At 38.8% G+C, this 144,179-nt stretch overlaps 1 protein-coding gene, 1 long non-coding RNA gene and 2 pseudogenes across 4 annotated transcripts; 2 read left to right on the forward strand and 2 right to left on the reverse strand.

The window, feature by feature from the left end:
- Nucleotides 1-10,238: 10,238 nt before the first annotated feature.
- LOC126962271 (FAS-associated factor 2-like) lies at nt 10,239-11,481 on the reverse strand (annotated as a pseudogene).
- Nucleotides 11,482-16,560: 5,079 nt separating this feature from the next.
- Nucleotides 16,561-25,263, forward strand: LOC126962301 (uncharacterized). Its single transcript, XR_007728639.1, has 3 exons — nt 16,561-16,776; nt 24,016-24,131; nt 24,758-25,263. It is a non-coding gene; the product is annotated as an uncharacterized LOC126962301 (long non-coding RNA).
- Nucleotides 25,264-36,143: 10,880 nt separating this feature from the next.
- On the reverse strand, nt 36,144-36,750 carry LOC126963381 (translationally-controlled tumor protein-like; annotated as a pseudogene). The gene has a single exon (XR_007729049.1). The product of XR_007729049.1 is annotated as a translationally-controlled tumor protein-like (transcript).
- A 9,307-nt stretch (nt 36,751-46,057) lies between these two features.
- TNKS2 (tankyrase 2) lies at nt 46,058-112,791 on the forward strand. Of its 2 annotated transcripts, XM_050805678.1 has the most exons (27): nt 46,058-46,627; nt 58,566-58,790; nt 62,668-62,763; nt 64,797-64,833; nt 65,006-65,081; nt 65,467-65,561; nt 68,117-68,183; nt 72,766-72,952; nt 74,031-74,152; nt 76,713-76,804; nt 76,893-76,971; nt 79,651-79,822; nt 82,735-82,814; nt 87,720-87,865; nt 88,436-88,601; nt 89,310-89,529; nt 92,042-92,151; nt 92,883-93,071; nt 95,500-95,752; nt 96,662-96,744; nt 98,368-98,488; nt 101,851-101,948; nt 102,409-102,483; nt 104,237-104,342; nt 106,894-107,080; nt 109,551-109,707; nt 110,456-112,791. In XM_050805678.1, exons 1-27 carry the CDS (start codon nt 46,429-46,431, stop codon nt 110,516-110,518), a joined length of 3,501 nt encoding a protein of 1,166 aa, XP_050661635.1. In that variant the 5' UTR covers nt 46,058-46,428; the 3' UTR covers nt 110,519-112,791. The 2 variants fall into 2 exon arrangements, with proteins under 2 accessions (XP_050661635.1, XP_050661636.1); XM_050805679.1 differs by lacking the exons at nt 76,713-76,804; nt 76,893-76,971 and having other exon boundaries at nt 46,486-46,627.
- The last annotated feature ends 31,388 nt before the right edge of the window (nt 112,792-144,179 follow it).

The following is a 144,179-nucleotide window of genomic DNA, read 5'->3' on the forward strand; positions in this document are numbered from 1 at the left end:
GTCTTATGTGAGTTCCCACACAGGCAACCAAAGCTATGAGGAAAGGTATATACACACAGGGCTTTGTTATGAGATTGCTGACTCAGCCATAAACAGAGATTCTAGATAGAGAATCAAACCAGTTAGAGAAATGAGCTTAGAGATCACAATCTTCATTTTTGTTTTGTTTTTTTTAAATAACAGAAGCACGAAGATTTTAAATATTGCTTTTAAAAAGCTTGGCTGCATCATAGTTAAATAGTGTTTAGAAAAAGTTCCACCTACCTGTTTTAATAAAGCTGTTTTTTGGATTTGTTTGTTGGGTTTTTTTTTTAAAGATAAAACTACTACATCAAAAGCCATCTCTAGTGCAAAAAATTAACAAACCAAAAGTTTGTAGTTCAGAATAAAAATTTTAAGAGTTAATTTTTGGAAAGCCAAAGTTATCCCCTAAAAAATACTAACATGATTTTTATTTTTGCTGTATAAAGTTTGCTGATAGTGAAAAGAAAATCCATTCTTTAGTTAAAGACAGAGTAAACTATCTTTTCAACTCATTCCTAAAATTCTAGAACAATTCATGATCTTATAAAGATAACAGAACATAAGAAAGATGATGTGCTATTAAAAATAACTATCCTGGACAGAAAAGAGGCTTTCGGTTCCAAAATGGTGATGTAGAAGCAAGATGGCTTCATTCCCCACTACAGAAACAAAAAACAAATGTACAGCACCGAGATTATCACCAGCAATATCCCAGAACTCAGATGGAAAGATGAGACGTTCTCAAGGCCACACAGAAGTGAAACAACTCTGAGCAGATGGTGAGGGAATCAGACTTCCACAGCCACAAAGCCCATCCCTCCATTTTGTCTGACATCCAGCGCATAGAAAATTTTTCCTGTTTCAGAACAGGAATAGCATTAGGAGGAATACCTAATGTAAATGACGAGTTAATGGGTGCAGCACACCAACATGGCACATGTATGTATATGTAACAAACCTGCACGTTGTGCCCATGTACCCTAGAACTTAAAATATAATAATAAATAATAATAAATAAATAAATAAATAAAATTTTTCTCCAGGGTGCGCTGGCTCACGTCTGTAATCCCAACGTTTTGGGAGGCCAAGGTGGGCGCATCGCTTGAGGCCAGGAGTTCCAGACCAGCCTGGCCAACATGTTGACTCATCTCTACTAAAAATACAAAAATTAGCTGTGTATGGTGGTGCACGCCTGTAATCCCAGCTAAACGGGAGGCTGAGGGAGGAGAATTGCTAGAACCCGGGAGGCGGAGGCTGCAGGGAACTGAGATGGCACCACTGCACTCAAGGCTGGGTGCACTCCAGACAGGGCCAGACACTGTCAAAAAAAAAACAGAAAAGGAAAAGAAAGAAAATTTCCTGCCAACTCATGGTTTCCACACTGCAAAAAGTGAGATCAAGGTGGACAACCAGCTTCCCCATCAACTCGGTTTCCCTGGCAGGAGACCCACCCCTGCCTTAATGCACAGGAAGCATTGCAATTGCCTGAAGGAAGAAATATCCCGGAGGACAGACAGAGAAAAGGTGGAGATGGGAATGCTATCCCCGGCCCTGACACCTATGCCCTGTAACTTAGCCGAAGGACGCGCCAAATTACAGTGGCCATTCAACAGCAGCATGCTGTGGGAGGTACGTTCCACAGGTCCCCAGGGCACAAACCCCTGGCCGGCATTCCTACACTGCCGGCATATCCCTCTCTGATACCTCCCCCATTCTGGACCGTCGTTGTTCACATCATTTACTAGAGCTGAGGTGAACCTGGGCTTAAGGTGCCACCTAGAGCTGCAAAGGCAGCAGTGACCTAGTGGTAAAGAATCTCTACTCAGCCAGATGCAGGGGCTCATGCCTGTAATCCTAGCGCTTTGAGAGGCTGAGGCAGGATTATCGCTTGAACCTGAGTGTGAGACCAGCCTGAGTAGAACCCCATCTCTACAAAAAATGTCTAAAATTTACTCAGGGATGGTGGTGTATGCCCTGTAAGTCTCAGTTACTCAGGGGAATAAGACAGGAGCATTGCTTGAGCCTAGAAGTTCAAGTTTGCAGTGAACTATGATCACCACTGCACTCTAGCCTGGGTGACAGAGCAAGGCCCTGCCTCAAAGAGAAAAAGAAGAAGGAGAAGGAGAAAGAAAGAAGAAGAAGCAAAGAAAAAGAAAAAGAATCTCTAAGCAGATATATCCAATAAAAACCAAAACAAGTCAGACAGAAAAGATTGGAATAAATAATCCTTTGATGCAAAAACATAGATGGACACTCACAAGAAACAGGGAACCATGATCTCTACAGATGATCTCTACAAATGAACAAAGAAAGGAGCTAGTGACTGCCCCTAGCAAGACAGCAATTTGTGAATTCTTTGTGCTTTTGATATATTGCAAGGCTCTAGTTACTTAAACCATCAACTTAAAGGAATACTTATTCTAGAATTCTTACTGAACTGATGGCTACCAACTAATTAAACTTCCTACACAACTAGGCACTGGTTGTTCAGCTTACATTTAAAAAAAAAAAAAATCCTACTATCCTACCAAATTGTCTTCTTTTTGCCACCTAGAGAGAGCATTCAATACAGTCCAAAGCAATGCATATTTGAGTCCAGCGCTCTCTCTATTGTAATGGCACTCTATTCCTCCCTGGACCAAAGTACCAATTTTTTTCCCTACCCCACAACCTACACTCCCTCCCCAGCTTCAGACCTGGACATAGGATAAGGAGCATCCAAATACTGGATCTTTTTTTTAATACCTCTTCTTTTTTTTTTTTTTTTTTTTTTTTAGAATTAGTTGAAATTTTATTAACATGTTGTCCATAATTAGTTCACCAAAATGAATGAATTTTACGTTGTGAACATTATTAAAATACTTTCCAAATGCAAATTATGATGTGTGCTGTTAAGATGGATTACCTCTTCTTAAGCCTTAAACCAACATTGAAGTTTAAGTTGAACTGAGGGTTCATATTCATTCTATTTGCCAGCCTTCAAAAGTCAATAGAACTATTTCCACTAGATGGCTGTCTTCACCAAGAACTGTAAGAGCTATGCCAACATGCAGCAATTTACAAGTTTTAAAGCTTACCTTTTACAGAGGTAAGCATATATGCAGCCATTTAATAGGCTCACTCCTACAAAATGTCCATTTATTACTTTATTTGTTCACCGCCACATTGCAAAAAGTCAATATGATAAAAATGTAATGTGTTCTAGAAAATAATAAGAGAGAAATTTTATTTGTTTCAGGCTGAAAATTTTCTAAAAGATGTAAGGAATTTTGCCCTGGAGACTGAAAAACATATACAAAAATTATCTCAGTGTAATTGTTTATATTGTCAGATCAAAAATTATTTGTTGGTTATAAAAATTGTGTTCTTTAATATTTAAGAAAAGAGATTGGCTATCACTACTTATACTTGGAATTTGTTTTGCACCTTTCTCTAGGTCATAAAGGTATTTTAAAGTTAAAATATAATACATTGAGTAGAATTTGTTATATGCTACAATTTCTACTGTATCAATGAAATTGTTTCTTCTGCTCACATGTTTTGTTATTTCCTTAGTATTTGATTCCTTGTTATTCGATTAGTACAAAAATTTAGCACCAAGTTTGGAGAGGATTGGTTGGGTGGTTGGTTGTTTTTCAGTAAACTTTTTATTGAGGCATAACAAAACTAAGAAAAGTGCACAAATTATAAGCATATAGCTTGACTGATTTTCACAAAGTGAAATTAACATAAATGTTTTTGTGTAATTGTATATTTTATCTTTTTAAATTTTATTTGCTATTTGTTTGGTTACATCCAAGTAACCAGCACCTAGATCAAGAACTAGAACACTGCCAGCCTCCCAGAGGTTCCTAATCACCTCCCCAAAGTGGTGACCATTATCCTGACATCTAATACCACACAGATGGCTTTTGCCTGTTTTGAAGTTTATATGAATCATCCCACTTGTTTGACTTTTCATGGTGTTGATGAGAATCATCTACTTTGTTTTCACTGCTATGTATCACAACTTACTTATTGATGATCATTTGTGTGGTGTCTAGTTTGGAGCTATTATGAATAGTGCTGTTATGAAGTTTCTATATATATGCTGAATCAATATGTGTATGCATTTCTTTGAGTGAGCATATACCTAGAAGTGGAATTGCTGGGTCATGAAATTTGCATATGTTCAGCTTTAGTAAAGACTGCCAATTTTCTGAAGTAGTTGTACCAATCTACACTCCCACAAGCAGGATATGAATTCCACTATTACATTTCCTCCTCAGCACTTGGTATTATCAGTCCTTTGAATAGTAGCCATTCTGGTGGGTATATAGCGATATCTCATTATAGTTTTAAATTGGTTTTCCCTGAAAACTAATGAAATTGTTTATATGCTTATTGGTTAAGAATGTTCCAATCTTTTCTTCATTCAGGCTAGGTGCAGTGGTTTATGCCTGTAATCCCAACACTGGGAGACCAAGCTGAGAGGATTTCTTGAGCTCAGGAGTTTGAGGCTGAAGTGAGCTTGATTGCACCACTGTCCCCCAGCCTGGGCCATAAGGCAAGACCCTGTTTCTAAAAAAAAAAAAAAAAAAAAAAAAAAATGTTTTCTATCTTTTCTTTATTAATTTGTGTGAGTCAGTGGTAAGATATAAATATATTGTAATTATCTTCTCCTACTCTGGGGCTTGACCAATTATGGTCCTAATATTATCTTTGATGAGTAAAGTTCAGTTTATCAATTTTGTCTTTTATGGTTAGCACATTCTTTAGGTCCTCTTTTTAAAATCTTTGCCCAGATAGTCATCAGACTATCCAAAGTCAATGTGAAGGAACAAATTCTAAAAGCAGCAAGAGAGAGGCAACTAATCACCCATAAAGAGAATACCGGCCAGGCGCAGCGGCTCATGCCTGGAATCCCAACACTTTGGGAGGCAGACACAGACGGAGGAAGGTGGATCACCTGAGGTCAGGAGTTCAAGACCAGCCTGGCCAACATGAAACCCTGCCTCTACTAAAAATACAAAAATTAGCCAGGCATGGTGGTGCAGCCTGTAATCCCAGCTACTAGGAAGGCTGAGGCAGGAGAATTGCTTGAACCCAGGAGGTGGAGGTTGCAGTCAGCCGAGATCATACCACTGCAGTCTGGGCTACAGAGCATGACTCCATCTCAAAAAAAAAAGAAAAAGAAAAAGAAAGAAAATCTCATCAGACTAGCAACTTCTCAGCAGAAGTCTTATAAGCCAGAAGAGATTAGGGTCCTATTTTCAGTTTTCTTAAAGAAAAGAACTACTGGCAATTATCCAGGTGTGGTAGTGTGCCCCTGTAATCCTAGCTACTCAAGAGGCTGAGGCAGGAGACTTGCTTGAGCCCAGGAGGCGGAGATTGCAGTGAACCGAGATCACACCACTGCACTCCAGCCTCAGCGGCAGAGTAAGACTCCATCTCCAAAAAAAGGAACTGCTGGCCAAGAATTTTGTATCCTGCTAAACTAAGCTTTATAAATGAAGAAGAACTAAAGTATTTCCCAGACAAGTCAATGCTAAGGAAATCCATCAACACTAGACTAGTTGTACAAAAAATGTTCAAAGAAGTTCTAAACATGGAAATGAAAAGGCAATACTCACCATCATAAAAGCACACAAAAGTATAAAGCTCACAGGTCTTATAAAGCAATTTCACAATTGAGACTGCAAAGCAACTAGGTAACAATTAACATCATAATGGTAACAAGAATTCACATATCAATATTAACCTTGAATGTAAATGGACTAAATGCTCCATTTAAAAGATATACACTGGAAGAATGGATAAAAAATAAAATCCAACCAAATGTTGCTTACAAGAAACCCACCTAATGGGTAAAGACATTTACAAACTCAAAGTAAAGGAGTGGAAAAAGACATTCCACACAAACAGAAAACAAAACAAGCAGGAGTGGCTATTCTTACATTATATAAAACAGACTTTAAACCAACAACAGGAAAAAAAGACAAAGAAGGTCATTATAAAATAATAAAAGAATCAATTCAACAAGAAAATGTAACAATTCTAAATATATATACACCCAACACCAAAGTACCCAAATTCATAAAATAAAAACTACTAGACATAAGAAGAGAGATAGACAGCAATACAATAATAGCAGGGAATTTCAACACCCCACTGACAGCACTGACAAGGAAGTTTGTAGCTTGCCTACATCAAAAAGACAGGAAGATCTCAAATTAACAACCAAATGTTGCACCTCAAGGAACTAGAAAAACAAGAACAAACCACACCCAAATGTAGCCTAAGAAAAGAAATAACAAAGATCAGAGAAGACCAAAAAAAAAAAAAAAAGGATGAAGAAAAAGTTGGTTATTTGAAAAGGTAAACAGGCTGATATACTCCTTACTAGGTTAACCAAGAAAAAAAATAGAGAAGATTCAGATAAGCAAAATCAGAAATTATAAAGGAGACATTACAACGGACACTACAGAAATACAGAAGCTCATCAGAGACTACTATTAGCACCTCTATGTGCACAAATCAGAAAACCTAGAGAAAATGGACAAATTCCTGTAAACATAACTTCTCAAGATTGAACCAGGAAGACACAGAAATCTTGAGCAAACCAATGACAAGTAGTTAAACTGAATCAGTAATTTAAAAAATATCTCCTGACAATAATAACAAACTCCAGGACAAGACAGATTCACAGCCAAATTTTGCCAGATGTACAAAGAACTAGTACCAATCCTACTGAAACTGTTCTAAATGCCAAGGAGGGAATTCTCCCTTACTCATTCTACAAAGCCAGTGTCACCCTGATACCAAAGCCAGGCAAGGACACAACAAAAAAAAGAAAACTATAGGCCAATATCCCTGATAAACATAGATGCAAAATCCTCAACAAAATACTAGCAAGCCAACAGCACATCAAAAAGAACATCATGATGGGTTTTATTCCAAGGATGCAAGGATGGTTCAACATACACAAATCAATAAATCAGATACACCACACTAACAGAATTAAAAACAAAAATCATATGATCATCTCAATAGATGCACAAAAAGCGTTTGATAAAATTCATCATTTCTTCGTGATAAAAACCCTCAACAAACTAGGCATCAAAGGAATGTATGTCAAAATAATAAAAGCCATATATGACAAACCCACAGCCAACATCATACTGAATACAGAAAAGCTGAAAGCATTTCCCTAACAACTGGAACAAGACAAGGATGCCCACTTTTACCACTCCTATTCAGCATGGTACTGGAATCCTACCTATGGAAAGAAATAAAAGGCATCCAAATTAGAAACAGGAAGTCAAAGTATCTCTGTTCACTGATGATATGATCTTATCTCTAGAAAAATCCTAACACTCTTCCAAAGAGTTTTATATTTGACTAATGACTTCAGTCAAATTTCAGGATACAAAATGAAGATACAAAAATCAATAGCATGTCTATCCACCAATAAAATCCAGCTGAGAACCAAATCAAGAACTCAATCCCATTTACAATAGCTAGAAAAATAAAATAAAATACCTAGAAATACATTTAACCAAGGAGGTAAAAGATCTCTATGAGAAGAACTACAAAACACTGATGAAAGAAATTGTAGGTGACACAAACAAATGGAAAAACATCCCATGCTTGTGAATTGGAAAAATCAATATTGTTAAAATGATCATACTGCCCAAAACAATCTCCATATTAAATGCAATTTCTATCAAATTATCAATGTCATTTGTCAAGGAATTAGGGAAAAAAATCCTAAAATTCCTATGGAATGCAAAAAGAGCCCAAACAACCAAAGCAATCCTAAGCAAAGAGAACAAAGCTAGAGGCATCACCTTACCTGACTTGAAATTATACTATGAAGCTATAGTAACCAAAACACCATGATACTGGTATAAAATAGACACATAGATCAATGGAACAGAACAGAGATCAGGAGTAAACTACACCTACAACAGACAAAGTCAACAAAAACATACACTGGGAAAAAGATATACTTTTCAATAAATGATTCTGGGAACATTGAATAACCATATGCAGAAGAATGAAACTGGACTCATATCTCTCACCATATGTAAAAATTAACTCAAGATAGATTAAACACTTAAATATAAGACCTGAAACTATAAAAATCCTAGAAGAACACCTCAGAAAAAATCTTCTAAACGTTGGCCTAGGCAAAGAATTTCTGACTGTCATCAAAAGCAAATACAACAAAACTAGATATAGACAAATGGGACTTAATTGAACTAAAAGCTTCCATATAGTAAAAGAAATAATTAACAGAGTAAACAGGTAACCTACAGAATGGCAAAAAAATGTTTGTAAACTATGCATCTGACAAAGGGCTAATATCTAGAATCTACAAGGAATTCAAACTCAACAAGAAAAAAATAGATAACCCCCTTAAAAATGGACAAAAGACATGAACAGATATTTTTCAAAAGAAGACATACAAGCAGCCAACAAACAGGTAAAAAGGCTCAACATCACTAGTCATCATTGAAATGCAAATTAAAACTACAATGAGATACCATCTTATATCAGTCAGAATAGTTATTAAAAAGTCAAAAAGCAGATATCGGTGAGGATGTGGCAAAAATGGAATGCATATACATTGTGGGTGGGAATGTAAATTGGTACAATCTCTATGGAAAACAGTATGGAGATTTCTCAAATAATTGAAAATAGAACTACCATTCAAACCAGCAATACCACTACTAGATGTCTACCCAAATGAAAAGAAATCATTATATCAAAAAGGTACCTGCACTCATATGTTTACTGTAGCACCATTCACAATAACAAAGTCATGAAATAAGTATAAGTGTTCATCAATAGATGATTGGATAAAGAAAATGTGACATATATGTACCATGGAATACTATGCAACCATAAAAAATAATAAAATCATATATTTTGCATCAACATGGATGGAGCTGGAGGCCATTATTCTAAATAAAATAACTCAGAAACAAAAAGTCAAATATAGCATGTTCTCACGTCTAAGTGGGAGTTAAACTGTAGGTATACATGGACATCACAGAGGGCAATAATAGATAGTGGAGACTCCAAAGGGTGAGAGGGGCCAGGTGCGGTAGCTCACGCCTATGATCCCAGCACTTTGGGAGGCCAAGGGGGTCAGACTGCTTGAGGCCAGGAGTTTGAGACCAGCCTGGCCAACATGGTGAAACCCCACCTCTACTACAAATACAAAAATTAGCTGGGTGTGGTGGCAGGTGCCTGTAATCCCAGCTTCTTGGGAGGCTGAGGCAGAGAATCACTTGAGCCCAGGAGGCAGAGGTTGTAGTGAGCCAAGACCACGCCACTGCACTCCAGCCTGGGCAACAGTGTAAGACTCTGTCTCAAAATAAATAAATTAATTATTTAACTAATTTTTTTAAAGATGAGAGAGTGGCAGAGGGGGTAAAGGCTGAAAAATTACCTATTGGGTACAATGTTCACTATTCGGGTCATGGGTACACTAAAAACCTAAAGTTCACCACTATACAATATACCCATGTTACAAAACTGCACTTATACCCCCTAAATCTATGGAAATAATTTTAGAAAATCATTGCCTATCCCAATTTCATGAATATATTCATCTCTGCCTTCTTCTTGGAACTTTTTTTTTTCAGCCCCCTTGGTCATTGCAAAACAGAAACAAAATTATTCATAAATTGTGGGCAGTTCAAGGAACATCGCTGTGTACTTTCTCTTCCCTCTCCTCTCCAGAGGTGGGAGAAGTCAGAAGATGCTGCAAGTAGCTGGTTGATGGAGGTTTTTCACTTTATCTTCCATAAAACTAAGAATCAATGAGAACTAGTGGGAATGTCCCCTTCCCCAGTTAGGACAATGGATGAGTTGAAGGGGAAGAGTCTCTGTTTACTGGACAGTGCACGTGCAGAGGCCACTGAGAAAAGGTGAGCTCGCTGAGTGGGTATGTTCATTGCTAACCTCGCGTACGCACACACAGGTTGTGATTCTTGCAAACAACATGGCTTCTGATCCTTCCTTTGCATGCAGCAGTCTTTTTAAAAATATATTGTATAATAATAATATGAATTTCTCTCTCTTGGTTTTTTTTTTTTTCTGTTTTGTTTGTGTGTTTTTCTGTTTCATTTAGGGATGGGAGTAGGAGGGGAGAGGAAGAAAAAATGTCATTTGTCTATTAGATCCTAAACATACAGAACTCCTGTATGGCTGAATCCAACTTCCTACAGCATAGGGGAACTGGGCAGCACTTGCCTGGAAAAACTGGCTTCAATCAGAAGCTTTTCAGGGCTTTTCTTCAAGGAGAATAAGAAGTTGTGGATTACTGTTAGAGACTGTGAAAAGTGGAATCATCTCTCTACTTGAGAATCACTGTGTAATTTGAAGATAATCTTGACATTTTCACGGTCGTCGGGGAAGTTTCAGGGGCAGGCATTCCAACTTCCTTTCCTTTTCCTCCTGTAAATTCTGCTACCATCTCGTCTCTGCCAGCTTTTGCTCTTGCACCTCCTCCTCCTTCGGCCGCTTAAGCTCACATTTCTCCCATTTCTTCCTTTCTTTCTCCTGGTCAGCTCTGGGAGAAGCCAGGTAGGCCTCATCCTGCTTTTGTCTCCACACCTGGGTCTGGTTTCTTTCTTCCCTTTCCAGGCATTCTGACACCAGGTAAGTCTGGTTTGTACCCATGATAGATATCAGTTGGTTAATGAGGTCATCCGCTTGAAGGAGGCCTTCTAGCCATCCCACCACAGTCATCCGCTGATCCTTCAGCATCACCATGGCCAGGAATGAATAGGTGTTGTCTCATAAGCCCCGGGAGACCCTATATCCCTCAGGTTTGTTTGTAGAGCATGCCCAGAAGAGCATCCTAGAGAAAGAACTTTAGTGAAATAACTTTGGGTTCACAGAGTGTGTTGCAACAAAACTTATCAGAGACCTGTTGATCATCTCCAAGAAGATAAATCAAAGAGTGAAGCTCCAGCTTGGCATCGTTAGGCTATGTGTTCTGGGCTAGAAGACAGGGTGTGCCCTCCCATATTTCTATTCAAATGCTAGCATAAATGAAACAATGTCCTCAACAGTGTCAGTGATCCGGCTGTGAAGGTGAAGCCATATAAAACAAAGGGCAAGCCTAAATATGTCAAGTATTGTGTAATAGGTAGACTGGAATGGAAGCATTATCAAGTAATAACCCCATCCAAGCAGACCCCTTGGTTGTGGTCTTGAGACAACATAGCTGTAGATCCTGTGGTCAGCTGTATTAACTTGCAGGGGTAGGGATGGAGGCGGGTTGAAAACGCTCCATACACTCTTTTGTTCATCCAAGCTGTCCTGTTCAGCAACCTCTATGTTCCAGTTATGCTGCTCCAAGGTATGGCAACACTGATCCATAGATTCTATGCCAGTTAGATCCTGAAACTGCAGCAGCTTCTCTGTCTGCTCCTGTGTTAGATCCTGCTCCTCAGACATCGCCTCTATGCTCCTGTGGAGTTTTATTATTTAACCTTTTATATCTATATCTAATATATCTACAATTGCTTTTGATGTACAGTGAGAGCACAGTAAAAATTCATTTTCATATGGATATCAAATTGTCCCAGCACCACTTATTGAAGACTTTCATTTCATTACTATACTACAGTTTAATCTTTGTCATTAATCAGATAACATATATTGTGGGTTTGTTTTTGGATTTTCTATTCTGTTACATTGGTCTATTTGTCTCTCCTCAGGCCCATGAGCTTTGTTATTTTAGCAATATAACAAGTCATGATATCTGGTAGTCTAAGTCCCCAGCCTTCTTCAGAATCGTCTTGACTGTTCTCAGTTCTTTGCATTTCTAGATGAATTTTAGGATAAATTTGTAAATTTCCACGGGAGGAACAAAAACAACTTCTGGGACTGTTACTAAAATTGAATTAACCAATAAATTCATTTGGAAAAAATTGATATCTGGGTGGTTTTGTGATGGATTGATTTAGCTAGGCAATACTATATCTCCCAGAAATCTTTTCTCTGATGGTTTTTGGTTAGGGTAGACCATAGAAGGCCTTCCTTGCAAGAGATTTGGAGAGTAGAAGTAAAGCAGCAGCTATAATTTTTATGTTCATATGTCAGAGCATGCATTGTTATAGCTCATACACATTGTAGCTAATCTCTTGGCTCACCTTTGTTGATGTGGAAAAAACAGTCAGGTTGTAATTGCTCCAAATTACTCTGAATCCTCTTTCAACCCCTCCAACTCCTTGGCAAGTGGCACCGGTTTCTCCTGCTGGACACCCACATCACCAAGGCTGGAGGCAATGAGACTTAAGCTGATCCAGGTTCTGCCTCTGTTCTACCCCCTGATATCCTTCTTTCCTTCTCAACTGTCTGTCATACAGATTTCAAGGTCCAGCATTGGACACACAGACAGCCTTATAGAGGCTGTTTTATCAGCTCCTATATTATGCAAGGTTAAATTCCTATAACAAATCATAGATACATATGCATGTGTTTATATTTATGTATATACATATAGTGTGTGTGCACATCTGCATGTATGTGTGTACAGTCATGACTTGCTTAATGATGACGATACATTCTAAGAAATGTGTCGTTAAGCAATTTCATCATTGTAAAAATATCATAGAGTGTACTTACACAAACCTAGATGGTACATCCTACTCCACAGCTAGGTTATATGGTATAGCCTATTGCTCCCAGGCTACAAAGTTGTACAATATGTTACTGTACTGAACACTGCAGGCAATTGGTAACACAATGGTATTTGTGTATCTAAACATATTTAAAGAGCATATGCTTGTTCTATGCTATTACCACTGCTACAGCATCACTAGGCAACATAAAGTTTTCAGCTCCATTATAACATTATGGGACCACCATTGTATATGCAGTCTGTCATTAACCAAAACTTTGTTATGAGATGCATAAGTGTATTTATTTGTTTATCTTATCTTAGTAGTTCTGCCTCTCTGATTGAAACCTGACTGATACAAACATCTTTACAATATTGGGTCTTCCAATTCATGAACATGGTATATCCCTCTACTAATTTGGTCATCTTTAATTTCTCTCAATAATAATTTGTAATTTTTTGGTGTGATCTTGCCCAAGTTTTATTATATTTATTCCTAGTTATTTGATGGTTTTGATGCAATTGTACATTTTATCTTTTTAATTTCCCTTGCAAATGTTCGTTGCTGGTATATAAAATACAAATTACTTTTTTTATTTTGATCATGTATCTTGCAGCCTTGCTTAAAGTCAGTTATTAATTTTAATAGCTCATTAACTCTTTTGATTTTCTACATACACATTCATGTCATCTGAGCTGATGTGAGCTCCCTTCTTCCTTTTCTTGCCTTTTTGGACTGGATATGGCCTCCAATAAAATGTTGAGTAGAAATGGTGATAGAAGAGAAACTTGTCTCATTGCCCATCTCGAAGGGATGTCTTTAAATAGTTTACTCTTCAATATTATATTTTCTTTAGGTTTTTCTGTAAATACTGCTTATCAGATAAAAGAAATTATTTCCATTCTTAGTTTGCAAAGAGTTTTTATCACAACTGTTCTTTGCATTATCAAATGCTTTTTCTGTATCCAATAAGTAAGTCATATGATTTTTCCATTTTTTCTGTTAATGTGATGAGTTACACTGATTAATTTTCAAATGTCAAACCAACCTCAACAAAAGCCAATTTGGTCATGATTATTGTCTTTTTATATATTGATAAATTCAATTTGCTAACATTTTGTTTAGAATTCTTCCATTTCTGGTTTTGAAAGAGATTGGCCTATAATTTTCATTTCTCAAGTGTCATTTTCAAACTTTGGTCCTAAGGTAATGCTGGCATCTTAAAATTAGTTAGAAGCATTTTACCATTTTATACTCTCTGAGGAAGTTGTGTAAGATTAGTGTTACCTCTTCCTTAAATATTTGAAAGAATTCACCCATAAGGTTATCTGGGCCTGAATACTTCTTTATGGGAAGGTTTTAAATTACAGAAGAAACTTATTTAGTAGCTTTGAGTCTATACAATATTGGCAGGTTGTGTTTAATACATCTTTTTATATTTTTCATGCCCACAAAATCTGTAGAAATGTCCCTTTTTCATTTCTGATGTTGGAATTATGTGCTTGCTTGCTCTCATTTGCTCATGCTATCTCCCTCTTTCTCTCTTTTCCTTTGATTTATTTGCTAGAGGCCTGTCAAATTTATTATTATTTTCCAAGATCCCACTTTTGGTTGTGTTGGTTCTCTCCATTGTGCACTTGTTTTCTACTTGATTAATTTCTTTTCTTACATTTATTATTTACTTCCTTCTACTTTTGAGGGTTTATTTTGCTGGATTTTTTCTAGTTTTTTTAGATAAATATTTAGAGTCTTCATTTCCACCTTACTTATTTTCTTTTTCTTTTCTTTTCTTTTTTTTTTTTTTTTTTTTTTTTTTTTTGAGATGGAGTCTCCCTCTGTCGCCCAGGCTGGAGGGCAGTGGTGCGATCTCGGCTCACTGCAAGCTCTGCTTCCCAGGTTCACGCCATTCTTCTGCCTCAGCCTCCTTAGTAGCTGGGACTACAGGTGCCCGCCACCACGCCCGGCTAATTTTTTTGTATTTTTTAGTGGAGACGGTGTTTCACTGTATTAGCTAGGATAGTCTCAATCTCCTGACCTCGTGATCTGCCCGCTTCGGCCTCCCAAAGAGCTGGGATTACAGGCGTGAGCCACCACGTCCAGCCAAGCTTCCTTATTTTCTAATAGTATACATTTTAAAGCTGTAAAATCATCTATAAGCACAGCTTTAGTAGAAGCTATGGGTTTTAATGTTATAGTTTCATTATTATTCAATTCAAAATACTATCTAGTTTCCATTGCAAGTTCTTATTTGAGCTCTAATGTATTTAGAATTACATTGCCTAATTTGATAACAGTTGAGGGTTTTCCAGTTAACTGTCATTGATATCTAGCTGGATTTCACTGTTTCAGAGAACACAATCTGTGTGGTTTTAAATCTTTGAAAACCTTATGTATACTTTATGGCTCAGCATGTGGTCAATTTTAATAAATGTGCCATGTACGCTTGAATTGAATGACTATTCTGTTGTTGATGGCTGTAATGTTCTATATGTGTGTTAGGTTAAATTTTGTTAATCATATTGTTCAGATCTTCTATATACTTGCTAATATTTTGTCCCTTGTTCCACCAGCTTTTGAGAGAGCTATGTGAAAGCATCCCACTGTGACTGTGGATTTTCCTATTTCTCCTGGTTCTGTAAGATTTTTGCTTCATATACTTTGAAACCATTTATGGGATGTATATAGGTATAAAATTGTTATATCTTTCTAAAGGATTCACCCTGTCTTACTCAGTTTGGGCAGCTATAACAAAATACCATAGACTGAATGACTTAAACATTCAACATTTATTTCTCACAGCTTTGGATGCTAGGAGATCCAAGATCAAGGTACCAGCACATTCATTGTCTGTGAAGGCCTTCTTTCTTGTTTGCATATGGCTACTTTTTTTTTTTTTAATCCTCACATGGCAGAGACAGAGATCATCTCTGTCATGTCTCTTATTATAAGTGCACTAATCCCATCATGAGACTCCACTTTCCAACCGCATGAACTACCTCCCAAAGTTCCCACTTCCATATGCCATCACAATGGGGATTAGGGCTTTGATAGAGGAATTTGAGGGGGTAATGGAAACATCCAATCTATAGCACATCTGTTCAAAATCATTAAATGTTTCTCTATTTCTGGTAATATTTCCTGCCTTATAATGTTTTTGTTTATATTGATATAGCTACATTCATTTTCTTTTGACTAGAATTTGCATGATATACTTTTTAATCCATTTACTTTAAACTGTCTATGTTCTTATATCAAGCTATGTTTCTTACAAGCAGCTATAGCAGAGTTTTGTTTTCTATCCAATTTCTGACAATCTTTTAATTGGAATATTCAGTACATTTACATTTAATACAATATAATAAGAAATATGTATCACTACTAATATGTCTACATTTTATTACTTGTTATATCTCTCACCCAACTGAGTTTTTTTCTCTCATTTCTTACTTTATTTTGGATTTAATTAAATAATGCAATATTATTATATTTTTCCATCTATTAATTACTTATACTTTTTTAGTTGTTCTTTTGATTAGCCTAAAGATTGCAATTTATTACAGTCTATATTAGTTTCCTAGGGCTGTCATAACAAATTACCTCAAACTAAGTGGCTTATAACAACAAAAATGTTATAGTTCTGGAGACTAGAAATCCAAATTCAAGATGTGAGCAGGTTTAGTTCCTTCTGAGGGCTCTGAGAAACAGCCTGTTCCATGCTTCTCTCCTAGCTTCTGATGACAGCCAGCAATCTTTGGCATTCCTTGGTGTGATAGTTAATAATGAGTGTCAACTTGATTGGATTAAAGGATGCAAAATACTGCTCCTGGTGTGTCTGTGAGGGTGTTGCCAAAGGAGATTAACATTTGAGTCCATGGACTGGGAAAGGCAGACCCACCCTTAATCTGGGCAGGCACAATCTAATCAGCTGCCACTGTGGCCAGAATAAAAAGCAGGCAGAAGAATGTGGAGAGATTAGACTGGCTTAGCCTCCCAGCCTACATCTTTCTCCTGTGCTGGATGCTTCCTGCCCTTGAACATCAAGTTCCAGGTTCTTGAGCTTTGGAACTCAGACTGGCTTCCTTTCTCCCCAGCTTGCAGATGGCCTATTGTGGGACCTTGCGATCATGTGAGTTGATACTCCTTAATATACTCCTTTTTTATATACACATCTATCCTATTAGTTTTGTCCCACTAGAGAATCCTGACTAATATACTTGACTTGTAGGTGTATCACTCCAATCTAATCCCTGCCTCCATCTTCCCATGGTATTCTCTCTGTGTCTCTTGTCCTCACATGGCTATTTTCTACTCTATGGTGTCATTCTACTCCAGTATACCCTCATCTCTACTTTAATTACATTGGAAATGACCCTGTTTCCAAATAAGGTCACATTCTGAAGTACTGGGGTTAGGACTTCAACATACCTTTTGGGGAGGACACAATGTAACCATAACACAGCCTAAAATGTTTTTTGTTTGTTTTTTTTTTTTACCAATTCCCTGACAATACTAGTACTTTAGAACACTTTAACTCCGTTAACCATTTCTTATCTTTTGTTTTGCTGTTATTGTATATTCAATTTTATATATTTTACATTTTTTTAAATTTTTCCTTTTGTTTTTGTTTTTTTGAAACAGTGTCTTGCTCTGTTGCCCAGGCTGCTGGAATGCAGTGGCATGATCATGAATCACTGCAGTCTCAAACTCCTGGGCTCAAGTGATCCTTCCATCTCAGCCTCCTGAGGAGCTAGAACTACAGGCATACACTACCATGCCCAATTAATTTTTGTAGAGATGGGTCTCACTATGTTGCCCGGGTTGGTTTTGAACTGGCCTAGAGAGATCATCTCACCTCAGCCTCCCAACGTGCTGGGATTACAAGCATAAGCCACCAGACCTGGCGAAATTCTGTATGTTTTAAATTTTAAACAGCATTACTGTTGTTGCTTTATACAGTCAAAATCCATTCATATATACCCATATATTAAGCTCTTTCATTACTCTTCTTTTTTTTTTTTTTTTTTGCACTTTCTTTTTCCATCTTAGAACATTTGCTTTCCCAGTTTTTCCTAGTCTGCTGGGACTCCAGTTACATGTATGTCAGACCTGTTCATTATGTCCCATTTGTCTCTGGTGAAATTCTTTTTTTTTTTTTTTCTTAATCTATTTTCTCCATATTTTTCTCTATTTTCTTGAATACATTTATTATAGTTATATTAAAATATTTGTTTAAAGCTATAATTCTGGATCACCTGTCTTATTTCTCTTCCCCTCTTTCTTGCTCTCTCTGTCTCTCTTTCTTTCTCTGTCATTTTGTCCTATTTCTTGGTATGCCTGATACTTTTTGATTGACAGTCAGATACTCTCTTGAAAAATTACAGAAGTTCTGGACAATGAAGGAATCTCCAGAGAGGGCTCACCCTTTCCTCTGCTAGTAGGTAGAGTTAGAACCGGCCACTTCAATTCAATCAGGGACTGAGCTAACTCAAAGTTAGGCTGCAGTTTTACTAAGGCTTTTTCCACCTCTTTTTTTATTTTTATTTTTCATTTATTTATTTATTTTAGAGACACGCTGTTGCCCAGGCTGGAGTGCAGTGGCACAATCCTAGCTCACTGAAGGCTCAGACTCCTGAGCTCAAGCAATTCTCCCATCTCAGGTTCCCAAGTGGCTAGGACTACAGGTGCATGCCACCATGTCCAGCTAATTTTTTTTTATACATATTTTGTAGAGACAGGGACTCACTTCATTGCCCAGACTCGTCTCAAACTCCTGGCCTCAAGCACCTCAGCCTTCCAAATTGCTGGAATTACAGGTGTAAGCCACTGCACACAGCCTCTTTCTACCTTTGTATTACTACCACTCTAGAGTACAGCTGCTTAAATTCCAACTAAAAGCCTGGGACTTCTCCAGGTTCCAGCCTCCATGTCATGTTCTGAATTCTAATCCTTGACCCTCAGCAGTGTGGAACAGCCAGAAACTCCACTCTGCTTTGCCTGGCTTCTTAGGTTCCTGAATTTTATAGCTTCAGAATTCAGCAAAATGGAAAAAAACAAACAAACAAAACAAAACCACCTGGCTGGGCATGGTGGCTCAATCCTGTAATCCCAGCACAAAGTGTGAAGATTTCTTGAACTCAGGAGTTTGAGACCAGCCTGGGCAACGTAAGGAGACCCCATCTCTACAAAAAATAATAATGATAATAAAACAATTATTCAGGCATGGTGACATGTGCCTGTAGTACCAGCTACTCAGGAGGCTGAATTGGGAGGATCGCTTGAGTCCAGAGATTGAGGCTGCAGTGAGCTGTGATTGTGTCAATGCACTCCAACCTGGGCAACAGGGAAACCCTGTCTCAAAAAAAAAAAAAAAAAAAAATGGTCAATTGCTGAGCCCAGTTTTCTGTCCCTCCAGTCTACAATATGCATTTCTTCACACCCACAGGATTGACAAATGCTCTGATGGCTACTATGCCTTCCAGCAAAAGCCCTTTCCCCAGGCCCTTTACTGGGTTTTCAGCTACATTCCTTCAGCCCAGAATTGTGAAACTCCCCATGGGAAAACATTGCTGCAGAATGTCCTTTCAGCTCTCCATGGTTCTCATCTCTCCAGAATCTTGACCTCTCAAGTTCTACACTTCCTTAGCACCTTCCCAACATCCATAAAGAGCTTTTGATTTTTTTAAATCCAATTTTTATACTTTTTCTTAAAGGGTGCATTTTTCTGTGGTAAGTTACTCTGCCTGGCTAAAAGTAGAAGTTCTAACCACAGAGTTTTAGATCTTCCCTTTCAATGAAGCTATTGATTATGTTCAGGAAGTTAGACTACTAAATAAGAGAGTTTCTCGTTTTTTTCATCAGGTATACTCTGGACTTTAAATCCAAACTGTATAGTAATTAGTGTGCCCAATGGGAAAACATGAATTTAAATTAACAAGAGAATATGTCATTGGATATTATCAAGAAATGAATGAGAAAAATAAACATGCAAAATAAAAAACAAAACATACAATTAATAAAACACATTGAAAACAAATTTTATTCAAGATTGAAGCAAAAATGTTAAATTTATTTTATGTTGGTATAGACGACTTAATCAAACTATAAAATAAAAGTAGAATTCTTTCCCAAAGTGGTATAGCTCAGTGAATTACTAGCAGAGGCTTTTTTTTAACCTCAGATGTACAGAATTGAGTTGATAATATTAATTTCTTAGCAAGCTATCATCATTTATCCACGTTAAACCCCACTTTTTAAATTTTTAATGTAATTATTAGCTTTTTCCTTTATCTCAAATCCCTAGTTCTCAATTCAATTTCTTTTCTGTATCCCCTCAAAAGCTTTATCTTTTATGTATTGTAATTGATACATAATCATTATACATATTTATGGGGTACGTAGTGATTGTTTGTTTGTTTTTGAGACAAGGTCTGGCTCTATCCCCCAGGCTGGAGTGCAGTGGCATGATCTTGGCCCACTGTAACCTCTGTCTCCCAGGCTCAAGCCATCCTCCTACCTCAGCCTCTGGAGTAGCTGGGACTACATGCACGTGCCACCACACCTGGCTAATTTTTGCAGTTTTAACAGAGATGGGGTTTCACCGTGTTGTCCAGGCTGGTCTCGAACTCCTGGGCCCAAGTGATGTTTTGATACATACAAAGTATAGTGATCAGATCAGGGTAATTAGCATATCCATCATTTCAAACATTTATCATTTCTTTGTGCTGGGAACATTCAAGATCCTTCTTCTAGATATTTGAAACTATGTAATACATTATCGTTAACTATAGTCATCCTACAGTACTATAGAACATTAGAACTTTTTCCTCTTATCTAGCTGGTTTTATAGTTTTGGTCTCACATGTAGGTCTTTGTCATGCCAGACCCTTATTGACTTCAGTCAATAAAGGCTGAAGAAGAGGCCCAGAGCCAGTGACCAAGACATAGGGCTTATCCAGAAGCCTTATACACAGGGCAGTCTGGTGGCAACGGACTGGGCAGGAGAACCACAACTGCTTATAAAAAGCATGCAGTTGGTCGGGCGCGGTGGCTCACGCCTGTAATCCCTACTCTTTGGGAGGCCGAGACGGGCGGATCACAAGGTCAGGAGATCGAGACCATCCTGGCTAACACGGTGAAACCCCATTTCTACTAAAAATACAAAAAAATTTAACCAGGTGTAGTGGCGGGTGCCTGTAGTCCCAGCTACTCTGGAGGCTCAGGCAGGAGAATGGCGTGAACCCGGCAGGTGGAGCTTGCAGTGAGCAGAGATGGCGCCACTGCACTCCAGCCTGGGTGACTGACCAAGACTCCGTCTCAAAAAAAAAAAAAAAAAAACAAGCAGTTTATATAGCATTTTCACATAGCACCCTTCCCCTAGCAACCTCCACCTGGCAACCTTCATTTAACCCAAAACAAAGTACCTTGGTCCCCTTTGCTACCTGAATTCCACAGGATATCCCAGAGGGTTCAGATGTTCTTCGCAGATAAGGAATGAATCTGTGGGTTGGTCGTTCCCAGGTTCCTTAGCTCAGAAGTCTGAACATACATTCTTAAACCATAGGGTCATTCTCAAGGTATGGTTAAGTTATTGCTGCCAGGTGTACCTGCCATACAGTCTTTGATCCATTTGAGTTGATTTTTGTATAGAGTGAGTGGGGAGAGAGAGATAAACATCTAGGTCCAGGAAACTTGTCCATAATGAAACTATGGCAGGGGCCAGGAAGGAAGATTGTAAACAAGTAACATTATCTTCTGCATTATTATTATTATTATTTACAAAATTTCATACACCCATGGGTCTATTTGAGTTTTAAATTCTGTTCCAGGATTGGGCGCAGTGGCTCATGCCTGTAATCCCACCACTTTGGGAGAACAAGGCAGAAGGATAGCTTGAGCTAAGCAGTTCGAGACCTGCCTGGGCAACACAGTGAGACCTCATCTCCACAAAAAATTAAGACAGGCATGGTGGCATGTGCCTGTAGTCCCAGCTACTTGGGAGGCTGAAGTGGGAGACCACTTGAGCCTAGGAGGTTGAGGCTGCAGTGAGCCAAGTTCCCATCACTGCACTCAAGCCTGAACCACAGAGTGAGACTCTGTCTCAAAAAAATAAATAAGTAAATTATGTTCCAATGGTCTAGTTTCCTGTTCCCCTGACAAAAACATAAGTTTTTATTACTATAACTCCATAATATACTTTCATATCTTGTAGATTAGGCTCCTTTCTCTGCCCTTTTTTATAAAATTGACTTTCTTAATTTTTACTCCTTAATTATTCTATATAAATATTAGAAAAAGTTTGATTTCCTCAAAAATTCTAAAATTTTAACTAGAATTGCTTTTTTTTTTTTTTTTTTTTTTTTTTGAGACGGAGTCTTGCTCTGTCACCCAGGCTGGAGTGCAGTGGCCGGATCTCAGCTCACTGCAAGCTCCGCCTCCCGGGTTCACGCCATTCTCCTGCCTCAGCCTCCCGAGTGGAACTAGAATTGCTTTTATCGATTAGTCAGGGGAGGACTGACATATCCACACAGTGATTTAAGACAATAAGAGACCATCTTACACTTTCTATGTTATTAAATAATACTAAGTGCAGGTGGGGATGCTAGAAAACTGTTTATGGTTGGATGGAATGGTGCTGCCATTTTGGAGAACAGTATGGCAGTATTTAATAATATTAAATACGTGTAAATGTTATGATGTAGCACTTCCTCTAATGAGTTTTTTCCCCAAAGAACAGTTGTAGAGATATATGAGAAGACATACACAAGATATTCATTGCAGTTGTTTGTGGTAACTAAGAGTTGGAGAAAACATACATGTCCTTTTATAAAGTAATGGATAAGGAAACCATATAAGCACGTGATTGAATGTAATGCAATGATCAGAAGCTGCCATTGAGAAAGGCATGGTGGCAAGAAAGCAAAAATGAATCAGGTTTTAGAATTACATTTATTATATAATTTAGGTGTGGTTAAGACATATGGAATTGACTAGAAGCAAATTGATCAGAACTCTATTAAGTTTTTGAAGGAATTATTTTGCCAAAAACAAAAACTAACAAATGGAATCAACAACAGAATCTGGACTAAAAATAAATTTTTTGACTATTCTAGTCTTAAAATAAACTTCATCTAATCCTACCTAGTACTTTGGGAGGCTGAGGTAGAAGGATTGCTTGAGGCCAAGAGTTCAAGACCAACCTGGTCAACATAGTGAGACCCTGTCACAAAAAACAAACAACAACAACAACAAAAAAACACAGTCCAGGCATGGTGGCTCACGTCTGTAATCCCAGCACTTTGGGAGGCCGAGGCGGGTGGATCACTTGAGGCCAGGAGTTTGAGACCAGCCTGGCCAACATAGCAAAACCCCATCTCTACTAAAAACACAAAAATTAGCTGGGCGTGGTGGCACATGCCTTTAAACCCAGCTACTTGGGAGGCTGAGGTACAAAATCCAGTTGAGCCCCGGAGGCGGAGGTTGCAGTGAGCCGAGATCACGCCACTGCACTCCAGCCTGGGCAACAGAGGGAAACTCAAAAAACAAAACAAAGCAAAAAAATAAGGTTCTGAAATTTGCACAGCTGAAAGCAGGCTGAGAAAGCTGTGCAGTCTCCAAGGACATATTCTTCAACAACCTCTTCAGGTATGGCCGTGAAAAATAGACAACGAAGAACATCCAACAGGAAAAACCCAAGAACCATGAAAAACAGTGGACAAGGGAATGCCTCAAAGGGAGTAGAACCCAGCTCTAATTACAAATTACCCCATACCCCAGGTAAGAGGAATTCACAATGCATGCCTCAGAGGATTTTATCATTGTAATGAACCAGCGAGTACTATGTGTCTCCCATTATTTTTATTTTCAAGTTAAAAATTCTTAATTGTAGCCATTTAGCCCTGTCCCTAATGAATGTATTAGGTATGTGGGAGTAGGAATGAGAATAGGTGCAAATAATTTATCTCTTTAGTTCATGGGTGGCTTGACCACAAGAAGCCACTTCTATGATTGAAAGAACTGTGTGCCACTGGGAAATCCTAGAACTTGAATTGGATGCACTGACTGAATGATGCTTTGAGCAGTCTCTCTTAAGATAGGGTGTATTTTATGGGTGGGAAGAAGAGTAAAACAGATGCCATTTACTAGAAGAGTGAACTATGGCAGAAATTGGCCAGACATTCAGCAAACCTTTTTTTTTTTTTTTCCTCCTAGACACTCAGCTAGACCATATTTCCCAGACTCCCTTTTGGTGAGGTGCAATTATATGACTTTCAGCCTATGGAATGTGGAAAGAGTGATGATTATACACCACTCTCAGGCTTGGCTTGTAAAAATCCCCTAATCTTTGCTTCACTTTCTTTCCTCACAGTTGGCTGGATAGTGACACTTAAAACCACAGCAAAAGATGGCAGAGCTTCCACCAGCCTAGGTTCCTGAATCACTGCATGGAGCGTACCCCAGTCCCTGCTGACAGTTGGACTTCATGTGAGTGGGAAATTGTTATTATGTTAGGCCACTGATATTTCAGGAGTTATAGCAGTTCACTTAATACATTGATACACTTTAAACCAGAAATACCAGTTTTTAAAAGCTTTTCACCTAGAGGGAACATGTACAAACATTGGTTATGGTAGTTGGGGTTAACTTTGGTATTCATCACTTAAAAAGATAGGTAAATATAAAAACACCCCAGAGCCTAGGAAAAAAACAAAAACAAAACAAAATAAAAAGATAGGTAAATAAAAATGAAGCATCTGGAAGCAATGTACTAGATGAATGTACAATGAGATGGATAAACCTCAAGAACATAGTGTTGATCAAAAAAAGCAATGACCAGAATTATAGATAGCAGTAGTACAATATAATTGATGTAATTTTGAAAGAAAATGGGGAAAAAAACTCACACAATACCACTGATATAAATTTAAACACATAAATACACGAAATAGTATTATATATTTTTCAAAGATACACACATATCCAAGGATATATACCAAACATGTCAGGGAAGCAGAATGGGTCTGGGAGTCAATTGAATGGGAAAAAAAGAAAAGAAAGGGAATATTGCAGAAACAATGATTGACTCAATTTTCTGTATCTACATGTGATAGATGCTACAATATGCCACCCAGATTTCTTCCCTAGGAATGGAAGGTTTGTTCCCCCAGCTGCTAAAGTGCTGCAGGAAGGCAGTCCTCAACTCCCAGTCCTCTTTGGGGATTGCTATGGCAAAAGAAAACTGGAGGTCCAAGATGATACCTCCTTCCAAGAGTAGCTCATATACAATGATTGAGAGGTGCCTGCTCTTGCTTGAACTGGGGACAATTTTGAAGGGCCATCCCAGATCCAGAGCTTGTCATCAGGTTGATTGATTGATTACACTTCAACTTCTCCCTCTACCCAATTCTGCTTTCTTTCCTTCCCTTCCACAAGTGCTGATCCCAAGACCACTCCCTAATAAATGGCCTGCATACTAGTCTCCATCTCTTCAACTGTATCTCCACCTCTTCTTCCTGAAGCATCATGCTGTGACACAAACATTAATGTATGTTCGTGTATCTTAACCTTTGTTGCTATATATTTCCCTTCTGCTCACCTCTATTTTTCAAGTTTATAGCAACATTTTGTGAAAATAAATAAATATGAAAGTTTTTACAAAATATCATGAGAATGTATTTTGAGAATAATATCAGCTTTAGCAATAACAAAACATGCTAGAATTTGTGCCATGAACATAAAATAGCTAAAAGTACCCCTAGCCATTGAAAAGAAAAGATATCATCCTCATTTATCAAGAAAACGTAAAGGAATACAAATGATGAAAAAATAAATAGACATGTAATCAGTTCCCATTAGGTAGAAAGTGAAATGCCAAACCAAAGCTTCCTCACTAAATCAGTTGTGCAGTTGTGTTATTTCCAAACTCCTACAACATCACACATGAATAGAAGTCACTTAGAAACCTCTCTAATTCCCTTAATACTTGTTCATTTAATTCACCTGCCTAGACTGTTGTTCTCTTGTGAGCTTTTGATGAGCTTTCAATCTTACGGGTTCCTATGTTTGACAAGTGTATCCTACAACTAACTGTGTTATTAGCTTCCCAAGGCTGCTGTAATAAAGTGCCATAAATCTGGTGGTTTATAACAACAGAAATTTATTCTCTCACATTTATGGCAATGAAAAGTTCAAAATCGGCCAGGCGTGGTGTCTCACGCCTGCAATCCCATCACTTTGGGAGGCCAAGGCGGGCAGATTACCTGAGGTCGGGAGTTTGAAAGCAGCCTGACCAACATGGAGACACCCAGTCTCTACCAAAAATACAAAATTAGCCGGGCGTGGTGGTGCATGCCTGTAATCCCAGGTACTAGGGAGACTGAGGCAGAAGAATCGCTTGAACCTGGGAGGCGGAGGTTGCGGTGAGCCAAGATCATACCATTGCACTCCAGCCTGGGCAACAAGAGCGAAACCTCCGTCTCTCAAAAAAAAAAAAAAAAAGAAAGAAAAGAAAAGTTCAAAATCAAGGTGTCAGCAGGGCCATGCTCTGTCTGAAACACTTTATGGCAGAATTCTTCCTTTCCTATTCTAGCTTCTAGCAGTTGCCAGCAATCCTCACATGAGTTTCTCCCTGTGTGCCCTCTCCTTTTCCTTTAATGTAATCATAAATGCAGTGATTACATTTAGGGCCCACCCTAATCTGATATGACTTCATCTTAATATACATCTTAATTACATTTGCAAAGATCCGATTTCCAAATAAGGTCCCATTCTGAGGTGCCAGGTAGATATGAATTTGCGAGGGACACTATTCAACCCAGTAAAGTTTGCCCTCTGCTTCCCCAAAACTCACACCCATTCCATGCACAAAATACATTCACCCCATCGCCATATCCTCAAAAGTCTTAACCCATTCCAGGATTAACTCTAAATTCAAAATCTCTGCTAAACATCCACCCAGTAAAGTTTCAAATATCATTACCTATATAATCTTAACCAAGTATGGGTGAAACTCTGGGTATGGTCCATCTCAGGGCAAACTTATTCTCCATCCACAGATTTGTGAAACTAGAAAACAAGTTCCCCGCTTCCAGAATACACTGATAGAACAGGCATAGGCCAGATATTCCCATTCCTAAACTAAAAAAATTGGAAGAAATGAAGGACTTACTTGTCTATAGCAAGTTCACAACCCGGCAGTGTAAATTCCCTTGGGTTTCAAAGCCTGAGAGTAATCCTTTGTGGCTTGATGCTATGTCCTCTGGGCCCTCTGTGGCAGGAACTCCTTTCTCTCTGACCTCTGCATCCATGGCTCTGCCCGCAAAAGTCATTCCTCCTTCACTTTGTCTTGTCTCTGTCCCTTTCAGTCCAGGCTGGCAGTGTTTCTGCTGGTATAAAATTCTCAAAAACATTGTAAGTCTTTCACAAATGTCAAGGAGTCTCACATTGTTAGACATCAAGGTGCTCCATGGGTCCTTCCTGGATAACCCCATCTTTATTGCAGGCTGTTACTGAGATGGTTGATTGGATCCCTAAATCACACACCTAATGTCTACAGCAAACAGCTGTCTGCTGCACCTTAGCCCTTTTTCATAGCATGCTATTTGGATAGTGTAAGAATCTTCCAAATGATCAACTCTTGGTTTCTTTTTCCTAAACAGTGCATTTCTCAATGTATCTCTTTCTTCTCTCATCTTACTGTAAGCAGCAAAGAGAAATCTGGCTGCACCTTTCATACTTTGCCTGGAAATCTCCTAAGTCAAATTTCCAAGTTCTTCTTTTACAAGTTCTACTTTTCACCAAACAGAAAAGCATAATTCAGCCAAGTTTTCTGCCACTTTATGACAAGGATTGCCTTTTCTCTAGTGTCCAAGAATATGTTTCCCATTTGTATCTGGGACTTCACCAGAAGCACCTTTATTGCTCATATTTCTAGAAACATTCTTTTAGAGGTAATATATATATGCCTTAACACAATAGAAGCTTTCTCCATAGCTCTCCTTCCTTCTTTCTGAGCCCCAACCAGAAGCTCCTTAAACTTCAATACTTCTACCAACAATCTCTTCAAGGCAACCCAGGCTTTTTCTGGCATGCACCTAAAAATTCTCCCAGCCTCTACCCATTACCCAGTTCCAAAGCCACTTCCACATTTTTAGGTGTTTGCTACAGCAGCATCTCACTTCCCAGTACTATCATGTTTATTAGTTTCCCAGGGCTGCCATAACAAAAGACCACAAACTAGGTGGCTTATAACAACAGAAATTTATTCTCTCACAATTCTAGAAGCTTGAAGCATATAATCAAGGTGTTGGCAGGGCTGCGCTCTCTCTGAAGGCTCTAGGAAAAGACACTTTCTTGCCTCTTCCAGCTTCTGGTGATTGCCAGCAATCCTTAGTGTTCCTAGGCTTGAAGATGCATCACTCCAATCTCTGTCTCCATCCTCCACGGCCACATTCTGAGGGGCTGGGTGGATATGAATATCCAACACATTTCAATCTGGTATAGTCTTTTTCTGCCGCCTTCCTATTTCTGTTTTAACTCACTGTCTCCGAGTCCAAGCTGTTCAATTCCCTTTATAATGAAGAGAAAAATGAATGTTGGCAAGGAAAGTATTCTGTTTAAAGTTAAGAAAACTGCTTGTCAGAGTCAGTCCTATAGTTGCTTTAATTATATGTATAAGTACCCCTGGAGTTATTTGTTGTATGTTTGTTTGTTTAGGGTGTTTGCTGCAAGCACCCACTGGTTCCACACAATCTTTTCTGGATTCTGTCAGCTACTATTCTATTCAGGAATTTTACATCTATGTTCATGAGTGAAATTGGCCTGTAATTTCTCTTTTTTGTTTCTTTCTTTGTCTGCTTTGGTTATACTAGCTTCATAGACTTAGGAAGCATTTCCTCTTTTTCTAGTCTCTGGAAGAGTTTGAACAAGATTGGAATAATCTATTCAATGACAGTTTGGTAGAATTTTCCTAAACAATTCTTTGGGTTCATTGTTTACTTTGTGGGAAAAAAATTAAATTATTGATTGGGTTTGACATTAGAAAATCCATAAACATAATTGATTATGTGAACAGAAGAACAACAACAACAAAAAACCACATCTCAATAAGTGTAGAAAAAAAGCATTTAGGCTGGACACGGTGGCTCACGCCTGTAATCCCAGAACTTTGGGAGGCCAAGGCAGACAGATCACAAGGTCAGGAGTTCAAGACCAGTCTGACCAACATGGTTAAACCCCATCTCTACTAAAAATACAAAAATTAGCCAGGCATGGTGGCACACACCTTTAATCCCAGCTACTCAGAAGGCTGAGGCAGGAGAATTGCTTGAACCTGGGAGGCGAAGGGTTGCAGTGGTCCGAGATGGCGCCACTGCTCTCCAGCCTGGGTGACAGAGAGAGACTCCATCTCAAAAAAAAAAAAAACAAGAAAAAGAAAAAAAGCATTTAATAAAATTCAACATCTGATTATGTTTCAACATCTATTCATAACTACTAAAACATTACCAAAGCTAATGTTTTTTTAAAACATCAAACCTGAGCATAGTGGTACATGCCTGTAGTCCCAGCTGCTAGGGAGGCTGAAGTAGAAGGATCACTTAAGCCCAGGAGTTCAAGGCTGCAGTGAGCTATGATGGCACCACTACACTCCACGTTTGGCAACAGAGTGAGAGTCTCGCTGTAGTAAAAAGAAAACAGAAAAAAAAAAAAAGAAAGAAAAACATCATTCTCAGTAGTGAAACTTAGCTGTTTTTAAAAAAATCAGAACATGACAAGCATGCCCAACGTTAATACTTTTACTCAATATTATATTTGAGGTCTTAGCCAACCCAGCAAGGCCTAGCATTGGAAAAGGAGAAATTTTTTCCACATATTCACATTCACAGACGATAAGACTGTCTAGAACACCCAAAACAATAGACAAGTTATTGGAAACAATGAGAGAGTTTGGCAAAATGGCTCGCTCGCTCTCTCTCCCTTTCTCTCTCTCTCTATATATGAAACAATCCCTTCCCTTCCACATATATATATATATATAAAATATATAATTTCTACACCCCACCAAAAAAAATTCAAAAATATAATGTTAAAGTCTTTATTATACAACTTTTCAAACATACACAAAAATTGGGAGAATAGTATAATGAACTCTCACATACCCATTACCCAGCTTCGCTTCAACAATTATCAACACTTGGCCATTCTTCTTTCATCTCCCCCAACTTTTTAAATGAACTACTTAAAATTAAAAATAGTGACATTATATCATATAAACTATTTTAAACAAATGTCATGTCACCTTACCAGTAAATGCATATGAGTTTCTAATGAAGGCTTTTCATTTTTATCATAATGAACACAATTTTAGCATATAACCTAATCAAATTAACTCTAATACCTTAATATCATCTAATATCCAGTACAAATTAAAATGTATCAAAGTGCTTCAAAAATATATTTTACACTGGTTTGATAAGCCATACTTTTGTTTTTTTACCATTTATTATAGCAATAAAAGAAGGAGGTGTGAGACCTATGTGAAGGAAACTGTAAAACTTTACTGAAATTCTTTAAAGAAGAAAATGAATGAAGAGATATGCCATGTTCAATGATGACAGGACTCAATATCTTTAAAATCACAATAGTGAACTATAAATTCAGTGCAAGTCTCGTCAGCGTTCAAATGGGGTTTTCAAAGAACCTGAGCCTCTGATTCCAAAATTTATATGGGAGATCAATATCTCAAGAAAATCAAAGAAGAATATAGTGGAAGATTTGCCCTACCATATAACAAAACTTATTATAAAGAGTATTAAGATAGTATGGTATAGGAGGAAGAATCTATAGATCAAAGATCAATCAGTGGAATGAAATAGAGTCCAGAAACAGAGTTATGAATATATGGAAGCTTGATGTGGCACTGCAGCTCTCTTCTTAAATGAGGAAACACTTACTAGGTGGTACAAGGACTATTTTTTATTCTCCTGGGGAAAAAATAAAAGAAATTGAATATCACACTATAACCCAAAATCAAGTCCATAAAGATTAAGAATTTAAATGGTAAAAGCAAAAATTTGAACTTTTAGAAGAAAATATAATACCTTTACAACCTTGAGGTAAGGGAGAATTCATAAATAAACTCTTGATTAAAGGATGTACAAATTTAACTATATTTGTACTATAAAAGATATTCAGACATCTTTTCATTGGGGAAGTAAAAAAACAAACTACAAACTTGGAGAAGATATTTTTCAACACATACAACTGATACAAGATTAATATCCAAAATAGACACAAAATGCCTACAAATCAGTAGCAAAAGATAAACAACATAACACAAAAATGGGCAAAAAAAAAAAATAAGCATTTTACCACAAGGAAATACAAATAGACCATAAACATAAGAAAAGATATTACTGTGTTTTGAATGATGTTATTGCATCCAAAATTCATGTTAAAACTTAATCCCTAATGCTGCAGTATTAAGAGGTGTGGCATTTGGTAGGTGATTAAGTCATGATCAATCTTAACCTCTTGAATGGTATTAACACCTTATTAAAAAGCTCATGATTGAAGGGACTGTTCTGTCTTTCCACCTTCACACAGTGCTCCTCTCCTCCAGAGGATGCAGCAACAAGGCACCATATTGGTAGCATAGAGCAGCCCTCAACAGACATCAGTCTTTTTTATTTTTTTATTTTTAGTTTTTGTGGATAGTAGGTATGTATATTTATGAGATACATGAGATATTTTGATACAGGCATGCAATGCATGATAATCACATCATAGAAAATGGGGTATCTAACCTCTCAAGCATTTATCCTTTGTGTTACAATCCAATTATGCTTTTAGTTATTTTTAAATGTACAACTAAATTATTATTAACTACAGTCACCCTGTTGTGCTACCAAATACTAGACCTTATTATTTTTTTCTGTACTCATTAACCATCCCTTTCTCCTCCCCCGACTCCCCTCCCCCCACCAAATACCAATCTTGCCAACATCTTGGACTTCCCAGACTCTGGAACTGTGGGAAATAAATTTATATTGTTTATAAATTGCCCAGTCTCTCAGGGATTTTGTTATAGCAGCACAAACAGGCTAAGATACTTGATTTTATTTGCTTTTCTTTTTAAACCATATTCGCCTTTTTTTTTTTTTTTTTTTTTTTTTTTTTGAGACAGGATCTCACTCTGTCACCCAGGCTAGAGTGTAGTGGTGACATCATGGCTCATTGCAGCCTCAAACTCCTAGGCTCAGAAGATCCTCCCATCTCAGCCTCCTGAGTAGTTGGGACTATAGGCACACACCACCCCACTTGGGTGATGTTTTTATTTTTTGTAAAGACTATCTTGCCCAGGCTCTGTATTAACCATTTTTAAGTACAGGCATGCCTCAGAGATATTGTAAGTTTGGTTCCAGATCACCATAATAAAGCAAATATTACAATAAAGGGAAATCACATGACTTTTTTTGTTTCTCATTGCACATAAAAGTTATGTTTACATTATACTGTAGTCTATTAACTGTGCAATAGCATTATGTCTAAAAAATCAATGTGCATACCTTAATTTTAAAATATTTGGAGGAGGCAACAGATGCTTCCACTGATTATTCTCCCCAGAAAAACGCCAAATTTAACAACTATTTACAGAAAAAAGCACCTCCATAAGAACCAAAAATCAAGTGAGTTATCTCAGTACCTGGTTTTTAACTTCATATCTCTGAAAGAGGCACTGAAGAGGGTAGGAAAGAGAGTCTTAAATTGCTGACACCACCCCTTTCCCATCTCTTGCACAGAGAGAGAATCTGTGTGCTTAGGGGTCAGGAGGAGTACAGCAATTGTAGGATGTTGCATTGGAACTCAGTGCTGTCAACACTCTGCAGAACTCAGCTGACACCCACAGAGGCAGCACTGAGATGAGCCCTAGCCAGAGGGAAATCATGCATCCCAGGGGTCAGAACCTGAGTTTCCACAAGCCTCACCTCCATGGGCTAAAGTGCCCTGCGGTTCTAAGTAAACTTGAAAGGCAGTCTAGGCCATAAGGACTGCAACTCCTAGGCAAGTCATAGTGCTGTGCTGGGCTTGAAGCCAGTGGACATGGAGGGACATGCAACCTAGTGAGACACAGCCAAGGTAGCTAAGGGAATGGTTGCACCACCACTCCCCCTATCCCAGGCAGCATAGTTTGCAGCCTCAAAAGTGAGCCCTTCCTTCTGTCTGAGGAGAGGAAAGGGAAGAGTAAAGACAACTTTGTCCTGTGACTTGGATATCAGCTCAGTCTCAGTAAGATAGGGTACTGGGCAGAGTCCTAAGGCATCTAGCTCCCAGACAGCATTTCTAGACACACCCTGGGAAGAAGGGAACCCACTGCCTTGAAGAGAAGGACTCGGGCCTGGCATGATTCACCACCTGCTGACTAAAGAGCCTTTGGGCCCTGAATAATCAGCAGCGGCAACCAGGTAGAACACACCATGGGCCTTGGGTGAGACTCTCAGATGTGCTGACTTGTGGTGTGACCCAGCACATTCACAGCCGTGATGACAAAAAGGAGAGACTCCTTCTGCTTGAGGAAAGCAAAGGGAAGAGTAACAGGGACTTCGTCTTGCAGCTTAGATACCAGCTCAACCACAGTGGGGTAGAGCACCAAGTGGTAGGCTCATGGGATTCCTGATTCCAGGCCTTGGTTTTGGGCAGGTGTTTTTAGACCTACCCTGGGACAGAAGGGAACCCACTTCCCTAAAGGGTAAGTCCCAGGTCTGGCAGCATTCACCACAGCTGACTGAAGAGCCTTTGGGCCTTAAGGGAACATGGAAGATAGTGTGAGAGTACTCCTCATGGGCTTGTGCTGGTGGTGACTGAGGGGAGAGACTCCTGTGCCTGGGGAAAGGAGAGGGAAGAGTAGGAAAGACTATGTCTTGTGGTTTGGGTGCCAGCTCAGCAGTAGTGGAATAGAGCACCAGGTACCTATCTCGAGTTTCCAACCCCAGACCCTGGCTCTGAGACAGCATTTCTGGACCCACCTAGGGTCTAAGGGAACTCATTGCCCTGAAGGGAGGGACACAGCCTAACTGCCTTTGCCATCTGCTGACTATAGAGCCCTAGGGCCTTGAGCAAACATAGGCAGTAGCCCAGGAGTAGGTACAATGGGCCTTGGGTGAGACCTAGTGCTATGTTGGCTTCAGGTCTGACCTAGTGCAGTCCCAGTGGTGGTGATCACAGTCGTGCTTGTATCACCCCTCCCCTAGACCCAGGCAGCTCAGCACAGAGAGAGCAACTGTATTTGTTTGGGAGGAAGTCAAAGAACAAGAGTGTCTACATGATAATCCAGAAAATTCTTCCAGATTTTATCCAAGATCACCAACATTGTCCCTCTGTGACTATGCAAGAACCACATTGTTACTGGGCTTGGGGTCCCCCCTAATGCAGATATGGTTGCAGTGACCAAAAACTTAGATCACAATACTCAAGTCTCTTTGAATACCTGGAAAGCCTTCCAGAGGTGGGTACAAGCAAGCCTAGATTGCAAATACTACAAAAAATACCTAACTCTTCAATGCTCAGAAACCAACAAACATTCACAAGAATCAAGGAAAACATGGCCTCACCAAACAAACTAAATAAGGTACCAGGGTCCAATCCTGGAAAGACAGAGATATGTGATCCTTCAGACAGAGACTTCAAAATAGTGCATTGAAGAAACAAAGACGTTCAAGATGAATTCAAGAGACGGAATTCAGAATCCTATCAGATAAAATTAACAAATACATTTAAATAATTAAAAAGAATCAAGCAGAAATTTTGGAGTTTAAAAATGCAATTGACATATTGTAGAACGAATCAGAGTCTCTTAACAGCAGAACTGATCAAGCAGAAGGAAGAATTGGTGAGCTTGAAGACAGGTTATTTGAAAATGCACAGCCAAAAGAGACAAAAAAGAAAAGAATATAAAAGGATGAAGCATACCTACAAGACCTAGGACATAGCCTTAACAGTGCAAATCAAAGAGTTATTGAATTTAAAGAGGAGGCAGAGACAGAAATAAGGCTAGAAAGTTTATTCAAAGGAATAATAACAGAGGACTTCCCAAACCTAGAAAAAGATATTAATATTCAAGTATAAGATGATTATAGAACAACAAGCAGATTTAACACAAGACTCCTAAAGGGATTTAATAATCAAACTCCCAAAGGTCAAGGATAAAGAAAGGATCCTAAAAGCAGAAGAAAAAAGAGGAAAGAAAGAAAGAAAGAAAGAGAAAGAAAGAAAGAAAGAAAGAAAGAAAGAAAGAAAGAAAGAAAGAAAGAAAGAAAGAAAGAAAAGAAAGAAAAGAAAGAAAAGAAAGAAAGAAAAGAAAGAAAGAAAGAAAGAAAGAAAGAAAGAAAGAAAGAAAGAAAGAAAGAAAGAAAGAAAGAAAGAACAGAGTTCCAATATTCCTGGCAGCAGACTTTTCAGTGGAAACCTTATAGGCCAGCAGAAAGTGGTATGACATATTTAACGTGGTGAAGGAAAAAAACCTTTTACTCTAGATTAGTATATCTGGCAAAAATATCCTTCAAACATGAAGGAGAAATAAAGACTTTCTTAGACAAACTGAAGCTGAGGGATTTCATCAACAACAGGCTTGTCCTCCAAGAAATGCTAAAGAAAGTTCTTCAATCTGAAAAAAAAAAAAAAAAGATGTTAATGAGTTGTAAGAAATCACCTGAGGCCACGCGCAGTGGCTCACACCTGTAATCCCAGCACTTTGGGAGGCCAAGGCGGGCGGAACACCTGAGGTCAGGAGTTCGAGACCAGCCTGACAAACATGGTGAAACCTCATCTCTACTTAAAATACAAAAATTAGCCGGGCGTGGTGGCAGGCGTCTGTAATCCCAGCTACTCAGGAGGCTGAGGCAGGATAATTGCTTGAACCCGGGAGGTGGAGGTTGCAGTGAGCTGAGATCGCACCATTGCACTCCAGCCTGGGGAACAAGAGTGAGACTTCGTCTGAAAAAAAAAAAAGAAATCATCTGAAGTTACAAAACTCACTGGTAAAAGTAAGTACACAGAAAAAACAGGGTCATTGTGATGTATAAAATACTCATATCTTTTTTTTTTTCCACTGAATGAGTCTCTTTTTATTCTCTTGGTAATCTCTTGCAGTTAACTACTTCTGTTGTAGGTGATGAAATGGGTAAGGCTCCACACTTCGGATGTTGGCACTGCTATGAGCATGGCTTTCCCTTTATTGCAACTCACAATCAAAACCTTTGATTCTTTTTTATATTCCGGTCCCAGAAGTAGAAGTTAATTGATGAGTAGTAGCCTACAACCAGGCTCTAGCTCCTCCAGGAACACTACAGGATGAATTTGGTTTAACTATGCATTAAACTAAAAGGCATTCTCTCAAATGAGTTTAAATGCATTTTATTTTTAGACAACCTACATGACACGTTTTTCTTAAAAACAAAGCCTCCATTCCAAATAAATCATGGTCAAATTAAGTGAAGAGCTCAAGATTACGTCAGTCCCATTTGTCTTAAGTCCTGGTGTTGTGTGGATGACAAGCAGAAGCCAGTTATGATGACAGATGATAGATCCAAAGTAATTGCCAAATTTGTTAACATTTTCCCATTTCTAAACCATCCTTAAAGAAAATCATATATGGGGTCACACCATCCTCACGGTAGTCCAATAGAGCAACCATGCCATCTGGATCCACGTTTTCACCAATAAAGAACTGGGAGTTTTTGAAATTAGCAAGGATGTGCTTGATTTGTTCTGCAGCCCCCGTCATAAAAGGTTTTACTCTTTCTGGTCTCTGCTCTTCAAGTTTGCCTTTGACTGATTTCATGTAATCTTTGATGTACTTCTTGCAGGTTTCTTTTGTGAAACTTGTCTCCTGCAGGTGATGGTTCATGACAATATCGCGACACCAGTGATTACTGCGCTTTAGGTACCTTCGCCCTCGGGGCCTTCAGCGGAGGCATTTCCACCAATAAGCGAGTCATCAGTGTTACCTTGTGTCCTACTAACCATCTTCCCCTCCACCTCCAGGCACAGCCCGGATCTTGTAGTTGTCGGAGAACATCTCATCTTAGCTGATGAGGTCCGGGTAGATAATTATGATTGCGACTGAAGGGAGACGAGGGCGGCGCTAGCTTAGCAGGAGCCCGAAACTCGGAGTGAGCGCGGTGCAGCTGGGGCGGCGCTGGGCGGGGAGTGGGGAGCGGGCGGAAAAAGCTAAAATACTCATATCTTAATTAGAAAGACTAAAAGATGAACTGATCAAAAATAATAATTACAACAACTTTACAAGATATAGTACAATTAGATATAAATAGGAACAACAAAAAAATTTTTTAAAAGGAGGAACAAAGTTAAAGTGTAGAGTTTTTCTCAGTTTTGTTTTTTTGTGCAATCCATATTAAGTTATCATCAGTTTAAAATAATGGGTTATAACATATTATTTGAAAGCCTCATGGTAACCTCAAATCAAAAAACATACAATGAATACACAAAAAGTGAAAAGCAAGAAATTAAATCATACCACCAGAGAAAATCAGCTTCACTAAAAGGAAGACAGGAAGAAGGGAAAAAAAAAGGAGGAAAAGACCAGAAAACAAAGAACAAAATGGCAGGAATAAGTCCTTACTTGTCAATAACATTGATAGTAAATGGACTAAACTCTCCAATCAAAAGACATAGAGTGGCTGAATGGATTTAAAAAACAAAACTCAACAATTTGCCTGTAAGAAACACACTTCACACATATAAAGACACATACAGACTGAAAATAGATAGTTTTCAAGACAAAAACTATAAAAAGAGACAAAGAAAGTCATTTTATAATAATAAAGGGTCAATTCATCAAGAGGATATAACAGTTGTAAATATATGTGCATCCAACACTGGAACACCCAGACATACAAAGCAAATATTATTAGAGAGATAGATACCAATACAATAATAGCCGAAGACTTCAACACCCCCACTTTCAGCATTGCATAGATCATCCAAACAGAAAATCAACAAAGAAATATCAGACATAATATGCACTATAGACCAAATGGAACTAATACGCATTGACAGAACATTTTATCTAATGGCTGCAGAATATACATTCTTTTCCTCAGCACATGGGTCACTCTAAAGGATAGACCATATCTTAGGCCACAAAACAAGTCTTAAAACATTCAAAATTTAAAATAATATCAACTGCCTTCTCTAACCACAATGGAATAAAACTAGAAATCAATAACAAGAGGAATTTTGGAAACTATACAAACACATGGTAATTGAACACTATGCAGCTGAATGAACAGTGGGCCAATGAGGAGATTAAGAAGGAAACTGAAAAATTTCTTCAAACAAATGATAATGGAAACACAACATACCAAAAACAATGGAATAAAACAAAAGTAGTATCAAGAAAAATGTAAACCTGTAAGCACCTACATCAGAAAAGTAGAAAAACTTCCAATAAACAACTTAATGATGCATCTTAAAGAACTATAAAAGCGGCCGGGCGCAGTGGCTCACGCCTATAATCCCAGCACTTTGGGAGGCCGAGGCAGGCAGATCACGAGGTCAGGAGTTCGAGACCAGCCTGGCCAACATGGCGAAATCCTGTCTCTACTAAAAATACAAAAAATTAGCCAGGCACGGTAGCGCATGCATCTAATCCCAGCTACTTGGGAGGCTGAGGCAGGAGAATCATTTGAATCCGGGAGGCAGAGGTTGCAGTGAGCAGAGATCATGCCACTGCACTCCAGCCTGGGTGAAAGTGTGAGATTCCGTCTCAAAAAGAAAAAAAAAAACTATAAAAGCAAGAGCAAACCAAACCTGAAGCTAGAAGAAGAAAAGAAACAATAAAGATCAGGGCAGCACTAAATGAAATTGAAATGAAGAAAGCAACACAAAAGATCAATGAAACAAAACGTTAATTTTTCGAAAAGATAAAATTGACAAATCTTTAGCCGACTAAGAAATAAAGAGAGAAGATTCAAATAAAAGCAGCAGTGAAAAATGAGACCTTATAATTAATACCACAGAAATTCAAAGGATCATTAAAGGCTACTGTGAGCAACTATATGCCAATAAATTGGAAAACCTAGAAGAAATAGATAAACTTCTAAACACATAAAACCTATTAATATTGAATCATAAAGAAATCCAAAACCTGAACAGAACAATAACAAGTAATGAAATCAAAGCCATAATAAAAAATCTTCCAGCAAAGAAAAGCCTGGGATCTGAAGGCTTCGCTGTTAAATTTTACCAAACATTTAAAGAAGAACTGATACCAATCCTACTCAAACTATTCCAAAAAACAGAGGAGGAGGGAATACTTTCGAACTCATTCTACAAGGCCAGTATTACCCTGATACCAAAAAGAAAAACTCATCAAAAAAAGAAAATACAGACCAATATCCCTGATGAACATTGATGCAAAAATCCTCAACAAAATTACTAGTAAACCGAATTCAACAAGACATTAAAAGATCATTCATCATGACCAAGTGGGATTTATCCCAGGGATGAAAGAATGGTTCAACATATGCAAATCAATGTGATACATCATATCAACAGAATGAAGGACAAAAAGCATATGATCATTTCAACTGATGCTGAAAAAGCATTTGGTAACATTCAACATCCTTTTATGATAAAATCCCTCAAAAAACTGGATATAGAAGGAACTTACCTCAACATAATAAATACCATATATATGGCAGACCCACAGCTGACATCATAGTGAATTGGGAAAAACTGAGAGACTTTCCTCTAAGATTTGGAACACTACAAAGATGCCCACTTTCACCACTGTTACTCAACATAGTACTGGAAGTCCTAGGTAGAACAATAAGACAAGAGAAAGAAATAAAGAGTATCCAAATTGGAATAGAAGAAGTCAAATAATCCTTGTTTACAGATTATATGATCTTATATTTTGAAAACTCTAAAGACTACCAAAAACCTTTTAGAACAGATAAACAAATTCAGTAATGTTGGCTGGGTGCAGTTGCTCATGTCTGTAATCTGAACATTTTAGAGGCCAAAACAGAAGGATTGCTTGAGCCCAGGAGTTCAGGATCAGCCTAGGCAACATAGGGAGACTCCATCTCCAAAAAAAAAAAAAAAAATTAGCTTGGCATGATGATGCATGCCTGTGGTCCCAGCTACTCAGGAGGCTGAGGTGGAAGGATTGCTTGGGCCCAGGAGATTGAGGCTGCAGTGAGCCCTGATCATACCACTGCACTACAGCCTGGGTGCAAAGTGAGACCCTGTTTCAAAAAACAAAACTCAGTAAAATTACAGGATACAAAATCAACATACAAAAATCAGAAGCATTTATATATGCCAGCAGTGAACAATCTGAAAAAGAATTCAGGAAAGTAATCCCATTAACTCATTTATAATAGCTACAAATAAAATTAAATACCTAGGAATTAACCAAAGAAGTGAAAGATCTCTACAATGAAAACTAGAAAACATTGATGAAAGAAATTGAAGAGAACACAAAAAAATGGAAAGAGATTCCATGTTTTTGGATTGCAAGAATCAATATTGTAAAAAGGTCCATACTACCCAAGGCAGTCTGAAGATTCAGTGCAATCCCTATCAAAATACCAATGACATTCTTCACAGAAGTAGAAAAAAACAATTTTCAAATTTATATGGATCCACAAAATACCCACAATAGCCAAAACTATCCTGAGCAAAAAGAATAAGACTGGAGAAATCACATTACCTGACTTAGAATTATACTACAGAGCAAGAGTAACCAAAACAGCATGGCAGTGTCATAAAAACAGACATAGACCAATGAAACAGAATGGAGAACCCAGAAATAAATCCATACATCTATAGTGAACTCATTTTTGACTAAGGTGCCAAGAACACATATTGGGGAAAGGACACCATCTTCAATAAATGTGCTGGGAAAACTGAATATCCATATGCAGAAGAGTGAAACTAGACCCCTATCTCTCATTATATACAAAAGTCAAGTCAAAATGGATTAAAGACTTAAATCTAACACTTCAAACTATGAAACTACTAAAAGAAAACATTGGAGAAACTCTCCAGGTCATTGGACTGGGCAAAGATTTCTTGAGTAATACCCCAGAAGCACAAACAGCCCAAGCAAAAAATGGGCAAATGGGATCACATCAAGTTAAAAAGCTTCTGCACAACAAAGGAAACAATCAACAATGTGTAGAGACAATCCACAGAAGGGGAGAACATATTTACAAACTATTCATCTGACAAAAGATTAATAACCAGAATATATCAAGAGCTCAAACAACTCAAAAGGAAAAAAAAAATCCAATAATCTGATTTAAAAATGGGCAAAAGATCTGAATAGACATTTCTCAAAAGAAGACATACAAATGGCAAACAGAGGAGGGCACAGTGGGTCACACCTGTAATCCCAGCACTTTGGGAGGCCAAGGCGGGCAGAACACTTGAGGTCAGGAGTTCAAGACCAGCCTGGTCAACATAGTGAAACCCCGTCTCTACTAAAACTACAAAAATTAGCCAGTCATGGTGGCAGGCACCTGTAATCTCAGCTTCTCAGGAGGCTGAGACATGAGAATCGCTTGAATCCAGGAGGCAGAGGTTGCAGCGAGCCGGGATCGTGCCATTGCACTCCAGCCTGGGTGACAAAGTGAGACTCTGTCTCAAAAAACCAAATGGTTAATAGACATGTGAAAAGGTTTTTGACATAATTGATCATCAGAGAAATGTAAAAAACATTTTCTTTGCTCATCCAAAACTACAGTGAAATATCATCTCATCTCAGCTAAACTGGCTTTTATCCAAAAGACAGGCAATAACAAATGCCAACAAGGATATAGAGGAAAGGGAGCCCTCATACACTTTTAGTGGGAATGTAAATTAGTACAACCACTATGAAGAACAGTTTGGAGGTTCCTCAAACAACTAAAAATATAGTTGTCATATGATCCAGCAATCCCACTGCTAGGTATATACCATAATGAAAGCAAATCACTATATTGAGGAGATATCTGCATTCCCATGCTTATTGCAGCACTGTCCACAATAGCCAAAATTTGGAAACAACCTAAGTGTACACCAGCAGATGAATGGATAAAGAAAACATGGTGCATATGCACAATGGAGTACTATTCAGCCATAAAAAACGTATGAGAGCTTATCATTTGCAATAACACAGATGGAAATGGAGATCATTACATTAAGTGAAATAAACCAGGCGCAAAAAGACAAACTTTTCATATCCTCACTTATGTGGGAGCTAAAAATTAAAACAATTGAACACATGGAGATAGTAGAATGATGGTTACCAGAGGCTGAGAAGGGAAGTAGGTGGGGGATGTTTAATGGGTACAAAAAATAATTAGAAAGAATGAATAAAATTTATTATTTGAAAACACAACAGAGTGACTATAGTCAATAACAATCTAATTGTACATTTAAAAATAACTAAAAGGTATAACTGGATTGTTTGTAACACAAAAGATAAATGTTTGAAGTGACTGATACCCCATTTACCCTGATATGATTATTATGCCTTGAGTGACTGTATCAAAATATCTCATATACCCAATAAATATATACACCTGCAATGTACCCCAAAAATTAAAAATTCAAACCATTTAAAAATTAAAAATAGATATTTTGTTGCTAAAAAATGCTAACAGTCATCAGAATCTTCAGCAACTTGTCATCTTTTTGCAGTAGGAGGGTCTTGCCTCAATGATATTAAGGGCTGCTAACTGGTAATGGTTGCTGAAGGTTGGGGTGGCTATGGCAATTTCTTAAGAGAAGATAAAATGAAGTTTGCCATATAAATTGACTGTTCCTTTCACAAAATATTTCTCTGTAGCATGCAACGCTGTTTGAAAGCATTTTACCCACAGAACTTTCAAAATTAGAGTCTATTTGGGTGTTAAAACTTAATGGCAAAACAAACAAACAAAAAAATAGAGCCTATGCTCTCAAGCTCTGCTACTGCTTTATCACCTATGTTTATGTAACATTCTAAATTCTTTGTTGTCACTTCAACAACTTTTACAGCATCTTCACCAGGAGTAGGTTCCATCTGAAAAAAAAAAAATGGTTTTTTTTGCTCCATAAGAAGTAACTCCTCATCCATTCAAGTTGGTTTTTCTGTTTGTTTGTTTTCAGAGACAGGGTCTTCGTCACCCAAGCTGTAGTGGAGTGCAGTAGCATGATCACAGCTCACCACAGCCTCAAATTCCTAGGCTTAAGCAATCCTCTCATCTCAGCCTCCCAAGTAGCTAGGACTACAGGTGCACCCCACCACATCCAGCTACTTTTTAAAATTGTATCTTTTATACAGATGGAGTTTCACTATGTTGCCCAGGCTGGTCTCAAACTCCTGGCCTCAAGTAATCCTGCTGCCTCAGCCTCCCAAAGTGCTGGGGAGCCACCACACCCAGCCTCTGTTCAAACTGTATCATGAGATTGCAGCAATTCAGTCATGTTTTCAGGCTCCACTTTAGTTCTCTTGCTATTTCCACCACGTATGCAGTTACTTCTTCCAGCGAACTCCTGAATCTCTCAAAGTCATCCATGAGGGATGGAATCAGCTTCTTCTAAATTCCTACTAATGTTGATATTTTGACCTCCTCCCATGAATTTTAATGGCATCTAGAATGGTGAATTCTTCCAGAAGATCGTCAATTCACTTCACCAAAGTCCATCAAAAGAATCACTATCTATGGCAGCTGTAGCCTTATGTAATGTATTTCTTAAATAATAAGACTTGAAAGTTGAAAGTAGTCCTTGATCCATCTACAGAATGGATGTTGTGTTCGCAAGCACGAAAACAACATCAATTTCTTTGTACATCTCCACCAGAGCTCTTGAGTATCCAGGTACAATGTCAATGAGCAGTAATATTTTGAAAGGCATCTTTTTTTGCTGATAAATGGGTCTCAACAGTAGGCTTAAAATATTCAGTAAGTCATGCTTACTGAATGTGCCATAATCCAAGCTTTGTTATTCCATTTATAGAACACAGACAGAATAGATTTATCATAATCCTTAAGGGCCCTAAGATTTTCAGAGTGGTAAATAAGCACTGGCTTCATCTTAAAGTCGCCAGCTGCATTAGCCCCTAACAAGAAAGTCAATCTATCCTTCGAAGCCAGACATTGACTTCTCTCTAGGTATGAAAGTTCTAGACAGCAGCATCTTCCAATAGAAGGCTACTTCATCTACAATGATAACGTATTGTTTAGTATAGCCACCTTGATCAATTACCTCAGCTATATATTCTAGATCAGTAGTCCCCAACCTTTTTGACACCAGGGACTGGTTTCATGGAAAACAATTTTTCCGCGGACTGAGGGGTGGCGGTGGAGGGGCATGGTGGGGGCGAGGCGGGGAAATGATTTGGGGATGAAACTGTTCCACTTCAGATCATCCGGCATTAGGGCATTAGAGTCTCATCCTAGATCCCTCACATCTGCAGTTCACAATAGGGTTTGAGCTCCTGTGAAAATCTAATGCTACTGCTGATCTGACAGGAGGTGGAGCTTAAGCGGTAATTCTCACTCCCCGCCCATCCCCACCCCCCCCCCCCCCCCCCACCTTCTCCAGCTGTGCTCCCTTGTTCCTTACAGGCCAGGGACCAGTACCGGTCCAAGGGCCGGAGGATGGGGACCCCTCTTCTAATTAACTTGCTATAGCTGCCACATCAGCATTTGCTGCTTCACCTTACACTTCTTTCTACATTATGAAGACAGCTTCTTTCCTTAAACTTCATGAACCAACCTCTGCTAGCTTCTAACTTGTCTTCTGCAACTTCCTCAGGTCTCTCAGCCTTCACAAAATTGAAGAGAGTTAGGGCTTTGGTCTGGATTCAGCTTTGGCTTAAGGGAATGTTGTGGCTGGTTTGATCTTCTATCCAGACCACGCAAACGTTCTTCATATTGGCGGTAAGGCTGTTTCACTTTCTTATCATTCATGTGTTCACTGGAGTAGCACTTTTAATTTCCTTCAAAAACTTCTCCTCTGCATCCACAACTTGGCTGTCTGGTGCAAGGGGGCCTATCTCAGCTTTCAACATGCCTTCTGCACTAAGCTGAATCATTTCTAGCTTTTGATTTAAAGTGAGAGATATGCAACTTTTCCTTTCACTTGAAACCTAGAAACCATTGTAGAGTTCTTAACTGGCCTCATTTCAGTATTATTGTGTAAGGGAACAGATAGGTCCAAGGGGAGGGAGAGAGATGGTAGAATAGCCTGTCAGTGGGGCAATCAGAACACACATTTATTGATTGATTGCTGTCTTCTATGGGTGTGGTTTGTGGTGCCCCAAAACAATTACAACGGTGATTTCAACTTCTCACTGATTATAGATCACCATAGCAGATTTATGAGAAGAAAAATAATAAACGCAATCATATTGGTAGTGTTCTAGTCCTAGATACGTTCATGCATGTTCATTTTATTGATAAGCACCATAACTTCAATTTCATATTCATAAAAATGTTCAAAAAAGTGTACATTCTCTTTTAGTACTGTAGTGAGTCAACACTCCCCAACAAAAACTGGATTTCCTGAAAAACAGGTTAAGGTAGCGGGTGGCGGGGGGATGCTTTTCAGAATGCCAAAGGTCAACATGTATCATCTTCTGCAAGTAAAATGTATGTACATGCATACCTTTCCTTCAGTTTAAGACAAGGGGGTGTCGTGAGGAATTATCGTGTAAAACTTCACCACTACCTTAACCATAAAAATCAAGTATGTGCTTTTCTTTGGTTTGTTGGTCAAAGAAAAAATTACAACTCAGAAAACTTTCTTGGAGATGCCTATGCTCAGTGTATCCAAACTTTAGGCATGTCGGGTACAATATTGATTTACAAAAAGTTCCTCTAATCAATCCTGAGCTAGTAACTTACTGTGGAAAGAGTAATTGATCACAGCCATCCCTCCAACTGGAGTCAACTTTCATGACTGTTCTGATTTCCTTTATTTTGGGGCAGTTCATCCAAACTTCTAATTAAACGGCAACTACCTCACTTTTGATAAGTGGTTTACAAGAAACAGCAACAACAAAGCAGTTGCGGAGGAAAGAAAAGAAACACAGTTAAAAAAAAAAAAAAAGGAAAAGAAATCTCCCAGGAGAAAGGGATGTGGAAGCTGAAACTACGGACAATTTCCACACTAAGACTTCCAAAAGCATATGCAAGATCGAAGCAAAACTTTCAAGTGCTCTTTTTCAGTGCAATGCTAGCGACGAAGTTCAGCTTGGAAAGCCCAGGGCTTAAAAAAAAACAACAAAAAAGACAATATGTAGAATCGTTTGGCTTCAGCAAAACCCACCGCAAAGATGGCGGTGGGACTAAGCCCCTTCTCCCGACGCCGAAGCCTCTCGCCTCACATTTCCCACAAACCCTTCTCGGCGCCCCGCTCGCCGAAACCTGCCCGGCCGGTGCCCGGCCACTGCGCACGCGCAGAACAACGTCACGTGCGCTCCCAGGGCTTGGCGGAGCTGGCAGGAGGGGCCTTGCCAGCTTCCGCCGCCGCGTCGCTTCAGGTCTCGGACGGCGGATTCGCGCTGCCTCCGCCGCCGCGGGGCAGCCGGGGGGCAGGGAGCCAAGCGAGGGGTGCGCGTTGGCGCGGCCATGGGACTGAGCCGGATCCGGTGACAGCAGGGAGCCGAGCGGCCCGGGCCCTGAGCGCGTCTCCTCCGGGGGGCCTCGCCCTCCTGCTCGCGGGGCCGGGGCTCCTGCTGCCGTTGCTGGCGCTGCTGCTGGCTGTGGCGGCGGCCAGGATCATGTCGGGTCGCCGCTGCGCCGGCGGGGGAGCGGCCTCCGCGAGCTCGGCGGCCGAGGCCATGGAACCGGCCGCCCGAGAGCTATTTGAGGCGTGCCGCAACGGGGACGTGGAGCGAGTCAAGAGGCTGGTGACGCCTGAGAAGGTGAACAGCCGCGACACGGCGGGCAGGAAATCCACCCCGCTGCACTTCGCCGCAGGTAACCGGGGCCAGCGTTTCCTCGCCTCGCTCCAGACCCCCCCCACCTGCGCACCCGGGGCCCACAGGCCTGAAACCAGTGCTCCTCCGCCCCCCGACCTTTCTCCAGGGCTCAGGTCCTGGTGATCTCTCTCTCTTCCAGTGGGGACTGAGGAGATTAGGGGTGGGGTGAGCGTGCCACACTCACTGGAAGTTTTTGTTTTGTTTTTTTTGCCGGGGGTGGGGGGTGGTTTGGGGTTTTGGCTTTGTTTTGTTTTACAGTATCAACAATACCTGTACCAACTTCCGGTCTTGTTACCCTAGAAGGCCTCTACACACAAGAAAGAGTAGGGGAAGTAGTTGATAGACCTTATGATTTAAAAGGTCAGTTATCTCCAAAATTTTTCGTTCTTGCGAGTTCCATTTGGGTTAAGGTCTTGAAGGACTTTGCAAAATACAAGGAAGTAATTTCGGAGGAGTAACTTAATAGGACCTTCACACATTAGCATTTGTTAGTTTATCAGGATAGCCAATCATTACCAAGTTTCTGGAGTGACTAGAACTGGAAATAGGCAAGTTTGGGAGAACTGAAATCTGACTTAGGCTGGGTGCGGGAAGCCTTAGACGCACACACACACACAAGTTGGGGTGGAAAGTAGTAGTGTAAGAGGAAAGCTGGTGCAAGTACTTTAGCTTGAATCTAGAATTTAAGTTGGGACTAACCTTGCTTCATTCTGAAATTTGGATCGTTTGAATTACATTAATATATAGTAGATTCACTTCATGATATAAGCATGTTAAATTTAGTCGAATAATTTAAAAGAGCCTTAGATGGGATATTCAGCTTATTTCCATAAAACATACATGCTTTTCACTTGTAGGAAAGATTATGACTTTTTCTAACTTCAGGTGAGTCATACGTGATTGAAAATGGGAGTACCTCTTCTTACCTCTGACAATCCTGGTTTTTTGTTTTGTGTATTTCATGAATGTTTAAAACAATTTTTTAAAAAATCAGGGAATACTTTTAAAGTACTCCTGTTCTTTTGGAGCTAGGTTGATGAAGAGAAAAGGAGCAGTGAGAAAGATTTCCTGTTTCACAGATACTACTTTTACACTTTCTACGAATTGGAGATTTGTTCGCTTAAACCTGTTCCGGGTTTTAAATGTAAACACTACCAGGAGGTATGCTTTTTTGACCAATTGCACCTTTGTTGGATTTCCACTGGGGAGTCTTTTAAAAAGAAGAAAGTTTGGAGAATCTAGGTGGGAGAATTAAAAACAGTTTGTGGGCAATGGAAAGAGAAGGAAGAATACGTAAGTCAAATCACACCTAGTTAGCCTTTTTGCCTGAAATTTTGGTGGTAAGTGCTGCCATTCTTGAGCTAATTTAGATTGTCCTGTTTGACCATGTAGTCAACATTTAAACAACTGGTTTGGCAAACTGTCACGATCAACTGATACATAAGCCAAAGGGTAGGGTTACTTAGATTCTGTTTGGTTGATCTGTGGGATAAAAATAACCAAGAAAGATCTTAGTTGCTACCTTTTAAGAATTTGGTGTATTAGTGAGTTCATATCTGAAAATAGTAATATTTAGAGATGTAAGGTTATGGTGTTAGATCCTCACTGACCTTGTTCCTTCTCTACCTTCCCGCCTTCAGTTCTGTCCCAACATTTCAAAGCATTTTTTTACATAGGTTTCATTTTGTTTGTTTAAGTTTGGAAAACTTAATATTTTGGAAACCAACCCACCACTCGCAACTTACCCAAATTATCAAGTATAGGTTATAAAATTAAGAGGTCTCGAGGTATGAAAAGGGAGTAATAAAAATTATGAGGTGGGGGTTCTTCATTCAACCAGAGCTTTTAAAGTCCTGCACTTCAATCATATAAGAAACTTTTTAAAAAACTGGCTTTGTAAATTTAATCTGAATTTTAGGTTCATCAGAGAAAAGCTCTTTAAGTGCATCTAACTACTTTTTCACTTAATGTATGGAGAATACACTTTATAATCTGTTGTAGGTAGTGAGTTATCAGTCATGTTAATGTGCCTGCAAGCGTACTGTTGGAAGTTCAACACAGGTGGTGGTATTATGTAACTGCCTGACCAAGCAGTTTCTTGTGTTTGTACATCAGTCATAGAGTTAGCTGTTGGAGGTGATGGGGGACATAATTATTTTAAAATTTTTTATAGCCAGTTAAAGTTTGGAGATTTTATTAGAGGAGGCATGTTTTTTGTCTTTTTGTTTTGTTTCCCAAGTAGTATTAGCACTGAGAGGTGCGTGCAGACCACAGAAAATGAAAATCAGTTTAGAAAACATTTGGTTTAATTTCATCCCCAAAAGTTAGTTCAATTAAAAGAATAATCAGTTGCCAGCACCAAGACAGTTAAATTCTATTAATGAGGAAGACAGTCAGCATAAACAGGAATTTTCCTTCTACTAGGTGATTTTTTATTATTGCACTAGATTGCATACTTTTCTTCTAGATAAATATTATTTAAGAAGTAATTCCTTAGGAGAAAAATGACTCTGAAAATTGTTTCCTTTTCAGTCCGCCTGCCACTGCCCCCGACCATACACAGATATACACAAGATAGGAATAATTTTTTTTTTTTTTTTTTTTTTTGAGACAGAGTCTAGCTCTGTCTCCCAAGCTGGGGTGCAATGGCACGATCTCAGCTCACTGCAACCTCCATCTCCCAGGTTCAAGCAATTCTCCTGTCTCAGCCTCCTGAGTAGCTGGGATTACAGGTATGTACCACCACGCCCGGCTAATTTTTGTATTTTTTGTAGAGACAGGGTTTCACCATGTTGGTCAGGCTGGTCTCAAACTCTTGATCTCGTGATCCGCCTGCCTCGGCCTCCCAAAGTACTGGGATCACAGGCGAGAGCCGCCGTGCCTGGCCAGGAATGATTTTTTCCAACACATAACAGAACTTGTAGAGGCAAGTTGGTGGTAGGGTGGCTGTTGCTCTAATTTTACTAAAAGCAAAAGTATCTGAAATTCTTAACAGTTAATGCCCTAGAAAACAACAGATTTCAGTAAAGAAGACTCTGCTTCTCTGAGCTTATTTCTAAAAAGTAAAGAAGAGGTGACACGAACTTGGGGAGAAAGTCATCTTGATGTCATCATAGAAATGAAAGAAATATGTGGCATTCCTTACAATCTTAGAACTCCTCTTGGAGTAGAGGTAGAAGTTTGCATTGTAGAGTCCTAGCTAAACAAAGTAACACTTGTTTTATATTTATAATATGTTACAATTAGTATGAGTATGCTACTGAGCCATATACATTGGACTGGTTAGACTGGACTTGGATTATTATATTCAATTGTGTGAATCAAATATAAGATGGGATTTTTTTTATTCAGAGGAGGAAAGTGGAATCAGAGCGTCTGGAATTTATTGCACAAGCATAGATAGGAAAATTAGTGCTGCTTATTCTAGAGATGAAAGAAGACTATACCATGTTACCGTCTTCACATATGTGGAAGAATCACAAAGAGTGAGTGGATATTACTTGTGTGGCTTTGGGAGTCAAAACTAAGGCCAGTAGGTGGAAGGTTACAAGTGGTCAGACAACCTTTAACAATATTCAGCCATGGAACTGGCTGGAAGTATCCAAGCAGTGGCTGGACTGGCATTCTTCAGAGATGTTGTAGAGAGGATTTCAGCCTAGTTCAGCCAACAAGTTATAATCTCATTGGTACAAGAAGGCTTTGACTGCTCAGCTACCAAAGATATACTAGCTTTTGTGATTGCCATTCATATCTTTCCCCGAAATGATAACTATTGGAGACCTCCAGTAACCTGTCAGTAACATTTCCTTCTTTGGCTGTAGGCCAATATCATAGTTGTAAGAGATGCACAAAATTTATCCAACACTCTTCACCTGAAACTACAATTATAGATTGTTGTTTTAAGGATTGGTTTTTGCTATGGGAGATGTTTAAATCATACATCAGCAGGAAACCCTAGTATCAAATAAAGATCAATCTATTTAGGAATTCATCATCTTTCTTCACTTGTCAAATCTCCCAATGTATTATCAAGATTTTGAGCCATACCTTTGCCCTCAGCTCTTGCTGGATTTAGAGGTAGATAGTCGACTTCAGTAACAAGAGTTTGGAGTACTCCTTTCAGTATTCCCCCATTCAGATGGTCAAAATTTCATCACTGTAGAGGCCATGGCATTCTTTTCCAAGTTTCTACTAATCTGGCCAGACAGTATATCTATCCCAAGTTGAGATGGGCAAAGTCCTCTCCCTTGTATTCTTCATTCTTAAGAAATATATGTGGGAAATACTTTTCTGGATCTTAGCAAACTGAAGTTAATAGTAAATGAGGCCCAGGCACGGTGCCACAGGCTATAATCCCAGCACTCTGGGAGGCAAAGGCAGGAGTATCACCTGAGCTCAAGAGTTCAAGACCAGCCTGGGCAACATGGTAAAACCTCATCTCTACAAAAAAATTGAAAAATGAGCTGGGCATGGTGGCACAGGCCTGACACTTTGGGAGGCAAAGACAGGAGTATCACTTGAGCTTAAGAGTTCAAGAGCAGCCTGGGCAACATGGCGAAACTTCATCTCTACAAAAAAAAATAGAAAACTTAGCCAGGCATGGTGGCGCAGGCCTGTAGTACTAGCTACTTGGGAGGCTAAGGTTGGAGGATTACTTGAGCCAAGGCTGCAGTGAGCTGAAATTGCACCATTGCGCTCTAGGCTGGGCAACAGAGGGAAACCTTGTAACACAGAATAGTAAATGAGAGGTTTAAAATGACATTCCTCAGAAAAAATCTGTCACTGAGAGTCCTGACTGACTGTTGCTTGAAAGCTGAAGGCTGTTTGATTATACCTTCCAATCTCCCAGACCACAGGAGCTTTGTTTTGTGGCATTTGTTGACATTTTTCCAGAACTTTGCCTTTGGACAAAACCCTGTGTGATAGCCTACCTTTAGATATTGCAAGACATCACCATCTCATATGGGACCAATGGTATTATCAGTGATTAATCCCACCTTTGGACTATAAAAGACAGGAGAGGAATAGCACTTAGTTAAACTTCCTAAGAGTCTAAGTTGGTTTCTCTGTAGGGACTTGACTGCCTCACAGCTTTTGGGAAGCCATTCAGATGAAAGCATGTTTCCAGTATAGCAGCAAAATATGATACTATTAACAATAGTCATGGTTGGCAACCAGTACCTGGAGCTGCTGAAACTGATGGCATCTAGATAAGTAATAAATTTGACAAGAGGCTACTTTCTCTGTTTTCACAAATCATTAACACCATATTCTTTGTGAGGGTCCTTTCCTATTCCAGCAGAGTATTAGACATGCATTAAACAAATGTTTGTCAAGTCCTACTATATGCCAGACACTGACCTTGTCCCTGAGTAAACTGAAATAAATAAGACACAATACCTGCCATTAACTGACACGTGGTTAATGTGGTCAACAAATACACTTTACAGATAGGCCTGCTTTGCTTCACTGTAAGCACTGTGTAGTAGATTCATACTCTGTGTATGGTTTCATCAGGATTTTCACAAGTAGAACAGTGTTTGAAGTTGAGTGCTGTTCCATAATTACAAAATAAACTACAGTATGTCCTGAGCAGCCATGACTACCAACTTTATTTAGGCTTCTGGTTCCTCATAAAGAGATCCTTAGAATATGGAGATTGATATTGACTCTGAGGATATGCCTATTTATGTTCTACCTGGCCAGTGAGAATGTGATCAGAATATACCCTGCAAAGCATTTTTTCTTTCAGAAATCGATGCTTAACAGAAGTACTTTGAACTATTCTTGAGACCATAACAATAGGGATTTTATCAAGGATTACTCCTCAGTTTGGGAGGTATGATTTTTTTGGGGGTCGGGGGTGAGACACAGAGTTTCACTCTTGTCGCCCAGGCTGGAGTGCAGTGGTGCGATCTTGGCTCACTTCAACCTCCACCTCCCAGGTTCAAGCAATTCTCCTGCCTCCTGCTTCAGCTTCCCGAGTAGCTGGGATTACAGGCATGTACCGCCATGCCTGGCTAATTTTTATATTTTTAGTAAAAACGGGGTTTCACCATGTTGACCACGGTGGTCTCGAACTCCTGACCTCAGGTGATCCACCCACATCTGCCTCCCAAAGTGCTGGGATTACAGGTGTGAGTCTCAGCGCCCAGCCAGGAAGTATCTTAAATCTAAAGATTTCGCTAGACTCCAAACAGCTTTTTTTTTTTTTTTTTTTTTTTTTAACATAGCTACCTATTGACTGCTTCCAAATAATTTAAGTGCCCAAGATGTGGCTTCAAACTTTCAAAATCTCAGACTCTTCATCTACTGTCTCAGCGTAGCAGATTACGTTCACTCACATATTGTAGTTCTTACCTTATGAGTGTAAAATCATACTGACCTCTACTATCAGTCACCAGACTGGTTTCAGACATCTTAATGACTAGGAAATCATGTTAATACAAACATTGACACAAGTAATCTGTGTCTTGGAATGTTGGTAACTATGTGGGTATAATCACTTTACCCATTCTACCCATATCGATTGCCTCAGCTAAAACTTAGTTTCAGTAATGTCTTTGTCTTTAACTCTGATTTCACACAACCCTCTTCTCTTTCCAGTCTTATTTTGACAGAAAGCTACTACTTGACCTTCTTTTAGATCACCAATCCTTTGGGACAGATATCTTCCCACTTGACACTGTCTCTTGTAACAGCTAGATGTTTTACTCCAGCTATTTCTGTGCACACCTAACTCTCCTTTCTGGGGGAGTTAGGCTGTGAGTCACCATTTTGATTACTTCAGATATGCTTATTACTGCTGAAGAATAGTAATCCTTATTCTAAAATGCTTGCGTACGTCAAATAACTTTATAGAGTTAGCTTTACAACTTTTTCTTTATTTTGATTCTTTTTCTCTTACTTTCCAAATTAAGAAGCCTTTTTCTAAAAGCATTTCCTGCAGGTGGGTGCTAAGTGGTTGGGATAGCAGAACCATAGATTAGGGCAACTGTGGATAGCCTACTTGGGGAGGACAGTGTGATCAGCAATGCCCAGGAAGTGATCAGGAAGGAAGACTGAAGTCAGGGCTAATGACAGCAAGAGCTGACCTTCACCTCTTTGAAATTTTACTACTTGGCTTCTGCAGTGCCATTCTTTCTTAGTTTTACTTCTCAGTCTCTTTTTCATATACCGTGATACCGTGATACATTGATTCAGCAAATATCAACAAATTGCTCTGTACCGTGTACTCTGAAGGATGCTGGGGAAGTAGTGATGAATTAAGATGCACATGGCTCTTGTCCTTCATGGAACTAAGAGTCTAGAAAATGCTGGGCGCGGTGGCTCGTGCCTGTAATCCCAGCACTTTGGGAGGCCGAGGTGGGTGGATCACAAGGTCAGGAGATCGAGACCATCCTGGCTAACACGGTGAAACCCTGTCTCTAGTAAAAATACAAAAAAAATTAGCTGGGCATGGTGGCGGGTGCCTGTAGCCCCAGCTACTCCGAGGGCTGAGGCAGGAGAATGGCTGGTGTGAACCTAGGAGGTGGAGCTTGCAGCGAGCCACGATGGCACCACTGTACTCCAGCCTGGGGGACAGAGCGAGACTCCGTCTCAAAAAAAAAAAAAAAAAGTCTAGAAAATAAGTAAAGAGTAATTACAAATTTTAATAAGTGCCAAGAAATACTGCTATGAACAGCAAAGACAAAAATCCCTGCTGGTATGGAGCTTGCATTCTAGTGAAGGAGGTGGGAGATAGACCAACTAAATGGTGTGAAGATAGGAAAAAATGTGGATGGGCAGAAGGGACTATTTTAGATAGGATGATCGGGGATAGCCTTCTTAAGGTGGTGACATTTAAACAAACCAGGTAGTGAGTACAAGTAGGATGCTTTGTGCAAGGGAAGAGCATTCCAAGCAGAAGGGCAGCATGTACCAAGTCAATGGCATACTTGACAAACTGAAAGAAAGCTATATTATAGTTGGGAAAGGGAAGAATGGTGTGAAGTGAAATTAGAGAAAGTGAGGGCCAGTTCATGAGGGAGCTTTTAAGGCCATAGTCGAGTGTTTGAATTTTATTCTAAGAGCATCAGTGGGAAACCAAGGAATTATTTTAAACACGGCTGTGATATGATTATTTTTAAAAGGTCACTAGAGACAGAAGTGGAAATGAGAGACCTATTTAGGGGAGACTATTGCAGGAACTTATGCTGGAGGTGATAGTGTTTGGAGTAAGGTAATATCAGTGGAAATAGAAGTTGGAAACATGTTGAGTTTGAGATACCTTTAAAATATCTGGAAGGAAACATGTTAAGTAAACATTCTGGAATTTGGGTGAAAAGTCTAGACTGGAGATTTAAATTTGAGGGTTGTGCATCTAGGTGGTATTTAAAGCCGTGGGATCAGATAAGATTATCTAAAAAGAGGTTAGAGAACTGAGTCTTGAGGAATCCCAGCATTTAGAAATTGGGTAGAGGAAGCAATAAGCCTTCAGTGAGATATGACATGTCTAAAACTTGGACTCCTCATCTTCTGCCACAAATCTATTTTCATCTGCAGCCTTGCCCCCATTTCAGTTGATGGCAACTTCACTCTTCCATTACACAGGCCAAAAACCTTGGCAGTAGTGTGTGTAGTAGTAAGATTGGAAACAACGTAACTATGTATGAGAATGGAACTAGTTACATTTTGACTCTCCCAGTTAAAAAAATATATGCAATACTGATAGAAGTTGATTTCTGGGATATTATTAATAGCAGATGTTTTTTTAAGAAAGAAAGATGTAAACACTGTCTTTAAAGATATATATTAGCAGATGTTTGCTTGCATGTATGTAAAATAACTTCAAGGTATGTGAAAAAAAAAAAAAGTGATAACCAGAAGGAAGGAAACTGGGAAGCTGGGAATAGGGGTGGGAGGAAGGCTTCACCAGCCATGTGACTATTACCTATCGTGTTCACATGAACCATGTGGATATACTATCCTAACCAAATCAGTCTTAATCTTAGCCCTTATCATCTGTCACCTAGACTATGGCACATAGCATTCTAAAACCTTAAGGACATATCTACCGCCTATCTCTGCATTTGATTCATTTATTCACACAATTGCCAAGGTGATCTTTCTTAAAAAAAAAAAAACAGTCACTGCCCTAAACACATCATTCTGTGACTAATGATGTGTTGTAGCAGTATTTTTCCAACTGTTTCCAAGAGGTGCTCAGAGATGCAGGAATATTTTCTTTTGGATCTTTGTGAGGGGAAGAAGGAGGAATCAACCAGAATAGTTTTTATTTTATTCAGTTAATTTGCAATTCTATGAATGCCAACTATGTACTAGGCATTGGGTATTTAGCAGTAAACGTAACCTGTACCTATTATAATCTTAAATAAGATCTAATTGAAATCTGTCTGGGCCCGGTGCAATGGCTCATGCCTGTAATCCCCGCACTTTGGGAGGCTGAGGCTGGTGGATTACTTGAGGTCAGAAGTTTGAGACCAGCCTGGCCAACATGGCAATACCCCATGTCTACTAAAAATACAAAAAAGAATTAGCCAGACATGATGGTGCGCACCTGTAGTCCCAGCTACTAGGGAAACTAAGGCAAGAGAATCGCTTAAGCCCGGGAAGCAGAGGTTGCAGTGAGCCGAGATCACGCCATTGCACTCCAGCCTGGGTGACAGAGCAAGACTCTGTCTCAAAAAACAAAACAAAACCTGCTATCTGAAAACAGTTTGAAAAACACTAATTTATGGGACAAAGGCCAGGTGCTACCTTAGCCTAACATACTCCTTTTTGTTGTCGTTTTGTTTTTTGTTTTTTGTTTTTTGGTTTTTTTTTTTGAAACGGAGTCTCACTCTGTCTCCCGGGCTGGAGTGCAGTGGCCCAATCTCGGTGTACTGCAAGGTCCATCTCCCGGGTTCACGCCATTCTCCTGCCTCAGGCTCCCGAGTAGCTGGGACTACAGGCGCTTGCCACAACACCCGGCTAATTTTTTTTTTTTTTTCGTAGTAGAGACGGAGTTTCACCATGTTAGCCAGGATGGTCTCGATCTCCTGACCTCATGATCCACCCTCCTCGGCCTCCCAAAGTGCTGGGATTCGCCCGGCCAGCCTGACATTCTCCTGATCTAGCATCTGTCCACTTTGGCATTCTGCATCCTGGCTGTTATGGAGCATTTGTTCGTTCTTTTTTTTCTTTTCTTTTCTTTTCTTTTCTTTTCTTTCTTCTTCTTCTTCTTCTTTTTTTTTTCTGAGATGGAGTCTCACTCTGTTACCCAGGCTGGAGGGCGGTGGCGTGATCTTGGCTCACTACAACCTACACCTGCTGAGTTCAAGCAATTCTCATTCCTCAGCTTCCCGTGTAGCTGGGATTACAGGCACGTGCCACCACACCTGGCTAATTTTTTGTATTTTTAGTAGAGACTGAGTTTCACCATGCTGGCCAGGCTGGTCTTGAACTCCTGACCTCGTGATCTGCCTACCTGGGCCTCCCAAAGTGCTGGGATTACTGGCGTGAGCCACTGTGCCCAGCCCAAGCATTTATTCTTTCATACCTCCATGTCTGTGTACATTTTGTTTCTTTCTTGCTCATCTCCTTTCCCTCACCTCTCCCTCCTCTTCTCATTTTCCTAATGATCCCTTATTTTTCTGGAAGCTTTCAGCTTAAGTGTCATCACTGGAATCGCCTTAGGCAAGTCTTTTCCATTCTCTGCTTTCCCCTAGTTTAGGAGTTCCCTTCTTTAAGCTCTAGTAGCACTTTATGTATACGTAGCAATTATATTGTATTGAAATTTAAAATCTTCATATCTTAAATTATGAGCTCTTTGAGAGGGGGAAGAATCAAAGATACAAAGATACTCATCTTTGTGACCGCAGAGCCCAGCAATGTTAAAACAAAAATAGTTAATCTTTTCAACTATCTTTAGCTCTTCCATCAGGTGCAACCAGGCCAACCCCAGGCATCAACCTTAGAAATGTTGTACCATTACTTTCTTATCTGTTCTCATTGCTGGTCATCTTGGAAGAACTGCGGTCAGACTTGGTGGCTTTAAGAATAGAATGGAGAAATTTCAGAAGAGTGAGCAGTTCCTTTCTCTCTACCCAAACACATTATAGACCTCTCTCCATCTGCTTTAACATATGCCTGAAAGCCTTGTCATTTTACAACTAGGTGTAAAAAGATTTTAAGTACTAATATATAGGAATGATAAGAGATTGAAACTCATTGATACTAGATCTGTAAATCAGTATAAATAAATTATCAGACTTTTTTTGTTTGATTTGATTTGGGGGCAGTTGAGCAGAACTGTGGAATGTTGATACCTAAAGGAGGCCTCCTACATGGAAAGAAGTTATATATGTGTTATGCAAGTGACAAAGTAGGGACTCCTTTGAAGACACTGGATTTTATACTTTTGCCTGGGGTTATCTCTCTGTGTCTCACTACATAGACAAATACTAGCTGTAAGTGGATCTTTTTTTGTTGCTTCTCGTAGTCCCCCCAGTTTAGCAGAAACGTTCTATGAGATAGATATGGGAAAGGAATTCTGTCACTGTATCATAAGGTTGTGATTTACGTATTTAAGTTTTATACTTTGAACATCTGAAAATGTATACATACTAAATACACAGAACTCTATTGTAGAGTGAAAAACGTTTGAACTTTGAGCTTTCAGTCACTTATTTTGTGTTCTTTCTTTGAGGTTAGTAGTAGTAGTACCACCCAAGGCACTACTTAGGTACCACTACTACTTAGTGGAGAGTCACTCTGGCTTTATCATTAAGGTTAGTTACTGATATATTTCTGATCACCTTTCCATTAATTAGTTCTTGAATTGTTGAGTCTGTTATTATTTTTCAACCTGAAACATTTTAGCATGGATGGTACTTATTCTAATTTGATATCTTTTCCTTGTTGAACTTACGTGTGGACAATTTGTTTTCATCTAGGTTTTGGGCGGAAAGACGTAGTTGAATATTTGCTTCAGAATGGTGCAAATGTCCAAGCACGTGATGATGGGGGCCTTATTCCTCTTCATAATGCATGCTCTTTTGGTCATGCTGAAGTAGTCAATCTCCTTTTGCGACATGGTGCAGACCCCAATGCTCGAGATAATTGGAATTATACTCCTCTCCATGAAGCTGCAATTAAAGGAAAGATTGATGTTTGTATTGGTAAGGCTGTTAACTTTTCTGACTCTTCCTAATGTTGTAACTATTCTGAATCTGAACTGAATTAATCTGTTCATATCATCAAATTCTGTCAAGCTGAATTTATATATTTAAGAACATCCCATGATTTAATCTAACTACTATTTACTGAGTGTCTTTTTGTGTGTAGTACTGAGCCTAAATTTCTTTGGAGAATGGAATACAAAGTGCCTATTCTCTGGAAACTTGCATTCTCTTGGGAGATTAAATACACAAAGAGCCAGATAAAGGTATGGTGGAAGGGAACAGAGAGTGTTAAGAGGATAATGAGCACAGTGACTTGGCAGGATCAAGTCAAGGCCCTACTTTTTGGAGTCTTTCCAGTGGAGAAAGGGTTAAAAAGGTAGGTGAGGATTTCTTTATAAAAAGCTTTAAATACCAGGTTAAGGAGCTTGCTATTAGTATGTGTAGGCAGTGTGGAATATTGAAGATTTTTTGAGGAAGGGAACACTGTGATAAGAGTACATAGTATGCAGTCATGCTCCACGTAACTCCATTTCGAAATGGATGACATACATAAGGGTGGTCCCATAAGATTATAATGGAGCTAAAAAATTCCTGTCACCTACTAACTTCGTAGCAGTCCTAACTTCATAGCACAAGGCATTACTCAGGTTTTTGTGGTGATGCTGGGTTAACAAACCTAGTGCACTGCCAGTCATATAAAGGTATAGCATATGAAATTATGTACACTACATAATACTTGATAATAACCAACTTTGTTACTGGTTTATATATTTACTATACTTTTTATTGTGATTTAATTTTATTGAGTATACTCAGCAATTAAAAAAAAAAAGTTAACTGTAAAACAGCCTCAGGCAGGTGTTCCAGAAGAAGGCATTACTATATGGCAACTCTGTGTGTGGTGTTTTGCCCCTAAAGACCTTCCAGTGGGACAAGATGTGGAGGTGGAAGACAGTAATATTGATGATCCTAAGCCTGTGTAGGCCTAGCTAATATGTGTGTCTATATCTTAGTTTTTAACAGAAAAGTTGTAAAAAATTTTTTTTGAATAGAGAAAAGCTTATAAAACATAAAGAAAATACTTTTGTATAGCTGTACATAATGTTTGTTTTAAGTTGTTATTACAAAAGTCAAAAAGTTTTTATAACTTTAAAAGTTTATAATGTAAAAAGGTTACAGTAAGCTAATTATTGAAGAAATATATTTTTAAAATAAATTTACATAGCTAAGTGTACAGTGTTTATGCAGAGTCTACAGTGATGTACTATAATATCCTAGACCTTCACATTCACTCATCACTTACCCACTGACTGACTCAGAACAACTTCCAGCCCTGCAAGCTCCATTCATGGTAAATGTCCTATACAGATATACCATTTCTTATCTTTTATACTGTATTTAGACATATTTAGTTACAGATATACTTGCCATTGTATTATAGTTGCCTGCAGTATTCAGTACAGTAACATGCTGTTCAGGTTTGTAGCCTAGGAGGAATAGGCTATATACCATGTAGCCTAGGTGTTTGGTAGACTATACCATCTAGGTTTGTGTAAACATTCTCTGGTGTTGGCACAATGATGGACTCACCTAACAAGGCATTTCTCAAAATATATCCCTGTCATTAAGTGACACATGACTGTATTTTATAAAGAGTAATCTGGTAGGGGACTGGGTAGGATGGATGGCATCAAGGATACCAGTTAGGAAACTGTAAAGTAACCCAGGTGAGAAATGATAGCTACTGAATTATAGGGTTATAGGAGAGTAGAAATGGCAGGATAAGTAAGAAAAGTATATAGTATGTGAGAAGGCTTTTTGAGAATTTTTATTAACCTGGTATTTACTTTTGTGAGACAAACAAATTCAAGGATTTTGGACTCATTGCCACCTTAACTCCATTATTTCCTGATGTAAAATAGGGACAGTTGAAATCCTTAACAGATATAGAAAGTGAATTCAGTGCACTAGAAAAAGTCCAGGTGCTCTATGCTAGACTTAAATTGGACCTCATCGTCCCCAGCATCCCAAATCACTGTTTATGTCAACCTCACCAGCTTAAATTAGGTCATTTATAAAGATGTGAAATGGATTTCCTGGTTACCTCTGTCCAATTCTCCTTTTCTGTATGTTATCTTAAATTGTTCCTGCCCTACATTCAAATACATCATTTTTACCACATAACCCATCTCTGGTACCTCAGAGTCTTAGACATATAATTAATTAGTTTTAATAATGTAGAGTTTTCCAAAGGTAGTTATAATCTGCACTATCCAATATGGTAGCTAAGAGCTTGAAATGTCTGAATTGAGATGTACTCTAAGGGAAAAAGCATACCACATTTCAGAGACTTAGTACAAAAAAAAAGTAAAATATCTACTTTTATATTGATTATAATATAAATGTAAATATTGAATTTTTGGATGTATTAGGTGAAGTGTGTTCAAATTAATTTGAACTGTTTCTTTTTTTAATGTAGTTACTGGAAAATGTTAAATTATTTATATGGCTCATGTTTTATTTCTGTTGAACAGCACTGGTATATATAGGAGTAGAGCAGAATGGAAATTCACCCTATCAAAGAACAAGAACTGAGCTTCCTTTCTGCACATATTTGCCTGTCTTCCTCCAGCTCCTTATTTAGAGAGTATACTGGAATATCTTCATAATAATACAAATAATAATATAGTACAGAACAAAACACAATACTTCTCTTTTTTTTTCAGACGGAGTCTTGCTCTGTCACCCAGGCTAGAGTGCAGTGGTGTTATCTCCGCTCACTGCAAGCTCCACCTCCCGGGTTCACACCATTCTCCTGTCTCAGCCTCACTACAGGTGCCCGCCACCATACCCAGCTAATTTTTTGTATTTTTAGTAGAGACAGAGTTTCACCATGTTAGCCAGGATGGTCTCTGTCTCTTGACCTCTTGATCCTCCCGCCTTGGCCTCCCAAAGTGCTGGGATCACAGGCGTGAGCCACCGCACCCAGCCAAGACTTCTCTTTTTATGTGCCTTGAATTATAATGTAGTAGTTTTGATTTGGGGTAGGTTAACCCTACTAAGGGTATTTGGATTTTAACTTAAAATTCAGTGTAGTTAACCTCAAAAAACTAACTGGTCAGCTAGCAACCCTTATTTATATATCCCTCAGTTAAGATTTTTCCAAAGAAAAATTGTCCTTATAAGGAGTAATTTGCACCTTGGTTTCAATGCACCTACTCCACTCTTTAGACTGTTTACCTTATACCTTACAAGTGCATTGTATTATGGTTTCAATAGTGGACAAATACAAGCAGCCTCCTGTTGATTATTCAGCCTTCCTGAAGAATAGAAAGATAATGACTGACGACCTTACAGAATTTGTTGAAAGCATAAGGAAGCCATTCAGTTTTTTGTTTGTGTTTTTTAAAAAAGAATTTACCTGTGTGGTTTTTTTTTTTCTTAAAAATTCTACAGATCTCTGTTCCCAGGCTATCTATAGCTTTAGACATTTTATTTCTGTCATGGTGAACAGTCTTTCTAGCATAAGCAGTGTTCTTTTGGAATAAGAAAAAAGCTTTCAAGCACACTTGCCTTTTTTTCCCCCTTATACACTCTTATCTATCCTTAGTCACTTGTCACCAGCTGTATAAATAGCAAAGGAAAATCTACATTGAACTGAGGGGGAACTTATTTAATGTGTCTTTAATGCATTAAATAATAGAATATGTATTATTTTTATATTTAAAATGTAACATTCCCATTCTGACAAGATACGAAAGGTCTTTAAACAACTTTGAGACTTTGCTGGACCAGAATTCTTGAGAAAATGATTTACTAAAATCAAGTTGTTAAAATTACCATTGAACTTCAAAATAGTGTTGCTATTTTGCAGTGCTCTTACAGCATGGAGCTGAGCCAACCATCCGAAATACAGATGGAAGGACAGCATTGGATTTAGCAGATCCATCTGCCAAAGCAGTGCTTACTGGTAAGTCTGTATACTCTGGTTATTCCAGGAAGCCTGTAAAGAACAAGCTTGCCAGGTAGGAAATTTGCCTCCTGTGATTAATGACCTCAGCTAGATTTTTAAAATAGTGTCAGTTCAGTAGCTTTCCTTTTCTACATGTAGATAGCTGACATTTGATTCTCCTCTAAGAAAAATAAAGCTTTCTTTTTCTTTTCTAATTGATGTTTACATATGTCATTGTTACCTTATTGGGAGTGAGGGTAATAGATAATTGTATGTTGCTGTAGTATATTAAGGATATTTCTTAAATACCCCTGAGTTTTTCAGATAACTTATGCCTGCCCCTTTATATACAGGTTGAGTATTTCTAATCCAAACTTCAAAACACTTCTGGTTTTAAGCATTTCAGATAAGGGATATTCAAGCTGTACTGCTTTTTTTTTTAATGTATTTTAATAATTTTTGATGGAATCCTTTCAAAAAGCACTAGCCATTCAGAAGAGGATTCTAGGCACACTCATTTCGGTACCATGAAGAATGCTAGTTGTACTCTGCTGTAACATATTTATGTCCTTGAAACCCATTGGTATGCGTAAGCTATAGTTTAGATTGACAAGCTTTCTTGAGTTATATCCACTTCACATATTATCTCCCTTGTCAGTGTGCTTTCCTCTTAGCAACTCAGCCATATTATTTACCATATTCTTATCTACCTTGTGATAACTAGAATCATACCTAATCTAAAGTCAAGAGCCTAAGGGGCTTTGCTGTGAGCTTTGTGCCTGGATTTTGTGTTATTTCTTCTACCATTGCTGAGAAAATTTAGACTTCTTCTTGAAAAGACTTTTAGAAGTGTGCACTGTTATTGTGACTATCAATCAGTGTTCATTTTCTCCTTTAGTAGTCCATGTTATTCCATGCTTTTATTTTTGTTTTTTAAATCTTGGGCCTCAAAAGAAGTGTTGCCTTGGCAGTCAATACACAATTCACATTGTGGGCAGCAGTTTGGATGTCATTTAGCAAATCATTGTATTAATTTAAATTTTGTTGATTTTATAGTTTTGTTTGTATTCATTTGTGAAAGTAAAGGCTTTAATAAAGAAGAAATAGAGTTCATAGTTAATCCTTTTTTATATTTGTATATATTTAAAGTAGCATTAAATAAGCATGATATTAATGTTGAAAAATCTAGATTCATAAAGATGTTAATGATTATGTTATCATCAGTGATGCTATAGATTCTTTTGTAATTTCTATAATGTTGGTTTATTGAGTTTTGTTTGTTTTGTTTAGGGGTTTGTTTTTGGGGTGTGTGTGTGGGGGGGGGTGTGTGTATATCAAGGTCTCGCTCTGTCGCCCAGGCTGGAGTGTAGTGGCACAGTCACAGCTCACTGCAGCCTGAACCTATCCAGGCTCAGGTGATCCTCCAACCTCAGTCTCCCGAGTAGCTGGGACTGCAGGTGTGCGTCACCACACCCAGCCAATTTTTGTATTTTTTGTAGAGAGAGGGTTTCACCGTGTTCCCAGGCTAGTCTCTAACTCTTGGGCTCAAGCGATCCACCCACCTCAGCCTCCCAAAGTGCTGGGATTACAGACATGAGCCAATACACCTGGCCTTTTTTAGGTTTGGAACAAAGTTGTAGATACATTTTGTTTCTCTGTTATGAAAATACTATACTCATTTTAGGAAATTTGAAGGGAAAAAGGAAAAGGTCACCAATAATCTATGACCCGAGATACACTTTGTTAATATTTTGGTATATTTTCTTTTGGATTTTCCTTCTCCTGAGCATATTGTTTTTATATAGTTGAGGTTGCCTTTCATTATATAAAATAGAATCTTTTTTTTTTTAATCCCATAGCAAAGGTATTTCATGTTTGCTTTTCATGCAAATATTTTTAAACTACATAATATTCTGTTAATGAACTATTTTCCATTTATTGGAAATTTATTTCCAAATTTATCTACTTTATAATTCATTGGGCGTCTTTTTGCATAAAACTTGTTAATTTTTCTTTTTAATTTCTATACTTTTTTTTTTTCTAATTCACAGGTGAATATAAGAAGGATGAACTCTTGGAAAGTGCCAGGTACATACTAATGTTTTAAATATTTGACAGGAATACTTCACCATTAACTTTTTTCTTTTTTTTTTTTACAGTAAGCAAACTCTAAATAGAATTTTTTGTAATGGTTACAGTACTTATCTTGAGGAAGATCTGATGAAGAATGCAAATTGCTAATACTTTTTTTGTATTCTAGGAGTGGCAATGAAGAAAAAATGATGGCTCTACTCACACCATTAAATGTCAACTGCCACGCAAGTGATGGCAGAAAGGTACTTCTTTTTGCAACTGAGTTTGTGCTTATCTCCTGGTAACATAAAGATAAAGATGTGTTTATCTTACAATAAATTGAAATATATTTGAAGAGAGCACTGATGTTTTAAGTATTTCAGTATTTTCAGTATTTCAAATTCTTAAGCTTAGTAAAACCTTATTGATGATAAACAGTTATTTGCTTCCTATATGTAATAGTGAATTTATAAACTTGTATACTATGCCTTCAATATGTATGTTGGATTTTGTAAAACCAAATTGATAACTACTTAGACAATGAAGTCATAATTGGATTTTCTGGTTTTATATTTGGGTTTTTTCCCTCTTACACATTTTATTCAACCATTATTTGAATTTCATTAATATATTTGATTAATATTTCAGTCGACTCCATTGCATTTGGCAGCAGGATATAACAGAGTAAAGATTGTACAGTTGTTATTGCAACATGGAGCTGATGTCCATGCTAAAGATAAAGGGTAAGCATTTGAACAAAAACAAGGACTTTTTATGTGTTACCGTCATCTTAAAACAATCTTTTTAACCTTATAAAAATCATATTTTTTACTAAATAACATTAATATGTATCGAGCTTTTACAATGTACAGGTTCTCTGAGGGCACAGGAAATTATAAAACCTTAAGCCCACCGCTCATAGAAGGTGTACATTACACTTCAGAGGGCATGAAAAGATACCTAAGAATACTATGAGGTCTCTACCAAGTGTTTGGTCATTGAGAGAGAGAGAGCACTGCAGGAGTTCCCAAGAGGGAACTCTCAGTGATGGTTGACTGAAGTGGTTGGGAAATCCCTCAGAATGAGGTGTGACTTGACCTGGACTGTAAAGTCAAGTCTCAATTCAAGAAAGCAGTTTGCGGAACATTAGTCTGCAAGACAGTTAGGATAACTGGGGGCTGCTAAAGCAGACATTAAAGCACATTTTAAAAACAGTGACTAGACTAGCTTTGCTGGAGAAGATGATTCACACAAGAAACAAATGAAGGTTAGAATTAGAGAAATAGGTAAGAACCAGGTTTTGGAGGACTTGGTATTTAGCCTAAGTAATTCAGACTTCACTCTGTGATCTGAAACAAAGGAGATTATTATTCTAAAAGAAGTTTTAAGAGGTGCATTTGAAAGCAGTGTGTTGGCTAAATTGGGAGAGAGGACTAGAAGCAAAAGCAGCAATTAGGAAAGTGAGCATTCTAGAGGGTTAAGCATAATCAGGATTCATAATAATGGTGGCAGAATAAATGAAAATGAAGGAATAGATGCAAGAGTTATTTCTGTGTAAGAATGGATAAGGTTTGGGCTGGGCGCGGTGGCTCACGCCTGTAATCCCAGCACTTTGGGAGAGGTCAGGAGATCGAGACCATCCTGGCTAACATGGTGAAACCCCATCTCTACTAAAAATACAAAAAATTAGCCGGGCGTGGTGGCAGGCGCCTGTAGTCCCAGCTACTCAGGAGGCTGAGGCAGGAGAATGGCGCGAACCTGGGAGGCAGAGCTTGCAGTGAGCCGAGATTGCGCCACTGCACTCCAGCCTGGGTGGCAGAGCAAGACTCCATCTCAAAAAAAAAAAAAAAAGAATGGATAAGATTTGTCGAATGGGTATGATGAGCGAGGAATAAAAGGAAAACTACACTTCAAGTTCTGAATGAGTTAGATCCAATGATACACATATGAAATACACAAGGCAAAATTGTTTGGGGGGAAACTGTTGAATTGACTTCTAGAAGTCTTAGTTTATTTTTTGTTTGCTTGTTGTGTTTTTTATTTTATTTTATTTATTTATTTTTTTTTTATTTTTTATTTTTTTTTGAGACAGAGTCTCGCTCTGTCGCCTAGGCTGGAGTACAGTGGTAAGATCTCGGCTCACTGCAACCTCTGCCTCCCAGGTTCAAGTGATTCTCCTGCCTCAGCCTCCTGAGTAGTTGGGATTACAGGCACCCACCACCACACCTAGCTAATTTTCATATTTTTAGTAGAGACGAGGTTTCACCATGTTGGCCAGGCTCGAACTCCTGACCTCAGGTAATCCACCTGGCTCAGCCTCCCGAAGTGCTCAGTTTACAGATGTGAGCCACCACGCCCGGCCCAGAACACTTAGTTTAATGGGATGATACAGGAACATAGTGGAAGCATCTAGTAGGTGGTCAGGAACAAAATTGGTGCTCAGGCAAGTGAAGAATCATATATTCAAAAATAGTAAGGAAAGCCATGAACCTTTCAAGAGAGGACTCGTAGAACTAAAGACTAAATCACAGGTGACCATCCCTTACCAGAGGCTGGCATGATGGTGGCTGTGGCAGCATATTAGTGAGTGATCCCAAAGGAGAAGGAAAAGCTTAAAGATAGAAGTCAAGATTTTAAAGTTTCACTGTATCTTCCCATAGAGAAAGTTCTTCCTCCACTCCCATCATGGAAGAATTGGGTTTCAGCTTATTAAGGATCTCAAAAAAGTTTTAAAAATGAGCTAGTATTTGAGCTAAGTCTGGAAAAGACATGTAGAAATGATCCAGAACAAAGGAGGGAGGGAAATCTATACCCAGGGAACAGTATGTGTAGAGACATACAGGGAACTATAAGTTTAGCATATCATTATTGAAGGGTAAGCCTAGAGAGGGAGCCAGATAATTGTGTGTGCCACGTTAATAAGTTGGAACCATCTCTTGAAAGCACAGTGTTAAGGTGTAACTACATCAGACTTACCTTTTAGAAAAATCTGCCTCAGCTTGGAGGATAAAGTGGAGTGGGGGCTGTTTCAGTAGTGCAAGGGAGAAATAACAGACCCAAACTAAGGCAGTGGCAGTAGCGGTGAAGTATAAAGGAAGACAGATTTGAAAGAGACTTGGGAGTTCAAATTCTTAGGACTTAGGGTTCAAATGGATGTTACTAAATTTTGAACATTTTTATTAGAACATCACATAATCCACTTGCTATTTAAGTAATTAAATACATTTTAATTTATAAATTTCCGTAGGCCTAAGAAATATATACTAAAACAGGATTTTTTTTCCCCTTCTCATTGTAGTGATCTGGTACCATTGCACAATGCCTGTTCTTATGGTCATTATGAAGTAACTGAACTTTTGGTCAAGGTTAGTGCTCTTGTACTCTCTAATTACTTTCTGGAGTTATGTAGAGTAACTTGAAATACATTAGTGTATCTGGGTTTCTTTTTATTTTCTGTGTTCTTAGTGCTTAAAGAAGTAGAAGTATTTATAAGCATTATAAAATATAGGTGACTGATAGCTCAGCATTTGACTGCTTTGAGATTTTTGAGATACCATATGGTTTTTTTTTTGTTTTTTTTTTTTTTTTTTTTTTTGAGACAAGGTCTCACTCTTGCCCAGGCTGGAGTGCAGTGGTGCGATCTTGGCTTTCTGCAACCTCCACCTCCAGGGTTCAAACGATTCTCCTGCCACAGCCTCCTGAGTAGATGGGATTTCAGACATGCGCCATCACGCCCAGCTAAATTTTGTTAGAGATGGGGTTTCACCATCTCTGGTGAAACCAGGCTGGTCTTGAACTCCTGACCTCAAGTGATTCACCTGCCTCGGCCTCCCAAAGTGCTGGGATTACAGCCATGGGCCACCATACCCAGCCTGGATACTATATGTTTTAAAATATAAAGTAGCAGTGTTATCTTGCTACACATCATCTTGTGATGCATCATCTGAAATCCCATCTACTCAGGAGGCTGTGGCAGGAGAATCGTTTGAACCCTGGAGATGGAGGTTACAGTCAGCCCAGATCGCACCACTGCACTCCAGCATGGGCAAGAGTGAGACCTTGTCTCAAAAAATAATAATAATAATAATAATAATGAATAGCAGATAAAGTGATTCCATAATTTATAGCTAAAGGTGAAGTTTCAAAACTCTAAGAAGCAGTTTTTAGTGAATCATATTTTGTTAAAACCACCAGATATAATAGCAAGATTTGCCAATTGTACTTTGAGTTGGAGCAGGCCCATTTGGTAAGGTTCACTTCTTCCAGTATGTTCAACAACTGTTTAACAAACAGGTTCCCAAGACTAGCAAGAAACTTTTTTTTTTTTTTTTTTGAGGCGGAGTCTTGCTTTGTCTCCCAGCCTGGAGCGCAGTGGCACAATCAGCTCGCTGCAACCTCTGCCTCCTGGGTTCAAGCGATTCTCCTGCCTCAGCCTCCCAAGTACCTGGGATTACAGGTATGTGCCACCATGCCTAGCTAATTTTCTATTTTTAGTAGATACAGAGTTTCACCATGTTGGCCAGGCTGCTCTTGAACTCCTGACCTCAGGTGATCTGCCCGCCTCAGCCTCCCAAAGTGCTGGGATTACAGACATAAGCCACCAAGCCCAGCCCGAAACTTCCTATTTTGATCCCTTTTAGGTGAGAGTAGAAGATATATATTATCCTTGGGAGTGGATCCCAGGATGTTACCCATACCCTTTAACTTCTGTTACCCTGCACCCATTCTACCCCTTCAGTACTTTTCCCCACTCTCTGCAGCTGTTATGGGAAGAGAAAGAGGACACTTGTTTCCAATGCCTCTGTGGTTCCTTTTGGGCCTGCGTCTTATGAAATACATTTTCCCGTAGAAACAACTTTATAATAATAATTAGATACTCTGAGTAGCATATAAACCTTAGTAAACTTATAATGTGGCTGTAGTGTTATACATTTGTGAGAGTAATGCTTTTGCTTCTTATAAAATCTTGACTCCAGCAGAACATTAGAAAGTTGTTATGGATAAGAATGAAACATCAAACAGATTGCACTGGGACTTAAAGACAACTGAGTGGTATTTTCCTAAGACCTAGTGTTTTACTAAATAAGAATGAAAGGCTGACTAGAGGTCATACCTACAGAGGGGGTTAGCTAACGTGAGGGTGTAATAGTTACCAGGGTAGTAAAGTTAAGCAAAGTCAGGAGAAAACAAGTAGATAGGGATTGAGAATGCAGATTCTGAGCAGTGCTGAGTCAATTGGCAACACTTGCCTAAATAGTTTGGCTAGCAGAAGCTGGCATTTAACAGCAAACACCCAGTGACTGCTTTCCATGACCAGGGCATTTGCTAGCCATGGAAGGCACTAAGACATGATTCCCTGGGCAAAGCATTCAAATAATGAAGGTCTGGCACTAACAGGCACAAGACTAACAGGGAATTCTCTTAACATTCTTCCTCATAGTCTCTGAATACTAGGAAGCAAGCAGATAGATCTGGCTAGAGTGGAGGGAAAAATTATGTCAGATAGAGTCATAATTAATTAAACCACTGTGCAGTGTGTTGACTGATATTTCTTTGCTTGGAAGGCAATGTTGGAACCTCCAGTGGGGCCTGAAGCTTCTATCTTTATCTTTGTTGTGATGCACACTTTTATGGTTGACTTGATAAAAAATTAAAAGGGATACTTACCCAGTTTGCAGATTAACATGAAGCTGGGAAGGATAACTAATATTCAAGTTGATAGAATCAAGGGTCAAAACCATCTCACCAGGCTCTAAGCTTTGATTGAAGCCAGTAAGATTAAATATAATGGGGCTCAGCAAGGACACTTAAGTTCACGAAATAAGTCGCACAAGAACAAGATGGGAGAGGAGAAAATGCTTTGATGTTTACTTCTTAATTTAAACAATAATACAGAGTGTTTAAATGATCCATTAACTCAAAGTATAAATTGTAATATGACAACTTAAAAAGCTGTCATAATTTTGTGCCAATAGTAGAATAGTATTGCAAGCAAATATAATCATGGATGCAGTGTACTCTGCACACCCAAACCACACTGGAATCTATGATTTTAGGCTCTTGGTTTTGTTTGTTGTTGTTGTTGTTGTTTTTGGCCAGAGGGAGAGGGTCTCACTCTGCCACCCAGGCTGGAGTGCAGTGGCGCAATCATGGCTCATTGCAGCCACAACCTTCCCGGGCTCAGGTGATCCTCCCACCTCAGCCTCCCGAGTAGCTGAAATTACAGGCGTGGTACCACCACACATGGTTAATTTATTTTTTGTAGAGATAGGGGTTCACCATATTGCCCAGTTTGGTCTTGAACTCCTAAGCTCAAGCGATCCACCCACCTTGGCCTCCCAGAGTGCTGGAATTACAGGCATAAGCCACTGCCCCTGGCCTCAATTATTTTTTAATGAATTTTTTAAGCTCAAGTATATTTAGTTGAGGGCCACCACGAGAATAAGTGGAAACCATCTGATTTATAAGATGAGTGTCCTTTATGATGTCTTTTGCTCCAGAGGCAAACAGATGAAAGTTAAGAGTGCATATTTTAACTTAATGTAGAAGAAAACTTTCTAACAACAGAAGTTCTCTAGTAACTATAAAAAGCCATGTTGGCTGCAAATTAGCTCCCCATTGTTGAAAATATTGAAAGTGTAAGAAGCTGGTTCACCTTAGTTGAATGCTGTAGTAGGAAATTTGTGTTTGATTGGTTAAACTAGTATGGCTTCAGTGTTCCATGCTTAGCCAACTCCAGTACTTGGAAACGGCTAAAATTAAAAAGCCTAACAATAGAAAGTGTTAGCAAGGATATGTAGCAATTGGAACTCAAATGTTGCTGGTGGCTGTATAAAATGCTATAGCCACATTAGAAAACTCTTTTGACAGTTTCTAATAAAGTTAAACTTATATCTACCATGACAGTATATGTTCATAAAGAAATGTTTATGATAGCTGATTTGTAACACAGGTTGACTATCCATTGTCTGAAATGCTTGGGATTAGAAGTGTTTTAGATTTCAGATTTTTTTGGATTTTAGAATATTGCATATATACTATGTAATGAGATATCTTGAGGATGGAACCCAGGTCTACACATGAAATTCACTTATGTTTCATATGCACCTTATACACGTAGCCTGAAGATAATTTTGTATAAATTTTTAATAATTTTGTGCATGATTAAGTTTGTGTGTATGAGGTTAGGTGTGGAATTTTCCACTTGTGGCGTCACGTCAGTATTCAGAAGTTTTGGATTTTGGAGTATTTTGCATTTCAGGTTCTCAGATTAGAGATACTCAACCGGCCAACTAGAAACAGTCCAAATGTCCCTTAATAGGATGATAAATAAGCAAATTATGGTGTATCTATACTGTGAAATACTCCTCAACAATGAAAATGAACTACTTATGCAACAACATGAATGAATCTCAGAAACATATGTATGAAAGAATCTAGACAAAGAAATTTATATTCTTCCATTTTTATGAAATTGAAGAACAGATATATCTAATATGTGGCCAGAATGGGAGCAGGAATTGTCTATAAAAGGAGCATGAGGAAACATTCTGGGGTAATGAAAGGGTCTTATATCTTGATTTGGGTGATGGTATCACAGATATATACATTTGTCAGAATTATCAAAGTTGTGTGTTTCACTGTATGTCAGCTATCCCTCAAGAGGAGAATTCGTTCTTGGAAAAGATGCAGGTTAAATCTAAAGCTTCATTCTTAACTGTTCTTAAAAGTAGAAAAGTTAAGTAGACCCTCGTGGGTAGGCCTAGCAATCAGCTACTGTTTTTTCCTTTGGGAAAAATGTATACTCATTCTGAAATAATTGGCTTAAAAAGTGAACTTTGGGAACATAACCTATTTTAGCTGTATGATGTTAAATTACACAGTACTAATAATTCTGAGTTCTTTAGAAAATTGAACGTTAAATATATGATGCTTTTTGCTCTCCAGCATGGTGCATGTGTAAATGCAATGGACTTGTGGCAGTTCACTCCTCTTCATGAGGCAGCTTCTAAGAACAGGGTTGAAGTATGTTCTCTTCTCTTAAGTTATGGTGCAGACCCAACACTGCTCAATTGTCACAATAAAAGTGCTATAGACCTGGCTCCCACACCACAGTTAAAAGAAAGATTAGCATGTGAGTATAAAATTATGAATGTTCAGGTAGGATATTATATCAATAAACTGAACATTTTTTCTTTCCTGTTTGTTTTTAGAAATGTTTAAATAATAGAATATTTTTCTTAGCCATGGGTATCCATGTTGTTTAGCATATTTAATAATTTGGAAGTTTCTATTTAAGATGCTATGAAAATAAAATATGTTTGTATTAATTTTTTCAAGTCAACTTATGTGCTTTTTATATGTACTGTATTAGACTTATTAGATGGTATGCCTTTGAAATGAAAGCATTTGGTTTTCATCTTTGATATGACTTTTCTGTTTAATCTATGAAGCTTATGAATTTGTGAAGTTACAGCTTCATAAGATTGCCATCTTGTAAACAGCCTCCAGATCTTAACATCTAATATTTGTTGGCACCTGGCCCCAGTTCTTTGATTTTCTGTCTATAGCTGAAGTAAATGTAGTGAGAAATAACCACCTAGTTTGGATATGGTATTAGTGCATATAAATAAGCAACTTATAATGGATTTGTATTATCCTGGAATAATAAAGAATAATTGGTAGTTCCACAAGTCTGATGAGTAAAAGAGAATCTTAAGGAAAACCTCTTTTATTTTTTCATCATCATAGGTGGCTTTTGCAAATATCCAACTTGTCTAGTTCCCAGTTCCCTGATGGTATGAGCAAAACTGTCTGTTATAGCCATGATGTCAGTGTAGAGATCACTGTTTCTTTACTGAGAAAAATTTTGTGCTTGAAAAATTCTAAAACCTCTCTGGTCTAGGAATATATTGTAGTATTCCAGATATCCCAAAATGAATTATGAATTAGAACAGACCATGATTCTGCCATGGGCTAAACCTGTGTACATTCTTGAGGCCATATGTCTATACAGTTGCACCATAACTGAGGGGAACTGGAGTACCCCTGTCTGTTTCAGGGGTTAAATTTGGAGAATATCTTTAGAGCCTCAATCTGGCTGTATTGGAAGATTATTTTGAAAATAATTTCAAGGAAAATACTAGGTATCTTTTAGGTAAGCCTTTTCAATTTGATCTCATTATAGATATAAATGCTTTTTCTTCATCTAGATGAATTTAAAGGCCACTCGTTGCTGCAAGCTGCACGAGAAGCTGATGTTACTCGAATCAAAAAACATCTCTCTCTGGAAATGGTGAATTTCAAGCATCCTCAAACACATGAAACAGCATTGGTAATGTTTCAGATTTAAGTTTTTAAAATACAATAACCAAGAACGTGCTAAACTAATAATAATATCCTACTTTTAGAACTAGCATTTTTTTGAGTCTGTAGTTTTAAAAAATTACTGCCTATACAAATATTTTTTAAAAATTTAAACAGTGCCAAAAAATAGACAGCCTCACCCTGCAGAAGGCCAAGCTATTATCAGTTCGAGAATCTCCAGAAAAAAAAAATCTGTTCAGATTCTGGCATGTATTATATGTAATGCTTTTATTATCATAAATGATACATATCATTTGCTTTTTTAGAGGTTATAAAAATGAATGCTTAAGTTAGAAATTTTGGAACCCAATGAAAATAATGAAAAATAAAATAAATACCACCATCCAGATAAAAACACTTGGTGTAGTCGCTTCCTTCTTCAAAATTAAATCTAGAATGTGTATAAAGTATTTTAGAGGTTACTTCCCTGACAGAGGTAATAATAACTGTGGAGCTATGACAAAGTGGATGTGAGTAGAGAAGCCTAAGGAAAAACAGAAAAGAATGGGAGCTAATAGGGATACGTGATAAAAGGTAAGAGAGCGAATGGTAAAATCAGGGGCTACCTTAAAATCGAAAGGTGAAAAAAAATTTAAAGGTAGAAATGTAAAAGGAAGAAAGTAAATCCTGTTGTATGAGTTGCAGAATGTGCTTCGGGTAAGAGAAGATAAGTAAATTAATGTGTGTAGAAGCAGATTTAACTGATGGTAAGCCTTACTTACCTAATATCTTTTATAATAAGTTTTCTTCCTTATGCCATAATGTAAACTATGAAGTTTATGTAGAAACCTACCTGTAAAGCATTTTGGACCTTTTTTACTGCGTGTAAGAAACATCTAAATTTAAAAAAAAATAGTTAAGCTGTAGACTAATAAGAAATACTAGTACAAAATTAAAACCACAACAGCATTAAAACTGTACAAAGAAACTTGGAAAGACTAACATGGAAAATTCTGGTCTGAAAAGCTAATACTACGTGTTGTTTTCCCCTAAATATACATACTACTATTAAGCAACTCGTTTTGGTAATTAACCTTAAAACACAGTAGGAGATGTGTTGGTGAGTGGTTATGGTGCAGTAGCAGTTTCTTACAGGTTCCCAGAGATTTACAGGCCCTGCTCCATGATGGTGCAGAGGAGCAGGGTGTAATTTGAGGTGGATGTGATTTTAAAACAAAAAAAAGTATTTAAAAAACCATGTCCAGTCTCTGTGCTCTCATAATAGATGTCCTGGGATGATTACCCTTAACCTACCAAAGGAACTATGTTCTCCAATTAGAATTGGTTTTATTTAGGATAAAGGAATGATTTTGGTGACGACAACATCAAAGAATGGATCTGCAGCAAAGTCATGAGGATCCGATAAACTTTATGATTAACAACAGGTTAAAATCAAATAACAAATTTCATATGTATTGTGTTTTTAGATGTGTAGAGCAACTTAGCTGAAAAATTACCCAGAATCTTTATTCTGTAGGTTTTCAGGTTTCAGTTTTAACTTAACATATATACATTGATTTAGTCATGTATCATTCAGACATTATTGAACACCTGTTATGCAGATATTAGGCTTAGGCTTATAACTGGCAAATCTCTACTTCCTGTCTCCTTTCCTCCTGGATACATCATACATAGAGATGCTGCAGCCTCAAACTCCAGATTATATCATTTTCCACCACTGATTTTGCAAAGAGGTAATGCATGCTCCTTATTCTGCCGAAGCAACTAGTTGAGAGAGATATAAGTACTGCTCAGCTTATCAGCTGTTCCATCAGTGCTATTACCAAACAGAATCCAGAACTGATGAATGTTGTTATTTCTTTTTTTTTTTTTTTTTTTGAGATGGAGTCACTTGCTCTCTCACCCAGGCTGGAGTGCAGTGGAATGATCTCAGCTCACTGCAACCTCCACCTCCTGGGTTCAAGTGATTCTCCTGTCTCAGCCTCCCAAGTAGCGGGGATTACAGGCGCATGCCACCACAACCGGCTAATTTTTGTATTTTTAGTAGAGGGGGGGGTTTCACCATGTTGGCCAGGCTGGTCTTGAACTGCTGACCTCAGGTGACCCGCCTGCCTCGGCGTCCCAAAGTGCTGGGATTACAGGCATGAGCTACCACGTCCGGCTTTATTCTGTTATTTCTTCATGTAAAGAAACCTCAACCTTTGGGGTGTTTTCTTAACATTTAAAATGCATCAACACAGTGCCACTTGGAAACAGTTTTGAAAAGGATATTGGTCACATTAAGGTTTTCATCACACCAATGATAGCTTTTTCAAAGATACAGGACAACTGTAAAGTTTGATTGGAATATTTAATAATAGATATTATCTGATAGGTAGGATTTTCAGGCCCTGTCAGAATTTGGTAATTGTTGCAATTCTGTTCAACCAAAAGTCAAAAGCAAAGTTGTGTCAAAAGTAAAACAAAAAGATTAAATAACTACTTGATAGTTCTTGATGGGAAACACGAATGTTCTTAAAATCAGTTATGTATAGTCCTTGATTAATGCTGCAATTTAAATTATTTAGCATTGTGCTGCTGCATCTCCATATCCCAAAAGAAAGCAAATATGTGAACTGTTGCTAAGAAAAGGAGCAAACATCAATGAAAAGACGAAAGAGTAAGTATACATTTAATAATTTAATGTTATTGAGATTTTACTCTTTTGGAAAATATATTCACTGTCTGGCTGACTTTTTCTCTTTAAGATTCTTGACTCCTCTGCACGTGGCATCTGAGAAAGCTCATAATGATGTTGTTGAAGTAGTGGTGAAACATGAAGCAAAGGTATACTTCCTTTTTGGTAATCTTTGGTAATCCAATGAGTTATTTTTTATTTAGCAGGTGAAATGCCTGACTTCCTAAACGATTTACTTTCTCATGAGTATTACTTTTTTTCCCTTAAGCATAGATTACTATGCTTAAGAATTGTCCTGCAGGTAACCTTTTCTATATCTAATTTTTGCTAGAACATCTATGGGTTTATTCAGACACACATTATTCCTGTATGTCCTCCCTCCTCCATTCCTTTTAACCACAGCCCACAGGTCATAGTTATCCGTAAGGACTTTTCCGACCTATCATCTTTTCTAATCGTCTTTTCTCACCCATATCTTCTAATTCTTGGTTGTCATGATAACTTCTGTTATTTACCCCAATCACCATTTTTTTGCTTTCGTTTTTGTTTTTGTTTTTACCCTCTGTTATTTCTGTAACTAAGTCAAAGGACTTGAACGGAAGGAAATATATTATTTAAATAATTTTACAAAAAACATAATAGCTCCCCATGTTGATAAGTTACTGTTCTTTAGTTGGCATTCGTGCACAAAGCATTTTATTCACCAAATATGCTTTCATCAAAGCTAGAAATCATCTCTTACCCAGGAACTTTTAAAAGTACTACTCAGTAAAAGATATACATATTACCTCAGATTGGAAGAGATGACAGTAGTCACCTAATACAGCAGTTTTTACAGTTTTTAGCCACAGATCCTTGCCTCCTTCAAACAAAATCTTTAGCTGAAATTCAGTATACTCTATAACAGAGAAAGCATAGATGTGCTGTAGATGAAGGGAGAAAGGAATAGACGCTCTTCTCCTTGGATGGCCTCTGAGGCCCTTCCATAAATGAAATTTGCAGAATAGTTTATTCTTACCTGTCCTTTCTTGAGTTTCCATTCATTCAAGAAACCACTTAGAGTTCTTTAATTTCTTTTTGTGTTGCCTCTCTGTGTCTTAATTTCGCTTTGATTTGGGGGAATTCTTGATAATGTATAATCTTGATTTTTCCTATTGTAAATTATTGAATAAAATAAAGTTTATATCTGCTTGACTGCTTGGCATATCTTGTCTCTCTGTTCTATAACTGTTTGTTGATTGCTTTTTTCGTACTTGTGGTACATTACTTGAAGAATATCTGGATGCACAATGAAACAATCTTGACTAGGGTGACCAACCATCCAGTTTTGTCCAGGACTTGAGGTTTTTTGGGAACACAGGACTTTCAGTGCTAAAACCAGGAAAGTCCTAGGCAAACCAGAACAAGTGGTCACCCTAATCCTAACATAAAGGGGTACCCAGATAAAGTTTTTTTTTAAGTGGGTATTTTTCACATTTCAGCGAGTTAGGGTATGTGAATAAACAGTTTGATTGTTCTGAGCATTTTAAATCAATTTTTCAGGCCCTGTAAGCATGGAGCCTAGCTATTCATACTCTAGTTTTAGGTTTATTGAGATCTTGATTATATTCCCATTCACATATTATCTGATTCCATGAGTATGAATAGGTCAGTGTCTTAAAACACACTGTTGTCCACAGGATTGATTACTGAGGAACTTAATTTCTTAGTTATGTTGAATAATTATTTCCAGGGCAGGGAGGTAGAGATAAGGTTGGTGGAGTTTTACAGGTAATTTTTTTTACTGTGAAAAATTTCAAAGATATAACCAAGTAAAAAGAATTTTGCAGAGAATACCTTCCTACCACTTAGATTCTATTACTAACATTTTACTATAGTGTTTTATTACATATCTTTCCATTTTTCCCTCCATCCACCAATATCTTATTTTTTCACACATTTCAAAGTAATTTGCAGACTGTTCCTCCTAAATACTTCCACATGCACATCAACTAGAGTTTAATCTTTGTTTACAGTTTTTCTTTATATGTAAAATTTGAATGCAGTGAAATGCAGAGATCTTAAACGCATATTTGCCGAATTTTGACTAGTACATACACCTGTATAACCAAAACTCCTGTAGAGATACATTATCTCATGGCAGAAGTAATGCACAGTCCCAGGCAATCTCCACTTTGACAGATAACCATTTTATTTTTTCTGACATAAAAGTGCCTGTTCTAGGCCTTGACATACATGGAATGATGCAAAATATATGCTTTTGTGTAAGGCTTTTACCACATTGTATAATGTTTTGGAGATTCATCCATGTATCAATAGTTGGTTCCTTTTTATTGCTGAGTGATTCCACTGTGTGACTATTCCATAGTATGTGTATCTATATAGTTTACATAATAAATAAGGGAGAAGATTAAACCAATAGAAATAAGCATTTTAATGCTAATTTATCTTGGCTTTGTTACAGTTGTCTATCTTGGGGTTAATCTTTACATTTCTACACTTTAGAGATCCGTAAAAATACATGGGTTGAACTTTCTTAGGCAATGTCTAGCTCTAAATATCTGTGAATCTGTGAATGCTTTAATGATAAACACAATTACTATTCAGCATCTCACATTTAACCCAAAATTGGGTCTTCCTTCTGATGGTAGCCTTCATGAATTGGTAAATTTATTCTCTAGATTGGAGCAAAAATACTTGCTTTGGCATTGGATAATAGGCCTCATAAAAAATTGAGACTTAAAAGTAGTAAAAAGTGTTAAATACATGATTGCATGGTTTTAAATTTTGCATTGCAGGCTAACTTCAATTTTTTCTGCATTGTTAAGGTTAATGCTTTGGATAATCTTGGTCAGACTTCTCTACACAGAGCTGCTTATTGTGGCCATCTACAAACCTGCCGCCTACTCCTGAGCTATGGGTGTGATCCTAACATTATATCCCTTCAGGGCTTTACTGCTTTACAGATGGGAAATGAAAACGTACAGCAACTCCTCCAAGGTAGTATATGTTTCCATGAAATGAATTGTTTTAAATTAACCTTTAAAAATTTTTCACATATCAGGTATTATAGGTAGGAGTTGGTAATAAGAAAACAATTTTGAGAATTTTTGGTTATTTCTTCTTAGGTTATTATACTTTTAATCAGCTGAATATCTTCAGTCCCCAAGTGTCATTAAGTGATAATTACGATTTTTGTTCCAGTAGCATTTTCTGCACATTTTCTGAAGTTAAATAGATGGCTTTCAAGTTTTTATCGAGAAAGTTTTAAGAGTAAGATAAAATGGTGGCTATTTATTTTTAAAGAAAGGAATTTTTAGATCCTACGTATTCAAGGGAGGTAGAGTTTGTATAAGGTAGCCAACTCTCTGGCTTATTAAAACATTTAACAACTGAGTACACTCATATTCATTACATCTTAAAATATTTAGATCAAATATCTACACCCTTGGCATAGATGAAACATTTCAACCCAGAGATCTGGTCCCATAAATTTTAAAGTTTTTTTGTGTACATCTCTACCTTTATTAGAATGTAATGCAGTAGCTTTGACATCTGAAAGTTCAGATGAGAAAAATGTAATAGATCAAGCTTTTCTGTCTTTAACAGTAAATCGTTGATGATTTTTATGCCTTTGTTCTGGGAACCAAGTTTTGAGAAACACTGCTTGAACAGATGAAAGCAGATTGATGCAACCTCCTGGAATCTGCCAAAACTGTGAACTTACAAGACTGCTTTCAAGATTCCCATTACTTCCCCCATATATCACACATTCATTTCCTTGTCAGTTTTTGGGATAATAACACTGGTCCTATGCAGTTGGCTAGTGATAGAATGTACAGTCTTGTCAGTTTTATACTAAGTACCATTACATATAGCTTTTTACTTGCCTTTCCAACTAGTTTCTTACAATAAATTATTGAAGTGGAATTTCCAGGTCAAAGGGTAGCATGTAATTGTCAAATTATCTTCTATTAATAGAAAGCTGGTATTTAGCATTTTACAGTCGGAGTATATGAAAGCACCTGTTTTCTGTCAGCACTAGATATTACAATTCTTAATACTTTCCTTGAGTGAATATGCATGTGTGAATTACAGAAGTAATAGATTTTAATGCTAACTATAAAAGTCTCATCAGTGTAGCTCTCCATTTCCTCTCTGCCTACTAGCAGATGGAAAAAAAAATGATATTTTAATTTGCATTTCTGATTATGAGTAAGTTTGAACGTAATTTTAAAGTGTTTGTTGCCCATTTCTCTTTTTTTTCTTTTTCTTTTTTTTTTTTTTTCCAGACAGAGTCTCGCATTGTCGCCCGGGCTGGAGTGCAGTGGTGCAATCTCAGCTCGCTGCAACCTCTGCCTCCTGGGTTCACGTGGTTCTCCTGCCTCAGCCTCCCAAGTAGCTGGGATTACAGGCACACACCACCGCACCCGGCTAATTTTTTGTATTTTTAGTAGAGATGGAGTTTCACTATGTTAGCCAGGCTGGTCTCGAACTCCTGACCTTCTAATCCGCCCGCCTCGGCCTCCCAAAGTGCTGGGATTACTGGCATGAGCCACCACGCCCGGACCTTCTTTTTTTTTTTTAATTATTCTTTTATTTTATTTATCTATTTTTGAGATGGATTCTCACTATGTCACCCAGGCTGGAGTGCAGTGTCGCGATCTTGGCTCACTACAACCTCTGCCTCCCAGGTTCAAGCGATTCTCATGCCTCACCATCCTGAGTAGCTGAGATTATAGGCATGCGCCTAACTTTTTTGTTTTTAGTAGTTACGGGGTTTTACCATATTGCCCAGTCTGGTCTCCAACTCCTGACCTCAAGTAATCTGTCCGCCTTGGCCTCCCAAAGTGCTGGGATTACAGGCGTGAGCCACCATGCCCAGCCAACCATTTATCTTTTTTGTATGTGTGAATTTCTTGTTCATGTCTTTGTCTCATTTGTTGAAGCCTTTCAAAGTACTCCTTTCATGAGAACACCATATATATGTATATGTGTATTTTATATATATATATATATATATATTTTTTTTTTTTTTTTTTTTTTTTTTTTTTGAGACGGAGTTTCACTCTTGTTGCCCAGGCTACAGTGCAATGGCATTATCTTGGCTCACTGTAGCCTCAAATATATTCTCTTTAAAGGTGCATGTTACAGTTTGGTTTTTTTCCATTTTGTTCTTGTTTAATGTTGTTATTACCTGACATATTTTTCCATATACCAATTTTCTTTTTTTGATGCTGCTTTTGATGTACTGCTCTAAGAAGCTTTTTTATTCCATGTTATGAAGATATTCCCCCGTTTTCTTCTAGCATTTTTAAGGTTCAATTTTTCATACTTACATCTTTAATCCATCTGGAGTTTATTTTGTTCTAAGGTGCAAGGTAGATGTTTTCCTTTTCTGACACTTTAAATGAGCTATAAACATAGAATTTCAGACCTGGAAATGGTGTTACATTTCTCCCAGTCTACCTTATGTCTTTAGAATTTAAAAAAATCTGAGGTCCAGGAAGTTCCAGTGACTTCCTCCAGTTCAGATAGCTAATTAATGAGAGAACCACAGTTAGATTTCTGGTTGCTGTCTTAATTTAATACTTTTGCACCATTCCAATGGCTTGCTTATAGAACAGGCCATCTTTAGTCATCTACTTTATGTTCCTTTATATTGCTTAAATCACATTTTATAATCATTATATACATTTGCATATTTTGCTTATATGTATTGTATTTCAAAGAGTTTTAAGAGAATCTTATTTTTCCCTTCCCACCCCACAACCTCTTACTACCATGGAGATTTCGTACATAATCTACCAAATTGTAAAAGAACTTTGCTTTCTGATGAGATGCCTTCCATAAAGCTTGGTTCCATCTTCCAAGTAGAGGTTAGTCACTCTTTCTCTCTCTCTCTTTTTTAGAGGGTATCTCATTAGGTAATTCAGAGGCAGACAGACAATTGCTGGAAGCTGCAAAGGCTGGAGATGTCGAAACTGTAAAAGTAAGATACAATGTTATGTTTCTGTTAACTTTGGGTTTTTATTTTGACATTTGTTATTTAATCTGTAATAATGAAGAGTCTGGTTTATTTGTATCTGCCTTGCTTTAAAAGGTCAATAATATAATCTAATTGTTCTCTACAAATGAGGAGCCTTAAGTAATGCAAGAAAAAAGACTTCACTTTCACACACATCCCGGTGAATACTACATTCACAACTATAAATAAATTCAGGTGATACCAAATGGGTTTTGCTTGAAGAACCTATTCATTTGTCCCTTTAACAGAATAAAGTATATCAAATTATTTTATATTAGTGTTTACATATGACACATAAAACAAGAAGGGGGAAAAACAGTGTATCACTTCTGTCTATAGATTTCTTCTGATTTCTTCATTTCTTTGCCCCCTCTACCTCTAGGGATCCAGGGCTTAGTGTAGTAATATATTCAGTGTTGCTCCTTCTCTTTCCCAGAGCTTACAACTTCAGCTCTTACCTGTTTCTCAGACAAGAGTCTTCCCCAGAGTAACCCTTCCTTACTGTTTTGACTCTTACTGTAGAAATATGTATGTAAAACTGGACGCAGTAGCTCACGCCTGTCTGTAATCCCAGCACTTTGGGAGGCTGAGGTGGGTGGATCACCTGAGGTTAGGAGTTTGAGACCAGCCTGGCCAACGTGGCGAAACATCAGCTCTACTGAAAATAGGAAAAAAAAAAATTAGCCAGGAGTGGTGTGGGTGCCTGTAATCCCAACTACTTGGGAGGCTGAGGCAGGAGAATTGTTTGAACCCGGGAGGCGGAGGTTGCAGTAAGCTGAGATCGTGGCATTACACTCCAGCCTGGGCGACAGAATGAGACTGTCTCAAAAAAAAGAAAGAAAGAAAGAAAAAGAAGTAAATATGTAATATCAAATATTTCTGTATCAAATATTTCTGTTACCTGCAGAAATTGTGTATAACTCAAAGGCCTAACATTTTGAGAGAGTGAGACTGTTTTAGAATTTAATATATATTAAAATTTAACTAACTAATCTTCATGAATTAAATAATTTTTCAGTAATGCAGTGGTGTTACTCTCCAAAACTAGTAGGGGAGACAAGCCTTGTATTTCTTCCCCTTCACCTTTAGAGACTTTTTCAAAACAGTGCTGGTGCTGTTTGAGAGGATACTAAGAGGTAGTAAGTTTTACAGAAAGCTGAATTGGTTGATTTAATTCATGGCAGAAGTAGCTATTTGAAATAATTTCATTATATTTCTTTTGGGGGGCTGGGGCGGGGAGACAGGGTCTGTTGCCCAGGCTGGAGCACAGTGGTGCTATCTGGGCTCACTGCAACCTACGTCCTCTGGGCTCAAGTGATCCTCCTGACTCAGCCTCCCAAGTAACTGGTACTACAGGTGGATGCCGCCACGCCAAGCTAATTTTCTTGATTTTTTCTTGTAGAGACAAAGTCTCACTATGTTACCCAGGCTGGTCTCAAACTCCTGGGCAAAGCAGTCCTCCCGCCTCAGCCTCCCAAAGTGCTGGGATTATAGGCATGAGTCACCATGCCCTGCCAATTTCATTATATTTCTGTAGGGTGTTCTAAATCTTAAACAGACCCACTCACAAAGTCAATAATTTTAGATTTTCTGAGAAGGAAATATAAGTGTTGTTCTCTTCTGAGCTAGAGCTCTGAGGGAATTTATTCACTGCCGTTTTAAATGAAGAGCTTTCTACAAATTGATTTTAAAATCCATGTGATCCTTTTCTGTTGTTTTATCTGTGTAGACATCTCAGATAACTTCAGATTTTTTTTTAATTCATTTCTCACAGAAAACTGCAACTATCATGCAGTTTTATTATTTGACATGTTTTTATTTTGATCCTCATTATTCTCATTCCCTTAAGTAGGAGGCTTATAGGATATTGAAAGGAGGATTTTGTTTCTATTAGTACTGACTTGTGGAAATACAAATCACTTGAGGTAAAAGGTTGTGAACTGATTTTTTTTTTTTTTCCAAGAGACATGAAAATTAAGTTGAAAGCAATTAGCTGATTTTTTTTTTTTTTTTTTTTTTTTTTTTTTGGTGTGTGTGGGCAGGGAGAGATACAGAATTGTAAATGCTCATTCTCTTATATATATTAAAGAACATAAAACTATATTTAGTAAACATGTTAAAGACTAAACTTTGTTTTTATAAAGATAGAGGGAGTCCAGAGGAGGGGATAGATAAAGAGGAGATGAAGTTGGGGGGCAGGAAATGGACTTAGAGAACACAATAATGCCATTGGATTCAGGAAAACCTGTGCCAAGTATCAGGCATTCTTCCCTCCCCTCTGCTTTTAAAATCACTTGATGGACATTTATCTCCATGAACCATTCTTCTTACCTACCTCTAGACAGATGGCTCTGTACGAATCACTGGAACAAGAACATCTGCGTATTACCTAATGAACACTTAACTATTGTGCTCAGTTGTGTTTGTTTACTGATAATCCACCAGGCTGGATACTTTATTCAACACCTGCTATTAGAAAACTTGTCTCAGAGTGGGCAAAATTTAACTGACAGGTGAAGAGTAGAATGGCCTGTGATAACTACCAAACCCAAGCAGCACCTGGTAAACATGTTAAAAATAGTCATTTCTAGGGACCTGACTTGAGACCCACTGAAATACCATCTCTTAAATGGGGCCCTGAATCTGTATATCTCACCAGCTCTATTTGGGAAGCACAGAAGAGCTTTGCCAGGACAGTGATTAAACCCCTTGAGGTAAACCCACTGATAGCAGGCTCCTTTGTTTTATTGAGCTTAGGTTATCCCTGCTTTGGGCGTAGGATAGTAAAAAGGGGAAAGAGTTTTTACTAATATGGATATATTCTGTTTGTTTGTTTGTTTGAGATGGAGTTTCACTCTTGTTGCCCAGGCTAGAGTGCAGTTGCATGATCTCAGCTCACAGCAACCTCCATCTCCCGGGTTCAAGCGATTCTCTTGCTTCAGCCTCCCGAGTATCTGGCATTATAGGCGCCCGCCACCACGCCCAGATAATTTTTTGTGTTTTTAGTAGAGACAAGGTTTCACCATGTTGGCCAGGCTGCTCTTGAACTCCTGACCTCAGGTGATCCACCCGCCTCGGCCTTCCAAAGTGTTGGGATTACAGGCGTGAGCCACCGTGCCTGGACTAATATGAATATATTCTTTTGACTCTTTAAGCAGTCTGATTTATTATCTATGTTGCTTTTCTTCCCCAAACTTTCATACTTTTCATAACTACACTTCCTCATCTGAACCAAAGAACACAGAAAATTGACTGCTTTCTTAATTCTACCCAGTCCCCAGGACTGTATAACTGTATATAAACATCAGCATTCTTTTTTTTTTTCTCTCTTTTTTCTTTTTTGGAGATGGAGTCTGGGTTGGTCACCCAGGCTGGAGTACAGTGGCACGATCTCGGCTCACTGCAACCTCTGCCTCCCAGGTTCAAGCAATTCTCCTGCCTCACCCTCCCAAGTAGTAGAGACAGGGTTTTGCCATGTTGGCCAGGCTGGTCTTGAACTCCTGACCTCAAGTGATCTGCGCGCCTCAGCCTCCCAAAGTGCTGTGATTACAGGCATGAGCCACTGTGTTCGGCCTAACCATCAGCATTCTACTGGTTATTTCATTCCATATAGTGTAGTATGGTTCCTGAGCCACCGGCATCAGCATCACCCAAGAACTTGGTAGAAGTGGAGATTTTTAGGCCCACATCAGTTACACTGAAAATTTGAGGGTTGGACCCAATGCACATTGAAGTTTGAGAACCACTGCTCTAAAGGAATACTTTTCAAATTTTAATATGTTTACATATTACCTAGGGATCTTGTTAAAGGGCAAATTCTGACTCAGTAGATAGAGATCTGAGATTCTGAATTCTTAATAAGCCCCTTGGTAATGCTGGTGCTACTGTAATCTCATGTACCTCTGTGTGTATTTGCCACAAAATGCAAGTTACACTTGCTGATGATTGGCACTTTACGTGTGTGCGCGTGTGTGTGTGTGTGTATATATATATATAGTAAAGATAATAATAAAATTTACCCTTGAGCTTTAGAAAAAGTAGAATATAAAGGCATACATGAGGCCGGGCACAGTGGCTCAACCTGTAATCCTAGCATTTGGAAGGCCAAGGTAGGAGGATCCCTTGAGGCCAGGAGTTCGAGACCAACCTGGCCAACATGGTGAAACCCCATCTCTACTAAAAATATAAAAATTAGCCAGGTACAGTGGCATGTGTCTGTAGTCCCTGCTACTCGGGAGGCTGAGGCAGAAGAATTGCTTGAACCCGAGAGGCAGAGGTTGCAGTGAACTGATATTGCGCCACTGCACCCCAGCCTGGGCAAGAGAGCGAGACTCTGTCTCAATAATAATAATAATAATAATAAAAGGCATAGATGAGAGGACCAGAGGGATTCCCAGTAAATGACAAGATGAAATAAGAATACTAAATAGGGCCGGGCGCGGTGGCTCACCTGTAATCCCAGCACTTTGGGAGGCCGAGGCGGGTGGATCACGAGGTCAGGAGATCGAGACCATCCTGCCTAACACGGTGAAACCCCATCTCTCCTAAAAATACAAAAAAAACTGGCCGGGCGTAGTGGCGGGCGCCTGTAGTCCCAGCTACTCGGGAGGCTGAGACAGGAGAATGGCCTGAAACAGGGAGGCAGAGCTTGCAGTGAGCTGAGATCGCGCCACTGCACTCCAGCCTGGGCGATGAGCAAGACTCCATCTCAAAAAAAAAAAAAAAAAAATACTAAATAGTTTCTGAGAATACTGTCTTAATGAGACAAGAAAGTAAGTCAGACACTTTGAAAATTCCTACTAAATGACTTGAAACAAGAAATGAGAATATGTAGATGTAGTATCACGTATGTTGTGTTTTGTCCTTCAGAAACTGTGTACTGTTCAGAGTGTCAACTGCAGAGACATTGAAGGGCGTCAGTCTACACCACTTCATTTTGCAGCTGGGTATAACAGAGTGTCCGTGGTAGAATATCTGCTACAGCATGGAGCTGATGTGCATGCTAAAGATAAAGGGTAAATGCCAACAATTGTTATGGACTCTCTTCCTTACTTTTACTTGACCTTTTTAGGAAAACCTGGAAATCTGTTTTATTTTTCAAGGAAGCCGGTTTCCTAACATTGGCCTAAATATTAAATAGAGCTGCTTAATTTCAATCAAGATTTTATATGGTTAGCATTCATATAAAGACTTCACTGGCATAATGCCTAGGAATTTTATAATGGCCAAGGACATTACAACATTAGTGTGATACTGACCTTTAATGTGGTAAATTTTTCAGTTTTCAGGGAGGATTTTTGAATTCTTCCAGTTTATCTTGAAGTTATTTTTTATTAAAAATATGCAATTCTCGACATTGCATATATGGGTGAATGTTATAGTCTGCATTTAAAACATGTTTTAAATGTTCTCCCCTGACTCACCAAAAAAGAAATTTTTTCTGCCTTAAATAGATTTAGGTTCTACAAAGTATAATCGGTATAATTCCTTAGGTAGTTCAAGAATTATCTTTCATCAGTTATATGCAATTATTTAAATTAAAACATGTTCTTCTGTGGCGTTATTGTTCATTCATTACTTTTCAGAGGCCTTGTACCTTTGCACAATGCATGTTCTTATGGACATTATGAAGTTGCAGAACTTCTTGTTAAACATGGAGCAGTAGTTAATGTAGCTGATTTATGGAAATTTACACCTTTACATGAAGCAGCAGCAAAAGGAAAATATGAAATTTGCAAACTTCTGCTCCAGGTATATTTAAATACTTAACTGTAAACAGTATGAATTACATAGAATATGTTTATAGTTTTTTAAGTAATTCTAGCATAAACTTAAACTAGTGAGCGATGGGAAACAATGTTATCTAATTCTGTACCTAGATTTTAGAATAAATGTCATAAACATTATTTTATATTTTAATCCATAAGTATGTTTACTAGCACCTAGAGTTATTTTTGTCTACAGCCAGCTATCATGTGATAGTTCTCTTATTATTTTTAGTTTTTCTCTTTGTTACTTTAACCTGAAAATATTTGATGAATTATTTACTTTCAAGCCAGGTTTATTTAGCACTGCTAAAATGGATGATACTGGTTCAGTACAGATACCAGTGGATATTTTACAATAACAAGAATACAGAGATTTATACTTTATTCAAATGTTCATGAAAAGTAAAAATAGTATAACATGAAAGTTAATTTTTAATGAAATGTGACTTTATTTTGAATGTAGTTTAAAATTTTAACTACATTAATGCATTAGAAAAATCCAGTAATATTTAACTCCTCTGTATTCTTTTTATAATAATTCTGTGTATAAACATTAGTAACAGTGATGTTAACCTTTAAGTCTCAATATAAATTTAGTTTTTCTTTGGTATAGTTACATTGACTATTTTCTCATCGACCAGTGGCACATTTAGGCCATTTCTCCCTTTTTTTCTGTTGTTCACATACCTAGCATGGTGCAGACCCTACAAAAAAAAACAGGGATGGAAATACTCCTTTAGATCTTGTTAAAGATGGAGATACAGATATTCAAGATCTGCTTAGGGGAGATGCAGCTTTGCTAGATGCTGCCAAGAAGGGTTGTTTAGCCAGAGTGAAGAAGTTGTCCTCTCCTGATAATGTAAATTGCCGTGATACCCAAGGCCGACATTCAACACCTTTACATTTAGCAGGTAAGTGAATGAAGTTTCGCAGATTTAGGCTGGTAACATCTGAGATTAATTTTACCCAGATGAAATATTTTCTGTAACTAAACTTTAAAAATTCAAATCAGGCCAAGCGCAGTGGCTCACACTTGTAATCCCAACACTTTATGAGGCCAAGGCAGGAGCATTGCTTGAGCCCAGGAGTTTGAGACCAGCCTGGGCAACGTGGCAAAACCTCACCTCTATAAAAAATTACAAAAATTAGCCAGGAGTGTTGGCGCACATCTGTAGTCCCAGCTATTCAGGAGGCTGAGGTGGAAGATTGAGTCCAAGAGGTCACGGATGCAATGAGCCTTGATTGTGCCACTGTACTCCAGCCTGCGCAACAAAGTGAGACCCTGTCTCAAAAAATAAAAAAAAATAAAAATTCAAATCAAATATCTTCTAATGCCGCCATTATACTCTTTAGTATATTTGTACAGGACAACCGTACTTGAAGCTACTAGCTGAGTTCAAGTTCACTTTACTACTAGTACGTTACATTCAGTAAGAACAATTGAAGTAGGCTCTGCCAGTCCCCATATACTTTGGGAATCATTATTCCAGATCATCATTTTATTGGTATCACCTTTGATAAACAAGTTTTGAAAAATATGCCTACTTGAGCCAGCCTTCCTTATAGAAAGCTAAAGCTTTCTATTCTTCCTGATGATAGCTGCTAAGCACAAGCAGGAAAAAATATATATATATCAAAATTCTCAGAAGTTACATAAGCCTCTCACCAAAGTTATTTATTGTTTTGGTTTGTGAGAGTCCCCGTAACAAAATACCAAAGACCGGGTGGCTTAAACAACAGAAATTTGTTTTCTCACAGTTCTGGAGGCTAGGAGTCCAAGTTCAAATTGTTGGCAGGGTTGCTTTCTTCTGAAGCCCCCACTTGGCTTGCCTACCTTCTCAGTGTGTCCTCCCATGGAACATGATGTCTCTTTCTATATGTTCTAGTGTCTACTTTTAAGGAAACCAGTCAGATTAGATTAGAGCCCACCTAGTGAGCTCATTTTAACTTTTTTAGCTCTTTAAAGGCTCTATCTCCAAATAGAGTCACATTCCAAAGTACTGGGGTTAGGGTTTCAACATAAGAATTTTGCAGGGTACAATTCATTTCATAACATTTGTTCTAAGTTTTCACTCATAAAACTAGCACAATGTACCTTTGTTTTCAGTGCAAGTATACAATATATTTTGGTTTCAGAATAACTTTTTCAGCTGCATTACAGATGTTAGGAAATCATTAAAATCACTGAGCTATAGCTAATACCTTGGCGGAGTTCCATCATAGGCACAGTGGACTCATACAAGTTTGTCTAAATATGCATGGTTTAAACATGGTATAAAAAGCAAGAAAAAATAATGCAAATATTTCTGCCATTTCGTGTAATGTGGGAGATGGAAATCTATTCTGTTCATTTCAGTCTTGTATTATAACTTGGTGTTATATATGCTTTTTACCTTTAAATACTCCATATAAGTTGAGACTTCACTGTCCAAAGAAACCAATTACTCTATGTGTCTTTCAAGTATTTTGGAAGTGATAAGCCACAAATGCTAACATGGTGAGAAAAAGCTTTATTTGCACTGGCTATCAGGAGTTTCTAGTTAATGTAAGACAAAATATGACTTGACCTCTGATTGGAAGTTGTGCTGTGCATATTTATGTTAGCTTTTATATCTTTCTTGTAGCTTATCTAGAACACTTTACTGTGTCCAAGTTATCTTTGTAAGTGACAAATAATTTGTATGCACAAAATATTTGTCCACTTCTGCAGCGTTAAATACCATACCTTGAGACCTGGAAAGACTTTTAGATTAGTGTAATATTTTATGGTAGTTTTATAATTTTATTTTTCTTGATCTTTTTAAATTCTTTTACTTTAAATCCTTTAGCAAAAGGATAAAAACTACAATAGAAATAAGTTTTATTTCATGGCTTTAGCAGCTCCTAAGTTCCTCTACCAGACTTGCAGAGATGTGTACCTCGCTGAGTTCTCTCTAGCAAAAAAGCATGCTCTTGTGGCCTTCTGGGGAAGGGGACTCTGAGATCCACTCTGGTTTGACTTGTATGTGATTGCAAACCTTTGACTTGCAGCCCCTGAGACTCATGTCCCTGAGTTCCAGAAGTGGTATGTAACACCTATGAAGGCAGAGACTTCGGTAGGAAGGTCTTCATAGGAAAGATACAAGTAAATCAGTCAGTATAATTTTGGGAATCCACAAAACTGATAGATAACATGAAAAGCTTCCAACTTGAGGCAAGGGGGAAATGTTTTCCAGAAGGTAAATTGTTAATAGAGTCCAATGAGCTCTTTCAGATTTATACAAAATCTCTTTTATGTTTTCAGTAATGTCTATGCCTTATAAATACATACATACATATATGTATACATATAGTGACTTTTTTATATTAACAAGTGGAAGTATTATGACATAGGACTAAAAAAGAAAAAACAAGTAAAGTAATTTTACTTCTTTTCTAAATTAGCTGGTTATAATAATTTAGAAGTTGCCGAGTATTTGTTACAACACGGAGCCGATGTGAATGCCCAAGACAAAGGAGGGCTTATTCCTTTACATAATGCAGCGTCTTACGGGGTAAGTTCTTCCATGTTACCTTTAAAATTTTGTGGAATTTTAAAGTGAAAGTCAGTATTGCAGCTCAAATGGAATTTAGTTTGATGTTCTCATTTTACAGAGAAGTAAATGGGAGAGCTGAAGAAGTTAAATAACTTCCAAATTTCAGTTCTGAATCTGTTCTAAGCTTGCTGTGTGATATGCGGCGTATTGTTGTTTGTTTTATTATCTGCCTTAACACCTGTCTCTTATTTTCAGTGAGATGTTGGTGATTGTGTTTGTTGGTACCCAGAAAATCCACCGGGGCACCAAAGGGGTAGATGGAATCTGTACAGATTCAGACGCATTGTTCCTGACTTATTATAGTCCCAAATGTTACATTCAGAATTGACCATCTTCAGTGGTATAGTTTGATTAATTGAGGAAGATTGCTGCTTTATAAATTTAGTAGTTATAACATTTGAATAAATTAGAAATTATTAAAGTCATATTAGTCTAGTTTCCTGCTAAATAGAATTCTTAACTCTTTTCTAGATAGTTTCTCAAGTTATCGAAATGTCCACTGTTATTTATAAGTTGTGATGCTGGGGGAAAAGAGTTTTAATTTTCATTTCCAGCAGGGAAAGAGTTTTAATTTTCATTTCCAGAGTAAGTTTGAAAATGTGGAAGTAGGTACATAACTAGTTTCTTCTTAAGAAAGTAAAGTATGACAAAATAATATTTCAGACTCTAATGGGTATTTTCTTTTACAGCATGTAGATGTAGCAGCTCTGCTAATAAAGTATAACGCATGTGTCAATGCCACGGACAAATGGGCTTTCACACCTTTGCACGAAGCAGCCCAAAAGGGACGAACACAGCTTTGTGCTTTGTTGCTAGCCCATGGAGCTGACCCTACTCTTAAAAATCAGGAAGGACAAACACCTTTAGATTTAGTTTCAGTAAGTGATGGGCTTTTTGAAAAATCTCAATGCTTTTCTACTTTTTAAAATTCACTTGATGTTGTTATAAAATGTTTTTGTAGTCAATGTGAATGGCAAAATCTGGTTTTTAGCCTGATTTTAATGTAAGAGTTCTTTAGTATTCAAATATAATAGAATTATAAAGTAATATAATTATTCTTCTGTAGAATAGAATTATCAGTCAGTTACTATATACTGAGTATTTTGGAAATAGGAAAAAGAAGTACATGATATAACTGCTTACGTTAGTTAGGTAACTAACCAGACCCAGGCCCTCTGAGAATGCTGTTACAGTGCATACAGCGCAAGATGGTACAGACCATGGGTCTTACACACAGCCCCAACTGGGAACATTGCCCCCAAGGTGCAGCCACAAAGCCTGCTGCCAATAGAGTTTCCTTTTCCTCCCACACCGCCTCATCCCAGAGTTCTTGTTTCTCACCCTGCCTTAACCATTCATGAAACGAGCTTATTATCCACTTTCCTGTGGAGGTCCTGTTTTCCTTCCCCTCTCTCTGGAGCATGGAGCAGTTGTAGGAGCTTCCGCTGAACCTTCCACCTCTGCTTTGGGCACTGAAGCAGATGCCTCTCTTGCCTCTACCACTGAGGACATTGACTAGAGCAGTGAAAGGAAAGGAAGAAGGAATTCTTTTTGAGATGAGAAGGAAGGGGAATCTTTTCTGCAGACTGCTTTCTACTGAGAGAGATTCCATTGTTCCACATTACAATAAGAAACTGAGGTAGTTCAGCTGCATTGGGGCTTAAGTAGATTTTTCTCAGCCAGCTAACAACCCAGCCATATTTACAACATTATCTCTTCAGGGAAATATCTTTCTAGCTCCAAACTACCATAAAAGTGAACATTTGGAATTCATTCCACCCATATGTTAGTCGACCAGATATAATTAAGTGACAATGAAGCAAAATGCTCTAGAGAACATACAAGGGCTTTAGAGTCAGACATACTGGGCCTAAAATTCCAGCTCCACCATTTAAGTTGTACAATCTTATGAACTGCCTAACCTCCAAAGCTTAGTTACCTCATCTATAAATAGGGGTAAAATATATCTGGTTAGTATGAGAATTAAATGGGGTAATTTACTTAAAGTCTTTGGCATGGTATCAGGTACATAAAAAGCACTCAATAAGTGGTACTGTTATTATAAACAAATGTCATTTACAAACTGTGAGTACAGTGGGAATGCATAGACTGGGGGAGAAGAAAGGTGATTACTGGAATAGGCAGAACAAATGACTATGAAACAAGTACTGATATACTCCTTACTGAATATTAGTTGAATGTTATGAAAGAATAGTACATATTACCGATTAAACAAATTAATGTACCTATAAATGTGAGGACTTTTTTCCATTCTAGCAGAATTTTTTTTTTTTTTTTGAGATAGAAGTCTCGCTCTGTCACCCAGAATGTAGTACAGTGGCACAATCTGGGCTCACTGCAACCTCCGCCTCCCAGGTTCAAACAATTCTCCTGCCTCAGCCTCCCAAGTAGCTGGGATTACAGGCATGCGCCACCACACCCAGCGAATAATTTTGTATTTTTAGTAGAGATGGGGTTTCACCACGTTGGCCAGACTGGCCTCAAACTCCTGACCTCAAGTGATCCATCCGCCCACCTCGGCCTCCCAAAGTGCTGGGATTACAGGCATAAGCCACTGCACCCGGCCCCATTCTAGCAGATTTGATTAAAATTATTGTCTTTTCTACCCACCTTCTCTCCAAACTTTCAATTTTGAGGAACAAATACATTGCTGAATATTTTCCAGGAAATACAAACAATTCTGTTTTCTAAAGTTCTGTGTAGGTGGAATTCTTTCAGAATAACTACAATATGACTAAAATCTCTTACCTTTTAAGATTGGTATTTCTGTAATCCATTGTGCTTCTCAGTCACAATATCAGAATTAGGGTTTTTTTCATGCTTTGCCATATTTAGGTTGTGTTTTGATAATATGTATTTTGGAAGAGATGTTCTCAGTTATGTCTTATATTTTAATAAGTTTAGCTGGATACAGGTTGAATATCCCTTATCGGAAATGCTTAGAACCAGATGTGTTTTCAGCTTTTGGACTTTTTTTTTCAGATTTTGAAATATTATACTCAAGCATTATACTTACTGTTGAGCATCCCCAATCCCAAAATCTGAAATCCAAAATGCTCCAATGAACATTTCCTTTGAGCTTCATGTCAACATTTAAGTTTTCAGATTTGGGATGTTTGACCTGTATTAACCTCTTTGCTTCACTTTTTAAAATGAATAATCCTCCATTGTGAAAATCCTGGCACAAATTGCTGGGTTTTGTCATATTTTGAAATATATTTTATTAGGTATAATAGCATTTTAAAAGTTGCTTATGGCAGATTTTGTCTCTGACACGTACCCTAGGCAGATGATGTCAGCGCTCTTCTGACAGCAGCCATGCCCCCTTCTGCGCTGCCTTCTTGTTACAAGCCTCAAGTGCTCAATGGTGTGAGAAGCCCAGGAGCCACTGCAGATGCTCTCTCTTCAGGTCCATCTAGCCCATCAAGCCTTTCTGCAGCCAGCAGTCTTGACAACTTATCTGGGAGTTTTTCAGAACTGTCTTCAGTAGTTAGTTCAAGTGGAACAGAGGGTGCTTCCGGTTTGGAGAAAAAGGAGGGTGAGACATTCTACAAAAATAACTTTCTAACTGGTATTGTAGCCCCATATTTGACATTTGGGATACTAAAAAGTCATTTTTAACCTTAAATACAAGGTATTAGTATCAAATTAGTTAACATAGCCTTAAAAAGGTTTAGCCTTGTGTTGCTTTCTTCCTTCCAAGTTGAGAGTTGAAGAGTCTTGTGCTACTAACCTACTCTTTATTTATGTATGTATGTATGTATTTATTTTTGAGATGGAGTTTTGCTTTTGTCGCCCAGGCTGGAGTGCAGTGGTACGATCTCGGCTCACTGCGGCCTCTGCCTCAAGGGTTCAAGCAATCTGCCTGCCTCAGCCTCCCGAGTAGCTGAAATTGCAGGCACCCACCACCACCCCCAGCTAATTTTTGTAGTTTTAGTAGAGAGGGATTTCACCATTTTGGCCAGACTGGTCTTGAACTCCTGAACTCAGGTGATCCACCCGCCACGCCTCCCAAAGTACTGGGATTGGAGGCGTGAGCCACCATCCCCAGCCCTTAATCTACTTTTTAGATGTAAACTTTTTCTGTTAAAATTCATCTCACCTTATGCAACAATGTGGAGCTTGTTTTTATAAACTTTTTTGTGAAGTAGCTTACATCCTGAAAGATAGGAAAACTGGTTTTAAAAATACAGATGCAATTAAAAACAAAGTTTAAAATAAAAATGAGAGTACTGAGACTGCCCCATTGATTACCTTATTTCTAATGTTGAAATTTTATAGCTTTCTCTTGTTCAGTATTGTATCTTAAGTGGCTATTAATATTTGTTTTTGAAAAAATAATTTCTTCATATATAGTAACATTACAAGACTTTATTGTTATAGTGATGAATGAAATACATTATTCTGATGTGAAATTCCATTTGTTTTGGATTTTTTTATTTCCCAGTTCCAGGAGTAGATTTTAGCATAACTCAATTCGTAAGGAATCTTGGACTTGAGCACCTAATGGATATATTTGAGAGAGAACAGGTGAGTAGATGAATCATATTGTTTGGATTAGTGGTTTATGGAAACTCAAGGAAAATTTGGAACATACTTGAAATGAGCTGAACCATGTAAGCTATTGGGGGAGAATGATTTTTAAGAAATGACATCAGTCAGCCTTCTAATTTGGCTTGACCTTGGAACTTCCATTTAGTTCACTAGCACACAATTGACTCATGTAGTAATGGTAAAATAGCTTTCTTGAATGGGAAGTTTAGCTTATTCAGTTCTTGAAGTAAGTTATCCTTGAGCACTGTCTATTCAGTTATCTCTTTTAAGCCTAACACTTTTCTAGCTGCTATGGGAAGATATGTGAATATGCCAGCCATATCTGGGCTTTTCTAAGCAGTCTCAGTTTAAAGTACTGTGTCAAAATACATTTACTGATTTTTGTTGTTGTTCAGAAAATAATGTTACTGTAGATTTGCACTCTAAGGGACTTTCAGTGTAGTTATGGAAGTGGAATAAGAACATATGGCCGGGCGCAGTGGCTAATGCCTGTAATCCCAGCACTTTGGGAGGCTGAGGTGGGTGGATCACAAGGTCAGGAGTTCAAGACCAGCCTGGCCAAGATGGTGAAACCCCCATCTCTACTAAAAATACAAAAAAATTAGCCAGGCACGGTGGCAGGTGCCTATAATCCCACCTACTCAGGAGGCTGAGGCAAAGAATTGCTTGAACCCAGGAGGAGGAGGTTGCAGTGAGCCAAGATCACACCACTGCACTCCAGCCTGGGTGACAGAGCAAGACTCTGTCTCAAAAAAAAAAAGAACATATGAAAATTCAAGTTTTACCATAGATTTTAGAAATTTGTAGAAGGGAGCTGGGCACGGTGGTTCATGCCTATAATCCCAGCATTTTGGGAGACTGAGACGGGTGGATCGCCTGAGTTCAGGAGTTTAAGACCAGCCTGGCCAACATAATGAAACCCTGTCCCTACTAAAAATACAAAAAATTAGCCGGGCATGGTGGTAGGCGCCTGTAATCCCAGCTGCTTGGGAGGCTGAGGCAGGAGAATCGCTTGAACCCGGGAGGCAGAGGTTGCAGTGAGCTGAGATTGCACTTTTGCACTCCAGCCTTGGCAACAAGAGTGAAACTCTGTCTCAAAAAACAAATAAAAAAAAACAGAAATTTGAAGAAGGAAAAGATTACTGTGACCTAGGCTCATCGGGGAATGCTTCATGGAACGTGTGTAAGTAAAACAGGATTTTTAAGAATGGCTTCAATTTCATGAAGCTATAGTGTATTACTGTATTAAAGATAAAAGGGTTACTTTGAACAGTGATGCACAAGTACCTTTTGGCATAGTCCAGACTCAGAAGGAACCATTGAAAGACATTGTATAAATAGGGTTGGATGTAGAGTGATGGTAGAAAAGTATTATGGAAAAGATAAAATAGAATACTTGAATGTGGTTAATTTGAAAGTGCGTTTTTGTTTCGCATTTTCGTTCTGCTCAGGTTCTTATGCTAAATGGAAATAATATTTTTTGAAATGTTTAAAATAATCTGGAGTAAATGTGTGAATCTTATATATTATGAAAACACCAATATATGAATGTCCGCCAAATAAGTAAGCATTCTAAGTAGTTTCCTCCTCTTTTGTAAGATCACTTTGGATGTATTAGTTGAGATGGGGCACAAGGAGCTGAAGGAGATTGGAATCAATGCTTACGGACATAGGCACAAACTAATTAAAGGAGTTGAGAGACTTATCTCCGGACAACAAGGTATTTTATTGTAATAATTGCTGTTGTCAATTTAACAGTTTGCTTAAAGGCAACCCTCAGTGTACTAAGTTATAATTTAAAAATATATGTGAAAGAATCTGTTTAATAGGAAGAATACTAATTTAGGATTCAGGAAACTGGGATCAAGTCTTAGCTGTGCTACTAACTTAAACTTACTGAGCTGCTGCTTGCTTTTAACAATGTGAACCTAAGTAAAACTTCTGGACCATTCAGAAATTTGGGAATTGTTTTAGCTCCTGAAAATAAGGAAGTTAGTTGAGATTATTTTCTAAAGTTGTTCTAGCTCTAAAATTTTATTATTTTAAAGGTCCAAAACTTAGGTATCTCATTTCTTATGGTAATATAATAGATAATAACTAAGTGTTCAGGCTAACCCACAAAGTACTGTACTAAATCTCTTACATAGATAAATTTGTAAGAGCTTGGGATGAAAATACTTGAAAGCAATAATGTTGCAACTGAGGAAATTGAACAAAACAAAGTTGAATAATAATTTTATTTCTCCTTAATGTTGGTGCTTAAGGAAAATGCAAATTGCATTTATTCAGCAGATGTTAACACTTTATACCAGGTCTGTGTATAAAAAGGTGAATTGTTTTAAGTGTCAAAACCACATGTAACTTTATTGTTCAACTGAGGGAGTGATTTATCCTGGGGTCAATAATATTCAATAATTGAACATCCTGGCCGTACACTTGGGGTTAAAGAGAAACCTCCATCAGTAAAAATGAAGGTATTTTCAGGAAAGAATGTATGCTAGCCAGGATGGGGTCCACCGCTGAAGAAATAAGAGCACCTCTAAAAACATAGATGATTCAAGCTAAGGAATACTTTAAACTGATATTTTAGAATAAGCTCAGTTGAAGGTAGATGTATTTTACTGCCTGATAGGAACTAGGATAAGATATTTAAAATGCAATATGGTCTTGGCTGTTTCTAGTATAGAAGACAAATTTTTATAAGATAAAGAGGAGGAAAAATCCATGATTTCCTGAAATATTAGTATACAATATAATTAGCACTAAAAATGAGGAACTAGAACCCTCAGTTGTAGACCATCGTTGTGACTCTACTGGAATAATACTGATCTGGTATGATAAAAAATACGTTGGAGTACCAGGATAACGAGAGTCTTTTAGGAAAGAGGCAGGGTAGAAAAGGAAAACAGGCAGTATTTGTATATTAAACATATCATAGCTATTAGAACTGCACTGAAAAGCTGAAAGGCTCAATGACAGAAATGGATACGTTGCCTCCAAATGGCAGAGGTACTTCCATGCCACCTCTGGTCCTGTAGTCACTCTGATACATCCAGCTCCACTTGGATAAGGAGAAACGTCATGAGACAAAATGCTGTGTCTGATCCAGCATATCAGGGTCACTTTCTTACATAAAATTACCATCTTCCTTATGTTCATTCAAAGCCAAGATTCTTTTTTGTTCCCCCAATCTGATGTTAGTCAACCAACAGGGATTCCATACTTACACCTGATTTGCAAAGTGGGACTGGTAGCTGCCTATGATGATTTTCTAACACTCTTATCATGCTGACCTATCTTAACAGCCTTACCTATTATTCCGTGCATCAAGTCAATAGATGACTAGTACCATACTGATCTTTCAGTATTGATAAACATCTTGTATATGTTGCAGATGCCTCAGTCAAGCATTTGTCACAGTCTTTATTCTATAAAATACTCTCCATATGCTCTTCATAATCCATAAAGATTATTGCAATTCAGCCACTTCTGTAAGTGTTTATTAGCATTGGCATGTTGGTAGTAGTCCTGTTCTTCAGACCATAGCTTAGAATCAGAATAGTGCTCTTCGTCTCCAGAGGCAGAGTTCCATGCACTAACCCAGCAGTAAAGGATTTGGCCCCTACATGGGAAAACAGCAGTGTTGGAGATATTGTTGTAGAGATTAAAGGAGAGAGTTGTGCTACAAATACACCAAAGGAATTAGAAAATTCTGTTTAAAATTCCGTTTAAAAAACTTTTATAAGAGTAAAGATACAAAAATAGATATGATTATCTTGATCATTGACATTTGGAAAACACCATAAATTCATTGCTGAGATAAACAATATATTATGGGACAGAATATACATTCAATAGGTGGTAAACTATGAATTTCTCATTCTGGGGTGATTTAAAATTACCTGAGGCTATGCAAGTTTCTGTCATAATTCTTCCTCATATTTACAAAGAAGAAAGATTAAATGTTGAAAAGACTGCATAGTTAGTAAAGAAAGTAATTTGAAGAAGAAAATGTGTTACAAACTCATTAAGAATAGGAGATAAAGAAGAGAAAGATTTTCTGAAATATTTCCACAAAACCCCTTATAACTTGTCAGGTCAAAAAGTAGTAGTCTAAATGCATTGTGATGTGTGTACTGGTTTTGATCCTAGAACAAAAAAAAGTACATTAATGGGGAAAACTAGTGAAAAAATGACGTCAATAATTTAGTTAATAAGTGTTTGTTTTTTTGTTTTTTTGTTTTTTTTGAGATGGAGTCTTGCTCTGTCGCCCAGACTGGAGTGCAGTGGCTGGATCTCAGCTCACTGCAAGCTCTGCCTCCCGGGTTCACACCATTCTCCTGCCTCAGCCTCCTGAGTAGCTGGGACTACAGGTGCCCACCACCACGCCCGGCTAATTTTTTGTATTTTTAATAGAGACAGGGTTTCACCGGGTTAGATAGGATGGTCTCGATCTCCTGACCTTGTGATCCGCCCGCCTCGGCCTCCCAAAGTGCTGGGATTACAGGCGTGAGCCACCACGCCTGGCCTAGTTAATAAGTTTTGACAAATGTGCTATGGTTATATAAAATGGTAACATTAGGGGAAAGTGGGTGAAGGGGACATAGGAACTCTGTACTTTCAGCCTTAGAAAATATCTAAATTATCACAATATAAAACGTTTTTTAAAACTGATAGTAAGCAGCCGGGTACCGTGGCTCACACCTGTGAATCCCAGCACTTTGGGAGGCTGAGGTGGGCGGATCACCTCAGGTCGAGAGTTCAAGACCAGCCTGACCAACATGGAGAAACTCCGTCTCTACTAAAAATACAAAATTATCCAGTTGTGGTGGCGAATGCCTGTAATCTCAGCTACTCAGGAGGCTAAGGCAAGAAAATCACTTGAACCCAGGAGGCGGAGGTTTTGGTGAGCCAAGATTGCACCAGCCTAGCCTGGGCAATAAGAGCGAAACTCCATCTCAAAAAAAAGTTTAAAAAAAAAAATTGGTAGTAAGCATCAGAAAAATTAGGTAGTTATTTTTGGTTTTGATGTTCATTGTTTATTGGCAATTTATTTTTCTACCTTCAAATTTTGTTTCATAGGTCTTAACCCATATTTAACTTTGAACACCTCTGGTAGTGGAACAATTCTCATAGATCTGTCTCCTGATGATAAAGAGTTTCAGTCTGTGGAGGAAGAGGTATGTTCATATACCTTCAATAGTAGGTTGGCCTTATATATTTAGTTCACTTTGTATGCTCTTGTTTCTTTTTCTTCCTTTAGTTTGCATTATATAATTTTCACCTATAAATGCTGTTTTCAAGCTGATTAATAACTGTCTCTAGAAAATATTACTCATGAATTTATAAGACTCATATTCTTTGTGTTTGTGTTTGCTTTTGTTTTTGTATTTTTAGTAGAGACAGGGTTTCGCTGCGTTGCCCAGGCTGGTCTCAAACTCCTGAACTCAGGCAGTCCACCTGCCTCGGCCTCCCAAAGTGAGGCACCATGCCCAGCCCTCATATTCTTTGAATAACAAAAATATTACAACCTGTTTTGTATTCTCAAAAGTAGAATCAGATGAGTCAAGAACCATGTTCCCCAAATCAGAAAATACACAAATGCTAATGCACATATATTTCAAACCATTTTTCTGACAGATGCAAAGTACAGTTCGAGAGCACAGAGATGGAGGTCATGCAGGTGGAATCTTCAACAGATATAATATTCTCAAGGTAATAAATTAGTGAAAGTAAAGTTTTCTGAGACCATAGTTTTCAAAGCCTGAAGCCATAAGTAACTTTCATAAGAATATAATCTGTCTAGCCTGGTAAGTTCTTGACTTGGCATCAGAGACTATTTTGGGGAAGAAGATACCCTTGGAAGGTTAATATTCTCCAAATCCCTGTGCTATTTTTAATAACTGATGATAATTCAATTCTTGTTGAACATATTCAAGTGTACGGGTTATGCTTTATCTTGGGGTACTGCTAAATACTATAGGTTCAAGACTTTATAATATAAAGTACTGTTAAAGTACTCTACTGTAACAAAGCTGAATTTTTTTTGTGGCAGATACCATCTTTATAGTCATACAATGCTTGTTTTTTTATCCTGATTGACTACAGGTTTCTGAAAGTCCCCAAATATATTACCTTTTTATAAATTTTAATAGTACTCTCTTCATCTTTTCCAAAAAATATATATTTTTAAAATGTTTTGAGTCATTTGGTGACTGTCCTATCTTACTGATTTCAGTTACTCTTCTTAGGAACTTTTTCAACATTATGTTTTTCTTGAACTATAGTAATCAAAACTGCACACCATACTTCATGCATAATGAATTTGTATTAACTACATTGATGCAGTATATTCCTAATAATTGTAAAAATAAGACATAAAGTTAGAATGAAAGTGTGGCAAATGCCTTTCTAATACACAAATGTTAAACTCTGAACAGTATCAAATCTTTCAGCTGTATTGTATTACTGTTTCATAACATAGTATGAGTATAATATTTAATCAGAGAAATACGTGCCTACTACAGGTACATTTCAGTCAAGTCCGCTTTGTCTACAAGTGTTAACAAAATGTGTGGAGTTTTGTTAGGAGTGAGAACAGGAGAGAGATTGTGTGTTTGATTTCTAAAGTAGTTGGATTTGAGAAAGATAACACTGTTTTCTTCCTCTAACAAAGGTATTTTCATGCAGTGTTTAATGAAAATTTTTTCAGTGATGACACAGGGTTTTGTTGTTGTTGTTCCTTTTTAATGCATAAATGAGATCTATTTGTGACAGTTATGGTCCTTGATTACATCTGTGGTAATATTTTGCGTTATTTGAGCCAAGACTAACACCATCAGCTTCCAGGTGTGCTCTAGGAACCAGCAGGGGGCTGTAGCATCTTTAAGCACAGCTAAGAAACGACGCTAGTACTGTGAATTTTTTTCCTAGAAATACTCCTAATGAGACTAACATCCACCTTAAAATCTTTTGCAGACAAAAATTTTCAGAATTAGAAGGTCGAGGGAGTAATTGTGTATGTGTTGGGGGCTGGGGGACACTATTTCAAATATTCTTAATTTTAAACAGATTAATATGGCACTCTGAGACAGATACATTGGGGGAAAAAGGATACTTGAAATTTCTAGTACTTAATACAGAAAAAACTCGGCATGTCTGATTTGGAGGTGTTTTTGTAATAGTTTTAAGTTAATGAGACTGGAAGTGTTTTAATAAATTAACAGTATTCCTGAGCTTCACATATGGCCTTTCTTTTCTTTGAATTTTTTTAATCTTCAAAATGTAGCTATACTTCCAACTTTATGGTTGGGACAAAGTATTTTTAGTTGATTAGAATAACACATTTTATATTTCAGAGAAAAGTTTTGCCTACCTTCTAGCTAAATGTATGGCCCATCTTTGGTTTAGATGAGGAAGTCAGTAAGTAATACTTAAAGATTTGGTTTTTCTGGTTTATTTTTTATAGATTCAGAAGGTTTGTAACAAGAAACTATGGGAAAGATATACTCACCGGAGAAAAGAAGTTTCTGAAGAAAACCACAACCATGCCAATGAACGAATGCTATTTCATGGTAAGATTCCTCCCTACCGACTCTACCACTGTTCTCCACATTAGGATAGTTTTTTTTTGTTCAGATATGAAATAATAATAAGCCTGTATGTTCTTTATGTCATTCTTTTATAATAAACCTAGTATTTCTGTAACTTTTACATTTATGTTTTCAACTTCTTTTGAATTTGTGTATTTTATAATGGATTGTTTTTAAATAAGATTACCACAACAAAAAATAGAAATGAGAGTGTTGACTATCTTTTCCTTTTTTCTTTAAATAGTAAATTTTGCTTATGGTCACTCTAAGAAATTTTGTGTTTTAACTAGTTGATTGAATTAAAAATAAGACCTGGGAATCACCTCAGAAGAAGATATACATCCTATTTGATTTTGATTCTAAGTATCAAACCCACACAATTTGACAACAGCCATTGTTATTGAACCTGTAGAGGTTTCTAATGACTGTAGAATTGAAACCATAGAATTAAATTGAAAGCACAATTACTTATTCTTCTTGGAATTTTCTACTTTTTTGTATTATAAGCTGGCAGGTGTTGGTTAGTCTTTCAAATTTTAGCAAAGTTAAATATATTAATGTAGTATTTGCGAGGCCTTCAAGTACATTACCCATAGTAGTTCCAGTCTATTTCTTCATTTGTCCTTGATTGCAGAAAAAATTTAGAGACCTGTAAAGTTCTTTAAAACACAGTAAATTTCATAATACCCTGGGAGAAAGGCTATAACAGAATGGATTCATGTGCAGTATCTAAACATGTTGCACTCCTTATTCCAAAACCCTAAATAATTATCATGATAATCTCTTGACACAGAGCATATTTATTATCTGTTAACGTGATGGTTATAATGTGGTTTTTCTAATTTGTAATATAAATAATTTTGGTTTTCCCAAGTTAATTCAAAAAGTGATTCTATTCATCTGTATTTCTGTAAAGTAGAATTCAGTATATTTTCCTGCCTCTCTGTGGACAGAGAACATGATCTTGATAAATGAATTAGCTGTGGTTTCTTGACTTTTTCCATCCGCCACTCTACTCCACTCCCAAGGAAAGAGGGAAGGGAAGTCAATATGCAGGGGGTGAGGGAAAGCACCACATTTGCAGATAGAACCTTGTATCGCAATTGATGAAAGGCAAAAGTGGAAGGATAGAAGAGAAGAGGTATAAGAAAGAGAATAAGAATGTGAAAGTGGGGCCAGGCACGGTGGCTCACGCCTGTAATCCCAGCACTTTGGGAGGCCAAGGTGGGTGGATCACCTGAGGTCAAGAGTTTGAGACCAGCCTGACCAGTATGTTGAAACCCCATCTCTATTAAAAATACAAAAATTAGCCAGGTGTGGTGGTGTGCACCTATAGTCCCAGCTACTCAGGAGGCTGAGACAGGAGAATTGCTTGAACCCGGGAGGCAGAGGTTGCAGTGAGCCAAGATCATGCCACTACACTCCAGCCTAGGCCACAGAGTGAGACTCCATCTCAAAAAAAAAAGAATGTGAAAGTCTACTTGGGCCACTTGATATCTAAAAACAAACCACACAGGCATAGGCATCATTCTAAGACCTAATTGCGGCCGGGCGCGGTGGCTCAAGCCTGTAATCCCAGCACTTTGGGAGGCCGAGGCGGGTGGATCACGAGGTCAGGAGATCGAGACCATCCTGGCTAACACGGTGAAACCCCATCTCTACTAAAAATACAAAAAACTAGCTGGGCGTGGTGGCGGGCGCCTGTAGTCCCAGCTACTCGGAGGCTGAGGCAGGAGAATGACGTGAACCCGGGAGGCGGAGCTTGCAGTGAGCCGAGATCGCGCCACTGCACTCCAGCCTGGGCGACACAGCGAGACTCCGTCTCAAAAAAAAAAAAAAAAAAAAAAAAAAAAGACCTAATTGCATTTAGCTTTGCTATCTAAAGTGAATTATGAGGCTCTTGGTGTTGGATTTTTATGGATTTGCAGTCTGGCATTTGGTAACTCTTTTTTTGTTTTTTTTGTTTTTTTTTTTTTTTTTTTTTGAGACGGAGTCTCACGCTGTTGCCCAGGCTGGAGTGCAGTGGCGCGATCTCGGCTCACTGCAAGCTCCGCCTCCTGGGTTCACGCCATTCTCCTGCCTCAGCCTCCTGAGTAGCTAGGACTACAGGCGCCCGCCACCGCGCCCGGCTAATTTTTTGTATTTTTAGTAGAGACGGGGTTTCACTGTGGTCTCGATCTCCTGACCTTGTGATCCGCCCTCCTCGGCCTCCCAAAGTGCTGGGATTACAGGCTTGAGCCACCGCGCCCGGCCTTTGGTAACTCTTACATTGATATTTCAAGTAATCTGTTTTTCTAGTTCAATCTGTGTCCTTATTATAGCACATGAACCAGCACTCTATTAGAAACATTAGTTGATGTTAGCAGTTCTTTATTCTAAAATAGTAAGCTGGCTGACAGTTAACTTGTTACCCTTTTTCGTTTTGGTTTTATTATTGTGGGGCTGTATATTTAAGAATTCAATTTCTAAGAAACTAGTTTTTTACTTCTAAGATAAATTTTAAATTGTTGTTACCCATCTATATGTGTTTCAGGGTCTCCTTTTGTGAATGCAATTATCCACAAAGGCTTTGATGAAAGGCATGCGTACATAGGTGGCATGTTTGGAGCTGGCATTTATTTTGCTGAAAACTCTTCCAAAAGCAATCAATATGTATATGGAATTGGAGGCGGTACTGGGTGTCCAGTTCACAAAGACAGATCTTGTTACATTTGCCACAGGTAAGAGATCACTTGTTCTCATTTATTTTGGTAATAATCAGATAAGAACTAGTTACATTTTTGAGGGCGAAGCATTATGTTGGACAGCCTTAGAAATGCAAGCTAGGCATGTTTTTTGTTGTTTTTTTATTATACTTTCTAGGGTACATGTGCACAGTGTGCAGGTTTGTTACATATGTATGCATGTGCCATATGGTGTGCTGCACCCATTAACTCGTCATTTACATTAGGTATATCTCCTAATGCTATCCCACCCCCCGCTAGGCATGTTTTAGATTGCTTTTGGCCCTCTCACCGATTATAATAATAGCTAATATTTATTAAATGATCCGTATGGGCCAATTATAATTTAAGCACTTGACCTGGTTGACTAATCATTAGAATATCTGGTGCCTTAAAGCATACTGAGTAGAAAGTAACATTAGGCATGAAAGAGGCTTTATTGTAGCCCTTGAGTATTGTAGGACTCTGTGGACTCTTTAAAAATCTAGTATTCAAATGCTAAAATGGCATTATTTGTCAAGTCTAATTATTTGATCGCAGTGCCTGAGCCTCTCTTCCACTGTGATACGATCCTAATCTTCAATTTGCAATACTACTATAAGAACTTAAAATTAAAACAATGATCCTTTTCGAAAGGAAATAATAATCAAATAACTACTTTGCACTTTTTTTCCACTTTTAATTACCTGTTCTAACTCACTTGTTAAAAATCATTTAAGTAATTTGTCCCTAACTTAAAAAATCCTTATAGGCAAAAAGTTATGCCATTTGAAAAATCCAGTAAGATTAATTCCTGAGATTTATTCAACAGGGCACTACTTAATGAATATATAGAGCAGTAGTTTATCAAGCATTAGCATGCATTAGAATCACCTAGATGGCTTGTTTAAATCACAGATTCTTAGGCTCTACCTTCTCAGTTGCTGATTTAGTAGATCTGGGGTGGGGCTCTAGAATTTGAGTTTCTACCAGGTTCCCAGATGTGACGCTGTATTTCTGACCACTGATCTAGAAAAAACCCTTAGAGCAGTATTTTGCACTTTGGCAGCACATTGGAATCATCCAGGGAACATTAAAAAGCTATTAATGCTTGTGTCCCACCCTCACAGAATCTCATGTAATTAGTCTGGGGCATGATCTGGATATTAGAGTTTTTTAAAGCTTCCCAGCCGATTTCAAAGGACTTCCAAGCTGAAGAATTGCAGTCATGGAGGGAAACAGGTTCTTTCTTTGTGTTTGTTTTGTTCTTACTGTTATCCCTCTAAATTTAGGACTGCATAGGTAGTACACAGTAGGCTCTCCTGTGTAGGATCTCCCGCTCACTTCTATTTTAGATCATAAATTGGAGTGGTTAGGAGGCATGTAATTTCCTGAGATTTTGTAAATTTGAACACTGCTGTTTTTATTTGTCATATATGGTCTGAAGGATAAATAGTTCTAATTATTAGTAATAAGCAACATTCTAACACCTCCCTTTTCTTTGGAAGATAGAACCATCAACTGGTCTACTGACATCTCCTGTTATCTTCTAAAAGGAAACAATAACATTAATACTAAAAGGTTGTTTGAAACTAAGAAAGGCCAATCACATGCCTGAGAGAAGTAGGAGGATAATCTACTGAAACTGGTGGTGAGGGGAGACCTATCTAAGGAAGTACCATTTCAGGGGAAGTCTGAAAATTGAGTGGGTATCAGCCAGTGGAAGAGTGGTAAAATAGATCCCATTCCAGTGATGGAGAAAATTATATGGATGGGGACCATTAATAAAGGAAGTTTGGCCTTTGTGAAGAAAAGAAAACTAATGTGCATGGGGCAGAATGAACATAAAATGAGATTCAAGAAATTGAAGCCATTGTACAGAATTTCTCCCAAGTACAGTGAGCAGCCTCTAAAAGGTTTTAAGCAGAAAAGTGATTTGATCTAATTTTTGTTTGTTTTAATTACTTGGATGGGAAAGGTTTGGACAGGAATTAGAGAAGAAACAGGAAGACTGGTTTAGAAAGCCAATGTGTGATAGTCCAGGTGAAAATTTCAGTGATTTGACTTAATAGTGACAGTAGAATTAAGAGTAAATGGATTTCAAATATATTTTGATGGTAAAAATCAACTAGACTTAATTAGATATGTGTCCAACTTTGCAAGCCACTTGATGGAAGACCCTTAAACCTTCTCCATCCCACTTTGTCATTGACTTGTGTTTTTTGCTGAGACACAAACAAGGTGGTAGAGTCTGCATCTCTATAAGGTTATTACCTTTTTCAGGTTTTATAGTTAAAATAAGGACTAACTAAATTGACAGATTATTTCATTAATAAGAGTAATAGAAGACATTCTTAAAAAGTTCTTTTAGGGGTAAAATGATAAAAACAATTATAAGTATTTATTAAAACTTATGCCGTGTCCACACATTGTCATATTTATGTGTCACGTTTGCCTTCAGGGTGATCTTTTCCTTTTCATTTTATAGGCAGCTGCTCTTTTGCCGGGTAACCTTGGGAAAGTCTTTCCTGCAGTTCAGTGCAATGAAAATGGCACATTCTCCTCCAGGTCATCACTCAGTCACTGGTCGGCCCAGTGTAAATGGCCTAGCATTAGCTGAATATGTTATTTACAGAGGAGAACAGGTAATGCAGTTTTATTTGTTCATCTTCAAAAATGCTAGAGAGGCATACTTTAACTTTTTACTAATCTCTTGACAAGACATACTACCTTAACTGGATTTTTTAAAAATTTTATTTGGAAATAATTCAGATTTGGAAAGTTACAAAAATAGTGAAGAGAATTCCCTTATAACCTTTACCTAGATTTCCTAAATGTTAATATTTTGTTCTCTTTTTTCTCTTTTATCATTCACTCCTTCCTTCCTTGTGTGTGTGTTTGTACATTTTTTTTGTGAACTGTTTGAGAGTAAGTTGCAGGGCATATCCCTTTACCATTAACTATTTCAATTGTAAATTCCTAAAAACAAGACTTTATTCAAATTTTGTCAATTGTTCCAGATTTTTTTTAGCTCTTATGATTGAAATCTTGTATTTAACAGCCTGTCTGTAGCAAAGAAGTATATAATTGTGTTTTGCGCTCAGTGAAAGCCAAAAGTAGTTCTAGAGCAGTGTTGTGAACTGGGGGTAGGTATCGGAATCACCTCAGTTACTAAAATCAGACATGAACTTAGTATCCTTCCTAGACTTGCTGATTGAAAATCTAAAGAACTGTAGTCAGGGTAAAGATGTTTTGAGAAAATGTCCCTAGATGATTCTTATCTACAACACTAATTTAGAACCTCCTCCCTAAGACTAGGAATACTTACAGAAAGTCTATTTATCTTTCAGGAAAATTTGTGTACCATTATTTGAATTTGTCTTTCTCTTCCAGGCTTATCCTGAGTATTTAATTACTTACCAGATTATGAGGCCTGAAGGTATGGTTGATGGATAGTTATTTTAAGAAACTAATTCCACTGAACCTAAAATCATCAAAGCAGCAGTGGCCTCTACCTTTTACTCCTTTGCTGAAAAAAAATCTTGCCCACAGGCCTGTGGCAAAAGGATACAAATGTGAACGAAGTTTAACATTCTGACTTGATAAAGCTTTAATAATGTACAGTGTTTTCTAAATATTTCCTGTTTTTTCAGCACTTTAACAGATGCCATTCCAGGTTAAACTGGGTTTGTCTGTACTAAATTATAAACAGAGTTAACTTGAACCTTTTATATGTTATGCATTGATTCTAACAAACTGTAATGCCCTCAACAGAACTCATTTTACTGATACAATACTGTGTTCTTTAAAACACAGCATTTACACTGAATACAATTTCATTTGTAAAACTGTAAATAAGAGCTTTTGTACTAGCCCAATATTTATTTACATTGCTTTGTAATATAAATCTGTTTTAGAACTGCAGCGGTTTACAAAATTTTTTTCATATGTATTGTTCATCTGTGCTTCATCTTACATCGTCATGATTGAGTGATCTTTACATTTGATTCCAGAAGCTATGTTGAGTTGTTACTTGGGAAAGATTGAGTTACCAGATTTAATTTGCTGATGGGAGCCTTTACCTGTCACTAGAAATCTTTCTCATTTAAGAACTTATGAATATGCTGAAGATTTAATTTGTGATATCTTTGTATGTGTAAGACACATTCCAAAGAGCTCTAACTATGGCAGGTCCTGATTACTAAATAAGCTTCTTTACTGGCCTCAATTTCTAGCTCTCATGTTGGAAAATTTTCTAAAGTCATTCTGTGAAAATTAGAGCAAAGTGCTCCTGTTTTTTAGAGAAACTGAATCTTGCTGTTGAACAATTACTGTGTTCTTTTTGTGGAACATAAGTAGGATGTTACATTTCCAGGGTGGGAAGGGTAATCCTAAATCATTTCCCAATCTATTCTAATTACCTTAAATCTAAAAGGGGAAAAAAAAAATCACAAACAGGACTGGGTAGTTTTTTATCCTGAGTATTTTTTTTCTGGTTCTTTTTACTTGGTTTTATTGCTGTGTTTGTAGCCAATCTATACATCATGGGTAAACTTAACCCAGAACTATAAAATGTATTGTCTCAGTCCCCTCCAGGCCTCCTGAATGGGCAAGTGCAGTGAGACTGGTGCTTCTTGCTCCTGGGTTTTCTCTCCATGATATTATGCCCAACTGGAAATACGCTCTCAGTTTGTGCACCATGTGGTGACCAGGCCTGTGTTCAGTTTGGCAGCTATAGAAGGAAATGCTGTCCCATAAAATGCCATTCCTATTTTCTAATATAAAACTGTTTTCCAGGAAGCAAGCTTAAGCATCTTGTTACAGAGACATACATCCGTTAACGGCTTGGCAATCTCTTTTACTTGTTGACTCTAGCTCCCTTCAAAGTCGAGGAAAGATCTTTACTCACTTAATGAGGATATTCCCCATCACTCTCTGTACCAGTTCACCTTTATTTTACATTTTATTCAGTCTGTAAATTAACTGGCCCTTTGCAGTAACTTGTACATAAAGTGCTAGAAAATCATGTTCCTTGTCCTGAATAAGAGTTGATCAGAGTAAATGCATTTCTGGAGTTGTTTCTGTGATGTAAATTATGATCGTTATTTAAGAAGTCAAATCCTGGCCTTGAAGTGCTTTTTATACAGCTCTCTAATAATTATAAATATCCTAAAGTCATTTCTTGGAACACAAGCGGAGTATGCCAAATTTTATATGAATTTTTCAGATTATCTAAGCTTCCAGGTTTTATAATTAGAAGAAAATGAGAGAATTAATGGGGTTTATATTTACATTATCTCTCAACTATGTAGCCCATATTACTCACCCTATGAGTGAATCTGAAATTGCTTTTCATGTGAAATCATTGTGGTCTGTGAGTTTACAATATTGCAAACTGTGTTATTTCATCTAATCAATTGCTTAATGAGTGTGTTTTTCCATGAATGAATATACCGTGGTTCATATGTTAGCATGGCAGTATTTTCAGATAGCTTTTGTTTGTTGGGAAGTTGGGGTTTTGGGGGGAGGGGGCGTATTAGTACGTTGCATGAAATAGCTTACTTTATGATGATGGAATTGCTTTTTCTTTTGTCTTGTGATTTTTTTTTTTTGAAGTGAAATTTAACTTTTTGTGCAAGTAGTACTATTATACCCATCTTCAGTGTCATACTTGTATTGTATCACATTCCATACCCTCATTTAATTCTTAATAAAACTGTTCACTTGTTTTTCTGGGTAGCATGGTAATTACTGGAATAGTATAAATGTGTTGAATGGTCTTTGAGAAAATGAATTAAGATTACAATAAACCACAATTGCAGGAAAACAATGTAGTTCTGAGTCTAATAGTGATAAATAATGCAGTTTGAAGTTTGAAATATTGAATATTGTAGCTGTACTTGCTCATTAAAATGAAAGTAGCTGTGAGATGCTTTCAACATTTAATCTATTCAGCACAACTTTGGTAAACCTTAAAGCTCATTCCTGGGAAATTAATCTTCTTAACTTATAAAAAGAAATGTATTTTTATTTCTGTGTCATATGAAAACATTCTTATAAGTTTCCAAATCTCAAAGTTAGTGGTATTTATTGCTATTAAAAGAAAGTATAATCGCATGTGTATATTAGACTTCAGTATGTTAAGTTTCGTTGTGTGTGATCAATTCCCTGCTTTCTATAAGAAGAGAATGATGGTGCAGATAATTCTTAAATCTTTTGGCTTTTAAATACCTTTCAGCAGTTATGTGTGTCTGCTTCATTTAGGGTAATATGGAAGTATTTGCTGCTGTTTCAGGTATGCATGCCAGTCTCAGGTGTTTATTGTGATCCAGTTGTTTGCAGGTTGATGAGCCAAGGAAACATGCAAATTTCCCAGAGCTCTTACGATCAGTACTTCTGACTGTGCCTTTACCTGCTGCCCTGTCCTATTACAGGACTAGAGTGACAGAGGAAGCAAGTATAGTGGTGGTACTCATTTTTCACCAGAACTGTCAGACTTCTATAAAATTACATTGTAATATGCCTTTCCCTGTCTCCTGTGTCTCCTACCCTTTTGTGCTGACTAGTTTAGACAGCCTATGACCTAAAATACTTAATTACTGCTCTTCACATAAAGCCATTATTATTAGAAGTGTTGTCTCCACCTTGTCACCCACCCACAGCTGTCATTTCCGTAACACAAATATATAAAGAGCCCCTCAAAGCAGTATGCCCATTTACTATAAAGCAGCGCTATACAAAGGTGTGATCTGCAGATGGGATTGGTCTGCAAACTGATATTGTTACCAACCCATGGAGATACGAATACAAAAAGTAAGGGTAAACTTTTAAAAACTTTTGTAGCAAGACATTGCTGTAGTATTTTTTTTTCTTATTTTTCATTGAAATACTGACTTGCAATGGGTTGGAAATTTAGAAAGAAACTGATCCTTCACAGATAATTTGAAAGGTTTCACATCTGCTTTGTATACCAGTAGACTTAGCACCTAGCATATCTGGCACACAGTGTTCCTCAGTAAATTTTTTGTTAGGTGAATAAATAGTGATTAAGTGATCAGGCTGTAGGGTCAGATGCATATGGATTTTAATTTTTATTCTACCCCTCACCATCTGTGTGATCTTGAACAAATTATGTAACCTTTTAAGATTTTTATAACACTTTATAAGGTTGTTGAGCGTAATAAATGATTTTCTATCTATGCTACTAAGCATTGTACTTGCCAATAACTGGTTATTATAATTAATATTATTTCCCTGAATACTCCAGAATTAGTGGCTTGAGTTTTCCCACTTGTCACGGAGACATAGAGCATAGAATTTTAAAACTGCAAGATGTATTAGCTACTAATTCCTTTATTCTAATGAAATCTTAAGAAGCTCAAAATGTAAAGTATATATAAATCCCTAACCCACAGGGATCTCAGTTTGAAAATTACTGATATGAGCACACAGACAGACATACCCATAATGCAGTCTGCATCATATTTGCCTAGAAAAAACGAGCTGCACTCAGATGAACTCATCAAAAATCCAAAACAGCGCATTGTGAGCACAAATCAGTAGACACAATCTTGGAGGATTAGCACCCCCCACAAAGTAGTAAATATTGTTTAAAGTGATTGGGGTGAGGGTGGGAATAAAAGAAATAATTAAAACCATTAAGATGACACTGTGAAGAAGGCAAAGTCTTTGAAAAGGTAAGTCTTTAGAACTAAAAATATATAATTAGAAATTAAAAACTCTAAAAGATTAAACTACGGACTGGGCATATCTGAAGATAGAATTGGGGAACTAGAAGATACAGTGGGAAACACACAGATTGTAGCACAGAGGAAGAGATGGGAGATATCAGAGGGCTAGGAGACAGAATAGAATGAGGAGATACAGCATAAAGAATAGGGGAATACAATCTGGGAATATTGAAAAAATACCCCAGAATTCATAGAGAATATGAATCTTTAAAGAAGCAGCACCTTAGGCTGGGCGCGGTAGCTCACACCTGTAATCCCAACACTTTGGTAGGCCAAGGCAGGCAGAACACGAGGTCAGGATATCGAGCCCATCTTGGCCAACACAGTGGAACTCCGTCTCTACTAAAAATACAAAAAACTGGCCGGGCGCGGTGGCTCAAGCCTGTAATCCCAGCACTTTGGGAGGCCGAGACGGGCGGATCACGAGGTCAGGAGATCGAGACCGTCCTGGCTAACACAGTGAAACCCCGTCTCTACTAAAAATACAAAAACTTAGCCGGGCGAGGTGGCGGGCGCCTGTAGTCCCAGCTACTCGGGAGGCTGAGGCAGGAGAATGGCGTGAACCCGAGAGGCGGAGCTTGCAGTGAGCTGAGATCCGGCCACTGCACTCCAGCCTGGGTGAGGGAGCGAGACTCCGTCTCAAAAAAAAAAAAAATAAAAAATAAAAATAAAAATAAAAAATACAAAAAACTAGCCGGGCGTGGTGGCGGGCGCCTGTAGTCCCAGCTACTCGCGAGGTTGAGGCAGGAGAATGGCGTTAACCCAGGAGGCGGAGCTTGCAGTGAGCCGAGATCGCGCCACTGCACTCCAGCCTGGGCGACAGAGCGAGACTCCCATCTCAAAAAAAAAAAAAAAAAAAAAAAAAAAAGTAAGAAACACCTACGAGGATGAATAAAAGCAAGTCTGCTTTTAGACATGGTGAAACTGCAGAGTATCAAAAGACAAGAAAAAAAATCTTAGAAGTAATAGAAAAGACAAAGGATTAATAAATGGACAGCAGATCAGTGGCAGCAAGAGAAGCCAGAAGACAAAATAACTTGTTAGTGCTGAGGAAACTACTGTTAGCCTAGAATTCTATACACAGATAAACTAGTATTTAAAAAAGAGGATGAAAAACGCATCTGCTCTTTTGCTGAGAGATCTAGTAGATTGTTCTTTAGCAAAGAAGGCAGTTGAATCCAAAAGAGGAGAAGCAGGATGCAAGAAGCATAGTGCACAAAGAAATCGGCAAACATGTCAGTAAAAAGGCTGAAATAATATAACTGATAAGGAATAATATTCAAGACCAATGTGTATGATTTGCTACTATTTGTATACGTAGGAAAAAGTACAACATGCATTTGTTTATGAATAAAATTCCTTCAGGATACACATGAACTATTGGGAGGAAACCTCAGTGCCACAGGGATCAGATGTGAAAGAGACTAAATTGTATATCCTTTTATTCCTTTTGAATTTTGTAACAGGACTATTTAAAGCACTATAATAAGCATTGTCTGCAATACACAAGTAATAGATTTGAGATTTTTAAAACAAGGTGGAATGAAAGTATTAGTTGACAATGATATGGGAAATAGAAGCTTTAAGATGGCTGATGAAATTTAGACTTTAAGTCAAGTATGCATATTAAATGTTCAAAGATAATCACTAAAAGAGTGGAAATTGAAGTGTAAAGATGGGGGAAAGGTAATAAAAATGAGCCAGTCGAGTAAAAATAAGAATAGCAGGTGACTCGTGCACTTTTTTCCCCAAAAAATATATCAAAGAATCTAAAGTGAACAGGAAATATCTGTAAAAGGTTAAGAATATCCTGGATGCACCTGAAGAAGAAAAATAAGGCAGGAGAACCAGAGATGAAGAAGAGCAGTAATGCTGCGGTAACTGAGACAGTGTGATATTGATACAGGTGTAGAGTCTTTGACCAGTTGAACAGAGTTTATATGGGCTTTTTATATACCAGAATAGCATTATAGATCCTGAGGAGAGAAGGAACTATTCAATAAATTGTAGTGGGACAGCTGGTAATCCACATGGAAAAATACATATCTGGATATATACACAAAAATAAATCTCACATAGATTTTATATAGGACTTATATGTGATTAGCAAAATATTTTAAAAGTTTAAAAGAAAATATAAGAAACCGTTTCTGACTTTGGGATAAGGAAGAACTTTTTAAGTGACCTTCAAACAACACTGACCCTAAAAGAAAAGGTTGGTAAATTTGACTGTATTTAGTTTAAAAGCATCTGTTTATCCAAAGACCACTAAGAAGAAAGGAAAGAGACAAGTCATAAAATGTGAGAAAATATTTGCAACACATAAAGGGCAAATAATTTATATTCAGGATATACTAAAAACTACAAGTAAAAAAAGAAAAACTGGGGGCGGGCATGAACAAGTGTTTCTCAAAATGGGAAACTCAATAAACATCAAAAAATGCTCAGCCTCATTAGTAATCAAGGAAATTCAAATTAGGTACCATAAGATACCATTTTATACTGCCAGAATTGACAAAAGTAAAAAACAGCAGTGCAAGTGTTGGGATCTGGATCCCATGCATTGCTGTTGGTGTGAGTGCTGTTGAAATCCATTTGGCATTACTGCTAAAATGAGAAATTCCCCCGACATCTAGGTATAAAGAGAAACCCTTGCTCAGCGGCTCCAGGAGTCATATGTAGGAACACAACACTGATCACGATGTTTGTATAATGACTATCTTCTCTTCCCACTCTTCACAGTTCTCCACCCTCCTTTTTGCCCCAGAAATCTAATCTTGATGGGCTACATGGATAGATTCCCTTGTTCTCTGGCTTTTCTTTGGGTTTAACCCAAGGGGAGTATTAGCCGGATGTTGGAGGGTGATTAGGAAGAGAGTGAAATTCAAACATGTATTTCCCAGCTCCCATCCTGATCAGTCTCAGGACAACCTTGGCACTACTGACGTTTTGGGAAGATAATTGCTTGTTGGGGCTATTCTGTACATTGTCGGATGTTTAGTGGCATCTCTGATCTCTAATCACTAGATGCAAGTAGTGCAGCTGCCCCTTGTGACAACCAAAAGTATCCCAGACATTGCCAAATGTCCCCTGGAGGACAAAATCGCCCTGGGTGAGAATCACCGGGTTAGCTGTTCCCTTCACTGAAAGGTCACTGCTCCTTTCAGGGTAGCCTTCCCTCTTACACAACTTTGGAGGTAGAAGCAGTAAATGTAACAACTAGCGATTTAAGGGACTAAAATAGGTAAGGTAATCAAGAAAAATCAGAAATCTACAAAATAAAAAGTTTCAATAGAGAAGTAACCACAAATACAAAGAAAAATGTTTAAAAATGTTAAAGACCACTTTGCTCAACTCCATACAAACAAATTTGGGAACCGAGATAATACCTAAGGTAATATTCTAGTAAAAACATAAATGACTAAAACTAACCAAGAAAAGCGAGCAAGTCTAAACAAACCAGATGCCAAAAAAGAAAGAATTCTGTCAAAGAGCTATCCCCAAACAATTCCCAGACCCAAGGAGTTTCATGGTAGATTCTTGCAAAACATTAAGGAATAAATAACCCCAATGTTATTTAAACTGTTCTAAGAGTGTAGACAGTTTCCAATTTTTTAATAAATACACATGAATTAATATCAAACTTCAACAAGGTAATACAAAAAGGAGTGGACATTAATGCACAAAATTTTTAAATAATTGCAAGCAAAATCTAGCACAACATTATTAACAGAATAATACCAGTAGGAACATAGATAAACTGCAAATGGATATGAGTGAACTTTGGGGTGATGGAAATGTTAAAGCTGTTTTTTGTTTGTTTGTTTGTTTGTTTTTGAGACTGAGTCTCTCTCTGTCGCCCAGGCTGGAGTGCAGTGGCCGGATCTCAGCTCACTGCAAGCTCCGCCTCCCGGGTTCCCGCCTTTCTCCTGCCTCAGCCTCCCGAGTAGCTGGGACTACAGGCGCCCGCCACCTCGCCCGGCTAGTTTTTTGTATTTTTTAGTAGAGACGGGGTTTCACCATGTTAGCCAGGATGGGCTCGATCTCCTGACCTCGTGATCCGCCCGTCTCGGCCTCCCAAAGTGCTGGGATTACAGGTTTGAGCCACCGCGCCCGGCCAAAGCTGTTTTTTAAAACGAATACATAATGACCAGTTAGTTGGACTTTATACCAAAAATTCAAGGCTGGTTCACCACTAGAAAATAATAATTAGGCCTGGCATAGTGGCTCACGCCTGTAATCCCAGCACTCTGGGATGCTGAGGTTGGGTGGACCACAAGGTCAGGAATTCAAGACCAGCTTAGCCAACATGGTGAAACCCCGTCTCTACTAAAAATCCAAAAAAATTAAAAAAAAAAAAATAGCCAGGCATGGTGGTGCATGCCTGTAATCCCAGCTACTTGGGAGGCTGAGGCAGGAGAATCACTTGAACTCAGGTGGCGGAGGTTGCAGTGAGCCAAGATCGCGCCATTGCAATCCAGCCTGGGTGACAGAGTGAGACTCCGTCTCAAAAAAAAAAAAAAGAAAAGAAAAGAAAATAATATAATTCACCCTATCAGTAGCTCACAGGGCAAAAATTAGACAATAATCTCCCTGAATTCTGAAAGGCATTTGATAAAGGCATCTAAATTTCATATATATATAGTGTGTGTGTCTGTGTGTATACAAGAATATATATATACATATATATACACACACAAAAAAATAGATACTTCCATATGTAATATTTATACAGTTGCTCCTTGATTTACCATGGGGCTCTGTCCAAATAATCCATTACAAATTGAAAATATTCTGTGTCAAACACGTATTTAATGCTAGTGATATGATGGTGCATCTTAGAATGTTTTGACTTAACAATGGCACAAAAGCATTATTCAGTAGAAATCATAATGGGTTAGGATTAATGATTTAGTAGAAATCGTAATCCCATTGTAAATGGTAAGGAGCTCCTTGACTTATTTGGGTTACATCCCAATAAACCCATCAGTAAAGAAGAAAAATCGTTAAGTCTAAACATTGTAAGTCAGGGACAAACTTTACCATTCCACACACCTAGACAAGGAGCATTTTATTTTGATTCACCATTCTTGTGAGTTCTTTGGTCTGGTGTTTTCTTGGCCTTGTACCAACTGGACCTGTGCGCTGCTGGAAAAGGCAGATGTCTACCTGTTGCCTCCTTCCCCTAACACTCTCCCAGTGGTTCTGCCGGAATGCCCAGAATGTTCACTTTTTAAGCAGTTCTTTGGGTTCAGGTGGTGATAACATGCACAGACGTCATCTAGAGGGGCTCATTAAACCCTCTGTTAACTGTCCTAAGAAGGTGGTGCACCTGTCAGGCAAACTTGAATGGACAAAAACCCCGGCGTGAGAGGAGAAAGATGTGGGCATTGCTTGGGAGACTCAGGTTCTGGTCTTGCTTCTACCAGTTGGGTGAATTGAACAAATTGCTCAACTTTTCTGGGCATCACTACCCTCTTCTGAAATCCAAGGGAGTATAGTTGACCCAAGTTCTTATTCCTAACAAAATCTTACGCTGAAAACCAACGTGTAAAATAGGTGAAGGCTGAAAAAGGATAGGAGAGCTTCGAGGAGCCCAGTGACAGATTCCAGGAATCCACCAGGACTTAGCAAGTCAGATTGTACAGAGCACCTGAAGCTTCATTTCAATTTCTACCTTCTTGAATTATCTTTCTTCTCCCTACATCATGGTTCAAGAGAGGAAATGCAAATAAAAATTGCAAACACCAAAATTATACACATCATAGAAACAGATGTGACCTCTACAAGTTCTTCCAACTCTCAGTGTGTGTTTAGGAGAATCCCAGACTGAAGTTAAATTGTTTTCTAGCTGGATGATAACAAATTTAAAAGAATGATTACAATACAAAAAATTAGCTGGGCATGGTGGCGGGTGCCTGTAGTCCCAGCTACAAGGAGGCTGAGGCAGGAGAATAGCATGAACCCAGGAGGCAGAGCTTGCAGTGAGCTGAGATCACACCACTGCACTCCAGCCTGGGCAACGGAGCAAGACTCCGTCTCAAAAAAAAAAAAAAAAAAAATGATTACAACTGTACCACACCAGAGTGTGATTAGAAAATTCCCCTTCAGATTGAAGTAACACTATACTGACATGCAAATATCTTTAAGATATATTGTCAAGAGAAAAATAAAGCAAAATGTCTTGTATACTACCATTCGTAAGAAAAAGAAGAAGAAGAGGAGGAAGAGGAGGAGGGGAGGAGGATGGGGGAAAGAAGGGAGAGAAGGAGGAGGAGGAGGAAAGAAGAAAAAAGAAGGAACAAGAAGAGAAAAGGGCCAGTGCAGTGGCTCATTCCTATAATCCCAACACTTTGGAAGGCCAAGGCAGGAGGATCACATGAGCCCAGGAGTTCAAGATCAGCCTGGGCAACATAAATGAGACCCCATCTCTACAAAAAATTTAAAACAAAAACTAGCCAGGCATGGTGGTGTTCACCTGTAGTCTCAGCTACCAGAAGTGGGCCTGAGGTGAGAGGATCACTTGAGCCTGGAAGGTCAAGGATGCAGTGAGCTATGACCACACCACTGCACTCCAGCCTGGACAACAGAGCAACACCCTGTCTCAAAGAAAAAGAAGAAGAAGAAGAAAAAATTCATTTTATTTGATTACGCATAGAATCTCTGAGAAAAGGCCGGGCGCAATGGCTCATGCCTGTAATCCCAGCACTTTGGAAGGCTGAGGCAGGTGGATCACGAGGTCAGGAGTTTGAGACCAGTCTGGCCAATATGGTGAAACTCCATCTCTACTAAAAAATACAAAAATCAGCCAGGCGTGGTGGTGCGCACCTGTAGTCCCAGCTACTTGGGAGGCTGAGGCAGAAGAACTGCTTGAACCCGGGAGGCGGAGGTTGCAGTGAGCCAAGATTGCACCACTGCACTCCAGCCCAGGCAACAGAGCGAGACTCAGTCTCAAAAAAAAAAAAAAAAAAAAAAAAAAATCTCTGAGAAAATACACAGGAAACTGATAATCTGGTTGCTTCTATGAAGGAAACTTCATGGCAGGGGATGGAGTGGAAGGGAGGCTTTTCACTCTATTACGTTTTGAATTCTGTACTGTGTGCATTTCACTTTTTAAAATTGCACTTTGGTTTCCCCCCTTCATTCACTTTGACCAGCAGTTTCACTTCTGGGAATTGATCGTACATATTTGCTCACACGGAAATATGACATGATCATATAGTTGTTCACCGAAGTATTTTTTTTTTTTTTTTTTGAAGTTAATGTTTGAAACATTGTCAATGTACATCAATAGGATACTGGTAAAACAGAAGGTGGCACATTCACAAGATGGAATTCCTTGCATTTGTAAAGTTGTAAAGAAGGCTGAGGATGTGTTTTAGGTACTAGTTTGAAAAGATCTGCAAGATACATTGAGTGAAAGGGAGATGTCCCAGCACAGTAGCTCATGCCTATAATCCCAGCATTTTGAGAGGCCAATGTGGGAGGATCGCTTGAAGCCAGGAGTCAAGACCAGCCTGGACAACATAGGGAGACCCTGTCTCAAAAAAAAAAAAAAAAATTGTTTTAATTAGCTGGGTGTGGTGGCATGCACCTGTAGTCCCATCTACTCAGGAGGCTGAGGTGGGAGGATCACTTGCACTCAGGAGTTTGAGGCTGCAGCAAGCTATGATCATACCACTGCACTTCAACCTGGGCAAGAAAGTGAGACTGTCTCAAAAAACAAAAAAGAAAAAAAGAAAGAAAGAAAAGAAAATAGGAAGATGCAGAAGGTGTATATAATATGAATTTTAAAGGTGAGGTTAAAATATATACATATAATTATACATGCTCATATATGTATTAAAATTTCTGGCAGGATATACTAGAAACAATAGTATTTATTAAATGTTGGAACATTGGGTAAAGGGGGAATAGGGATAGAAGAGAGACTTTACTGAATACCTGTTTATACTTTAATATTTTTGAACTATAAAAACAACACATTCAAAAATTAAATAATTTATGTTTTAAAATTAACAAATACATTAAAATTACACTTTGGCTTCCCCTCCCACCAAGCACTGCCATTAGGATTTTGCTTCAGGACAAGAAAAACAAAACAAAACAAACCCTCTTCTAAAGAAACCAGCCCTTGGGCCTCCCTTTGTCGTTTCAAATAGTGACTTGCAGAAATTCCAATTCAGCAACATTTCTCCCCTCTGGCTTCAGAACTGTTGCATGCTAACTTTTCATTCCCCTCTCCCCTACCTACCCCTTTTGCCCAGTTCTTATAAATCTTCCCTGGGCCTCCTCTTTGAACACTGCTGTAGTCACCAGAGCTCTCTGATTTATAGCACCATGTTGTGCTTAGAATTATAGAAAAACAAAAGCACAGCTCTGAACATGGGTGTCCCAATGGCGCCTCACCCTTAACCAACTTCTGTCTCTATGCAAGCTCTTAACTGGCCTCACCTCTCACTTTCCTCATACAATTGATATTCCAGCATCCTTCAGGAGATAAAGAATTGCCTTTCACAAGGACTCTGTCTTCTCACACTCAAGGCCAGCTGAGTCTGCCCACAACCCTTGCTAAAATCCCCACATACCCTGGTTGCTTGTCATGCGTTTATCTTGTCTCCTTCAGTTACTCCCAAACTTCACTCAAACCAGTTCTCAGGGCCTCTAGTCCCCCCGAAACCCAGTGGTGGATCTAAACAGGCTGCCACTCACTGCTTGAATCAATGAACTCCAAGGGCATTATTGGATTCATTTAATACAAATGTCCCTGGCCTTAGACTGGATGCTGGGAAGACAGTCATGAACAAGACTGACCCCATGGTTCCCGTCTGCACAGGCCAGCAGCCTTAGAGAGAAGGCAACTTAACAAGGAGTCAACTACTGCAACTCTCAACTCTGGCCTCATATTAGAAATTATTGGGAATATTCTAAGTTCATTCTGGACTGATTGAATCAAATCTCTGGGAATGAAGCCCAAGCAGCAGTAGTTTTAAAATTCTAATGACTAGCTGTCATTAGAATCTTTAAGGGAATGGATTTACGGGCAACCTCCTATTTAATGATACAATCCAAATTATTCCTGGACAATAGTCCTTAATTGAGTCATAAAAATTGAATTTCTTTCCTATGAGTATAAGGCTAGGAACTCAGGTACTGAAAACCCATTTCATACCACAAACAACAAAGACAAAAATTTAACCCTGAGAGTAAAAGACAAGAAACCCAAATATATACTTTGAGAAATATCCAGTGGCAGGAATACAGTCCTTCCAATATTAGAACATGGCATAATCCATGAGACAGGATGGACTACCTTGATGGTAAGAGTCCTAGAGAATAAGAAGGTATTTACCAACCTATTTCACACACTGGGTTTTGGATTTCTTGGCTTCACTCCATCCCTTAGAGGTTCTGTGAAATTTCAACTACATATAGAACCTTCTACCACCCCAGTCATCCCTTGCCCCTATACTGGGGTGTCACTTCATTTAACAGGACCCAAGGGTATGTGGTGTGATGATGTGACTCAGTCAATGGGCCTCCCAGTACAGAGTGTCACTCCTTCCACACTCTCTCTGGTTGTCACTAAGATTTGAAAAGGCAGCTGCAAGAGATTTTTCTCTAAGACCTATTTGTGAGTGGGGCAGCTTTTAACATTATCTCCATTTGGGCTAAATCAAACCGAATGAGAAAAACACATGGGAAACAGCGTCAGGACGATAAAATTCATAAAACGTATAAATATTTAGCCCCCCATTTCCTCATCATTACAGATTTATGTACATAAAACATAGGTTTGCTATGAAAATTAATGGCGATCTTTGGATAAATTGATCTATAACACTACACAATAGATAATATTTAATATTATTCATTTTAATATCTAAAAAGGAGGGCTGAGAAATGCTGCTTTATGATTTTATGATTTATAGATTTACAAGTTGCCCTACAGAGGAGTTACACCAATTTACACTCCCACCAGTAGTATATGAGAGTACACATTTTTTAGCACCTCCAACAGAGTATCATTCTTAAAAAAAAAAAAAAAATTGTCAGCCAGGCGTGGCAGCTCACACCCATAATCCCAGCACTATGGGAGGCCAAGGCAGGTGGATCACCTGAGGTCAGGAGTTCGAGACCAGCCTGGACAATGTGGTAAAACCCCGTCTCTACTAAAAATACAAATATTAGCCGGGCGTGGTGGCGGGCACCTGTAATCCCAGCTACTTGAAGGCTGAGGCAGGAGAATCACTTGAACTTGGGAGGCGGAGGTTGCAGTGAGCCAAGATCACGCCATTGCACTCCAGCCTAGGCAACAAGAGTGAGACTCCATCTCAAAACAACAACAACAACAAAACCATAAAAACAAAATAGACCAAAATGATGACAATAATGATATTCAACCTTAGAATTAATGAAATTAATGAAGGTTAAAACAATATCAATTTTATCTGTCAAATTAACAATTTTTTTTTTGATCTGCCTGCCTCAGCCTCCCAAAGTACTGGAATTACAGGCGTGAGCCATTGTACCCGACCGTATTTATGGATTTTTACATATCAAATTAAAATTTTTTATTTAATCATATCTCTTAATTTTCATTTTCTTTTATATGTCCTCATCTTGAGATCATGTAAATATTCATCTTTATCATCCCCTAGCTCTATTTTTCTTTAAATATTTGACTCCTAGATCTATTTGGAATTTATTTTTGAATATGAGTGAAGTAAAGATTTGACTTAATTTTAATTTTTCCCTAAATCTTTTGTATTAGAATCACTTATTACATTATTCATTCTTCTCCCATTGATTTGAAAAACGATTTTTTGTTGTTTCAATAATTTTCACTGTTTCTTCTTGCAATAATAACACATATTTTAATTAATTATTATAACTTAATAATATATAAAGGATCCTCCTGCTTCAGCCTCCTGAGTAGCTGGGACTACAGACAGAGCATCACCTGTAATGCAAATTCAGGGAAGGAGTCTTAACACTGCATCTTGTTTACATGCTACACACTTTTTATGCATGTTGTCCCCTAAAGTAAAACACATTACTTTGGCTAATGCAACTTCCATTGAGATATTTTATTCTATATGATGGAACACTATGCATCCATTAAAAATAACCTTCCCTCGGCCAGGCATGGTAGCTCACATCTGTAATCCCAGCACATTGGGAGGCCAAGGCAGAAAGAAAGCTTGAGGCCAGGAGTTCTGGACCAGCCTGGGCAACAAAACCAGACCCTGTCTCTAGCAACAAACAAAAAATTAGTCAGGTATGGTGATGATGCTCTGCCTATAGTACCAGCTACTCAGGAGGCTGAAGCAGGAGGACACTTTGAGATCAGGAGTTCAAGGCTACAGTGAGCTATGATCGCACTACCCTACTCCAGCCTGCAAGACACAGCCAGACCCTGACTCTTTAAAAAAAAAGAAAAGAAAAAAATACTGGGCACGGTGGCTCACATCTGTAATCCCAGAACTTTGGGAGGCTGAAGTGGGAGGGTGGCTTGAGCTCAGGAGTTCAAGACCAGCCTGGGCAACATGGCAAGACCCTCTCTCTATTATAAAAAGAAATATAGACCAGGCATGGTGGCTCACATCTGTAATCCCAGGTGTGATTTAAGTCAAATACTTACTTCACTCATATTCTAAAATAAATCCCAAATAGATTTTGGGAGGCCGAGGTGGGCGGATCACTTGAGTCAAAGAGTTAGAGACCAGCCTGGGCAACATGGCAAGACCCCATCTCTACCAAAAAATATAAAAAACTAGTCAGGCGTGGTGGTGTGTGCCTGGGGTCCCAGCTACTCAGAGGGCTGAAGTGAGAGAATTGCTTGAGCCTGGGAGGCAAAGGTTGCAGTAAACCGTGATCATGCCACTGCACTCCAGCCTGAGTGACAGAGGGAGACCCTGTCTCAAAAAGAAAAAAAGAAATACATATATAATATATATTATATAATATATTGTAATACATAGTAAATATATAATATATAGTAATATAATATATATTGATTGTATAACCTTTCCCAAATAAGTTGTTTGTTTGTTTTTTTGAGTCTCGCTCTGTCGCCCAGGCTGGAGTACAGTGGCTTGATCTCGGCTCACTGCAGCCTCCACCTCCCAGGTTCAAGTGATTCTCCTGCCTCAGCCTCCCGAGTAGCTGGGATTACAGACCTGCGTCACCATGCCCAGCTAATTTTTGTATTTTTAGTAGAGACGAGATTTCACCATGTTGGCCAGGCTGGTCTCAAACTCCCAACCTCAGATGATCCACCCGCCTCGGCCTCCCAAAGTGCTGGGATTACAGACATGAGCCACTGCGCCCAGCAGAAGATATTTATTAACATAAGAAAATGCTTTGGATATAATGTTAAAAGACTTAGGATAAACAATATGATCCTGCTTTGTTAAAGCAAAAACAAATCACCTGTCTACATGCATAGAAAACAGATTATCCATAAATTAATACACTGAAATGTTAATGGGAAGCTATCTCTAAGTAATGGAACAACGGGTGATTTTTACTTTGCTGTATTTTTCAGCATTTTCCAAATTTTCTACAATAAATATGCGTTACCATTATAATCAGAACAATCAGGAATCATTATGACTTAAATGGATATTTTAAGGTCTACTCCAGTCCTGGTTAGGGCGGTTGGATTGTCAATCCTGCCCCAAACAAGAGACCGCTCTTTCCATGAGAGCAAGGATGGGCATCCAGCCCTGAAAGGGGATGCATTCACCCCTTCAGTTCAGTTCTTTTGACTGGGAGACACTGTCATTAGATGTTAAATGCCAAATAACATCATCTGGAATCACATGGTGACCCTTTGTGTTGCCAGCTGGGAGAGGGGTGTGTGGCGTCACCTCCCACTTGCCCTCTCCAAACCCCACCCGGAAGGGCTGGGAAGACACAGAGATAGTGTGGCACTTCAGGGTGGTATGCAAATGCAGGCCTCTAATCCTATCAGGAATGCTCAGGGTGTTAATTTGACCATCTTTCACAGCTCATAAATCTACTGAAGCAAAGCCAAGCTGCCAGACACCGTCAAGCAAAACTCCTTCTGAGGCTGGCAGTGGGAGTAAAGCAGCCGGGATCATGCCACAATGAAGTCCAATAAAGAGCTTTGTATGTGGGGGACTGGAAAGCAGCTTCTCACATTTGGATACAATAGAACAAAACAGTGGGAAATGTGAATGTCTGATTAGTCAGACTGGTGGTCTCCCCCATGCCCCGCCTGCCCACTGAGCCATGGATTCTCATTCATTCACAATTCTTTGCACGCAGATGGATCTATCTTGCTCCCAAACAATCACCTACACAGACTTCCATCGGATTAGTTTGCTTAATCCCTGTGTATAAATACAGATCAACTGTATTCACTTCCATTGGAATCTGCTAGCCTTTTTATACTAAAATCTATTTAACTTCAGTCAAGTCACTCCTGCCTAGGTCCATTCTCTCTTTATTCGGTGGTCAGAACGGAAACATTCTTCTCTTTCAGGAACAGAGCATTCCCCCAGAAGAGTTCCCACTGTTGACAAATAGGTGGGGTTTAAAACTGTCAGCAGAAATCAGTTGCAACCTCCGGATTACAGCTTCATCCAGAGTCCATCTGTTCCTCAAATCAATCCGTTTAAAAATCAGCTGATTAGAGATTCTAAGTAAAAACATCCTTTGGAGCATCCATTTCAAGAGACATTGAGGCAGACAGTTAGATTTTCATCAGTTTCCTCTTTGGTCCACACCTCTTGGAGGGCAAGTTGCAGCAGTTTTCTGCCTCTAGGGACATAAAGCTCCTCTGACCGAATCTGCAGGCTGGCAGGGGTGGGGAGGGAGTGGTGGTTCCACATGGTCCAAGACTGGAAGTACCAGAAAAACTGAAGAAAGACCCACCCATTCTGCAGTCCTGTACAGGCAACCAATGACATTCCCACAGAGCGTGAGGAAAGACTCCTTTTTCCTCAGGGCTGACTTACTACATGCCAGGAGCCCGGCACATTTAGGAGTTTCCGAACACAGTGGCAAAAGGAATCAGATAAGATCCTCCACTTACTGACCCTGGGCCTTGGGCAAGTTTCTTGAACCTTGAGCTCTAGTTTCCTCATCTGGAAAATGGATTTAACAATATCTTCTATGTGGGATTATCTGGCTCATAGTACAGGGATGTGATACATGCCAATTGTGACTTTTGATAGCGTAGTTTGAAAAACAACTGTTATTGATATTATTATTAGTGGTAGTAAATTTCAAAAATAACTACGATTATTGATATTATTGTTGTTGCTGGTAGTGCATTTGATAAATAACTATGCCGTTGTTATTATTATTGCTGGTAGTGCCACTGTTATCTATTGCTGTCTCCATGTAATGATGAACAGACTTTAAAAGAGCTGAGTAAAGATCATATAAGCCCATTCACTCACCTGGCAGGGGTTTTATTGAACACCTTCTATTTGCCAGGCAATATTCTAGACACTGGGGCTACATCACTGGAATCCATCCTTGTGAAGTTTACCTTTTCGCTGGGGGGAGACTGACAATAAATATAAGTAAGTAAATTATATTGAATTTAGAATGTGATGAATGTGATTAGTGATATAGGGGAAAATAGAGCAGGGTGGGGAGGATTGGGAGTGAGTTGTGGGAGAAGGGACTGGTGCAGCGGAATTTAACATGAGGTGGTTTAGAAGGCCTCACTGAGAAGGTGGAATCTGAACAACTGTAAAGGAAGTGGAGGAGTAAGCCATGGGGGGCGCTGGGGGAAGAGTATTCTAGGAACAGAACAGCAACTGCAGAAGCCCTCAGGGGATCCTGCCTGTGTGCTTGGAGAAGGCTGGAGTGGGGTAGAGTGGGAAATGGTGTCACAGATGCAAAGGTGGGTCATCCAGGGTCAAGCTAGGCATTTTTAGAACTTTAGCTTTTTACTCTAAGTGAAATGGGGGGAGCCACTGCAGGGTTGTGAGCAAAAGGAGTGACGTGGTTTGACTTAAGCTTCAACAGGATCACTCTGGATCCCTAGCTAAAAATAGACTGAGCTCTGGGGAGAAGCAGTGGTGGACAAGGGTGAAAGCAGAGAGACTAGTGGGTTGATGTGAGTGGTTAGAGGAAGGGAGGATGATGACTCCAAGGATTTTGTATTCAACAGCTGGAAGGATGAAGAGGCCATCAACTAGGAAAGGGAAGATTGAAGGTAGAGCGGGTTGAGGGGAGAAGATTAGTTTGGTTTTGGCCACAGGTTTGCAGACTTAAGCTTAAAAGAACCGTTAGATATTACCTAACTCATATCTCATCTTTAAACAAATTATATATATAGTTTTTGTTGTTTGTTTTGTTTTTTAAAACAGAATCTCCCGCTGTCACCCAGGCTGAGGTGCAGTGGTGCGATCTTGGCTCACTACAGCCTCTACCTCCTAGGTTCAAGCAATTCTCGTGCCTCAGTCCCCCAAGCATCTGGGATTACAGGCATATACTACTATGCCCGGCTAATTTTTGTATTTTTGGTAGAGACAGGGTTTCACCATGTTGACCAGGCTGGTCTTGAACTCCTGGCCTCAAGCTATCCACCCGCCTCGGCCTCCCAAAGTGCTGGGATTACAGGCGTAAGCCACCATGCCTGGCCAACAAATTATATTTTTAAATGAGTGCACACAGTATGATGAATACAGAGTGGAAAATTAGCTTTCATTCCATCCCATTGTCTCTGGCCACCCAGATCTCCTCCTCAAACTACTGTACCATTTACTGGCATTTTTTCCCCTAGAGAGAGCCTACGCACACAGATGCCTCTACGTTTACATTTCCTCTATATTTACTTTTACAATGATAACATACTGTACATGCTGTTCTGAACCTTGCTTCTTTTTTCCACGCAATAATCTGTCTTGATAGGTACACATAGGACTGGCCCATTCTTTTCACGATTCCAATTTTCTGGTGTATGAATACACTGTAATTTACAGAACCAGCCCCCTATTGATGAACAGTCGTGCTATTTTTAATGTTGTATTTTCAAATAACACTGCGATATATTTCCTTCTCATGCGTCCTTTTAACCAAAGGATATCTTCATTTAAAATATGAACAGGTATTGCTCAATTTTCCTTCTAGAGGTCGTTTCCCAATGGTGTAAGAGAAGTATTCTCTTACACTGGGGCCAGTGGGTCGCTGTATCGCATCAGAGGGGCTGTACTGGTTGTTAAAAGATCAGCATACTTATGCACTCACTGTTAACTAGCTGCCAAGTGCCTTTTTCTTATGTCTGAGATCCTTTAGTTTGCTCACAATCCAGCAACTTAAAAATTGACACCAGGGGCCAGGCATGGTGACTCACACCTGTAATCCAGCACTTTGGGAGGCCAAGGTGGGTGGATCACCTGAGGTCAGGAGTTCAAGACCAGCCTGGCCAACATGGTGAAGCCCCGTCTCTACCAATAATAATAATAATAATAATAATAATAATAATAATTAGCAGAGCATGGTGGCGGGTGCCTGTAGTCCCAGCTACTCGGGAAGCTGAGGCAGGAGAATCGCTTGAATCCAGGAGGTGGAGGTTGCAGTGAGCTGGGATTGAGCCACTACACTCCAGCCTGGGTGGCAAAGCCAGACCCAGTCTCAAAAAAGAGAGAGAGAGAGAGAGAGAATTGACACCAGGCAGAAGAGGGAGGCTGCAGTCTCTTCTGACTGTCCCGTGCCTGGGTGTTCAATATTTTGAATATCACTCTTTTACCTTCACTAATATGAGAGATGAAAATGGTTGTACAGGATAGTTAATTTGCAGTTCTCTTTTTAAAATGCCATTTTAATTTCCCTTTCTTTATATTGTTCATATTCTATTGGGTTGCTTGTTTTGCATCTTGATTTGTTTTTTTGTTTTTGTTTTTGAGACAGAGCCTCTCACTGTGTTGCCCAGGCTGGAGTACAGTGGCATGATTACGGTTCACTGCAGCCTCAACCTCCCAGGCTCAAACAATCCTCCCCACTCAGCCTGCCGAGTAGCTGGCACTACAGACACACACCACCACACCGGCTAATTTTTTACATTTTTTATAGATGCTGGTCTGAAACTCCTGGGCTCAAGCAATCCTCTCACCTCAGCCTCACAGAAGTGCTAGCATTACAGGCATGAGCCACCACACCTGGCCAGAATTGATTTTCTTAACACGTAAAAAGGTTTTCAGCCTGGCATAGTGGCTCACACCTGTAATCCCAGCACTTTGGGACGCCGAGGCGGGAGGATCGCTTAAGCCTAACAGTTTGAGATCAGCTTGGACAACATGGTGACACCATGGCCCCTAAAAAGTTATTTTAAAATTAGCTGGGCATGGTGGCATGAGCTTGTAGTCCCAACTACTTGGAAGGCTGAAGTGGGAGGATCACTTGAGCCCAGGAAGTCGAGGCTGCAGTGAGCCATGATCAAGCCACTGCACTCCAGCCTGGGTGACAGAGTGAGATTCTGCCAATAAAGGGAAGGGGAGGGGAGGGAAGGAAAGGGAGATATTTCAAATTTTTATGAAGTGGAATTTATCAGTCTTTCAAAGCTTCTGGATTTTGTGGTTATAGTTTGGACTTCTCTATATGAAGATTAGTAAAACTGTTTTTTTTTTTCTTGTAGTTTTGTGATTTTGTTTTCTGTTTTTACATATATGACTCATCTAAAGTATATTTTGATGTAAGGGGTAAGATTTGGATCCAATACCATTTTCCCCAATTGTTGCAACACCATCATGTTTTCCACGATTATATAATATACTGCTGTCTTAGTCAGCTCAGGCTGCCATAACAAAATACCATAGACTCCGTGACTTAGACATTTATTTTCTCACAGTTCTGGGGGCTGGGCGTCCAAGATCAGGGTGCCAGCATGGTTGTGTTCTAGTGAGAGCTCTTTCTGGCTTGCAGACAGCTGCCTTCTCACTATCCCCTAACATGTTGTGAGAGGGGGCCACCCCTTGTGACTGAAAGAAAGAAAATTAATTCCTTGTCTACATCAAGGGTCACAGTGAGAAGAAGTTGTCTGTAAGCCAGGAAAAAGGCCTCACCAGACATCAGTCATGCTGGCACCCTGATCTTAAACTTGTTGTCTTGTTTTGTAAGGTCACTAATCCCATCACGAGGGCCCCACCCTTATGACTTTATCTAAATCTAATTACCTTCTGAAGTCCCCATCTCCAAATACCATCACACTGAGGGGTAGAGCACCTGTAGTCTCAGCTACACGGGAGGCTGAGGCAGAAGAATCACTTAAACCTGGGAGGCGGAGGTTGCAGTGAGCTGAGATTGCGCCACTGCACTCTAGCCTGGACAACAAAGTGAGACTCTGTCTCAAAAAGAAAAAAAAAAGAATCTTTGTACATTTATTTTTCCACAGTGGCTTTAGAATCAGTTTGTAAAATTTCACACTTCATCCCTCAAATAGGTTGACATGTTATTAGGTCATGGAAATTTTATATATTAATTTAGGAAGAAATTAAGTTATATTATTGAATCTTTCTGTACAAGAATAGTATATAAGCAGGCTTGGCCACATAGTGAGACCTGGTCTCTACAAAAAATTTTTAAACAAAAATTAACCAAGTGTAGTGGCACACACCTATAGACTAGCTACTCAGGAGGCTGAGGTGGGAGGATTGCTTGAGTCCAGGAGGTGGAGGTTGCAATGAGCTGAGATCTCACCACTGTACTCCAACCCGGGCAACAGAGCGAGATCCCATCTCAAAAATAATAATAATAATAATAATAAAATAATAATAATAGTGTCTCTAAGTAACAATTCTTCTGATTGTTACATTTATTCTTAGGTATATATTTTCTATTATGACTATAAATGGAATCTTTTCTTCCATTACATCTTATAACTGCTTTTTATGTATAAATAGGAAAGCTATTAATTTTTATTTATTAATTTTATATCCACTCATATTACTGAATTTTTTTATTGTTTGAAATGGTTTTTCAGTTGATTTTCTTGGGTTGTTCAGATAATATCTGAATTGGAAGTAAAAATAATTTTACTGGCTGGGCGCGGTGGCTCACGCCTGTAATCCCAGCACTTTGGGAGGCCGAGGCGGGTGGATCACGAGGTCAGGAGATCGAGAACATCCTGGCTAACCCGGTGAAACCCCGTCTCTACTAAAAAATACAAAAAAACTAGCCGGGCGAGGTGGCGGGCGCCTGTAGTCCCAGCTACTCGGGAGGCTGAGGCAGGAGAATGGCATGAACCCGGGAGGCGGAGCTTGCAGTGAGCTGAGATCCGGCCACTGCACTCCAGCCTGGGCGACAGAGAGAGAGACTCCGTCTCAAAAATAATAATAATAATAATCATCATCATCATCATCATAATTTTACTTTATTTTTTAAATTTTTTAAACTTTTAAAAAAAATTTAGCATCGGCTAGTATTTGCAGAACAACGTTAAATAGTGATGGTGGGCCGTCTTATCTGGTTCTCGACTTAAAAGAAATGTTTCTAGGGTTCTTCCCTTGTAGGGTTCTTCCCTTAAGCATGAGGCTGGCTTTTGGCTTATATATAAAGTTGACATATATTGTAGTTACCAAAATGATTCTTACCAGAATCGGCTGGAGAATCTTCAGGTTAAAAATAGTCTCCTGCAGCCAGGGCAACTAGTGAAACCCCGTCTGTACCCCAAAAATATACATTATTTTTTAATAAGCTGGGGGTAGTGGCCCACACCTGTAGTCCCAGCTACTTGGGAGACTAAGGCCAGAGTGCTGCTTGAGCCCAGAGTGCTGCTTGAGCCCAGGAGTTCAAGACTGCAGTGAGCTATGATCCTGCCACTGCACTCCTGCCAGAGTGAGACCCTGTCTCTAAATAAAAAAAGGTTCCTGAGTGTTGCCTTAGAGGGTCAGTTTCAGAAGGTCAGAGTGGGCCCCAGAAATCTATATTTTTCCTGAACTTCCTTAGTGGTTCAGATACAAGTAATGTTCAACCCAGACTTGAAGAATTCCAGTGGATAGAAAGCACTTTAGAGTCAGATCTGAACTCAAGAGGGCAGCTCTTTCCCCCATGTCATTTACTCCCTCTGAGCCTCAGTTTCCCATGCTGTTAAAAGAGGGAAAGTAATCACATACGCTCTGGCCACTCGAAGAGGGGCTAAGAGGCTCAGATGAGGTAATGTCTGTGAAAACATTTGGCAGATTAGAAACTGCATACAAATGTGAGGAGGCGTGACCTCACTGTGTCCAAGAGGAAAGATATTTGGAAGAGCCTGACTGATCTTCAGGGCTCGGCGACAGCTCCCAGCGAGCCTTGGGGAGCCTGCTTCAAAACCCACACTTACATTCCACGAAACACTCTCTGCTTCCTTGTGCTTGTCAACAGGCTTTCCTTCATGTTAGGTCAGCTTCCACTGCTCAGGGCTTTGTGCTGACCATGCACCGCGGCTTGGTTTCAGAGGCACAGACACCTTACCACCTGTGTGTGATCCAGGACTGATGAAAAAAGTCCTCTCCCGCCACACCCCATTCCCTGCCTGGTTCCCTTGGAGTCTCCTGCATTTGAGAGAGCCTTTGTGGCTTGAATCTTAAGTCACAAAACTCCCCCTGTTAAGCCCATGGGGTCACAGTTGGACCTAGTGCTTCAGGGGAGGACCTATGAGAGAATCCACTTTGCATTTCCCTTCTTGCTTTCCTACAGAGAGATGTAAAGCTTCCTGGAGGTGAATATAATAAGATAGAGCCAATGTGGGGATGTCGCTCCCCGGGGCGCTCCATGAGTGGTGTGACATCATGTTCTTAGTCTGAGCTTCGATGGATCTCTTAGAATGTCAGAGACCCATCTACCGCTAGAAAAGGCATTCCTACCCTGCGGTCTGTGAGCTAATGAAAATGCAGGCTGCCTTAGCCTGAATTAAAAGAGGTCTTCTTTTCCGTTACCCATGTAAAGACCCTGTAGGCTTGGAATTACCATATAAAGCACGAGATAAATTGCCAGGGGCCACTTCATGCCAAGGTACATTAGAGGGCAGAATGTCAAAGTGTGCTTAGCCAGGAGACAGTGATGGGCAATTCCTGCTCTCTGAGGGCAGCAGGCATAAAATGTGGCCCCTGGGTAGACGGAGGGCTCTTGCTTCCAGCCCCCACAGCTTTTCGCCCTTCAGCGGCAGGAATATGCTTTCTTATGTGGCCTCTTTCTTAGGCTGTTCTTGACCTTTCATAATTAAAATACTCTGAATTTTGGCAGGCCTTGTGCTTTTTTTATAAAGAGGGGGAAGCCATTTGAAGATAGAAACAAAATTGCTTGGACGGTTGCCTGTGAAGTTACAATTATAGCAATGACTGAAGATGGAGAACAGGAATTGAGAGAAGAGGGGTTTTTTTCCCCCTAGCTGTCAAAATGCTGGATTTTATGTTCTTCTGTGAGAGCCTGCCGCTATAAATTTTAGACCCTAATTCATCAATAGTGAGTGCTAAAAGGCATTCTTGAGGAAGTCCTGGTTTTTGGATACATCTAAATTTTTATTAGCTTTTGCTCCAATGTCAGTAAATATTCCTGAGTGCTTACTAGAGGCAAGGCAGTGAGAAGCAGAAGGAGGAATCAAAGAACAATTATATCCCAGCACCTGCACCATGCCCGCTGGCCAAGTTTTTTCCTTGAGAAAATCTAAAAACATCAGCTTCCCTCCCTTTGCCTTAGTAATTCCCCAAACTTTGCCGTTCATTGGAATCACCTAGAATATTTTTTGGAAAATTCTGATCCCAGACTCTCACGCTAGACATTATGATTTAATTGTGGAGAGTTTTTTTAAAGCTCCCCAGGTGATTCCAATGTCCAGCAGTGTTGGAGATCCACTGGCCTAACTTCCACTGTTTCTTCAGGTTTCAGTTCAGTATTTATTCCTTCAGGAAACCTGCCAGAATTCTCCTTCCCCCGTATTCACACACCTGTGACCCCGAACCCATGGAGGATCACTCCTTGAGGGGCTCCTGCAGCACCTGGTACTTGGCCTTGGTGATACAGACCACTTGATTCAACACTCTTCCTCAGGATGAATGGGACATCCCTGAGGGCAGGACCAATGACCGCTTGAACTAATTGAAGAATTGAAGAATTACTAATTGAAGAAGTAAATTCACATTCTCCTTGGACATTGCCTTTCACTCTTTCTGTGCATGCTAATTTACTTTCTCTAGTAATAACAAATGTCATTTTGTTCTGCATGCTGCTATGTTTTGAATGTTTGTCTCCTCTGAAATTCATGTTAAAACTTACTCCCCAATATAACCATATTAAGAGGTGGATTAGGGTCAAAAGGGCTCTGCCCTCATGAATGGATTAATCCATTGATGGATGAATGGATTAATGGGTTATCACAGGAGTGGGTTAGTTATCATGAGAGTAAGTCTCTTATGAAAGCCAATTTGGGTCTTAGTGCACCCACACCCCCCTTGCCCTGTGATGCCTTCTGCCATGTGATGATGCAGCACAGGACCCACACTGGAAGCCAACCAGATGCAGTTGCCAGATCTTTCCAGCCTCCAGAACTGTAGAAAATAAGTCTCTTTTCTTTATAAATTACCCAGTCTTGGGTTTTCTGTTGTAGCAACATAAAATGGACTGACACCCACTTAATCACACTGTCTCTAATTTTCATAGTCATTGAGTCATGTAATAAAAGTGAACCATTTACACTCTTTTAATTTAATTTATTTATTCTTTTGAGACAGAGTCTTGCTCTGTTTCCCAGGCTGGAGTGCAGCGGGGAAATCTCAGCTTACTGCAACCTCCACCTCCCAGGCGCAAGCGATTCTCATTCCTCATCCTCCTCAGTAGCTGGAATTATAGGTGAGTGCCACCACACCCAACTAATTTTTGTATTTTTAGTAAAGACAGGGTTTCCCCACATTGGCCAGGCTGGTCTAGAAACCCTGACCGCAAACCATCTGTCCGCCTCGGCCTCCCAAAGTGCTGGGATTACAGGCGTCAGCCACTGCACCTGGCCTCTTTTATGTTTTGATTTATTTATTTATTTATTTATTTATTTATTTATTTATTTAAGACAGAGTTTCGCTCTTGTTACCAGGCTGGAGAGCAATGGCACCATCTCTACTCAGTGCAACCTCTGCCTCCCAGGTTCAAGCGATTCTCCTGCTCAGCCTCCGGAATAGCTGAGGTTACAGGCACAGGCCACCACACCCAGCTAATTTTTGTGTTTTTAGTAGAGACCGGGTTTCATTGCATTGGTCAGGATGTCTCGCCCGCCTGCTCCGCCCGCCTCAGCCTTCCAAAGTGCTGGGATGACAGGTGAGCCACCGCACCTGCCTGTCTTTTATGTTTTATATATTTTATACAATTTTTTAAAAAAGTGCCAGCTGAAGCTGTCAAATAAAAAATCCCAAAATGTGGTTAATCCAAGAGAAGGTTAAATGATTAGACTTGATTCTGGAGCATTATTTGTGAAAACATGTATTTTCATTTAGGTCTCCATAGACCTAAAACCTGATTTTCTCCCTATTATTAAAAAGGTTTATATTTTGTAAAATATGCTTCATAAATTAGACAAAGGCAAATCAATGAAAGTGTCTCCTTTTTGTTTGGTTAATGCGGATTTAATGAAAGGGCACACACACATTTCTCAAGTTGTAGCTCACTTTATTGCCGAAATTCAGACAAAGAAACAAATCTGCAAACACAGGGCCCCCTGTAACATCATGGAAGGGGTCAGATTACAAGGCTGGGGGACAGGGGCATTCAGAGACACGGTAATTGTCCCCACGTTCCGGGCTCCTGCGATGCCCACAGACTTCTTAATGTCCCTCTTTGTAACCCCGCAGGGCCGCGTGAATAGCAGGAAAGGTAACGTGACTGCGGAGCTCAGGGCCGGCCCCGGAGGGGCCCAGGCCTGGCCAGTGGGAAGGTCGGACGCCGAGGGGCGAAATCACCCCACCGGCATCAGACCACCGCCTCCATTCAGCGGAGGAATGTGGGCGGGCAGAGGAAGCGCGGTCCCCTCGCCCGGCGTTAACCCTGTGCGCGCCCGGAGCTTCGCCTGGCGCGTCGCAGAATCGCGCAGCGCCCGGGGCCCGGAGCCCACACAGCTCCACCGGTGCCCGGAGCATCTATCTCCCCGCGCGCGGTGCTGCAGCTCGCCACGTTCACATTCCTCCACGTGCACGCGTGACTCTTTTGGTGTTATTTTTTTAAATCTCACTATTTAATCGCCATTTTTACCTTCCCCAGAACCACAAAGTCTCATCGCAAATTCAAATAATTTGGAAAACATTTTAAGATAACCTTGGGGCCCGCGAAGCCAGTGCAAAGTAGGTGGCTTCCCTTGCTGGAAGTCACCGCACCGAGCCCAGAAGACGGAAGCCAGCGCCCAGGCAAGCGCTTAAAACTGCAGCCTCCCCCACACTTTGCACGTGCGGAAACTGAAGCAGAACCCTGACTCTTTCACTTTTCTTCCCTTCGCTAAGACTTTTTTATATTTGTAAGTGGAGGCGCGATCCAGTTAGTTTTTCTCCAAACTTTTAATGTAGAAAATATGCAAATCTACGAAAAAATGGGACGTGTAGTACAGTAATACAATTAACACCTGTAGATCCTTCACCTAAATTCACTTCTTAGCATTTTTCCCTACTTGCTGTATCCTTTGTCTGTATAGAGAGATTCCTCTCTCCTGCATTATTTGAAAGTAAATTGCAGACCTCATGACAATTTGCCCCAAAATAATTCACATGCAGCAACTAGGAATAAGTACATTTTCTTATGTACCAACAACACCATTTATTACACCTAAGAAAATCAACACTAATTTAATATCTCCTAAAATATAGTCCTTATTTAAATTTTCTTAGTTTTCCCAAAATGCCTTTTAACTAATTTTTTTAAATCCAGAATATATTAAAGATTCATGCATTGCATTTCGTTATGTGATTTGCTTTTTATGATAATTTTGTCTTAAATTTTCATTATTTTCAGCCCGTATAGCATATTTCCGGAATTTAAATTTGGGGGCTGTAGTTATTCTAGATCAGTGTCTAGTTAGCACATTTAAAAACCAGGCTTTTGAGGGAAATTATTTGTTGCTGAGCTTCTGGTACACACACAAAAAAGTAGGTTTCCTATGCAGACCAAATTTGCTTCCCTGGCTGGGAGTCTGACTCAATCCTGATGCAACAAAACCCCCTTTCCCAGGCTTTCTCCTCCAGAGCCAAATGTCCCATAAATAAAGACATTTCGTCTTTTCATTTTTTCTTACCTCCCGTTTAGATCTTGATGATTTTCTGCTGCTTTACAACAGCCCTACCCAAGCCCAAATTAAACCATTCTCTTTTCTTCTTCTTTTTTTTTTTTTTTAAGACACAGTCTCAAAAGGCTGGAGCGCAGGCAGTGTCACCCAGTTTGGAGTGCAGTGGTGCGATCTTGGCTCACTGCAAGCTGCACCTCCCAGGTTCACACCATTCTCCTGCCTCAACCTCCCAAGTAGCTGGGACTACAGGTGCGCAGGCCACCACGCCCGGCTAATTTTTTTTTTTTTTTTTTTTTTTGTATTTTTAGTAGAGATGGGGTTTCACCGTGTTAGCCAGGATGGTCTCCATCTCCTGACCTCGTGATCCGCCCGCCTCAGCCTCCCAAAGTGCTGGGATTACAGGTGTGAGCTACCGCACCCGGCCTAACTGTTCTCTTTTCTCTTGTTAGATGACGATTAAAAACATTTTTAGGCTGGGCGTGGTGGCTCACGCCTGTAATCCCAGCACTTTGGGAGGCCAAGGCGGGTGGATCACTTGAAGTCAGGAGTTTGAAACCAGCCTGACCAACATGGTGAAACCCTGTCTGTATTAAAAATACAAAAATTAGCCCGGTGTGGTGGTGGGTGCCTGTAATCCCATCTACTTGGGAAGCTGAGGCAAGGGACACTTGAACCCAGGAGGCAGATGTTGCAGTGAACTGAGATTGCACCACTGCACTTCAGCCTGGGCAACAGAGCGGGACTCCCTCTCAAAAAAAAAAAAAAAAAAAAAAAAAAAGTAAACCTTCACAAGCCCTGTTGCTCTTCTTATCCCATATGTAGATCTCAGAATTCTTTCCCTCTAACCCCATTGCCTTTTTCTCCACGCCTATCTATAACAAATGTCTATCAAGTGCTAGCTATACAGCAAACACTATATTAAGTGCTTTATACATATCTCATCCTCAGAACAGTCTTATAAAGTTAGCACTGTTAGTATTACTTCCATTTTAAACATGAGGAAATTGAGACAGGATAAGTAATTTGTCTCCCAAGTGTGTGACATGGTAAGACATCACTGGGACTTGAACCTTGGTTATCTGACTCCAGAATCTACATTCTCAGCGGTCCCCAACCTGATTGGCACCAGGGACCAGTTTTGTGGAAGACAATGAAACTAACTGTCCCATCTCAGATTATCAAGCACTAGTTTCTCATAAGGGGCACTCAACCTAGATCCCTCGCATGCACAGTTCACAATAGTTCGCATTCCTATGAGAATCTCATGCCTCCGCTACTCTGACAGGAGGCGGAGCTCAGGCGGTAATGCCCACTGCTGGCCACTCACCTCCTGCTGTGCGGCCTAGTTCCTAACAGGCTGAGCTCCACCCAGAGTTTGGGGATCCCTGCTCACTACGACATACTACCTTTGAGACTTTTAATTTCTCCAGTGCCCTCCCTTTATTTAATTCACAAAGAGCCTGTAAAATTGGGAGGTATTTCCATACACCAGGTTACTTTGCTGTGTCACTATTTTCATAAGTCATTTGGTAGAAAGTGGTGACACTCACGTGCCTATATTAAGCACAAGGCTAATGTTTTAACTAAAAGACATTTAGGAAACCCATATCAGCTACTACCTCACTGAGGCATAGAACACCACTGGTGACACTCTAGGGAGTCAGAGAATATTAAATCATCCCCCAAGCCGGTAGTTCCCAGATGTCTAGAATTCCAAGACTAATAAAACCTTCTAAGACATTTTGGGGAAAGACATAAGGTTGCCACTTTGATACTTTGCCAAGTGAAGACATTAAACTTTTCAAACTACCATCTATAATACTAGCATCATCATTTTATTGAAAAAAAAAAAGGATATTTTAAACCCACCTGCCTCCACTCCTGCAAAAAACTTTTTAAAAAGGACATAATCTCAGAATAAAGAATAATCCTTAATCTGATCAATTCAGTGCTACCAAAATTCACTATGTTGTCCTTGTTTTTCTCATTTTGTGGTAGACAGGTCTAAGCATCATCATGAACTGACTCTGGGTCTGCCCATAGAGGCTAGCACCCTCATCTTACAAACAAGGTAATGATTCATCAGGCACATCTTTATGTTAGCCAGAGTTACTGTGATGGAGTCTGCAGGCAAAGATGGAAGGGATTAGGCCCCTTGGTCTAACAAAAGCATGGAGAGTGGCTCCTCCTCATTAAGGGGGAAGCTCTGATGCATGCGGAAGGCTATGAATTTGGGACTGGTAGAAAGGCATTGTGGCTGAGCAGAAACAACGGATTAACAGAGACTAAAGGACTGAGGTATTTGGTGGAGGATGTTCAAGGTCTATGGCCTTATGATGAGACAGCTATGCTGTATTGGAAAGACCTTGGTTCGACTTTCAGCTCTGTTTTGTGCCCTTGCAGAAGTCACTGAATGTCTCTGAACCTGTTTCCACACTCACAAAATGCCATCTCATGAGGTAGATGAGAGGATGTACAAAAAATGCTTTGTAAATTAAAAGCAAATACAAATGATAGGAATTATTATTGTTGGGTTTTTTTGTTTTTTATTTTTTTCAAGACAGCATCTGACTCTGTCACCTAGGCTGGTATGCAGTGGCATGATCATAGTTCACTGCAGCCTTTAACTCCTAGGCTCAAGAGATCCTGCCAAGTAGCTAAGACTACAGCCACATGTCACCACACTTGGCTAATTTTTAAAATTTTTAAATTTCTTTAGAGACAGGATCTCCCTACTTTGCCCAAGCTGGTCTTGAACTCCTGGCCTCAAATGATCCTCCACTCCTTGGCCTCCCAAAGTGTAGGGATTACAGGTGTGAGTCACCATGCCTGGCCATTTTTTCCTTTGTTTTGTTCTGTTTTGTTTTGCTTTTACTGATAAAGACTTTAAAACAAGTGTATGTGTTACAATTCTGGAGGAACAAGGATTTCATTTTGGAGCACTATTTAGATTTCATACAAGTTGGAAAACAAAGCAGTGGCCTTTAGAGATTTCATTCTTAGGCATGTGGGTAGGATACAGTGCTCTCTGTTTTAAGTCAGTGCCAGTTCCAGGCTGCCTGGCCCTATCTAGGGGATTGGTGCCTAGGAAAAGGCTGCAGTAAAGGGCAGAGGTGACCTTGCACAAGGGTAATGAGTCAGTGTGTGTGCATCCTTCAAGCTCATGACAGTAGTACAATCTCTTACGAGGAGCAGTACTACCCTTGTGGCCAGATGAGAAGGGTCACTGCCTAAGCCTGCTCTGGAGAGGGTCCTGCATATCACAAACACATTTACAAAATAATATATTAAAGAACACAAAAGTTTGTCTGTCATTTGGGAGCGCTTAGTTCTGCCAGTACAACAAGACCTGGTCATACTGTTCAGTCTCCAGGGAAATGCTTCTCCATATTTCTTGTCCAGTGTTCTCAAAACAAAAGGGACTGCGGGTGACTGCTCCTGATGTTGGCAATTAAATTACTCCAGAGTATGAGGAACTTGGTCGGCAGAAACACTTGGGAATGAGAAAGGGTAAACTTGTCATGTCCTTCCTCTCAGATAATAGGAATGCAGTAGATTCTTGCATTATGACTTTTTTTTTTTTTTTTTTTTTTTTTGAGATGGAGTCTCATTCTGTGGCCCAGGCTGGAGTGCAGTGGTGCCATCTTGGCTGACTGCAACCTTTGCCTCCAGGATTCAAGTATTTCCACTCCCTCCACCTCCCAAGTAGCTGTGATTACAGGTGTGTGCCCCCATGCCTGGCTAACTTTTATATTTTTAGTAGAGACCAGGTTTAGCCGTGTTGGCCAGGCTGGTCTTGAACTCCTGACCTCAAGTGATCCACCCGCCTCGGCCTCCCAAAGTGCTGGGATTACAGGCGTGAGCTACCGCACCCAGCCTGACAGAAGGTTTAATATTTCATTTTCCATCAAAATTTCTTCAAATGGAGAAACTAGACATTTTTATATGCTAAGCACAAAGCCAAAGTTCTGCAGCTACTCTCATGTTTCACAGTGATCTTCATGATTAGCTTTGGCCAATGAAGAGACTTGTGAAAGGACACATTTAGGTTCTCTATTAAAAGAAAATGACTATCACTTGGGCATAAAAAGAGCACATGAATCACTGAAACTGCAAAAAAAGAAAAAAAAAAAAGCTGACTAAACAG

The sequence above is a fragment of the Macaca thibetana genome, chromosome 9 (assembly GCF_024542745.1).
Source record: "Macaca thibetana thibetana isolate TM-01 chromosome 9, ASM2454274v1, whole genome shotgun sequence".
NCBI lineage: Eukaryota > Metazoa > Chordata > Mammalia > Primates > Cercopithecidae > Macaca > Macaca thibetana.

What these genes read in the sequence shown, in the direction of transcription:
- TNKS2 (XM_050805678.1), top strand. Translation starts at nt 46,429, where the DNA reads ATGTCGGGTCGCCGCTGCGCCGGCGGGGGAGCGGCCTCCGCGAGCTCG. An exon ending in GTCCATGCTAAAGATAAAGG is followed by an intron (nt 65,562 to 68,116) that starts GTAAGCATTTGA and finishes TTCTCATTGTAG; the next exon opens with TGATCTGGTACCATTGCACA. An exon ending in CACCTTTAGATTTAGTTTCA is followed by an intron (nt 93,072 to 95,499) that starts GTAAGTGATGGG and finishes CACGTACCCTAG; the next exon opens with GCAGATGATGTCAGCGCTCT.